Consider the following 140293-nt stretch of genomic DNA (forward strand, 5'->3'; position numbering starts at 1 on the left):
TTTGGTAAAAAGTCCTAGTAGTGTATAGTCGAGCTAAATTCTAAGTCAAGTTTCTGCCTTATTGTCACAACAACAAAAAACGCATTTGTTTGGGGTCTTGGTAATGCTTCTAAAAGGTAGTGCCCTTCACTGTTTTGCACTTCATAACGTTTAACGTGGCGAAGCTATTTCCGGCTTGGTTATTGTTGTAGTGTTATCTTGTCGCGATGATTTCTTTTCAATAAGTACAACTGTAATGTCATAAAATCACTTGGTAAAATAATGCTCTCTTACACTCAACGGTGAATATGGAAACAAGTTCCCTTTAGGACTATAGTCTCAGTGCCATATTGAGCATTGCATTTGACAAAACAACGATTGTCGATAAAGAATGTTGCCTCTCAGAAAGTTAAGTACTGCTTACTCCCTTGATTTCTCTTACCGTTTTCTTGCCATCATTTACCGTCGCTATAAAAGGCAACAAAACAATACCGTTCGACCAAGTCAAAATGTTTTAATACGTTCAGCAAATTTGTTGGAAAACTTATTTAACTCCAACAAAGTCAAATTTCCAAATCATTTGAAAACAACATTAAACTATCAGGTTATAACAATGGCGCCCAAACACAGTGAAGAATGTTATATATTTTACTTCACCAAATTTTTGTCTTTTTATTCTGGATATTAGCATGATGTATTTAATTTGAAAGTTAATTATCATACATTCCCAGAAGATCAAAAACAAGTTCTGTCATGGTCATTATAATGGTTTATGGCATGGCAAAGTTTTTCTCCGGTTATATACATTTAAAATAACGCAAAATTGACAACTTATGTTTACATCCACTTTACATATAAGATTCAATAGACCCAATGTTCAATTTGTAGCCCATTCTTGATCTTTCACGTGAGTGACTTTCTTCTTTTTCACACATTTTTTGTACATCGCCACCATCATAACAACCACTATAAGCGCCATTAGTGCGATAGCCAAGTAGAACAACACATCTGCCTTCTTCATGTATTCAAAAACGCTTTGGGAAGCCTCTTGATCTTGCTTGCTGGTGTCATCGTCGTTCATGACCCATGAAATTGGACCAGCACCTGGATGCTGGTTATGGTGTTGGTTGACTTTGTGTGGTTTACGGTTTTTGGGCTTCTTCTGGACAACTGCGCCTGTAGTCGTGGTGGCGGTTGTAGATGGTTCATCAGTGGTTGTAGATGGTTCACGAGTGGTTAAAGATGGTTCGGAAGCTGTGGCTACTGGCTCCTCCTGCTGGGGGACCTCACTGGGCGGTACAACACGAAATGTGGCTGATACAATGTAGTGTCCGTTCGCACCGCCCTCGTCCGTTTTTCGTTTGCGCCGTTTCTAGGAATAACAACAACGTTGTCCAGATTTGTTTGTATAGTTTCATGTGTAACAAGCAAACTATGGCTTACCGAGCATCCTGTGTGTGGGCTAAACAAATCACAGACTTGGACTTCGCAACTCAAAGTTATGTTATTATTGCCGTCATTGTTTATGATTGGAATGAAGGAAAAGTTAGCAGTAGTTGCTGTAAGGTTACCTATTACTACACTCCCACCCATTGCAGTACCATTTTCAATAATATGTATTGACGAACGATCGGAAAATCCCCTAAATCCCGTTTCCACAGTTGTGACACATTCGTTGACCTGTAAAAGTGATATAGTGAATGCACCATTGCATTACGCTTTATTATCGCCTGATCAGTACTTTATCACAGTTTGTTTACATCAAGGTAACTAAAACTAAATTTAACGGTCAAAACCAGGACTTTTTCTAACTTTTTGCGCTCGTACGGTATGTAGGCTACTGAAATTTATATTATTAACCCTTGCCTACAAGCCTGACAATAGAAAGGATAACTATAGGAAGTAACTTAATAAAGCTGCATGAAGTTAAAACAAAGTATAAACTAAAAATTACCGCATGCAGCGGATAGCTGTGGAAACCTTGCACTTAAACTTTCTGCTTTTTAATCGTCCAATTACCTTTTTATGTAGGCTAGCACTATTTTGACACATAGTATCTCGCACTCCCTGGTGGGCCTAAAGTTGTTTGTACCTTGACAGGAAACGTGTACATCCCTGGTTAAGAACCCATAATTTGTCTTAACTTTATACTGCTGGTTGTATTGGACACAAACTTGTCAAATGTTAAAACGACAGGTGAAAAAAAGAGACCTCAATTTCAAAGAAGCCTCCACTTGAAATAGTCACATAGATTGGGTCGTCGGTTGAGGCCCCGCGATCTGGAGAAAGTGGGATTGAGAAAGCCGGATCAAACCACAGGGACAAGGCTGGTGTAATTGTCGCCTCATACTCTTCGTTGGTGAAAAAATTCCTGGCATAGTAAATATGAGGTCAATGCAAATTACTGTTAAACGTATGTGAGAGATCGGTGCGTCTAAAATGTATAGGTGCATTATTACCAGCTTATGGTGTACGCATTCACATCAATTGGTGCAGCTTAAAATCACTATGTACATTTTCATGTCGCTTGAAGTACCTTTATATGGCTTGGTGCACCATGATAAACATTGCTTTATTAGAGCCTATAGTCCAACAGACATTGTAATCGACAAAAAAGTTTACCAAACGATTTAACCGTGCATTAAGTAATACAAAAGTGCACCCAGCGATGTAAACGTTTGACAAGATATTATTCAAGCAGAAATATACAGCCTTACTGTCAGAGTTATTATAACTTTCCAGTTTAATTAAATACAATGTATGGTGATATCTCTGATGGTAATTACTGGTTAAACTCTGCAAGCTTTTAGAATCAACGCATGTTTGCCACATTGTACACTTACGCCTTGTATGACATAACTCCGCTGCTTGTGACGTTGAAAGCATCTCCGTAACTGCATTCAAAATTGAAAAAATGGCGGGTGTCTCGTCCAACGGCGCTGTCATGTACAGTGAGTAGCACTCCTCGGTAAGTGTATTTGATAATTCCATTGTTTTGCTACAAACACCACAGAACAAACGCCAAAGGTTAGTCTTACAGTCTTGTGCTCACTTGGGCGTTGTGGTTGCTAATTTTGTCTTAGCTTTTGTGTTTCTATTTGCAAGTAGTAAGTTGCAGCGCTTTTGGGCAACCATGGTTCAGCACAATCTGTGCGTGGTATTCTGTGTGTGGTCATGGCATTTGGTGCCTCACATGTGGTCTTAATGGCAAAGCGGTGTATGTGTACATATTTGATGTTAAGTACATAATTGGCGTTCGTTTCTGTGCACAAGGCACCTGTAATAGTATGGTGTACTTTTTAACCTGTTACATTCTTTCTGGATAATAAAATATAGGCAAATAACTATAATTATATATGTAGGCAAACCCCTCTGGTATATCTGTGCGGTCTTAAGGCCCGTTTACACTATGCTTAGCGGCGCCCAACCTATCCTTACCTTGGGACCCCTTCCGTTTACACTGCGATTATCGGTGCGTACCTAAGCTTACTAAATAATATACAAGACGTATTTTTTAGCTCACAGCAAATGTCGATGACCATAAATCACCACATAAATTTATTGTTACCCATTTTAGATCGAAAAAGCTTTGTATCAATCTAAATTAAATCATATTTTGTTAGTAAATATGATTTTGCATCTTGGTAATCATACAGGATTGTTCTGGATGTTGTTGCATAGAATGGTGACATTTTATCTCACTTTCATGTTTCTATAACATGTAGTCCGCTGTGCTAGGGTAAATGTACATTTTAAATGCAATTAATTACAATATTTAAACACAATAAAACACAACATGCAATCATAACCATGTAATAAATACTTAAATTGAAGGCAAATAGCGTGTCATCATTTATTTTTGGCAATTGAACCAGCTTTTTCAAATCAGAAACCCGTACACAGCGATAACACAAACCGTTTGCGCAGGTTCAAGCAGCTCGATACGCAGAAAAAAGGTTGGTAGGCGATCGCTCGCTCATTTCTACGAGACTTGAGCGCCCGAAATCAGTCAAGCGCGAAACCAGACAGAAAAAAATGAAACAAACAAACGTACGCAGGTTTGAGCGAGCGCGATACGCATAGTGTAAACGGGCCTTTAGTCGTGTTTGGTGCATACTGCGTAGTTTATGGGATATAGTGGCTCAATTGCCTTCTCAAGTTATAAATTCTCCTAGGTTTGTGTCAACAAGCTACCGGATCTTTGGTGTAAGTTTAGGTTTTGAAAAGCATGATTAGGTTACCAAATTCAATTCATCTTGTTTTTGTGTGCAACAATGCATAAAGTTACAAGGCAAGCCAAGGTATCCTTAAGTTATTGTGAGGTTTCTTGGTATTAGTCTAGACCAGGAGTCGGCAACCTTTTAGGCGACGCGTGCCAATTTACTTGTTATTTCGATGTGTTAATGACCTCGCGTGCCAAAGTTTTTCTAATTTATTGTGGTACGTGCCAGCAGATATCAATAATAAAGAGAAAACAGAGCGTTTTGTGTATGTAAGGCTGAATTTTATAACAATGATACGATAAAAACTATAAACAAGCAGTGTAACAGGTTAAATTGTTACTTTAATATAAACACGCAAATCGGTTGGCGTGCCATGAAAAACCACCTCGCGTGCCAACCTTGGCACGGGTGCCAGGGGTTGCCGACCCCTGGTCTAGACTCTATACCTCTGGACACTCAATTTCTACTTACCATTATATTGTATGCACATTCTTGAAAGTTACTGAAAGTTGCCGTTAGAAAGTCGCCGGTGTCAGTGGTGCTGCAAGAGGTAACTGCTGTATTCTGACTCAGAATTGCATCTAAATCGTCTGTGGGCTTAAGAAAGAAAACCGTTCTTACGGACAAGTCGACCAATCCATCTAAAAATGTCTCCTTGAATCTGTCAACAAAAGAAGGCAAAAAATTTAACGGATTGCGGCCGGTAGTTTTTTTGCAAACACTTTCTGCATTCAATTATCGTATTGATTGAAGTAGTCACAGTCCTAAACAATACGCTCATGATCATATTGCAGGTTAACATGCATGCATATTGTAAGGGACCAATTGTAGACTTTTGCGCTTTTTGTGGGGACATAATGCGTTTTTTATGAACTTTGAAACAGTTGTAACTGAGTGCTAGTAGATGTGCTTCGTGGTGGTAATAACATTTGGTTCTCAAAAGATAAAGTCGATTAGAAGAACAATCGGTCACAACCCCCGCGTTGCGCCCCCATGGAAATGCGTCACCTAGCGATGAAAGTATACCAGGTGCCACAAATAAAGGTTTGTGGTCATGAAAGTATATGTCGGCACCTGGTATACTTTCATGACCACAAATTCTCGAACTAGCTACAGCCAAGGTTGAGATCGCAGAAGGGCGACCGAGACATTGTTGGAAAGGCCTATCCTTCCTCTCCAGCTTGCACAACCCCCGCGTCCAGCTTGCACAACGATACAAAAGGGTTTCCCTACATTGCAGCCCGCCTGCTATTTTCGAAACCCCAAAGTACTCCCTCATTCTTATAGTCTCGAAACACCCTGATTTAGATAAACAAGCTTACTGTAACAGTGTACAGTAATATGCACATATTGCACCAAAATAGTTAAAGCAATGTTTTACATTTTGGAGTACTGTCTCAAATGGGGATATCTGGTTTAGGCAAGGATTATAAGGTCAAGGGGTAAAAATATAGGACCAATACCTTTGAGTATAAGATAATAGGCTATCTTAACTTGGAATAGTAAAACCTGTGGTATACACTGAATTTGGGGTAGCTTACTGTATTTCAACATATGAAGAGGCGCAGTCTAATGTGGTGTTAGGTCCACCATTGGCTTGCACTATTCCCATCATTAGCGCGATGATCAAAATCTCCTTCATTCTTTTTACTCTCTTGTCTGTACTAGTATTTTCTGTAATATACGACTATCTTCTTGAATTTTGCTTTGATTTCAAAAAACATTGAATTTAAAAAAATCTGTATCTTTAAGACTGCTCAACTGTGCAATAAACGCATCCTGGCTACCAGTCGATTGAACTAGCTAACAAGCTCACTAAGCCTATCTACTGTATACCGTAACATTTTCATCCAACAAAACTGCACAAACAAGCAACTGATGATTAAGGTTCTTCATGCCTTCCTGAAAAACAAAAGACAATTAAACGCGGGCTTATTGACAATGACTTCTGTTCTCTTGTATCTTTGTTTACTGTATGTGTGCAACGAACACAATGCAGTTATAAACAGGCAACAATATTGTTAGGTTGATTCCACAATCATGCTTTAAACAAATCCTTAAATAAAAGGCATTTAGGACTATATAGGCATTTAGGACCATTCAAGTGTAGGCTGTGTCATGTATTTGCCTTATTGTCCTATCCCCCTAAAAAATTCTCATCCGTATTGATGGCTTAACAAGACTGGAAAATGGTAGTTTTAAATTAAAACAACAAGATGTACACTTTTAGAGAAGTTTTTCGAGAATTTACAACAATACGTACACCAAATAAGCTCTTTATTTCTGTCTGAAGTTTTCCGGTATCAGGCAGTAATAGTACACTTCCTTTGACTCAATGTTTACACCTTTTACAGAACAAGCACTTTTACCGTCGCTAAACAAACAGACAACAACACAGCAACGTTCGACCAATTAAAACATTTTTAATAGGTTTATCAAATTTGTTTTGAAAACTGAACCTAAACTCATCCAAAATCAAATCAAAAGCATTTGATAACAACATTAAACTAGGACGTAAACAATGAAGACCAATCACATTTTAAGCAAGCTTGATTCATATTTTATTGCATCCGATTTTTATTTTACTGGCGTAGTTTAACTGGTAAATTCAGAGTATAATATTCAAGTAGATTTAAGAGAAGGAAAGATTTAGTCACACTGTTATCATCATTAATAATTACATGTTGCATGGTCATACTATAAGGGTTTATGGCATTTTCAAAGCTTTGCTCCGGTTATATACATTTTAAACAACGCAAAATGTTCACATCCATAAGTGATCTTACAAATAAGATCTGTTTTTATTGACCAAATGTTCAATTTGTGGCCCATTCTTGATCTGCCACGTGAGCGACTTTCTTATTTCTCACACATTTTTTGTACATCGCCACCATCATAACAATCACTATAAGCGCCATTAGTGCGATGGCCAAGTAGAACAACACATCTGCCTTCTTCATGTATTCAAAAACGCTTTGGGAAGCCTCTTGGTCATGCTTGCTGGTGTCGTCATCGTCGTTCATGACTCGTGAAATTGGACCAGCACCTGGTTGCTGGTTATTGTGTTGAATAACTTTGTGTGGTTTACGGTTTTTGGGCTTCTTCTTGACAACTCTGTTTGTTGTCGTAGTAGATGGTTTGGTAGTGGTTGTAGATGGTTTATCAGTGGTTGTTGATGGTTCATCAGTGGTTGTGGATGGTTGTTGTGTAGTTGAAGCTGGTTCAGTGGTAGATGTGGATATTTCTTCGTCGTTAATTTGCTGAGGCTGACTTGGGTCCCTTGGTACGTCGGCTACTGGTTGGTTCTGCTGGGGTTTATCACTGGGTGGTTCAGAATCTGGTAGAATACGGAAGGAAGCTGACAAAATGTAATGCCCGTTTGCACCACTTTCCTCTGTTTCTCGTTTGCGCCTTTTCTGTAAGCACAACGTGTGTTTTAAAATACTAAAAGTCTTCATCCACCAAGCAACGAGCTAGGAGATTCTAGTTTGGAGTTTAAAGTATACAGTATTGCGTTGTGTATATGTTAACGGGTATCATTGCGATCAAACACACACTTACTGAGCATCCCGTATGAGTTTGTACCAAATCACAAACTTCCACTTCACAGATTAGTGTGAGGTTTCTGTCATCAAAACCGTTAACAACCGGCATGAAAGAAAAATCGACGGTTGTGGCTTGAAGTGTGCCTAAAATTACACCCATATCCACTGCAGCTCCAGCATCTATAAAGTCCACTTGCGAACGATCACCAAATGCCCTTTCTACCGATGTGGAACATCTAATTACCTTGAAAAAGGAGTTTTATGTCCAAATAACAGCTAAGCAGTTAGTCTCAATCGGTTAATTTTTTTTGAATTGCACTCTTTCTTTGTGAGCCTTGACTTGAGGTATTTTAGACATGCTGAAAAGAGTTTTTACTTAAAAAAACAAACAATTTAATTTGGCGTAAGTCGTTTTGACATTTTGTCTTGCCTGTTTATACGTGTGCGCAGTATGTAAAAACAGTAACAACGTACCTCAATTTGGAAGATATTATTGTTGGTAATAGTCACATATATTCTATCAGCGGTCGAAATGCCACCGACAGTCGAAAGGGGGATCGAATTGCCAGCATCTTCCCAAAGTGAAATAACTGGAGTCATTGTAGCAGTGGCCATGTCCATGGAAAAGAAATTTCTGTATGCAAAGAGTAAAGGTCAAAGTTCAGGGCACAGATTGAAAACCAAACTTTTGAGTTGAAATTGAAACTTGGGAGTTGAGTTTATTTCGCTTAGTGAAAAAAAATGTGGCAAAACAATCACTAAGCCGGAAATAACTGCGCAATTATTTGTAGTTTCCTGTACTCTTAGTAGGGATTTTTACCTGTAAAGTTATACCTGTATAATGCCAGTGATTTTTACAACTTTTCCCGCGAAATATTCGCTTTTTGAGGTTAAAACATTCTTTGGTGTTTTAAGACTTGATGCGGACGTGCATACAGTGTTTAAAGCTATTTCCCCCGCGTTTTGTAATAATGTGTAAGGATAGGTTCGTCGATTTTTTGAAAAAAAAATTTTTCTTTTTAAATTCATGCAATTCGGCCTAAAATGCGAACAAAAGGCGCATTTTTGGTGTGCTGCAAGATTGAAGCGTTGGAAATGCACTAATTCATATAGGTAGAAACCTTATTAAGGTGTGATGATTTTTTGAAAAAGAATTTAACTTTTTTTACATGCTATTTTACTTACGCCAGATAGGTTGTAATTGGACCGCCTGCAACGTCGTAGGTGTCACTGTAAATGCATTCAAAGGTGAAGTAATGACGGACGTCCCTCTCCACGACGCTGTCATGCATAGTGAGTAAGACTCCTCGGTAGGTGTATGTGATTTGTCCAGCGGCATGCTACGAATTTACAAAAAAAATGAGTCAGTGGTCATGTCAGTGGTCGGCATAAACCGCCGGTCCGCGAGGAGTTCGTTACCGGGCCATATACTTTTTTAGGTAAAATGCTTCAAAACATTTTGCCCACGTATCCTGGGTATGATAAACTATTTTAGGCGTTGTTATTGCTGAATATTTGTAGCTTTTTAAGGTCGGCCGCGATAAAATTTCAGTTTCAAAAACGGTCCGCAGTAATAAAAAAAAGGTTGCCGACCACTGGGTTAGGTGATTAAAAAAGGCAATGAAACCGACTTGGCCCAACGGGGTTGTGTGTTTTGTCTTTTTTTCATGCGAAAAATCTGAACCACCTCGGCTTGAGTTGAGTTTATTTCGCTTGGTCAAAAACACACTGCAACACAATTACACTAAAACAGTTACCAAGCCGAAAAATAGCCGCGCACCGTTGAAACGTTATTGAGCGCAAACCAGTGCACAAGTGGTTTCTTGTAAATACTATTATAAAGACATGGTTAATCTCCCTTTAGAAAAAGGTTGCCCAATCGAAAAATTATAGCGTCGGTAGGTGGCGGTAATAAGGCACCTATAATACTCGAGTGTTTATAACAGTGGTTCCCAAACTTTTTTCTTTTAAGGCGCATTTTCGAAAAAACAAAAATTATTTGGCGCACTTCGAACATTTGAATAATTTTTTAGCTAACAAAGGCACTAACTATGAGGTCATAAAGCCGCTATACAGGTCACTCTCATAGTTAAATAGCCTAGTTGAACATCCCAGAGACGTGGAGCATGTTGTCCTAGTGGTCTAAGCACCTGGTACTACCGCTCTACTTGATAGATTTTAATTTCAGTATTTTTGGCGGTACACCTAATGACATCTCGCGGCACACAAGTGTGCCGCGGCGCATAGTTTGGGAACCACTGGTTTATAACTATGTGAGCATATATCGGAGAAATTGTACTTTTCGATCTGAGGTATTTAGGTTTGGTCAGAACTGGAAAATTCATCAAACCGAGGTATAGTTTGTGATATTGTACGATGCTAGTAAATTTATGTCTTAATGATGGCTATTTTATTTTCTGTGCAAATACAAATTTACGGTGAAAAAGATTTGGTAAACATACCAACATGAATGCATTGTACGGTTGTGCGCAAACAAATGCAAAAAGAAAGAAAATTAAATAGAACACTTCCTTAAGTGTACACTATGTATAACTCGGTTACGTTGTAAACCTATGTGCTTTATAACGCTTTATAATTTCAGGTGAGGTAATGTGTTTAAAGAGTGAAATATGAAGTGAGTGCTTGACAAATATGCTTCTTTAACAGGCCAGGGGTATGGTGGCCGACAGCTGCCATTCAAAAAAATAAAAATAACCTATAAAAAATTACAAAAAATAAAAATATTCCAAAATAAATAAAAATAATTACAAAATTTTTTTAAACAAAAAATATTTCAAAAGGAAAAAAATGAAATAAAAAAAGTTTTCAAAAAAATAAAAAGCAAAAAAACATTTTTTGTTCAACCCGTGGCCGAGAACTACCATTGCCTTTGAAATGCATTGTGGCAGCCATCGGCCGCCACCATACAGGGGGTTCTAAGCTTTTTATTCCTAAGTTTTTAACTACAAAAATCGGGGTAACGCCAGACTTATATGTTTCACGAAAAAATTAATACATATAACTTACCGATGGATCCTGAATTTAAGTTTAGTGAATTGTTTATCTGCAGTTTGCGATGAGCACGGGGTTACTCAAGGGGGCCAGTGCCGGATTAACCATTAGGCAAAGTAGGCACGTGCCTACAGGCCAGTCAAAAATCCAGGCCACTTTAAAATCAGTAGAATGATTTGGCAACACTGATAATTCTAATTTTTTAGTTGGCAATCCTGATTTTCGGGCCACTTATAAATTGTGCCTACAGGCCAGCAGACCCTTAATCTAGCACTGAAGGGGGCCATGGGTTCCTATAGGGTTCTTTTAAGGTGGGCACGACCTATGAAAGGTTAAGAATTACTACCCTAGGCAAACCTGACTATAGGCCTTGTGGCATACTTAACTTAAGTTCTACCTACCGAGATAGCAAATGCACAGTCTTGAAAATTGCTGAAAGTCGCCGACAGAACGTCTCCGGTATCAGTGGTGCTGCAAGGGGTAACTGGTGGACTTTGACTAAATACTTGTGACAGATCATCTGTGGGCTTCAGAAAGAAAACTGACCTTACAGGCATGATGACCAATCCATCCAAAAACGTTTCGCTGAATCTGTAAACAACGAATAATGGAATGAGGCGAAAAGTGCCTTGGGGTAATAGTAAAGGCTATATAGGACCACTTACTGTATTTCAACAGATGAGGAGGCGCAGTCGATGTTAATGTTAGGCTGGGCCTGCGCTATTCCTACAATAAGTGCGATGATCAAAATCGCCTTCATTCTTTTTTGCTCTTTTGTCTTCGGTTTCCGTTTTAGTTTGTGTTTTTTTGCTCTGATACAGTTTTCCCTTTTCGTTTTACTAAACAGACGAGGCAAATAAAGCGACCACTGCTATTTTATAAAGAATAACTATGTTTTTAAATGTAAAGACTGAAGCTGCATATTAAATCTCATCTTGTTTTTTTAAGTGTTTCTTAACTTTTTAAATAGAACCCTCAAAGCAGTTTGGCCGTCAATACGTAAAACCCATTGCATACTCATTTAAAAACACCATGAACAAAAAAACTTGCTTAGAGCATAATTCCATTACATTTTAGTTTAATGTACAGTTGTCAGCTTTAACTAAAACACGCCTCATTTAGGTTTGACTTCACACTTGGCATCAATTATGCCGCGATTTCGACAATTTTCAGTCTATATATAGCATACTTTTTTTGCAAACAATCGGTTTCAGGCCTGTACCTTCGGGTTCGGGGCATTTCGGGTACAAATGTTAGGCCCACTTACAACCCAGATTCAATGGAAAAGGTTTAATCAATTGTGCAGCTTTTCTGCGCTTCTATTACGTTCCTTAGCCAATTACTTGAAAACTTAATAGCTTTAAAAAACACCGCTTTTTTTCATTGGTTTACAACCCACTGCAGCAAATTTTCTTCTATTTTATAATAGGCGAATTTACTTTTTGCACATAGTCCATATGTTTAACGAGCACCTTTTTACAACATGCTTGTTGGATAAAAGATTAGGCGCGACTACGAAGCCCACGAAGTTGGGGTTACGTTTTTGGAGGTATGTTGTCCCACGGGGACCTGACATTGGTTTCAACCCTCTAGCAACCCAAAAAACTAGAACACTTCTACATAAGTTGTTGAAGTGTTCTAGTTTTTGGGGTTGCTAGAGAGTTTTGGGTTGCGAATCCATGTGAAAACGGATTGCTATGATTTTGCGGTTTCTGTATCTTGTTAGCCTTGCTTTCAATTCTGTGTAGAAAACGCCCCGATTTACAAGATTTGACTCAACTGGCTAAGGTTACATAACATGCTATTTCACAGTACCTGAACAGTATCACATAAGACGTCTTTGTAGGAACAACCATCTGATCTGATGATTAAGGCCCTCTATTTAAGGCCAATCCTTCCTGTAAAACAAAAGACAATTAAACGCAGGATCGTTCGCAACATAGTTTCCGTTCTCGTACGTATGTGCGCTATGTGTATGCTTTATTATCGAAGCAGTGTAGTAATATACTGGTATGGTCATATTGCTTGTTCGGTTCCACAATGGCCCACCGACGAAAAATGTTGCACTGCTCTGGTTTAAATAAAGAATGTGCATTTCGTATATGCGATTACATTACTGGCCATCAGTTTTAGTGCAACTAAAACCGACGTCAGCCTTAAAGTAGCACAAATTGGTTTTAAATTCATATAAACTCGAAACATTTGCTAAAAAATTAGACGACAACGTACACAGTAACGTAACATCGCAATCTAAAATGCCTATATATTGTAATAGTATTGTGCTATGGAAATTGGAGCAGCTGCGTTATATCACTTGCTGTGTGGAATATACGAAAATGTCACAGATAAGCAAATTTGTTGTCACTTATAATATATTTATCACTCGATGTGGACTTTTTAGGGTTAGAGGCATTTTCAAAGCTTTGTTCCGGTTATATACGTTTCCACAAATCGCAAAAATGTCACAACATATTCACACACATATACAGATCTATAGATAGTTTAGGTGCACCAAGTTTGGATGAATCCAAAAGTTAATTTTTGGCCCATTCTTGATCTTCAACGCGGGCGACTTTCTTATTTCTCACACATTTTTTGTACATCACCACCATCATAGCAACCACTATAAGCGCCAGTAGTGCAATGGCCAAGTAGAACAACACATCTGCCTTCTTCATGTATTCAAAAACGCTTTGGGAAGCCTCTTGATCATGCCTGTTGGTGTCATCGTCGTTCATGACTTGTGAAATTGGACCAGCACCTGGATGCTGGTTATGGTGTTGGTTGACTTTGTGTGGTTTACGGTTGTTGGGCTTCTTCTGGGCAACTCTGCTTGTTGTCGTAGTAGATGGTTTGGTAGTGACTGTAGATGGTTCACGAGTGGTCGTGGATGGTTTAGAGATTGCTGTAGTTGGTTCAGAAGTGGTTGTAGTTGGTTTATCAGTGGTTGTAGATAGTTCAGAAGTGGTTGTAGCTGGTTCAGTTGTGCTTGTGGATAATTCCGTTTCAGGGTTTTGCTCAGAAACATCTGGGTCTCTCGACACATCAGCAACTGGTTCCTCCTGCAGGGAGACCTCACTAGGCGGTACAACTCGGAAGGAGGCTGACACGATATAATGCCCGTTTGCGCCGCTCTCATCCGTTTCTCGTTTGCGCCGTTTCTAAGAATTACAACGAAGTATGTAAATCTATTTTATTTTGTGTTGTTTCTTGCATAACAAGCAGACGATTACTTACCGAGCATCCTCCGGGGGCGTTAACCAAATCACAGACTTCCACTTCGCACATCAGAGTGGTGTTTTTATTGCCGAAATTGTTTATGCTTGGGCTGAAGGAAAAGTCAGCAGTAGTTGCCTTGAGTGCGCCTATGACTACACTCCCTTCCACTGCAGCACCGTTTTCTATAAACTCAATTCTCGAACGATCAGAAAATCCCGTTACTCCTATTTCCACAGTTGTGATGCAAGTGATGACCTGTCAATAAGTGGTTTTGTAAATACAAGTGTAGACTGCTGTGTATTACATCGCCAAGACACGGCAGTACTGTTGATTTGACTTCAGTCAACTAAGCGTTTTATTTGTAAACGACCCGGTTAAGAAAAAAAAATTGTAACAATTAGAGTCAAAATTATTTATCACATAACTACGTATCTTGTCGTTTCAGAAAGTTGCGGCTTGTCTTGAGCATTCACTCGGTAAACATCTAGACTTTAAATTACCATTTATTTCTGTATTAACTTCGTAAACATTCTTACTTATGTCAAATTAATAATAATCTTTTTTTAAGTTAGCAATTCTCCTCATGGAAATTTTTTTTATCAGTTTTGTATTAACCTTTAACGTTTATATATTTGTGTTTTTTTAAATCTGCCTAATTAGCCTGGGCTATAGATGGCATTTGCAAAAGGCATTAAAAGCCAATTGAAAAAAGGGTTAAAATAATACCTCGATTTGAAAGAAGCTTCCACTCGAAATAGTCACATAGATTGTGTCGTCGGTTGAAGTGCCGCGATCTGGAGGAAGTGGGATTGAGAAAGCGGAATCGTACCACAGAGACAAGACAGGTGTAATTGTCGCATCCAACTGTTCGCCGGTGAAGAAACTCCTGACAAGTTGTGTAAATGTTAATTCTTTTTTCTGCTGTTGTGTTAAATTGAGCCAGTGTTAGTGCTAATCCTAAATTGATGAATATAGGTATGCGATTTTCATATGCCTAAATCATGCTCTACAACAGTGATGCTTTAACTGTGTGCCACGGAGAACAAAAGTGTACAGTGAGATAGTTGCCAAGTGTATCCGGACATACTCGTTAGTCAGATTCATACAGATGTGCTTGCCAGTAGTAGATACTCGTTTACCGTATTTTTTTACTAAAATCATGTACTGCTTTTCACATCAATGTTGCAACTTATTTTTGTTTTAAATTTATGCGTTTCGGCATGTAAAATGTTCAGTTTTTAGTGTGCTGCATGATTAAAACGTTGGAGAGGCACTGATTTTCATAGGTGGAACCAATACTGTGCAAGTTGTGCAGGAACTGAAACATTTTTACTTGTTTTTTACTTACGACAGATAGGTTGTAATTGGACCAGTTGCAACGTCGTAGGTGTCACTGTAAATGCATTCAAATGTGAAATAATGACGGACATCTCTTTCCACGACGCTGTCATGCATAGTGAGTAGGACTCCTCGGTAGGTGTATGTTATTTCCCCTGCGTTATGCTATGAATAAACAGAAAAATGTCGGTTGCGTGATTCATTGGTCAGTGAAACCAACTTGGGAAACAGGGTTGTGTGTTCTTATCTTTTTTTATGCGTTTCCCTAGGCAAAAATCTTAACTACCTTGAGTTTTCTCGCTTTGTCAAAAACATACTGCAACAGAATTACACTAAAACAGTCACCAAGGTGGAACATAGCTGCACAACGTTAAAACGTTATGGACCAATGGAGGGCGCAATAGGTTTCTGGCATGTAATGTAGTTACGAGGGGCAGGAACTTGGCCGAATGGTCTGGCGCGCCTGACCCACATACAGACATAAAAAAAACCTTGATCGGGATTCGTCCCCGGGAGTGTCCTGGGTTCGAACCCCGCGAAAAAAAGGAACTTGGCCGAATAGCCTGGCGCGCCTGACCAATAAACAGACATAAAAACCTTGATCGGGATTCGTCTCCGGGGGTGTCCTGGGTTCGAACCCCGGGAAAAAAAAAGAAAAAAAAAGAAAAGTGAAAAAAACTCTATTGACTTACGCGCTAATACCATGACACATTCAGACCTTGTACAACCGATAGAAAAAGATTGAACAAACGAACAAGAGCTAAATTTACGGTGAAAAATATTTGGTTAACATACCAACATGAAAGCATTGTACGATTGTGCGCATACAAAGGCAAAAGAGTGAAAATGTTAACTTATTAAGTGTACACTATAACTTTTTGCGTTATAAACCTACGTGGTTTATATTTTATGTGAAAAAAAATGTACTAAGTCAACGGCTTTTAACCCTTTTTATCCCGCGAAGCATTTCAGCAATTACATTTTACTTGCAAAGCATAAATTATGAACATAATAAGTAAAACAGTCACTTCAGGCAATAGCGAGGAGTCTAAGCGCTTTTGTCCTTATAGTTGTTTTTACGAAAAGCGCGCTTAACCAGCACTCACACTGACATGTTTAATCTGTTAAGCTATTCCGCATTAACAAATTTTAATGCCTGTTTTAAAGTTCTTTAACGTACAGGTCAGAACTTGAAAATACTTTTTATTGCTTAGGAATGTGTTTCTGTTTTACTGTTGACATATAACTAATTCACTTTTTATTGACTGTTGAAAGCCTTTTCGAACAACAGTTAATGTATTTTACCGTTACCGTTTCCTATCGACATTTTAGACAAACCTGACTATAGGCCTTGTGGCATACTTAACTTAAGTTCTACATACCGCGATAGCATATGCACAGTCTTGAAAATTGCTGAAAGTCACCGACAGAACGTCTCCTGTATCAGTGGTGCTGCAAGGGGTAACTGGTGGACTTTGACTATAAACTTGTGACAGATCATCTGTGGGCTTCAGAAAGAAAACTGACCTTACAGGCATGATGACCAATCCATCCAAAAACGTTTCGCTGAATCTGAAACAATGAAAAATGGAATGAGGCGAAAAGTGCCTTTGAGGTAACAGTAAAGGCTATAGGGCAGGGGTGGCTAGACCTGCTTTATGTTCGAGCCGCATATCACAAAGCTTAGTTTGAAAAGAGCCGCAACACAAAAAATTGAAAACGAATTAATTCACTCACAATGAAGTGTACGCTATCAAATAATGATTATTGTTGTGTGGTGATACTGTGAGTCTCCACCTGGGCTGCAAGGTGTTTGATATTAGGCTGATATGACGGAAACGTTTTTGTATTTAGCTTCGTAATAACGTTTCAAGTTGCTAGTTTTGTAATGATTGAGCAAAGTTTGACAGATAAGACACACAGGTTTAAACTTTGCAGTTATTGCTAGTATAAGCAGCAATACAAATGTAAAATGCTTTTATTGTCAGCCCTGACATATAGCTTAAATCTGACAATATATTTGACTACAATGCACAAGCTATCACGCTTCTGTATAATAATGTTCGTTTGCTGAAGGTTTACTGGTTATTACAAACAGTCGGTCTATTGTTAATACCATAGAATGCATTGCTTTATCATCTGGTCAAACAACTGCACGATGGGGAAATGTATGTGCAACATTAAAGAGCCGCAATCAAAGACTCAAAGCGCCGCATGCGGCTCGAGAGCCACAATTTAGCCACCCCTGCTATAGGATCACTTACTGTATTTCAACAGATGAGGAGGCGCAGTCGATGTTAATGTTAGGCTGGGCCTGCGCTATTCCCACTATTAATGCGATGATCAAAATCGCCTTCATTCTTTTTTGCTCTTTTGTCTTCACTTTTTGTTTTACTAAACAGACGAGGCAAATCAAATGATCCACTGCTATTTTATAAAGAATAACTATGTTTTAAAATGTAAAGGCTGAAGCTGCATATTAAATCTCAGCTTGTTTTTTTCAAAGTGCTTTTAACTTCTTCAATAGAACCCTCAAAGCAGTTTGGCTGTCAATGCGGAAAACCCATTGCATACTAATTTGAAAACACCATGAACAAAAAAACAACTTGCTTTAAGCATCATTCCATTACATTTTAGTTCAATGTATAGTTGTAAGCTTTAACTAAAACAGGCTTCATCTAGACTTGACTTCACACTTGACATCATTCATGCCGCGATTGCGACAATTTTCTGTCTATGTATTGCAGTGATTCCCAAACTTTTTCATATTTTTTTCAAAACGGCCCCTTCGCCATCATTTCGAGGGCTCGCGGTCCTTAAGCCTAAATGTGTATTTCACACAAACGAAAGTTGATTGCAGGATTTTAGCTAGTTATGCAAAATTGCGCCTAACAATCATCCAAAGACAGCATGTGACATCACAAACAGGACAAAAAACATTGCGATTGTGCGCGAACAATTGCATTTTTTGATAGTTGTCATTCAATAAAGGCAATAGTTTAGCAATAGAGACAGTCGATTCTCAATTCTACTTTGATTTCAACTTATTTAGTGGCATAAACTGTCGCCAAATAAGATTATAGAATTACTTCAACCGCTTCGCGGTCCCCCAAAAATTGCCTCACGGACCTCTAAAGAACCCCAGTTTGGGAACCGCTGATGTATAGCATCTTTTTTTGCAAACAATTGGTTTCAGGCCTGTACCTTCCGGTTCGGGGCATTTCGGGTAAAAATTTTAGGCCCACTTACAACCCAGATTCAATGGAAAAGGTTTACTCCATTGTGCATCTTTTCTGCGCTTCTATTACGTTCCTTAACCAATTACTTGAAAACTTGATAGCTTTAAAAAATCACCGATTATCTTATTGGTTTACAATCCACTATAGCAAATTTTCTTGTATTTTATGGCATAATAAGCGAATTTAGATTTTTGCACATAGTCCATATGTTTAAAGACTCCTTTTTTAAACAGGCTTGATGGATTAAAGATTAGGCGCGACTACGAAGCCCACCACGAAAGTTGGGGTTACGTTTTTTTGGGTATGTTATCCCTCGGGGACACTGACATTGGTTTTAACTCTATTGTTGAAAAACTTGCAACCCAAAAAACTAGAACACTTCTACATAAATTGTCCGAATCCATGTGAAAACGAATTGCTATGATTTTGCGGTTTCAGTATCTTATTAGCGTTGCGTCTCAATTCTGTGTAGAAAACGCCCCAATTTGCAAGACTCAACTGGCTAAGTTAACATAACATGCTACTTTACAGTACCTGAACAGTATCACATAACACGATTATGTAGGAACAACCAACTGATGATTAAGGCCCTCCAATCCTTCCTGTAAAACAAAAGACAATAAAACGCAGGATCGTTCGCAATGGTTTCCGTTCTTGTACGCTGTGCGCTATGTGTATGCTTTATTATTGAAGCAGTGTAGTAACAATTTGGCAGCCACATTGTTTTTTCAGTTTCCCTAATATGAATACCTATATTTTTCGAATCCCTAATAACAATTGGTCCCAGGGTTTTACTTTTTATACGTGTGCATTTTCAAAGCAAAACATTTATGTGAAGAGTGTGCATTTTGTATGTTTTTGCATTACATTACTGGCCATTCGTTTTAGTGCGACTAAAACAGCCGTCCAGCCTCAAAGTAGCACAAATTGGATTTTAAACTCCTATAAACTCGAAACATTTGCTAACAAAAATAGCCGACAAGGTAGCTTACACGGTAACGTAACATCGCAATCTAATATTCCTACTATTGTATTGTAAGTATATTGTGCTATTGAAACTGGAGTAGCTTAGTTATTGCACTTCCTGTGTGGAATATATAAAAATTTCACAGATAAGAAATTTGTTGTCACTTATAATATATTTATCACTCGATGTGGACTTTTTAGGGTTTGAGGCATTTTCAAAGCTTTTTTCCGATTATATGCGTTTCCACAAATCGCAAAAATGTCACAACATGTTCACATACAAATCAGATTAATAGATAAGTTTAGACACAGCACAAAGTTTGGACGAATCCGAAAGTTAATTTTTGGCCCATTCTTGATCTTCCACGTGGGCGACTTTCTTATTTCTCACACATTTTTTGTACATAACCACCATCATAACAACCACCATAAGCGCCATTAGTGCAATGGCCAAGTAGAACAACACATCTGCCTTCTTCATGTATTCTAAAAAGCTGGGAGAAGCCCCTTGATCTTGCTGGCTGGTGTTGTGATCGTCGTTCATGACTCGTGAAATTGGACCAGCACCTGGATGCTGGTTATGGTGTTGGTTGACTTTGTGTGGTTTACGGTTGTTGGGCTTCTTCTGGGCAACTGCGCCATGGAAAGATGGTTCTGTGGTCGTGGAAGATGGTTTTGTTGTGGTAGTGGTGGTGGTTTTAGATGGTTCATCAGTGTTGGTTAATGGTTCATTAGTGGTTGTTGATGGTTCATGAGTAGTTGTAGATGGTTCGAAAGTGGTTGCTGATGGTTCGAAAGTGGTTGTGGATGGTTCGAAAGTGGTTGTGGATGGTTCTTGTGTAGTTGAAGCTGGTTCAGTGGTAGATGTAGACATTTCTTCGTCGTTATTTTGCTGAGGCTGACTGAGGTCCCTTGGTACGTCGGCTACTGGTTGGTTCTGCTGAGGTTCGTCACCGGCTGGTTCGAAATCTGGTAGAATACGGAAGGAAGCTGACACAATGTAATGTCCGTTTTCATCGCTCGCCTCCGTTTCTCGTTTGCGCCTTTTCTGTAAGCACAACGTGTGTTTTAAAATACTAAAGATTAAGGTTTGTGTTTTAAAATACTAAAGATTAAGGTTGTGAAATTTTTCTGATTTCAAGTTGAACATATTTCGGCTATCCGGCATCATCGGTATCTTATTGAAATTAAACCTATTTCTGAATCAATAAGCATAAGATTTATTATAGTCTTCATCCAGCAGGCAACGAGCTAGAAGATTCTAGTTTGGAGTTTAAAGTATACAGTATTGTGCATTAAAGTTGTGTACATGTTAACGGGTGTCATTGCGATCAAACACACACTTACTGAGCATCCCGTATGAGTTGCGGCCAAATCACAAACTTCCACTTCACAGATCAGTGTGACGTTCCTGTCATCAAAAGCGTTAACAACCGGCATGAAAGAAAAAACGACGGTTGTGGCTTGAAGTGTGCCTAAAATTACACCCATATCCACTGCAGCTCCAGCATCTATAAAGTCCACTTGCGAACGATCGCCAAATGCCCTTTCCAGCGATGTGGCACATCTAATGACCTGAAAAAAAGTTTTGATGAAACGATAACAGCTAAACAATTATTAGCCTCAAGCAGTTAGACTTTTCTAAATTCCTCTGTTTTTTAAAGCCTCCAGTTGCGGTATTTTAGCCATGCTGTAAATGGTTTTTACTTAAAAAACAAATTCAGTTGACATAAGTCGTTTTAACATATGTCTTGCAGTATGTAAAAACATTTGTCTGCAGTATGTAAAAACGGTAACAACGTACCTCAATTTGGAAGATATTGTTGTTGGTAATAGTCACATATATTCTATCAGCGGTCGAAATGCCACCGACAGTCGAAAGGGGGATCGAATTGCCAGCATCTTCCCAAAGTGAAATGACTGGAGTCATTGTAGCAGCGGCCATGTCCATGGAAAAGAAATTTCTGTATGCAAAGGGTAAAGGTGAAAGCTCAGGGCACAGATTGAAAACTAAACTTTTGAGTTGAAGTTGAAACTTTTATTCGCTTAGTGAGTTATGGCAATACAATAGCACCGAAACAATCACCAAGCCGGAAATAACCGCAAGTATCCCACTGAATTTTCCTACACTCTTATTTGGGATTTTTACCAGAAAAAGCGTCGTAAGTTATACCCCTATAATGCCAGTGATTTTTACAACTTTTCCAAGCGTGCCGAGATATATTCGCTTTTTTGAGGTTGAAACATTCTTTGTTGTTTTAAGATACGGGCGTGCATGACAATGTTTAAAGCTATTTTTACCGCTTTTTGTGTGTAAGGATAGAAAAAAACGATTTAGATCAGCGTTTCCCAACCTTTCTGGTGACGCGACCCCTTAAAACAGTTTCCAAGTTGCGGTGACCCCACGCATAGGCGCCGAGTTTTACAAAAACGCAAGGTGACGTCACTAATGCATGCAGCCAAACGAACTCCAACTCAAAGCCCAATATACTTTTAACAAAAAGCACGTTCACCAATTTTAACAATTTTTTTTTTTTTTAATAATATTGATTCGGAACAATTTTTTGTGAAAACAATTAGGTCTTCGAAAATTAAAGATCCACCCCAGATGTAGTTACTAGTTTACATACTTTGAAAAACAATGAAAGGAAGGAATGTGGTGCCCATTTCTTTTGTTTTTTATTTGTTAAATTAGTCTATGGCCTAAATGAGTTGGAAGCCATTCCCTTAGGCGACCCCAGGCAAATTGTCAGGCGACCCCAGTTGGGTTCGCGACCCACAGGTTGGGAACCGCTGATTTAGATTATAAGTGATTTTACTTACGGCAGATAGGTTGTAATTGGACCGGTTGTTACTTCGTAGGTGTCACTGTAAATGCATTCAAAGGTGAAGTAATGACGGACATCTCTTTCCACGATGCTGTCATGCATAGTGAGTAGGACTCCTCGGTAAGTGTATGTGATTTGTCCTCCTGTTTGCTAAAAACGCAACATACACAATTTTGTATCGTGTAGCCGTACATTTAGCTGGCCGGTAGGTGGCGCAAAGCAATCATAGTCCGTATCATACATATTTGTGTTTATGTTGCAAAACGTTGACGGCAATAGATATTTCAACGCCCAAACCCTTAACGGTTTTGGATAGTGAACCCTTAGAGAAGAGGCCTGTTTTTAAAGGGTTTAATATGCCTCAAACAGATTACAAAAGGTAATTAACCAAGCGTAAATCGGACCACAAGTTCTCTACATACGCCAGTCCTCTGAAAGTTATGCTTTTATTTATATCGGACCAACTTGCAATGTAAATGTTACAAAAATAAGATGCACGTCGATGACAAGCGAGTATTCTTTCTAAATACAGTGTTGTTGTCAGCCATATTTTATACACTGTCCTTGTTCAACCGCCAAATATAAACAAAGACATCCGACGTTTTGACATCTTATACTGGGCGTCTTTACCAGGGTACTGTCAGCTACCCAGCAAAGTTGTTTATAAACGGTTATAAACAAAACGGAAATGTATGAGTGTTCTGTCTGTTTGTGTGTGTCATCTTCTTACTTTTTAACCTGCGAGCAAAGTTTATTTGTGTGGCTTGTTTTTCTATTGATACCATGCAACCCCCCTTCTAGCCCCCATAGGCACTTTGACTTTGTTTGTTAAATGACATTGAAAAGAAAAAATCAGCTACTAATATTCAGTTGTTCTGCCAATTGCACTTTATACATAAAAAGTTAAACCAACCGCAGTTGCAAAAGCACACTCTTGGAAGTTGTTAAACGTTGCCGAAAGATAGTCTCCGGTATCAGAAGTGCTACAAGGGGTCACTGGTGGATTCTGACTGAAAACTGCTCCCAAATCATCCGTAGGCTTTAGGAAGAACACCGACCTTACTGGCATAAGAACGAGATCGTCCAAAAACATCTCACTGAATCTGTAAAATAAAACAAAGTGAAGTTGGAACTTAAGCGCAGAACCTCGCACCAAACTGATGGAGCTACTTACACCATAACTCACGTCAGCCGCACATTTAGGTAATTTTTGGTAGGTGGCGCAGGAGCTGAATTTTTCATTTAGCGGCTAAATAGGGGTAGGGTTGGAAAGTAAGTTTTTATAAATTTCATTAAGAACTAAATGTTTTGGTTAGTTTCATCGAATATTTAATGATAATAACTAACCACCAACCCTAATAGTCCTAACCGCAGGCATAAGGTGAGATATACCCTTTTCAGTATGATTTGTGCTCTTTGCGCCACTTATCGAAAATCAGCTAAATGTGCGGCTCAAGTAAGTTATGGTGTACGTAGATTTTTCCACAAAACTCAGTTCAGACATAGTTTGCTAGCGCCGTTAGGTGGCGTAAAGAGAACAGTTTTTTAGACAGAGATATGGTTTTTAGTCATTTTTGTTGTTACGTTTAAGATTAAACCGAACCCGAAAGTCAGTAGTCCTAAAGGTGAGCATTTTGACATTTTGAGTATTTCTTTTAAATGGACGCCAATGTTTTTGGTGCCAACTATCTGTATTTAGCAAGCTTTGTCTGGTTTGAGTTTGGTTGAGTTTATTTCGCTTAGTGAATGGAATCATAAGACACAAAAGCACTAAAACAATCACCAAGCCGGAAATAGCTGCGCAACGGTAAAACCTCTCATGTATTTTTCGCACCAAGTTATGTACATTGGTGCTGTCTCGCGGATCAAACCATCCCTTTGTTCCTGTGTTTTGCAGATGTATTTAGGTACACATCGAAACAATGGCCTAATGTTTCATGTAAATATATCTAACAACTGCTGGCGGTACAGTTTATACAGCATGTATCTAGTATTGCCTTATATCTGATGCGACGGATCTTATAATATGCATAATACGTTCAGTGAAATAATTGTGCATAGGATTTCTTTCTTAAGTACACAAGCACGGTTATAAAAATCCTAACCAAAAACAAACAAGCCGATAGCCTATATTGGTATGAAAACATAACGTTTCGACAGCAACTTGTGTCATTCACAAATGAATGAATGTAATAACCAAGAAGCAAGTAAATAACAGTAAAAGAAGTAAAAACGGCGAAAACAAACGCGAATGGCAAGTAAAAAAACGTGAAGATAACAGCGATAAAAGATCTTTTTTACTGCTTTTACAGGTTTTTACTTGCTTCTTGTTTTTTTGCATTCATTTTACGAAATTCAAATACTATATCTCGTTATGTTAAACTAATAAACCAACCAAATAACGTATTGATCATCTAGTAGGCCGTTATAAACACCAATTGAGCTTATCGTGTATATGGGGATTAAAAAAGTCTCCAACATTTAGGAGTGATTAAATTTCTACAAAAAGGCTATGTTGGTTTACTTACTCTATTTCAACAAATGATGAAGCACAGTCGATTGTGATGTTAGGTGTAGGAACTTGGGCTCGCGCTATTCCCACCACCAGCGCGATGATCAAAATCACCTTCATTTTTCTTCCTTTTTTGAGTCTTCTGTATTGATCTCTATTGTTTTTTAACGCTAATTTTCCTGATAAGGTACACAAAGAAAAAAATGAAAACCAAAATTGCGTTTTTTGGAAGTTTAAATGCAGGATTGCTCATTTATAAATCTGAAAGCTTTTGCCATACTCTCTTGCTATAGGAATTTCAGTGAAACCGTTTAAATAATTCTTTGATTTGTGTCTACCGTTACCGCATTTAACATTTGACACGGCGGCTACACACTGCATATAATCGAGCTAACTAACCAGGATAGCTACCTTGCTGCCGATACACACGAAAATGGTAACAAGGTTTAATAAATGCGGAACAAATCAAATGATGATTAACACACACCCTATTTCCTGAAAAACAATAGATCATCACATGCAGCCCACTTTACCGCGAGGTCCGTTATCATAAGTCTCTTGTACGTGTGGTCAGTACAAACAAAACTGCAGCAGCTTGTTCCGAACGCAACTCCTTTTTTAAGCAATTTTCTTTCGTTTAAAATATGCCATAAAAATGATTTTATAACATTTTTTCATCAGGAATGTCTATTGCCAAAAATATATACCCTGAGTCAGTGACCTGTCAATACCTTGGATGCTATTTGACACATGAAAAAAGGAAATAATAGCTTTTTCACTACAGTTTTACAAGTTTAATATGATCTGATCTGAAATGTTTTTTAAATTATTATGGCGTTGACCAAGTTCTCTTTTTAACAGCGCCCGCACAAATTTAACTTACAATCAACATTTTATTGCATGCCACAGTATGAACTCCAACATGGCGAACGAACAAAACGCTCATGAACTACAAGACTAAAACGTTGTAAGTTTCCTGAACAAACAATTTTTTGCACCAAAGCTTGTGAAAGTAAAATCAGCTGATGCGGTAAACAATGACGTCACCGCGCAAAGTCCCGCCAGTAAACGACCGTGAAATGTCTCAAATTTTAAAATTTTTGGGATTGTATCGATTATTAGTATGGCACCATGGCACTATGGCGTAAACGGCGGTTATTTTAAAAAGGTAATTGGAAAACCATTATATTCCCACGCAAGTGCTTCTAAACGTGAACTATGTCTAATTTTAATGTGTGACGGAAAAGTAGTGGGCTGATGTTAGACTGTTAGTGAATAAGATTGTGTAGGTTTTTTTGTTATGTGGTAATCAAGTAAGCTTTGTATTATTTGTTTTGCACGGGTTAAAGCAATTAGCATAAAAATCGTTTAAAAAGAAACACATTATTGGTAGAGTTCTCTACTGTCAATTTTGTTTTTTTAGGATTTTATTTTTTTTATTTTTATACCTGTGTTACTTTTAATGGTATTCCAAACTGTTCTAACATGTCTGAAACGCAAGAGGAAAAACTGCTTTATTTTGCTCGGCATGGTGAACTTAACGAAGTTGCGAAATTATGCGAAGAATCTCAAGACTTGAACCTAAACTACAAAGGTGCAATTTTTAATTTGTCTGAAAATTACAAAAGATTAATTAAATAGGACTGGAAATAAAGTACTATTTTCACTTATTGTTACTTTACTTTTACTTGTATAATTTTTTTACTAAAAACATTCACAAAAATGCAACTATTAGTTGTGTTTTTTTAGTGATACAATTCTCTATTTTTCTTAAGGTGAATCAAAGAGCACCAAGTCATGGTCCGCACTGCACCTAGCCAGTTACTTTGGTCATTATGGTGTGGTTGAGGTGTTGCTAAAAAGTGGGGCTGACCCAAATGTGTTGAATGACACTGGAGACACAGCATTACATAAGGCAGCTCACACTAATAGAGAGGTTTGCTTTGTTTTTGTAGCATAATGGGAATTGCAGTACCTTTGCTTAATAAATGCTTTAGCAATATTGACAAGGGCATAATTTGGCGGTCTAACTACTGTGGGCAAATCATAGGGCTGATACAATTATCTGAAATCTGATTAAGAATCTGGGCAAGTTTTGCACAACTGGGGCAGCAAATTGTTTGTCAATGGGTAGCTACCCAGTTCACAGCACAAGGTGTTGTTGTATTGTCTGAAAGGATGCTCTGTAGCATTCATCATCACCTGCACATAAAGTCAGACAAGCACAAGCTAAAAGTTTGACTTTGGCCTTAGGTGCATGTGAACTAGATGGTCAAATTCTGTGGCCTTATTTTGGCAAGGGCTTTGGACACCCTGTTAGTTAATTTGTTAAAGCAACTGGTTAAATATTATAAATGGCTTTGGACACAGTTATTGTTGTGGTGTCCATTTTTTGAATCGGTTTTAGTGGACCTCTTGAAAAACTTTCATGCTGCAAAAACGCTGTGTAAGCCATTAGCTACTAACAGTTTTGGTTTAGTAATAGCATTCGCTCTTCTTCCTATCTTATGCAAAATTTAGGTAAACACAAATGCCAAGGCAAAGGTTTGCTTAGTACATAAACTTTCCCAAAGTGTCATATAAAAAATATTATTTATTGTGGACAAGGTCATAAATCCTGGTAAATTTATTCTTGGAATCTTTCTTTGTTCTGTTGCCATTGTCTTGATCAGGGGTCACCAAACTACGGCCCGCGGGCTGGATCCGGCCCACGAGGTCATTTCATCCGGCCCGCGACCACATCTTTGGTTTGCCAAATTGAATTAATAACTTTGTAACATTAAAAGTTAATCTCCTTCCAAAAGTTTTCCTGTGGCGATATTCAGAATTGATATCACCGAGTTTCATAGGATTATAACGCCCAAGATTGATCCAAAGCCAGTTTGTTACGTCACAGACAAGATTACAAGTGTTAATTGTGCGCAAACAATTGCCTTCTTATGGCATAATGTACAAGCACTGCTTGTAAGATGAGATTAACTATGCAGTTTAACAGTCGCATGACCAGTTTTTGAATGGGATTGTAGAAAGACCATATCTTGGCGCACCTAAAAAATCGCCTCACGGGCTAAGTTTGGAAAGACGGCGCTAGGGCATGTAAACTATGCGGCCCACGTGAATCATTATTAGCACTCATCCGGCCCGCAGTGAAAAAAGTTTGGTGACCCCTGGTCTTGATGATTTCCACCTTTCATTTTATAAATCACAAGTTCAGGAAATATTTATTTCCAGGCTAAAATCAGTGTTGACAGTGTTGTAAAAACAAATTAATTTCGCTAAAAAGCATCTTCAGTGTCTAGAGAGCAATAAAAGGGATAAAAATTAGAAAAGGCATTAAAAATAGAAAAATCTTATAGTTCCTCCGCACACACAATCAATCCTCTACAGAAAGCCCAACAGACTAAACTAACTGAACACGCAATGAAAGATAAGAAACGCATGAAAGTAAAACCGTAAAACCGTAAAAGGCGGAGAAAAAACACAAGTTGGAAAAGGTCGATGACAAAGTATGACTGGAAAGCAACTCTTTTTGAAGGTTATTAGCATTCTGAACAGCAAAATGCTGTTAATATGTAACAACTTATTTATGGTAACACAATACACAATGAACTACAATTGTGCATTGTTGTTTGCATAATCTTGTAAAATTGCAGTCTTATTACAATCCAATACTTGCATGATATTTAAAATAGTATTACAAGTTTATTTGCAAAAACTATGCATATTTTTATACATATGAAACAAATATTTCTTAAAGCTGACAAAACTGTTAAACTCAAGTTGTTTTTTACTGTTACAAAAGATGTTTTTTTCAGGATATTGTTCATTGTTTACTTCAAAATGGTGCTGATGCTTCAATGACAAATGAAGAAAATAAAAAACCTCATCAGATCGCATTAAACATCAACATTAAAAATTTGCTAGAAGGTGCGGTTTGTGTTACTTGTGTTGTGTTTTTTTGTTTTAAACAGGGAAAATTAAATGTAAATTGCCAATAAAATGGGACATTTAAACATGTTCATGTCATCATCATCCAGTGCCATTTCTGAACCAGGCTTCGACTGCCATGAAACACTGATTTTTTCCAGATGTGACAATTTCTTGCTGTTCCGAAAAAGTTACGTGCTTTGATATCTAGAAAGCTCTCCAGTTAATTACTAAGCATTTTTCTTTGTCGTCCAGCGTAACATTTTCCAATTATTTGGCCACACGAGTTTATGTTCATGTATAATATCCAAATAGTATGTTAAAATTTTAACAGGACAGGTAGTCGAACTAACAATTAGTGACTTTGAAATCTGTGTTTTTGTTTTTAGCTGCCGAAAAAGTGCAAAATTTGAAAAGGAATGAGCACTTTTTTCAACTTGTTAAAGAAGGGAGAGAAAAAGAGGTTGAAAACGTGGTAAGATCGTTGTTACAGCATTATATATATTATAATATTGGTTTGTGTAATTTTTGTTTCAAAAAAGTTCTGAAAATTTGTTCAATTGTTTTGTGTAATACATACCACTGTGGTGATTTTGTTACCCCATTTAAAAAAGATGTAAACAATGCAAATAAAAAATAGTACAAATTAAAATAATAAGCGTAAGAAACAACAATGTTTCCGATTGCTGTAATATATATATAACAAAAGAGTGACAATAAAACTACAGGAAGTTTTCTATGCAATTCTTTTGATCTTTTGCTTTTTATGTTATATGTATACCAATTCATAAATTTATTTAATCAAAAACGTAACTGCCAGAGAACATGTGTATAAAGAATACATTATGCCAATGTTTTAACAATCACTGTTGTCATCATCAATGCAGGTTGTCAATTGAGCTGTAGAACACGGTATATAAAGCACTTAAGAAAAAGGTGAATGCCAGCATAATGTATTCTTTGTACACAAGCTCTCTGGCAGTTACGTTTTTGAACATGTTACTATTCAAGTCTGTGTATAGTGTTCCTTAGTATAAAATTATTTACTGGAAAATTTTGTATAGATATCATCTCATCAAAACAAAATAGATGTAAACATGTGTGATGAAAGAGGTAATACAGCTCTACACCATGCAGCCATGCGTGACCATCGACCTATGACCCTTCTGCTGATACAAAATGGAGCAGATTCATCTATAAGGAACAAACAAGGTTTGGAGTATTCTGAATCCATACTTGACAAAAAATGTTGGAGTGATTGTCAAACTTGAACATTACTCTTAGTGTTGGTAAATTGCATATGTACCATTTAATCACATAATTTGTTTTTTTGCACAGAGTTTGTAAAAAAGGTTGATAGCATTGTCCCATTGTTTTTTTAACAACAAGCTTGGCTAATTAGTTTGCATTTAACTACATTTATCAGTCTTTATTTGTTGTGTCAAATACTTACTCTAAAATGTAGGTGTAAGTAAAAGTTATGTAGTTTGTTTTGGTGTGGAAAGCATGGTTAGTGTAGTGTATGTTACCTAGCCACCTTTCATAAGGCCCTAATATGTTTTATTTAGATGAGGTACCACTTGATGTCAGTAAAAGTGTGCAGATGAAGAAACTACTGGAATTAAAACCACGACATCATCCTTACAAAATGGTACAGAGGTTTGAAGGTCCATTATTAAAGGTAAACCTACACCAGTGGTTTTCAACTGGTGGTTCATGATGCCTTTTATGGTGGTTCACAATACGTCCACTAAATTTAGCAATAAACTAGAGATGATTACATATTACATGTTAAAAGAGTATCCTAATGCTAGCTGTTAATAAATGGATCTCACTTCTTAAAAGTGGGTTTTAAAGAATTATGTTTCAAGCCCAAATGGTTGTTTTGTATGCGTACTTCAATCTTGCTCAAAAATGAAATAGTCCATGATATTATTTTTACTGGGCCGGTGGTCCATGGCTTGAAACGAGTTGAGAACCACTGACCTACACCTTTTTATAAACTCAAATGCAAGAGTAATATGTGATCACTTGGTGGCATAACTGAGCAAAAAATGATTACAGTTTGCTATTTCTTCGCTAATGTGATAAAAATTTTACGATAAAGTTTCCCTGTGTAACAAAAAAAACATATTATATATATTACATTTATGTCCAGTTGTTGCATCAAACAGAATAGGTGAGGCATGGCTTTTTAGCCTCTTACTCCAAACAAACTGGAGTGCTGTTATATGGCTACACTAGCCAATATGGCCTATATCTTGTCACTGGCTGCACTGATGATACCTTATAGGTCTAAACTGTGTACACTGTCTGCAGCTTACATATTACATTTAGTTTTACTAGAAAATCCAAAATCAGTTTTGTTTCAGTTGCTAATGTTTTTCAGCGAAAACGGATTTTGAGCCCACGATGGCATTGGGTTGTCTTGGAAAAAGGGGTGATATCTTACTTTGCACGACGAGCAGATGCTGCAACAGGATCGCGTAGAAAGTTGTTTAAATATTTAACCGAAGCAAAAGTTGTAGTAAGTATTTTGGTAATTTTATTTCCTGCCACTAGTTTTCAAAAACTATTCACAAAATCACTGTGAAGTTTTTTGAAAACTAAAATGGCAAACTAAAATGTCAGACGCACACATTTGCAGGTGGCTTACACCTCGCTTCTGCACACCTTTTTTATCTATCGTTTTCATGCGACGCTTGTTTCGCACCTTTTTATCATTCTTTTATGCGACTAAAGTGTATATAAATGGGTGCAATTGATGTGGCCTTCATATCACTGATGATGGCATGAGCATTTGCCGAAACGTTTGAACAATAAAGCATGTCGCTTTTTACGTCTATTTGGGCCGTTATTTTCACCATTAAACTTATGAACAGATCCATATGTATAGTGTTCCAAAATGGCAATTGAACACTGACTTTAGTAAATTGAGTTTATGGAATGTAAATGTCTTTTTTAAGTTTAGCAAAAGTTTAGCACTGGTTGTTTTTAGGTAAAAAAAAAGTTGTACACTTGGAAAACTCTTTATGTTTAAATTAGGTTTATGGAATTTTTCTGCACTGGATTATTAAATTCACACCATCAGTTGTTTTCCTTTAAAAAGATCTATACACTTAAGAAATAATTGAAACCTTTGTATGGTCATTTTTGCAACATTACCATTTAATTAACTGTTTTTTTCAGGTGCGAGAAGATAACAACTGGGGTTTTCGTATCAACTATTTTGACGGTTCACACCATAGCCTGATGGTGCACCAGAAAAATCGACCACTAATTAACAGAAAGGTATGTAGTTTTTAAAAAGTAATAAAAATCGTCTGAAATGCAATAAGTGAAGATATGTAATTAGGGCAGAGGTGCAAAATCTGTGTAGTAAAATACAGTAAACCTGATTTCACCTGGTTTCTGTTAATCTGGATCTTCATCTTCACCTAATGGACAAAACTTGAGGTATAAATGATTTGGAATGTTTTAAGGCTTTAACTAATCAACATTGGTTAATCTGGATCTTCGTCTAATCCGGAATTATGTCCACATTACCAGGGGTTTACTGTATATGTGATAGCTTGTGGGAACTTTTTGATAAACATTTAGCTTTAAAAATGGTCTGAATCTATTTGTTGGGTAAGAAAAGATATATTTCTGACCAGTAGCCATACACACTTTTTGTATTCCTATTTTCTGCAAACAATTAAATAAAAAGGCAACCATCATATAGTTTGTAACCTGCATAAATAGTTTGCACTTTTTGCCATATTAAATATTTCAATCTATCCATAAGGTAACAACTTAATCTTACCATTATGGTATAATATTAAGGGTAGTTTGTACCAGTTGTCATATAGCTTTTTTTCCTTTTATTCAAACAGCAATGTGGAAAATACCACAAGAAATTTGAATATACGCATGAAATGTCAAATGTGGCATGACATGCCGGGCAAATGCCAAATGTTAAAACTTTGCATACTAGTTGACCTCATCACAGAAAAAAATGTTGCTATGCACACTGCTATGACTGGGCAATTAACAAAAGAAACATTTTTATATAACATGTAACTTTGTGTACTTGACACTTTTGTGTTTTTGCTTGCCAGAAATGGGTTGATGCATTAATGGAGCATATAGAATACAGCAATCACTTTGTGGTACCCGACCAACCTATTGAAGCAAGCGATTCCGATGATGACACAGAAGTTGTGCCATTAACTGACATTAAAAATATCCTCCAAGTATGTGAAAACATTGTGCTGACCAGTGGTTGCCAACCTTTTTCAATGAATTTCTCCCTTAACAGTGCAAAACATTTCCATTCCCTCAAATCCTTGTTACACAAGGCATATTGAAGGCAGTTTACCAAATCAGTAGTCTATGCTTTGAAACTCAGTATCTTAACTTTGGAACACTATATACAGATCTGTTCATAAGTTTTAGTGGCCTTCTTATCACTGATGATAGCATGAGCTGTTGCCAAAACATTGGAAAAATAAAGCATGTTGCTTTTTGTGTCTATTTGGGCCGTTATTTTTATGATTACTGATTTCCATTTCCTAATATACTACGTAGTAGAGGCTAAGCCATGTACAGTTTGAAAACTTTGACAAGTCTGAAGTCATCCACTGTTTTTTATGTGTTGATATATATTTGTCTTTCAAGTAATAAGCTTCAGCAATATCTTATTCAAATAGAATTCAATTATCTTATCTATATACAGATCACATAAAATTTGGTCCTTTATCAACTTTACAAGTCATGTTCTAGAAATAAAGTGTCTATTAACAAACCACATGTAAAAATTTAAATTGCTCCACTAATGTTTCTAAATTCCTCCCCGGTTAGAAACACTGAATTAAACGGTCAAAGGTGTGAGATAAGTTTTGTAGATTTCTTTTTAAACCAAACAGTAACTGTTGAACTATTTGTCCTATGCTTATTCATAAATTTAATATTGGCGCTGTTCTTCTGGGTAGTTTTTTTGTCAATTAGGGCTTTTAAATGTTATTAAAAATAGCTGCCTAAGTTTGTTTCCTATTAAGCTAATGCTAATGCAGTGGGGTCAAGAAGGCATGTTTAATCTCTTCATGTTATATAACACTTATGTCAAAAACAACCTATGTTAATGTGAATGTAAACCTTATGATCTGACATACAGAGCTGAATAGTAAGATGCTAGAACAGAACAGGCTACCTTTTATAAATTTCAATTTGGTGAAATAATATTTAAAATTAAATTTAAAACCCACCCAGATCGAGTGTATCAAAAAAAATACAATGTTTGTGTTTGAAAGTGCTACAAAACAAAACTTTTGTATTTGTTTTGTTTTTATGTTCCACACATTTTTGGATAGACAAAAAAAATATAATGCCGTGTATTTTACAGGATGCTCAAGTGCACCAGCAAGTGTTGAAAGGTGGTGTAGAGGATTTGACCGTTTTAATCCAAAAACTTGCCGAAAATGTCAAAGTTGCAGTAAATGTTGAGGGTAAGCATGTGCTGTGTTACCTATGCTGTTTTGATTTTCCGTATTGTTTGGGCCCAGTTTTTGTACAAAAGAAATACTAATATACTTTTACTAAACTATACTTGAAATATTTTTAATCTTTGCTTGTAACATACTGAAAAGTCGAATGCACAGTAAAGTATTGGTGTAACTACCTTAACCTTAAATGACATTGTTTGGGCCAGTGATAAAGGTGAGAATTTGCTGTTCTTAGTTGTATTTTCCTGAGCAAAAAAAATTAAGCCATACTTGCTTTGACATATAGTACGTAATATATAAGCTGTTGCTGCCAGGCATGATATCAAATTTATAAAGCTCATCTGGCAATTGTATTTTTTTTTTATACTGTCGTTTCGACGTCCTATACAGGTCACGTTGATCCTGGTAAATAACTTCGAATGCGCGTACGCGCCCTATAATTACGTTACTTAATATATTGTTTATGATTAACTATCTAACTTATACAAATCAAAATCTAAAAAAATGTAACAAATGGTGAATTTGATATGAGCCTAATACATACAGGCATTGTTCAATAGCAAAAATATATAAAAAATCTGATATAATCAACATACTAGGTAAGGATTAACAAAATACCATTTGATTTTTGAAGGTCAGAAATTGTCAAGTCAGGTTCTTGGAAAGTGCCATGAAGTGTTATCGAATTCAAGTGAAATGTCAAAATCCTTTACAAATTGCCTTTACCTGCTGCAAAAAAGAGACCAGGTAAATTAAACTACGGCGAAATAAATTCATTTCAAAGTGAATTTTAGTTTAACGTTCAAATGCCAAAGTGAAAAAATGCAACAAAAAAGTATTTTTTTGTGTGTCAAAGGCATATGCTTGCAAAAAAATTTAAAATGTAATAATAGTATTAAAAACCAAAATTATTAAAGTGTGGAAAACTGCAGTTTTTTTTTATTGAAGGTTTGATTAATATGCATGCTGTATTGCATTTAAACAGGATCAATCAACAATTATATGTATCTATTCTTTGTTGCTTTATATCTAATCATATCAAAGGGCGCCAAACCCTACCACAATCTGCATCAATATTTAATGCTGTGGATTTATGCATAGCAGCTGCTCTCAGTGTTAATTACTATGTTACACCCGACCCTTCTAAAGATAGCTTCAGGCTTATGAGAAAACTGATTTAGTTTTGAAATAGGCTGCATATGCCATGTTGTTGAATTTTGTGTGGGATCACACTGCTATGCTGTCTGTGGTTTGATTTTGATTAAGCATGATTGTTTCAAAACGGAAAGTTTGGAATTTTTCCAGGAAAATGCAAAGCAAATGGTCTTTATAAAAGTCAGTTTTAAAAACAATGCTTTGCCAATATTGATAAACGCTCTGTCCAGTGGTAGGATTTTTTGTCAGCCAGGTCTATTACAAAAGTCTTATTTTTTAGCCGATTCTGTTACAAAAAGTCCTTTGACAGTAACCAGTAATGCTAACCAGTTCACTGATATTCGTGAGACTGTTCTATAGAACCGGTGCGAACCAGCTGACTCCCACCACTGGCTATGTCTATGAAGCAGAATGTAATTCGAAATAGTTGTTTTTAAAAAAAAAAAATTAAAGGAAAATTATCATTTTTGATCTATAATTTCTTTGAAAATTACAGTTTTTTGCTGTTTAAACTGAGTTTTTAGTATAGGACAACAAATTGCAGGGTATCGTTGCAATGTAGTGCATAAAGTTGGTTAGCAAACTTTTTCAGATGTGCTTAAAACAAGCCTTTGTCTTGCATAACGTTCTCAAGCCAAGACAGAATTTTCTCGTGGTTGTTACGGAACAATTGTGCTGTAAAAGTAGTAGCTAGGTGCAGAAGGTAGACTTAACAACCCGGCTTAACAAAAAGCTTCAAGCATGATAAGTTCATTCATCCATGCAGTGTACATAGAACAGATGGTTTAGGTCAGGTGTGATGCAGTTTAGTTGTGTGGCGTATTCTGTGTACGTAACGAAGTCTTGAAAAAACAACAAAATCAATGAAGTGTAAGAAAAGTTTATGCTCGATTGCAAGGTTTTATTGCAGATGCAATTTTTTTCAACATGGAATTGTTTATGAAGAGAAAAAAATCGAAAATCAAGCTTATGTTTCAGCAATTATTGCAAAAAAGATACAAAACAAATGTAAATCATTGCAGCAAAGTAATGCAAACAATTTGCGTTACGTTTTTAACAGAAAAACAATGTCAATTTAGTGTTATATAAACTATAATAGAAGACAGTACATCTAAGATTGGAAAGGTCGGTCGTGTACGTTAACTGAGTAAGGGTATAATTTTGATTAGCCAGGTGACGTATGGACACGCATGACCTGACACGTTTAGCCGTGATGTGAAGCCGAGTTAGATCAGTTTACGGAGGAATGTTTAGGATACAGCTGATTTTATAACATTGGTTCGCACCTCTAATCAGGGATTGTTAATTTGAAATAGTTACCTTCGTGATCTAATAAAAACGCTGTTGCTAATCTAACAGCATATTTAACGCTTTTAACTTGTATTAATTTTGAGATATTTTAGTATTTGCCTAAAAAGCAAGCAGTTACTGTTAAAATACAATGGTCAGTTAAGGCTATTAGGCCTAATTTCAAAAACGCAGTGCCTTAAACTTTTCCGTTAATCGACGTAATATGACGTAACATTTCACAACAAAAGATACGTCCTTGGCTTAAAATAGCGTTGAACCTTCAGTTTAGCCGTAGTTTAAAGTGAATAGAGTGCATAGAAAGAAGAAATATCAACGTCGCTTCATGCATACCTTGCCGGAGGGGCCATCTCGAAAAGGCGGCCATATTGCAACCGATTTAATTAGTTGTCGAACTATGTTGTCGAACGACCATCGCTACCACTTCCGGCAACTGAGCTAGTTAGGTTGTGACGACACAAAGTCCATTGTTTTAATCGCGCTTGCTTAAATCGAGCCGGCCACGAAAAAAATTTTGGGTTTTGTTAACGGTTGTTGCATTTTTTTGTTGAGATCTGAAAAGTTTTTGAAATTGAGGTTGCATTTTATAGGGAGTGAAAAAAACCCAGTCAGATTGTTTGACTAGAAATGCGTTTTTAAAGTTTGAAAGAGCTTTGTTGTGAAATAATTGTTTAAAGTTTTTATGATACTGTAAATTGCACATGATTAATAAACTAAAAAATCTTGTATTCGTATACCCAACTGCTTATTTTTAACAAAAATGAGAAAATGGTTTTTGTGTTTCATACTCTGATACATGAAATTAAATAGAATATTTTGATTTTAAAAAATAAAATATAACTAATATAAAAAACGAATTGATCTACAAATTTTAAAGGTAAAATTTTATAACTATTAAAGCTTATAAAAGTGCCTGGAGCATTTGTGTTTTTTTTTAAGTACAATCAAACATGTAAGGTTAAAAAGTGTTTAACGAAGCCAAATTTGTTTGCTTTTTGCTTACATTGAAGTGTTGGACTTTGGAATAGTGGTTCTGTGTGTTTAGCATGTCATGCTTTTTTTCACGTGTTACTAAGCAGTGAACATGTGTAGGATGATCTTTGGCGAAAATATTACTTTAAAACCAAACCAGAATTTAGTTATTCTCTTTTTAAGATTAATTTTCACAGATGATGCTGTTTTTCATTTCATAATAATTGTTGTTTTACTAAGAAATTGGATTGTGCTTAAAAATAAGAAAAAAAAATCAGTAGCTTTTTTAATGGCAATCTTGGGTCTAAATGGTCTTTTATGAGACTTAAGTGTTTATAAACAGGTGTAACTAAAGTAGCCTCATATCACTGATGATGGCATGAGCATTTGCCAAAATGTTTAAATAATAAAGCATGTTGTATGTGTATTTGGGCTGTTATGGGTCACTTAACTTATTGTTCTAAAATATTCTTGATATTCAATTATTCAATTAATCAAAAAAAATTTATACAACTAAACTATTCAAGTAATTTCTTTATGTTTAAAAAATGCTTACAAAGATGTTGGTGCCATGTGAATCATTATTTTTCCTTTTTTTTTACTTTGTAGATTGCAGTTAATGTACTAGGTCATATCCCTCGTTGCAATATTGATGCAGTAACGTTAAATCTGAGACTACAAAAAACAAGTTGAATTTATAGTATAGTAATTCACCTGAACACTGCAATCCTAAATTCAGGCATCGAAAGCACAGTTGTCCGAGGAAAAAGAGAAAAATCGAGTACTACAACAGGCTTTACAGTCATTAGCGGCAACACATCACAATCTGGAACAGGCAATCTCATCACAAGGTGGCGCCAGCCCCACCAGGGTCATGCCGAACTCCCCAAGTGATGAAGAGAGGTATTCAAACAACAAAATATTTGTGTTTAGGAGCTTAAACTTTTACAATCACAAGTTATACACCTTTTCAATGGACTGAATTTTGTATAAAGTACAACAATGTAATTTTAAACAATGATAAAGGTTTTTTTGCAGAATCACATTAAAATATATAATTGCCTTACCCTCTAAAATTAGTAGTAGGCATGTTAATGGCATTGGTTACTTAGTCAAACTTTTTCAGCAATTAATAAAAAAAAGCAAATGCATCTTCTGGCTCAAAATTAGCAAACAAGTTTTTTATTTAGAACCATTTGTTGCTCTTTTATCAATTACATAAAATTATAATGTTAATTTCTGACTAGAGTATTTGTATTTAAGCATTCATGCAGTCCCTGTTTTTACTTAGGATATGACGGTACGATTCAGTCAATATAACGAAAAACGACAACATGCCTAACTTGCACTGAACGCGTCTCATCATTCGTCAACAATAATAACTAACTGACAGGAAGTGGTTAACACTAGTTGTGTTTTCAGAGCGCTCGACGAATGTGTTAGGCATCATTCCATTGCGTCGAAATCAAGTGGAGAATTTGTCAGTGAAGAAGACGAATTTTACGACGCTGTATCTGGCGAATCAGGTTAACAGTTGTTTAAGTTTATTTTTTTCCTTTCTTATTGTGTTACATTGCTTGATGTTTTATATATTCACTAATTTCCTGAAGCTGGTTAATGACAGGCATGTTGAAATAAGCATTTAACTGCCACACTACTGCTGTCAGAAAAATTAACATAAAACAACTGGGAAAATGTGTTTCAAAGTTTTCAAAACAGCATAGAGACTTGGTATAGGGAAAACTTGTCAAAATCAGCATGTTAGTTAGTTTCTACTGGATAATGTCCGAAAAAAACCTGCCATAAACCAAATGTAAAAATAATAAAGCATGTTTTTTATGTCTATTTGGGTCATTATTTTCCTTATTAAATGTAAAAAATGTTTTTCATAGTTTTTTAAACAGCTTGAAACTGGTTAGGGGCAAAAATGTCAAAGTCAGCATTACAGCTACTACTGGATCATTTTTATGTTTGGGTAATGCTGTTTGGCATGGTTTCTGGTAATTCTAAGTTCATGCTCCATGTTGTTTACCTTCTTGCTGCAAAAGTGGCACAAATTAGTAATAACAAGGAAAGTCTTCATTCAAACTTCCTTGCAAGCACATCCTGTGTAAGATTGATTTCTACTGTTTGCACTCTAGCATAAACCAGCTTAGTGTAACAGACACAGTGTTTCGAGCTCCAGGTTTTCATTACCTTTATCTATAATCAGGGTTGCCATCAACATGTCCCCAAAAAAGGACAACTTAAAAAAATAATTTTCTTAGTAACAAAACAAATGTTTTTAAACAAGCCATGGCATCTTTTTTTGCCAGAAACAATCTGTTCCAGCAACTTTTTGCAAGTAAAAAAATACTTCATGCATCTTACAACAGCTAAGGTCTAGGTTTACTTTTATTTGTAGCAGGGAATTGACTTGTAATTGTTGAAAAAAGACAATAAAATAAGGATTCAAGAAAAAATTACGGCAAATCTTAGGAATAATGACAGTAAAACAACCCTGTCTATAATCCTTACTTTGTCACCAAAAAGTTTTTCCTAAAATGCTTGTGAAACACTAACAAAAAGTTTTAAAGGTGACCTCTTAACTGGATAAAAGTTAGTTCATGGTGCACTTTGCAGGGCAAAAAACAAAAAAAAAATGTTGAGAGAAAGTGGTTTCCAACTTCAGTGTGATGGTTGTCACTTCTTCTGGTAACAAAAAAAATCGAAACAAACATTGTCACCCATACATACATTTTGACATAAAAATCTTAAACATACATTGTGTAAAATCGGTTGTAAATAACTGCAATTATCACAATTGTGGTCTCATTTTTAATCAAAATTAATAATAAATCTTGAAATGCTGGTGAGAAAAACCTGGCCTATCCCATTAGTTCAACAAAACCTGTTTGTTTTTCCATCGCCACATCGTATTTTAGTCCATAAAACCCATAGAACTGCCTAGAGTTTCATTGAACCAGGCTGTTTGATTAGGCATGGCTGGGAACTAAAAATGCAACAAAGAAAGATTTTTATGATTTTTTGTGCCTCTTTAACAACTTTACTGTGAATCTAGCAGTTCGGCAAAATTGTTGTGATATTTTTTTTAGGCATAAGTTTTGTTTGACGGTTTGCAAAGACTGTTATTAAGATAGTATGTCAGCATGATCCTTTGGGGACATAAACATTCAGTTATTTGTTAAAATCCACTTCACAGAATTGGAAACTTATGATATTTCTCTTGCTAAATGTTGAGCCTGTGTCCTATACTTGTGAATACAAAGGAACAGTATTAAACTGCAGGCAGTGCACACTGTTTCGATCTATAAGGTCTCATCAGTGCAGCTCGTAATGAGAGATTGGTCGTATTGGCCAATGTCATCCAACGGCACTCCAGTTTGTTTGGAGTAACAGGGGAAAACACATTCCTCACCTATTCTATGCGATGCCAGAACACTATTAAGGCTTCATTGGTGCTGAAAGAGCTTTTGTATTTCCAACAATTAAATTACTTCACCGTGACGAAACATTCACAGTACACAAAGTTTTGAACTGAAAAAAAGCTTGTCCATCAGGCAGATTTGCTGTACTGCATTTTTAGTATAAATACAGTAATTATTGATTCCCTTACTAAAAGGGCACATATATATTGTTTTTGTTCATATTTTTTCTTTCTTCCATGTGTTAGTCAAGAAGATGCGTTTCAAACTTGTTCAAATTTACACAACTGTTAATTTATAATCAAAAGTTGATTTTTCTAAAGTTTGGCCCCAGATAACCCAGCAATTCAAACACAAGCCCCCAAAATGTGAAACTTTAAAAACGGCTGTTCTTACTAAAGTACAAGATCCAGAAGTTTCACACTTTGTTGGTTGGTGCATTATAAAGTAAACAATACCAATTCTTTATCACTAAGTGTAAAAAAAAATAATTTATAATTTTAGATGACGATACTAGTGAATTTGATGAAAGTATAGTGATGGAAGAAACCCTAGAAGCTGATTATGAAGCTGTGTATGAAGAAGAGTCAACATCAACCTCACAGACTGTGCGCTCATCCGTTTCATGGTCACGTAAAGTAACAAAAAACAATCACACCAATGTGGTAACAAACTCTGAAGAAAACGGCACTTCCTCTCTCCTGCCTTCAAGTGGTAATGTGGAACACCAGAAAAATGGTGAATTTGTGTATCGTGAAACTTTACCAGGACCTATGTTTTCGCGCGATGACTTCAGTATTTGGCATATTCTTCGACAGTGCATTGGCAAGGTATAGATTTTTTGGGATTTTTTTGACTGGTTTTTGTTTTTTAATGCATGTCTTTGTATGATGTCATTGATATGTTAATGTGTGCGTTTTTTAGAAACTTTCATTGATAGTTTTAATTTTTAGATTCAAAATATGAGATAGACTAATATTTTGTCAATTATTGAGGGCTAAAACTTCAATTCTCATTGTGAAATAAAATAGATTTTATTCTGATTTAAATTGTCTGTAATATAATTTGCTGGTTTTTAATTAGTCTTAAGTTGTACAAAAAAGTTTTGCTTAAAGGTTTTTTTGCTTTTGAAGTACTTTCATTTAATACAGGAATTGTCGAAAATCACAATGCCAGTAATATTTAATGAACCACTGAGTTTTATTCAACGTTTATGTGAGTACATGGAATATAGCAAACTTCTTGAAGCAGCAAACAATGCAGAAAGTTCATTACAGCGAATTGAGGTAACTAATTTCTCGTGGTGAAAACAGCCTGATTATTTGGAGCAACATTTTCAAAATGAGTGTATTTATGCGTATTTTAGCATTGAAAAAAATCTGCACACTTTGTGACTACGTGTGTTTAACCAGCATTTTTCAATTTTTAAGACAGTAATATTTAATATTTTTGTGACTGGTAAAACTGCATTTGCCATTAATCCCTAAAACATGAAATTTGTGGCTGCATCTACAAAACAAAGCATGCTTACAAACTCTGTTTCAAACAGTTTTTTGTATGTTCTATTTATCATGCTGTATTTAATAAACATCACTTACATTTTTCTTGTCTTTACAGTTTGTTGCAGCATTCGCTGTGTCAGCATTGGCATCGCAGCTGAATCGACTCGGAAAACCTTTCAATCCATTGCTTGGTGAAACATATGAATATCAACGGTAAGGTTCTCATTTGTTTTGTGCACCCAAACCACCTTTTAACAAAACAGGCTGGCCTAAAATTAATTTAAGAATGTTCTTTTTTGGTGTTTAAAACTTTACAGTAGAATGCATTAATCTGGTTTTTTAGACTAGTTATGCCCTTTACAAATGATATAAACCCTTAGAGCCTTTAAAAAATACCCATAAACCCTTAAAACTGTTTTGCGTATTTTGTAGGACAAAAAACATTGAAGAGCAATAACAGTAAATTATAGGGGTTAACAACCTAATGAGCAACCCACCCTTTAACTGCCACTTTAAGCTTAAGTTAGCAATGTCATCATGGTGCGGCAAAGTTCTTGTAAAGACAGTTATCTCCTGAACAAATATTAGCATTCTAAGCCCTTGTATACTTTATGCTTGAAACCTGTTTGCTTAGTGAATTGCCCTCATTGATATACTTGTTCAGAACACGAGGTGCATATTTTCTTACTTAATGATTCTGTAATAATGGAACTTTTGTAAACTCATAATTTTAGTGCATAGGGGATTCCAGGTCATAATATGTGTTTTTCCTTATAATTGTAAACTGTTGTACGTCTCATATCTACATTTTTCTTCTTACTATGCTAGCAATTTTGCCATAAAGAAGCTTGTTTAATGAAAAATGTAATATGTGCCCTTTGCATTAGTTAATAAGGACAGTTACTCAGAGTTTTCTTACAATATATGCAGTAAACCACAGTTAAACTGGATCTTTGTATAATTTAGGCAAAACTTGAGGTACGAATGATTTGAATTGTGATAAGGCTTGAACTAATTGAGATTTTTGCCTAAACCAGGCATTTTTTGGTCCAAACTAGTCCATATAACCGAGTTTTAGTGTAAAGGTTTTTGAGATAATGACAATGATATTAACTAGCTTGTGTTGGTTACTGCTTGAGATTAACTGAACATAAAATCATAACCAGCCACCCTATGGTCTCAAGTCATTTAAAGCTTATTCCTTCATTTGATTACCTTGAAAGGTAGTCTACACCTTGAAATCCTGAAAACAAATAAACAGTTTCAAGGGCCTGTTGTGAACTATGCAGCATAAGTGGTATAATTTTTGCAGAACCATTTTTGAGGCACAGGTTTTCTAACCAAGGATAAATTTAGCCCCTGAACACAACTTGAAATTCTTTGGGTGTAAATTATGAGCAAAATGTTAAAATTGTTAAAATTGACCTTGCATAATTTTTGTGATAATAATAGTAAATTTGAGAAAAAGCTTAAGAACGTACAGTTTTAGTGCATAGAACCCACTAACGCCTGACAAACTGGTATCTCAAATGCAATGTGACTTCTATTATATTTCTCCACAGGCCCGATCTTGGTTTTTCATGGGTATCTGAGCAAGTATCCCATCACCCACCTGTGTCTGCGTTCCATGCCACAGGAACTAACCCCGTTCACCCGTTCAACTTCCACGGTAGTATTCACCCAAAGTTGAAGTTTTGGGGCAAAACCGTTGAGATAGAACCAAAAGGAATTCTCACTCTGCATTTTCCACAGTAAGCAAAACCTGAACCATATGGATTAGATCAAATTTACAGTTTAGTGCAGTGGTGTCCAACTTGGTAACACTGCTGTGCCAATTTTGACTTGCACTTGTGTGCCAACATTTGTTGTATTGTAAACCTTGGTATAGTTTACCTGTCAAATGTTCGGCCCTTTTTGCACATGCAAACCTTTCTTGCAGTTTGTAGCAAAGGTCTTCAAGTGTAGGTTACTATTGTTACCCTTTGCCAAATTTTTCAGATATTTTTTCTAGGCTAACCCCAAATATTTGGCCAATATGTGGAACCTGAAAAAAGCCTGTTAAGGACAAATTTTGTGTTGCCAAAAGCATATAAAAACTTGTTTATGACAGAAAATGGACAAAATGTTTGATGGTGTGATCATAATGTTTGCAAAAACTCAAGTGCCGTAAATGCCACATTTGGCACACATACCATGTGCTGGATTTAGCGAATTTGTGTAACTTTTTACAAACCGGAATTATAATGTTTTTAAAGATTAGTGCAAACTAACACAGCCAAAACTTTGTGCAAATCAATATTTAGTACAGTTTCACAACTGTGACAACAATGTACCTGTATGTTTTACTGTATTAGTGTATTCCCATTCTAATGGTCCTTCCAAATTGTCTTGTAAAGATGGCAAGGTGATCACTGGGCCGTATAGGAACAAATATTTATCAAATCAATAGAAACCAGTTTAAACAAATATCTAAGCTTAACCACAAGACAATTTGTAAAATAACGAAAATTTGGTATCATTTTGTATTGTGTACAAAATTTATGTTGTTTGATGTTTGTGCTTTATTTAATCAGACATGATGAAACATACACTTGGACCAACCCTAAATGCTCAGTACACAATATTGTTGTCGGAAAACTTTGGATTGAACAGCATGGTGTAATGGACATTGTAAACCACAAGTAAGCGCTCTCGAACAATTTTTTTTTTGTAAAAGTTTTCACATAAATTCAGACGAGTTGCAAGTTCTCACATGATTTTTTATGAATTGAAAGTTTTCACATAAATTTGGAGGATTTGAAAGTTTTCGCATGATTTTTCATAAAATTAAAGTTTTCACTAAAATGTCATATTTCGGTGTATAGTTTGTTTTTTTAGCTTTTTCAGCACTTGTATATCTGTTTGAATGAAACTAAACATGTAATAACATTAATAACAAACCAGGTCCCTTTTGATTTGTAAACATACATCATGTATTGAACATAGCCACAGCCTGCCAGATTGATAACAGTTTGTTTACCCTGTGTATGGATCCAATCTTTTATAATGGGATTGACATCTGAAAATGATAAGATCTTGATAATACTAAGCCACATACCATGGTGATGTTGAATATAGCCATATACCACATATTTTTGACCCAGAACAAAACTCTGTAAAATGTCATGTAGGGAGTGGCCAAAGCCACAAATTTCTGCTTTTGTGAGCACAAAATATCCTACACTTTTTAAAATAGGGGTGGTAACAATTACCGCAGCGTGACCTTTTAATATTACTGCTTATACAGCACAGCTTTTTTCAAGGGGCTGTTTGTGAAATAGTGTTTAGTTTAGTAGTAAAAATTGAAACCTTACACCAGGTTTCTAAACAAAAAGTCCTTGAACTTTTGTTCATATGTTTTCACTTATATGTTCACTAAACCTTTTTTATGTTTAGAACAAATGAAAAATGTGTTGTGACCTTCAAACCCTACAGCTGGTTCAGAAATGACCTTAACAAAGTTGAAGGACATGTCTTTACATCAGAGTAAGATTTTTTTCCATTTTTCTTTACGTATTCACTGGCAACAATTAGAGACTGTTTTATGGAAAAAAACATTATAAAAAAAAATTTGAAAAATTGGCTTTTTGCCTTTGAACTGAAACCATTTTTGTTTCACATAGGCGACATACCTCATTTAAACCAGTGTTTCATACCGGAACGGAACGAAACCAAATAACGTTATTCGTTCTGAGCAAATTATTTATTTCGTTATTACGTTCTGGACCGATATTTTCATTTCGTTCCGGTCTGACCGAAATAAATTTATAACGGTATTTTTCGGTATTTCGGTCTTAACAAAAGAACATTTCTTTGTTGTCTTTACAACTATTAAGTGAAAAAAGAAAAAAGTTGCAACACACAAGAATTATTGTCTCCGGTAGTTGTTACGTCACATAACATTTGTCAATGATGGTCAAACGGATGTAAATTGCAGGGGCTAATTTTTTATCATAGCTTAACGGCGCGAAATTGTTAGCAATTGTTTCATGTCAAATGTCCAGAACGAAATACCGGAATAAAAAATACCGGTATTTCAGTCCGTTCCGGTATTTTGAATATTTTTTATTTCGGTATTTCGTTCCGGTATTTGAGCCAAAAATTATTTATTTCGTTCCGGTATAACGTTCCGTTCCGTTCCGGTATGAAACACTGATTTAAACTGTCAACCACATGAAGAGTTTTGGTTTAGTATCACGGTGCTAAATTAATACTGTAACCCTATTATAGAGTATAGATTGTACTCCAGAATATTAGGCATTTCTTGAATCTGGCCTGAAGCTTACTTGTTATGGGTCTCCTTCCCTGAAGGGGACACATATTGATTTTACTCAACTTGTTTGTTTTTTTATTTCTTTTTTTTATTTCATTTTTTTTTCTTCATCAAAGTTTGTCCGACTCGTTTTTCCATCAAATCCTTGATGGATTTGGATGAAATTTACACAGATGGTATATGTAGTTATGTAGAAGTGCATCCCACTTTGTTTTTGTTGATAACCCCAATATTTACCCCGCTCGCCCCCTAAAATGGGTGTTTTTTACCCAAAGTTTGTCCGACTCGTTTTTCCATCAAATGTTTGATGGATTTGGCTGAAATTTACACAGATGGTAGATATATTCATGTAGATGTGCATCCCAATTTGTTTTTGTTGATAACCCCAGTATTTACCCCGCTAGCCCCCTAAAATGGGTGAGTTTTTAAACAGTGTCAGAATTGGCTTAAATTTGGATTTCTTGTATAGTATGCCATTTATAGGTGTCGATTGTTGTGTTCAACCCTGTAGTCCTAACATTTACCCCACAAGCCCCTAAAGTGTAAAACGTATTTGTATGTTACTGGGCACCACAAACGAAAGATTTCTTTGGAGCAATAGTGTTACAAGGGCAACCAGTTGTATGTTGCTCATTGGTGGGTTGCTTGGTGGTCGTTTTTGCGTGGTGTTAGGGGCTTGTTAACAGCCCTATGACGTCAGAAACATTAACTGTTGTTGCTCAAAACACCTCTAGTGGTTGAAGTTTTAAACATTGGCGGATTGGGCTGAAATTTTGCAGTACTATTGATTGAGTCATTGTGGTTTTTATATGTTTTTTCGTTTGTGTGTCGAACCCAATTAGTTGCCCTACTAGCCCCCTAAAATGGGTCAGTTTTTTAAAACGTTAACTAGGACATACTTCAAAACAATATCTGGGGTGAATCTAATTTTATAGTTTGTATTCTACATAGTATTATTATTTAAGCCCAGTGCCGATCACTGTGTTTTACCTTACAACACCCGACTTTCTCATGGTTATCTCTTGAATTGCATTATTTTCAACTTTGCATGTGTGGGGACCCATGAGCTTTTGCCTGCAGAAACGACTTAAAGTTATAAAATACGATGGCTAATATGGGACCCAATACAAAATAAGCATAGGAAATATATTCATGTTTTAAAATAGGTTATAGTGTATATGCAAGGGCAATATGTGCTAAGCCACCCTTCTAGTTTTTTTACCCACATTGTTTGCTGAGTTATTTATTACAAAAAATGTTAAAGGGTTTGCATTGCGCTCAAACTTATCCTTGATAGGACAACAAATCAGTGTATTACAAGGATGAATACATTTTTGACCGGGGTGTACTAATTTTTGAGTAAACGTGAAAAGGGTGTACCATTTCAGAAAAGGTTGACACTGCTGTAGACAGTACACACCATTTCAACTCAGTGAAGCTCGTGACAAAGATTTGTTACATGAGCCAATATAGCCGCCTTACAGCACTCCAGTTTGTTGGGAGTAATATGCTTAAAAGCCATGCCTCACCTAACCTGTTCAATGCCACAACTGGACATTCTTAGTCTAATTTAGCTAGCTGCTTGTTGGGAACTTATCTTTGGTCCTAGAAAACTAATCAGACTTTTGTGTTTAGCAAAGTGAAAGTCCGTGTCCTGGAAGGCGATTGGACGAAACATATTTACTCCATGAGTCCTGAGGCACATGAAAGATTTCTTTCTATGTCAGCTGGTGCTAGCACTAATACACCACAGAAGTCGCAAAAATCAAAATCAAGATCGGTAAGGCTTGTTGTCTTAATGTTTTTTGTATCTTACTATAGTTTGTGTTACAATCTTTTTTGTTTACAAAGTACTAACAATCTAGGACCACAATCAACATTATTTTACGTTTATTTCTCTTTTCCCTGATTGCTATTAAAGTTTTTTATCAAATGTCAGTTGGTTTACAGCTTTTGGTCAAGAAACAGTTCTTAGGCTTATACAGGGTTACACTTGACTTATAAAGTGGTGCACTGACGCATATTTGTCAACTATGTAAGGCAGTGGTTCCCAACCTTTTTTGTCACATTCCTCCCTTTGCCCATTTTCGAACTATTCATTCCTCCCCATAAGACAAAAAACAAATATAACATAAAAAATTATAGCAATTTAAAATAGACCTTATAATTAGGCATGTCCATTTTAGAATCCTTACAAATATTCTGTAACATTTTCATGTAATTTTTTTTTTACAGTTTTTATAAATTCCTCCCCCGAAATCATTAAATTCCTCCCTAGGGGGGAATTCCTCCCCGGTTGGGAACCACTGATGTAAGGTTTTAAAGTTCTAAACCTATAATGATTACGGTAAAATGGGGTTTTTGGTCCCATTTTAAAAGGTAAAAGTTTGAGCCTTTTTTTTGAGAAACACCACTGACAGTATGATTTCTGTGTAACTGAAAAACTGCTTAACATGCTCAACTAAACAAATTCTGTATGGTGTTGCCCATTCCTACCATAGACTATTTCGTCTGCATTAAATTATGGATTGATTTTTATCCATGTTCTCTTGAAAATAATTTAAATTTAAAGCCTAATTTCATTTCAGCATTCTGTGTCATCTGAAGAAGCGTCCCCATATTTATCAAGCTTATGTGATGACCATGATTGTAAGCTTTTGTGGCAAGTACAAGAACGACCCGAGTCTTCCGCTGAAGTGGGTTTTAAATATTTTATTATTACCCTACTTTTCTTCAACCAAATCCTCACCAAACTAATCCTTGTTATAACACAGATGTATAATATGACTAAATTTGCAATGTCCCTGAACTCGGAAGAGGTCAAAGGTTATGACCTTCCACCCACAGACAGTCGACTCCGACCTGATATTAGAGAACTCGAAAACGGCGACATCGGTAAGTTAATTCTGTTGCGTTAGAATTTGTTTCATGACTGTGTTGGATTTGCCTGTAGATGGCGCAAGTGCGCAAAAACATCGACTTGAAGAGCAACAGCGCGCCGCGCGAAAGTTACGTCATAAAAAGAAAAGCGAATGGTCGCCGAGGTAACACATATGACGTCATGTGATTTGATGATGTTATAATAATGATTGTGACGTCACAGGTGGTTTAAAAAAGGCGAAAATCCGGCATCCAAAAGTCAGGATTGGTTGTTTGAAGGCAAATACCATCAGCGCGACTGGTCCGACTGCCCGAAGATTTTTTAGTTTCTGTGACGTCATCACCTTCATCGTCATCATCAGCAATGTTACGTCAGTAGGAAATTGGATCGTGTTTTTTTGATTTTTTTTTCACCACAAGAAGTTTTACCCTTTTCTTCTTATGCACCAAGTTTGAGTTGTTTTACTTCTGTGCAATTACTACTCGAATAAAAAAGTTTTAACTTTCGTCTCGCCCCTCCCCCCGGACTATTACGTCACAAGACTCGACTGTTACGTCACAAAAAGCACGCGTGGTCGGTGAAGCGTGAAACGGTCGTTATATTTTCATACACATTGTTACATGGTAACAAACAAAAAACTTATTTCTTTTCGACGAGCTTGTCGGAAATGTTGTGGGTTGGCAACTGACTCTGGTGCATGCTCAGGCGGATGACGTCGTGCTGGTTTGACGTCACCGATGACGTTTGAATTCCTGACGCGACGCCGTTAAGGAAAGGCTTCTTTTCTTGATACCTCAGCATCTCAGTAAGATAGTGCTGAAAAAAGAACAAATTAGTTTTAAAACCAAAATAGCGACAAATTTAAGAAATCGAGACGTTTTTCGACGAAATTAAAAAGTTGTGACGTCATCAAAATGACATTTCATCAAAACTCAAGTGTTTCTTACAAAAAAGGTTCCGTCTTAAAACATCTAAAATGTCACAAATTAGTGCCAAATATTTTAATTGATGAGACTAAACTGTAAGTTCAATGGGGTCTTACCTGGAGAGCGGTTAGCGCGGCACAGATAGCTGGGGTGCCGAACCCGTGGGTAGTGGAACTGAAATGGGTAAGTGGTCGTTGCACTGCGTTGTCGAGGATTGGTTGCGGTCTTGTGTTTCCAATTGGTGATCTGTCCTGAGCCATAAGATCCTGAATCTCTTTTACGATTTGTCTGCAAAGAAAAAAAGAAGTTGGATTAAAATCACACTTCTTTGTATGGTGTATGGGCATCTTCTTTATTTAAATCTCACGCTGCTTTTTACCAACCGTTTCAAAACTGTACAGGAACCTATAAGCAGCCTACGATTGTTTACAATAAGATTCCGGTTAATAATAATTAGACCTATACCAAACTCCGTTTTATTGCAAACTGTATCCTATCATTAGTTGAGAAAAGGTTGTAAAGACTAAAACTTTGTCAGATCAACTTACTTGGTAGCAAGGATCATATTTTTTCTGGTGTGCCAAATCTCTGGGTCCGAATGTTGCTTGCAAACGAACTCGGCAAGCGGTTTTGCTGGAAATTCTGTCTCGCAAACGTAACCGAAGTCCCGCGCCAAATGTACAGCCTCGCCTGCAAATGTGACGTCATATTTTAATTAAACTATCACTTTATGATTGTGACGTCATATGCACGTCATCAGTGATAATAGTTACATAGTCTGAAATTTTACGGAAAATAAATAAATTTGAAAAATGATGACGCACCTTCGACCAATGACGTCAGAAGTGTGACGTTTGCTGCCTTCCTTCTTCCCGCTGGCAGGTTAAGACCGATTTTATCGAGTTTGTCACGGAGTCTTTTGCCGCCGTCCTTTGATTTTGCTCTGAAATGTAAAAACATGTTTTACTTCTGTCCTGCTTTTAGCATTTCGTTAATCCATTAAGGCCTCGTGCTCACCTTCGGAGTACGCCACCTAGCAGCGACGCGTTAAGGCATTCTGGGGGCGACAATCTTCTTTGGATCTCAGCCACAGTTACTTTGTACTTTGATGTGGAACTCAACAAACTCAGTCTTCCCGGAACCGAACAAAATACGTCACTTGGATTCGCACCTCCTGTCACTGTGACGTCATAAGACACAAAAATGTTAAAATGGCGTGACGTCAAAACCAGTTATCTTTATTAAAACACAAAAATCTTTTTGTATCAATTTTTGACATAAGATTGCAAAATTATACGTCAATCTTACGTTATGGTGAATTACGTCACTACTAGAATTTATCGTACCTGGGATAAGTCCGCCTGATGATGGATGGAAACTGCTTTTCGACTCACGTGGTTTGATTGAAATCGTCTGATTGGGTGCTACAAATTAAGCGTAACGAGTTAATACTTGTGCAAAACGCAGTCATGCGCAACACAAAGCTGTGACGCAATAATACCTTTTTTGATGACGCCAGAAGAATCTGTAGTTGTGATGTAAGTCACATCGCCTTGGTTCTAAAATATGTCAAAAAATATTTTAATATTATTTCTATTTTCACATATTTATTTATGATGTCTATGGTTTAATATCACATGATTTACTCACATGTGCCACGTCATGCATTATATGAATCGGTGAAAGCATTCCAGAAGGTTCTTGACTCACTGCAACATCGCTATGTAAAATATCGTCCTGCTGACAGAACTCCAACTCCCCGCTACGACTGCAAACAGAAATGAAAACGTCATTATTTCGTCACTGCATTGACGTCATCACTAGTGACGTCAAGTTTGCAAATGATAAGTTCATTACGAATATTACTTGTTATGTTATGCAAAATGACTATTTTGCTTTGCAAAAAAATTACGCAATGATGACGTGACATTGCGTCATAGGCTATGACGTGTTACCTTTCAATGTGATGCTGTGGGAGGGAGGTCTGGAGGGTGGGAAGTATCTGTTGTGGGATTCCCTGTTGGCGTCCGTACGTTGCGTAGGGTTGAGACTGTCAAAAACAAAAAACACCTTTGTTAGGTCACAGGCCCTCGAAGTGACGTCATCGCTTCGTTATCTTGATGCGAATCGCGATTACGTAAACACGACAACAAACTGAAATCGTGAACGTGCGTGGATGTTTGAAACGGAGCATTTGCGCACGGACGAGTGATTTATCGCTTTATCGTTTTGATAGATAATTTATAATTCGTTTTCGGAATTTTATCAAATGTAATTCTTGCCAAAATTTACAGTCAAAACAACTAAACGTAAAAAGTTCACATATTCGCCGCAGTTTAACCTCATAATAATTCTAATCGTACTAAATTTTGAATATTTCTTTTTATTCCTACCAATAATGACATCATATTACCTGTGCATAAGGATCGGGGATTTGATGGAAATCAATGTGTGACGTAGGTTGATGTGTGTAGTGGGGAGGGGCGAAGTAAGAAGATTGAAAGTCAATCGGGTTCACTGTGTTAAATCTGCAAGTGAAAAGTAATGTTATATGTCGAAATTTGGCAGCCTAAAACTTCATCATGCAATCCGGACCCGTTTGGACCAAAATATATGACCCGATTAATTCAACCCTTACCACATTACAAATTCTCGGGTTTTGTCGGAGTTCGGCAAAGATCCGGCTCAACCGAATCCGGTTTAACCGAGGTTTACTGTATTTAAGTTTAATAAAATTTCGTTAAGTTGGGTTTTAAAGTTTCGGATTAATTTTTTTCCAATTTATAAATTTGGTATTTTTTATATTGCCACGTGTATGGCATTACGTAGGCATGACGTAATTACCTGGTAACAACGGAAGTTGGAGTTGGACTGTAAGTCTGCAGTGCTTCGGATGAGACTGTGTCAAGTTGAGTAAACTTGTTTTGGTCCGGATTAGTAGAATCTGGTCTGGACAGCTGAGGATAAAATGGTTTTGGTAATTTTTTAGGAAACTTCGAAACCACAGGTGTTTTTGTGAAGTTGAATCGCGTGCTGGAAACCGCTTGAGGCCTGGAAATCTGCGCGTGCGGTGTTACCATAGCGACAACCGCGAAACGAGTTCCAGCTCCTGATACTTTATGCGCCAATTACTTTCGCGCAGACGTTGTAAATCGCAGTGTTGCGAGATAATAACATTGTTTTATCTCTCCATTTACCATAAGCTGTTAGATTGTTAAGTGACGGTCATATTCTAGAAGATACGTCATATTAACAATTCTATGACGTCATAAAGTTAGAATATGACGTGCAATGATAACTGCGTGGTTTGTCCCAGACGTTTTGTTTTTCGAGTTTTTTAGTCAGATTTTTTTGATGCGCGATAGTGACGTCACAAAGTTGTAGGTGTGACGTAACGTACCTCGAGCGACTGATGAAGCAGCGCAAAACTGGGAATCCCCTGCACGTGATGTTGCTGGTCCTGCAGCTGCTGCTGGCCGATGACTATCACGTGACCTTCGTCCAATCGCGGGCGTTTGGGGGCTGGTGACGTCATCCGTGAGTGGCTCTCGTTCTCATCGGCAATCAGAATTGTCGGGCCGGGTTCTGAGTGGGCAGGGACGGACACTGAGTGTGATGGAGGGGGTCGTTGTAAATGGGGGGATTCTGAACCCCTAACTGTCAGAGTACGTATTTCACTCATTTTCTCGTTTTAAAGTTTTTTGTAAAGAAAACAAATGCTGAAATTGAAATTTTACATTAATTAAAAACTCGCACGAAGATTTTTGGTAGTTGCAAAGTACTGCCACTTGGCAAATTGCACGTTGTTGACTCGCTTACGACTCTACAACGCAAAGAACGATAATAACAGCTCATTATTCCTCGCTGTAGATCCAAACAAAGGCAGTGATTTACACCGTTATCTACTCTTTTGCAATACAAACTCAATTCAATACAAGATTAACCGCTTAAAATTTGAATCCTTTGTCTTTTAATTTGCAGTTTTTAAGTAAATGTAATAATTGCGCGTTTTAAAAATGGATAAGTACTGATAGAAAAAATTATGTTTTTTTTAAATGTTTCCATGTAATATTTTTTTAATATTTAACCCTGCAGCTAAATTGAGTACAGCATGAATTTAATTGCATGACGAAATGTTAATATATTTTGTCGTTTTTAAATATATTATTGTGACTTTAGGACTAACTGACAAGTTTTGTTTGTCCAATAATACTATCACAATATCAAGATTTAATTTTGTTTTAACATAAAAGTTACAAAACGCGTTTGAAAGATTTCAAATCGGAATTGAGGGCATCTTATTGATGGGTTTAAAAAGTGCGGTTTGCAAAACAAAATCACAGGATTAAAAAGGGTTTAATTTAAAGCAAATATTCTTAGCATTAAAAAATAAGGCATTCTGCGTAGGCGAATTATTCATCGTCAAATGCGAATAACAAAAATCCGCGCCAAAATTTCTCGCCTGAAGCGTCACGTGGCAAAGCCTTGCTGACGTCACCAAGTGTTGACGATTTTGCTCAGCTCCAAATTTAGAACGTTTTACGGCGAAAAGCGATTGTAAAAATAGATAGTTCATACTAGTTTGCCCAGTAACACCTTAATTCAAATTTTGTTTACATTTTTTGGCGAATTTTTACTTGCTTTACTCCTCTTACGTTGCTCCCATAAGGTGTTAAAGTAAGTTTAAGCTAAGCAGCGTCTAAGCGGGAAGCAAAAATCCCGGCGTTTTAGGCTTTGGGTCTTTAAAGGCGTTAAGACTTTAGAATGATGCAAATTTTTCGGCGGAAATTTCGTAAGACAACTTATTGTGTGGTCTGTTGTAAATATTGTTGCCTAATACAAGTGCACTTGCGAAATAAACTGATCTGACGCTGGCGAGCTGCTCTAAATTGCTTTGAGAAATCCTCAGGCGAGGCCTCTGGCGCGCACCTTGGGCTACAAAACTGCACCTCGATTCTGTCCTATGTTCTAAGTCGTCTCGTTGAGCAGATTATTGTCCGCGTTCACCGACTAGTTCGTCTTCTTTTTTCAAACAATCCAGTGAAATTCCGACCTACATTTTGCCCTCGGGCGCATGAAAGTGACAATTACGCATCAAAGAAAAACCAAACAAGTTGAGGTATCAGAGCAGCGCAGTGTCTCCTTATTCTCCACCTGTACGACTGTACCTGCGAGCGACCAGTTGAATGCCTCTGGGCCATCGACGACGACTTATAAACCTCCGTTGCTCCAACTTTGCGCGGCCATTTTCGCGAAAGTTCAACGATTAGTTATCATGCATTTCGCGCCCGCATGCCCCCAGCAATTACGACAATTGTTTTCGTTCCATTGGCATTGCGCGCCGATAAGACCTATTGTCTTCGGCCGTGACGTAACGCGATAGTGACGTCACCTTCGTCTGGGACTGGATCGTAAAAATATTGAGGTACGACATGCCGGTAGCTGTAAACTGTAAAAACAGTTATTATTTGCGAACGCGATATCCCACGTGACAGGTAATTACGTCATAAATGTCCCCTATGTGACGTAATAATGGACCAGGCGATGTTTGCTTTCGGAAAAGGTATTTTTTAATAGAAAGAAGCGTGTTTCGCCTTTTCGGTGCGACGAAGTGAAAATGAAAGTGAAGACAAATAATTTGTGACAAACTCATGAAGAAAAAAAAGTAAAGTATACTTCTTTCATGGCAGTAAATTTGTAAGAAACATAAAAATCTAACCAATAATACACTAAAAAAGAGAAGCATTTGTAACTAAATCGACCCTCAACGCATTAGTTGTAAAATGAAAGCATTCCCATAATTGCCATAAAGAACTTTTAAATATTTTGTAAGGAAACATAAAATCAGTCTCCCGTCACGTCTTGGGTTTCTTCTGCGTCGTTGCGCCCCCTGGTGGCGAGGTAGCGGGGCGTTTTAGTCTCACAGCAGGTATTAAGTTCTCCCCTCTTCGCGACTTGCAATACGGAACCAGTGAAGTAAGAAGAGTGGGCCAAGTGAATAACGCATTAAACCGGGACCGAAGAACTTTGTATTTGGTGGTTTTCTGCCAAAAAACACAACAAAACAAATGTAAAACAGATAGTAAGGCATTCATATGTTTTTTTCTCGTGTAAGTATGTGTGAATAAATGAATGAAATTACTTTGTATTGTTTAATGCAGGTTTTTTTGCCATAATTCTTAACTATTGCATTGTTTGTCTGCAGTTTGGTAGGAACTACTCAAATCATTTTGGACTAAACACTATAGAAACAAAAACGTTGGCATGAAAAGTCAATGCCATTTTGACACTGCAGCTAAATTGGCACCCAACGTTAAAAACTTGCCGACCCCTGATGTAGATGCAATATATGTCTACCAACCGAATCAATTATATTTCGTGACAAGGTCATAAGGAGCAAAAAAGGTGCAACACGTTATGGGAATAACACGACAGTGCATCGCAGCAAAAATCTATTAAGTGGCTACAAATGTGGGCGACTTATCAGACGTTATTCGCAACAGAGTTGTAAGTCGAGCCGGATTCGTGTTTTGTAACAAACGGGCTTTATTCGGGCCTAACTTCACATTCTGTGTCAAAAAGCATAAATTACATAGCTAAGTTGCTAGTTGCTGGAGATATTCTAATGCCCAACCACCCTAAAACGCCTTGTTTACGCCATTGTATATTATTGTCCATTATGTATGTCTTCTTTATAATAGGCCTGTCCAGTGTTTTTTTAAGGTGTTTTGGGGGACCGTTTCGGACCTTAAAACCAAACCTTAAAAAAACCCTGGGCCTGTCAATCAAACTTTTAGGCATTAACGGGCTTCTCAAAAAACGATTCGGGTTCAGGCTCAAATTTCGTCAAACAAAAATCCATACCCTGATATGCGCCAGGATTTCTTCAGTTTCGTACTTCGTTGTTTCGTCACCGTCTTTAGGGGCCTCATTGACGTCATCAACGTTAGACGTCGTCCCTTCAGCTTCAATACGAGCTTGAACGTCGTCGGTTGAAGTTGACGCACTACCTACGTCACGTGTCTGCGCAACGTCACTATTTGATGACGCAGCTTGGGACGTCGTCTCACTTTCGACTAAAATCGTTTTAGCGACTTCGATCCGCTTTTCTCGTCCCTGTGACGTAATTAAAATAAAACTGTGACGTATTAAGGCCTAATGACGTCATCACCTACCGCGAGAAGGTTCCGATACGCTTGAGTAGTTGCACGGTTGGGTGCGCACAGCGGAAGGTAGAGGTTACGCGCAAAAACACGTGACTTTGACTTTGCAGGGCTCTTCGTGACGTCATCTTTACTTGGTCGTCCTGACAACGGCATGATTGAGTTAAAAATTTAACAGTTTTGTCCCTAGAATTTTTACACGCATTGTATCTGACAGAGAATTTTTTTTTTGCATACAGTGACGTCATTACTTACCCGTCAGCCACTGCTTTACGTCACTTAGTACTTGCTCTTCCTGCTTTACCGCTGCTTGGTCGCGGAGGTCTTTAAGTTTGGCTAAACATGAAAGAAATGCAATTACTTTTCATGACCTCGGCTAGATAGCAATATAGCAACAGAAAAATTACGAGATTTTGACTTGATTTTTTTCTTCCGCTTGATGGCGTTCAGAGCATTTTGCGCGTTGATGTTAAGAGCTGCATAAACATATAAGTGTAAAAATTTTCAATTCTCATTATATTTGCAGCAAAACTTTGTAAGCTTGTTTTTCATACCTTTGACAAAATGGCCAAATAGTGATTTTGCTGTTAAGTCCTCAGACGCTTTCAGCAGAGCATTGTGGTGCGCTCCTATTGGACATTCCGAGTCACATGACCGAGCTTTCAATGGTCGATACCGGTCCACTGAAAAACACAGTTTATTGTTCAAACCAAATCAATTTACTTGTTAATATATACCAGTAAATACCCAGCAACATTGGCAGATAAAAATATCTAGATTAATTGGGAAGTCAATTTTATTTCGAAGTTTCAGCCATTACCTTAACTTGAACTATTAGAAAATGAAAGCAAAACGTATTTTAACCAAAAAAATTTCTAATTGTTGGCAAGGAGACAAGGCATAGGGGCGAAAAATTTAGCCTGTGGTGGGATTCAAACCCACGACATAAGCCTTCTAACGCTCTACCACAGTGGTTCCCAAACTTTTTCATATTTTTTTCAAAACGGTCCCTTTGCCATTTTTTCGAGGGCTCGTGGTCCTTAAGCCTAAATGTGTATTTCATAAAAACGAAAGTTGATTGCATGATTTTAGCTAGTTATGCAAAATTGCGCATAACAATCATCCAAAGACAGCATGTGACATCACAAACAGGACAAAAACATTACGATTGTGCGCGAACAATTGCATTTTTGATAGTTGTCATTTAATAAAAACCATTGTTTAGCAATGGAGACAGTCGATTCTCAATTCTACTTTGATTTCAACTTATTTAGTGGCACAAACTGACGCCAAATAAGATTATAAAATTACTTCAACTGCTTCGCGGTCCCCCAAAAATTGCCTCACGGACCCCTAAAGGACCGCGGACCCCAGTTTGGGAACCGCTGCTCTACCATCTGAGCAACTGCTGATCAAACAAAAAACTTACAAATTAGGTTGAAAATTTTCTTGTCTATTTTCACAACTTCTGGAGACATCAGCCTTCGTTCTTCTTTCAACTGACTTTTGCTTTTCACCGACAGAAGTTGGTTGTACAACTTGATGACGTCAGCGCTCGACATTGTACTCGAGAGCTGCAGAAGAAAACCCACAGTTAATCAGGGGGTGCAAAAGTACCCCTAAACAAACTTTAAAGATTTGCAATTTTTAAGCACACAAAAAAAGTGTATAAAATGCAAAGAGAAATGCGAACCTGATCTAATTTGTCGATATCGGAGTAGTTGGCAGTGTTTTCGGATGAGCGCGGCGTAATTTTGATAAGGTGGCGCTGATGAGTCGCCGGATCTTCATAGATTTCTGAAACGGGGTGTTTTTGTTACTGCTGTACGCTAAAAACTGAAAATTCCGATTTATCTTGATTCAAATTGCATTTGCTTGCGATTAACTGGATCTTTGATCAAGCGGTATGCGATTAAACAGAGTGTTGTTTTAACATGAAATACTACAATTCGCGATAACGAGGGAGTAAAACGGAATTTGCGAATAACCGGATTTTTCGGTTGAGCAGCATGCGAATAAGCGAAGCGGTTTGACGAACTGCAGATGCAATAAAGCGGAATTTGCGAATAACCGGAACCGCCATTGGCCAAAATAAACATTAAAAAACTGATGATAGCTTTAACAGTTATTACCTCCATCTCCAAGATTGCCAGAAGGATCAGGTTTTTCTGCAAATAAATAACAAAAACGTGTTTTGTAGATACAACAATTAGTTATGACATAAAGTTTGAAACCATCACATACTTACATCTTCCATAGACTGCATTCTTCCATAAGATTTATTATGTTTTTTTTTATGATTAACATACATTAACTACCAAGTTTGTAGAGCTATTCTGGCAATTGTAGTTTTATTCCGACGTTTCGACGTCCTGTACAGGTCGCCTTTATCAGAAACGTCGGAATAAAACTACAATTGCCAGAAGAGCTCTATAAACTTGATATTATGCCTGGCAGCAATAGCTTATATATATTAACTACATTCAATTATTTATCTATTGCTGCGTAAATCGTAAAAAGCATAGAACGCATTTGCGAAATTCAAACAAATAATTTAAGGTCGCTCCTGTGCTTGGCAACCATGTTTTTTCACCTTACAAATGCAAAATTTCAATTTTATAACGTTTTGACAGCAATATCATTGTGCAGGGGATTTCTCACCTATTTTGATTGACATTTCCTCGGCACAAATTGATGCGGCCAATTTCTCTCTTAATTCCCGGAGTTCGCGATAATGGACAGTTTGTCCACTTGGTGTATTAACAACTGTAATTCCTTTCCTTCGAGCTCTGAAAAAGGATAGTTTCGTTGGTGATATGAAAATTACTGACAAGTTAACCAAATATGAACCAATAAAGTGCTTGTTTTGGGCCTCTATTAATTTTCGCATGCATAGAGCCAAAGGATGCATTTTTTGAAAAAAACAAATTCCAAACATACAAGAGGAAAAAAACCTCTGCAGACATGATATGTGGAGATACACCTTTTTTACATTTTCCAGTCTGTTGAAATAACAAACTAGTGCCCATTTATAAGTCACAATCAATAACATTACAGCAAGGACTAAATAAAACACCAGTTTTCCAACCCATTGTTACACGATAAAGCATATATCATGGACGCCATTTTGAGTACAAAATAATTTAGCGGGTATAGGAAAAAACACTAAAATTGCCCAATTTTTACGTTTTTTCTCTAAAAATGCTGACGGTAAGAGCTATTTACGTTGGGGTAAGGAATTGTCATAAAAAATTTAATAGAACTACCTTTTACTATCGAATTGAGGGTAGGTTTTGGAAGTTACATCAGGTTTTTCACAGGGTTTGAACCCAGGACTCTCTCGGGGACAAATCGCTATCAGGGTTTTTATGTGAGTATATGGGCCCTACCCCTGTTTAATTGCGAAATTGATAATTTAGCTCTGCGCCACTTATCGAACTTTAGCTGAAAGTGACGCTGTCGTGAGGTATATGTTGAGGTATATATAGTAGATTTTCCAGCTTTAAGGGGCTAAAATAAAGGGTCAAATAGACACATAAAGCGACATGTCATTTAAGACGTATTAGAAAACGATGTTTAATTTTTTTGCCGACTTGCAAATCAAAGTACTTTCACTATAATTGGCGAATTTCGTCAAGCCACCAAAAATAAAATAGTGTTAGCAGCTATACCAACATAGTTATAATGTACAAATTTCAACCAACTTTTGAAGGATTCGCCATCGTTTCAGACATTGTTGGTCGCTTCGGTCCTTAAACTGCTTCGCAACAGCAGCCCAGGATTTCGTCTGCTTCAGTAGCTCAAGTAATTTCTGATCTTCTTCTTCCGACCACGAACCCAAACTTCCCGAACGCAGACAGTTTATGTATCTGTATGTAGAAATTTGTTTGTCTCTTTCATTCTTTTGGAGTTGTAAGTCGACTTGGATTAAAGCAAGAGGTATATAAATTTAATATGTTGGTTAAATCACAGTATGTAAGGCAGGGGTGTCAAACTCGCGACCCGGGATTGTATTTTATTGTTCCCACATGAAGCAATGAAGCACAGTTGGTTCTTTCACACTGTATATACGTTTGTTATTTATTACAATATTGTTTATTAATGTAGTTAATAGAATTAATGAACATTTTACTCTTTAATCATTGAATGTTTTTGTTGTCTTGTTACACTGTAACAAATGTTTCGATAGTGCGGCCCTCAACTTAAAAAGTATGTTTTTGGCAGTCAAAAGGTGTTTGAGTTTGACACCCCTGATCTAAGACCCATTGAAGGCGTTATACCCAATCAGCTGGTCACCAAGCATTGCCTGTCATTTCCATAAGAGTATGCCATGATCGCTGGCCTGCATGGATGCTACAGGGCTGATCCCAGTTATAAATTTATTTTCATTATAACTAGTGTTGCAGTAAATATATATTTTTCAGTTCATGGTGCTGTGCCCGAATAGAAAATTCTACTGACGTTAATAACTCAAATTCAGACAATGTTTGCTAAATACAGATAGACAGAGCAAAGGGCATTTGCTAATATTTAAATGTAAACTGTATGAAAATGCAGAAATTTTGTCTGTTGTGAGTTCTTGTATTAGCAGCTCTACTACCAGACCAAATCTATTTAAATTTTACTCTTATTTACCTTTCTCTCAATTGCGAGTCATTCCGGCCTGGTACGATTCCAAGATCACGTATATATGACCACTTCATGCCGTATTTAAGTACAGCTTTTATGAGCAAGGCATCTTCTTCGCCTGTCCACCTAATATATTAAAACCAAGTTAGTATTTTTGTTTTGAAAGTGGTTCATTCAACAATTGGGAAATTGATTAATTGAAGTTTTTACTTTTGCGATAGTTTTTAAGGTTTTTCGTAAATATTCTCAGTGAGACGTGTTGGGTATTTTTTTGCATTAAACTAAAACTTTCGACAAAATATTTTTCTATAATTATTCAATTCCATTTAATACAACAACATTTTGCATAATGCAATCAATTAGTATGACTAGTAGAATTTGTAACATAAAACTTTTTCTTTACTCAAACGCATAGCACTAACTTTGAGTGTTTGAAAGTGGGATCAAGAGTTTTTGTCCATCTATGAACCAACTGGGCACATGTTCTTCCCCCAAGCTTGTTGGCAATCTAAAAAACACATACAATATCATTGAAGTTTCCAAATTTAAAAGAAATAAGTAACAAACTTAAAATCTGAAGCAGTAGTTTATATTCACGTCTATCATATTTTGCTTTGTTTTAAAATTGATCAGCATAAACATGTTGCCAAAAACTATCCTTAAATTTAACCCCAGGTCTCATTTTGCCTTGGTTTCAACAAAATTTAGTGGGATTTTCTTTAAGATCACAAATCTTTTGACACCACTTTTGGCACAAAAATGCATGCACCAAGATTTATGCACCTTGAGTGCATAACTATTGACATTTTAACTAAAGGATAATTTTAATCTGTCCCAATCTTCAATTTTTGTCCCAGGACAATGGTTAATATGTTTGTATCATAAAAACAAACACAAAAGTTGGATAAAAATATCTGTAACCAATTACCTGTGTGTATGGGATCACCTGACCAACTCTATACTCTTCAACCAGTTTTGTCAAGATTGCATCTTCTTCAGGCGTCCACGCTGCCTTTCTGTGATCAATTACAACATACAGTCTTTCCGCAAAATTTTTTGTTCACTACATAATAATTTTTGTTTTTTTACTTTAACGATGAACTAATTTTCAGTTGATAATGACGACAACAGTCAAATGCCGTTCTTCCATTCATTTTCTTGCACACTTCATTCCAGTTATGATCTTTATGCTCCTTAAGCACATCTTTAAGTTTCTGCAATGACAATGGGGGCCAATTTAGCTGCAAGCATCAGCTGACCTTTATTTTTTATATCAGCTACAAAGTAAAGTAGGGAAAATTCTTACACAACTTGAAACAGAAACTAAGGTTTTTGTTTATAGAACCTGTAATTGCAGCTTCAAAACTTACAATTTACGTCAAAACAATTCATAGACAATTTAAAGCAACTTGGTACCACTATTAAGGGTCACTCATAATGACAACAACAGACACCAATTTAAACCAAGTGTGAATGCTTCCATTTAATTCAGGGGTCACCAAATTTTTTTCCCTGAGGCTGGATAAGTTTAAAAATTATTCGCGCGGGCCGCATAGTTTACATGTCGCCGTCCTTCCAAACTTAGTCCGCGGGGCGATTTTTATAAGGGCGCCAAGATATGGTCTTTCTATAATCCCATTTAAAATCTGGTGATGCGACTGTTAAATTGTATAGCTCGTCTCATCTTAAGAGCAATGCTTGTATATTACGTCACAACTAACAAAATAAGGCAATTGTTTGCGCACAATTGACACTTGTAGTCATGTCTGCGACGTAACATACTGGCTTTGGATTAATCCTGGGCTTTGTTATACTATGAAACTCGGTTATATCAATTTTACAAATCGCGACAGGAAAACTTTTGTGATGACCAGATTAATTTTTGAATGTTACAATCTTATCAATACGGTTCAGCAAACCAAAAAATGTGGTTGCGGGCCGGATAAAATGACCTCGCGGGCCGGATCCGGGCCGTAGTTTGGTGACCCCTGATTTAATTGCATAATCTATGCTATTAGCATAGCAATAGAAAATCTCAACATTGTGCAAAGTTTATTCTAGCCAGTCACATGAAAAAGTTGGCTATCATCTTTATTGGCTATTTTTTACAACACGACTTTTAACTAGTAAGTATGTATCACAGTATGCCAGGCCTATTGAATGCTTGAGAGACTTGACTTGGTATGACACCTTCAATTTGCCTGGGGTACTATGATTTATCGATGTGTATGCCGTGAACTGGTCTGCATTTTAAGGCTGATCCCAGTATGAAGGTATTCATGTAAATACCTCTATTTCCCCAAGCGTCCATGGTTTACGGTTAATTGATGGATGAAGGTAATTCATCCATTGTAGTCGACAGTTTTGTGGTGAGTAATCGGGTAGGTCAATATTAGATATAATGTCCCAATCCCATTCCTGGAACCGATTTGCAATTGCTTCAGGTACCTATAACAGTGTACAAAACACATGTGTTTTTTCCTCTGCAGGTAAAATGCACAATGGCTAAAGGCATATATATCTGGTTTCTTGTATGGTTAATTGCATGAAATACTTCATGGGCTAATTATTACTATTTTGCAAAGTAATTTATATTTTTATTGTTAATTTTTCCTTAAATGGATAAATAGATGGATAAACTCGCCTTTTCTTTTGCATGTTGAATTTCTATCTTTACTGCTTCTATTTTTTGAAGTGTTCTAAAATGTAAAAACTGAATGTTAGTTTAGATTTGAAATTGTTTGAGTTATTTATATAAATGCTTTTCGCTAGAAAGGCTTTTAATCAGAGATTTTTGTGCCTTTTTCTCATCTCAGAAAACAAAAAAACTGAAAAAGGGAAATTTAATGAAACTAGGAAGGTGGCTTTCTGATATATATACTTCCATTTTATATATTCTATACGATATTTACCAATTTACTATACACATCATTTGATCTACATATATCAGGGGTGGCCAAACTGTGACTCTTTGGGCTTTTGATTGCGGCTCTTTAATGTTGCACATATATTCCCCATATTGCCCAGTTGTTTAACCTGATTATAAAACAATGCATTCTATCACGTATTAACAAACGTCTGACTGTTTGTAATAACCAAGCTACGTTCCCAAAAACGAAAAAAAAATATTATTGTCCAAAAGCGTGTTGGCTTGTGCATTGTAGCCAAATATATTTATACTCACAGTATCACCACACAACAATAATCATTTTTTTATAGAGCGTACACTTTATTGTGAGTGAATAAATTCGTTTTTGATTTTTGTGTTGCGGCTCTTTTAAAGCTAAGTTTTGTAATATGCGTCTCGAGCATAAAGCAGGTCTTGCCACCCCTGACATATATGATTGTTTTTGCAAGCAAAAACGGATGGGTCCCCACATGCGCATTTGTGCGGATTTAACGTCCTGGTTATTTTTAGATTCTTAAGAAAAAACTTAACCGACTTTAGCAATAACCCAGCTTTAAAAGTTTTGTCCGTATTCTTTTTGCATCATTATTGTCATATAATTACAAAAAAACAGTACATAAGAACGGGAAAAATACTTTTAATTTAATCTCATGCTTTGACCTTGATATTGTCGTTCAAGGTCAGTTTTTAACACAATTTTCCACAACTGAAAATGTGCTTGATACTTAATAAAACGACATAGCATAGCTGCACAAAAACAGCTGATTTCTAATCACCGAAACGACTGTCTCGTAAACGTCTGTCCGGACGTCAAGCTGAGCAATCCCTCTGCATTCACCCGCCTTAATCGTAAACGAGTGAATTACTCCATTGAGAGTTGAGACTTCTATCTGACTGACAGTGTACACATATTATGGGCTGTAAAAGTAACTATTTGGCCGATTAAGGCAAAACTTTAAGTACTGAACGAATAACCTACTGCAAACAATTGTTTAACATTTCAGCACATTAGGGCTTGTTTTTTTGGCCTAAAACTTATTATTTGGGGGTTTAAGGGGTAAAATGGGTGAATCCAATAAAAAGTTATAAGATTCTTTAGAATACCTTACATTGCACCAACCAACAAACCATGAAACTCTCAGATTATGTACTTTAGTCAGTACAGCCGTTTTAAATTTTCTTTTTTTTTTTGGGGGGGGGGGCTGTGGGTGAACCACTGGGTCGTTTGGGGTCAAACTTCAGGAGGATCAAATTTGGAACAAAAACTAACATCTGTGCAAATTTGAATAAATTTAAAGCACTCTTTCTTGACCAAACGCATTTAACAAACCAGCGTTAGACAGAAATGAATATTTGGGGGTTTAAGGGGTGAATCTAAAAAAAGATACAAAATTCTTTAAAATATCTTATATTGCACCAAACAACATAGCATATCACTCAGAGATGTTGTACTTTAGTCAGTACAGCCGTTTTAAAAATAATACGTTTTGGGGGCCTGCGGGTGAACCGCTGGGTCGTTTGGGGTCAAACTTTAGGAGGATCAAATTTGGATTAATAACTAACATTTGTGCAAATTTTATTAAATTTGGAGCACTCTTTCTTGACCAAACGTGCTTAACAAACCAGCGTTAGACAGAAAAAAGAAAAAAAAATACGGACAAAAACAATATGTGTCCCCTTCATAGAAGGGGACCCATAAAAAACTAAAATTTTTTGAATAGGCTAATATCACAGCTAGGCACTGTTTAATCCAACATGAAATAAATTGCCTAAAAATAAAAGAAAAAAAGGGGGGCCTTGGTTAACAAAAAAAATAGCAGATTTATATTTGGCATTAAAAATATAATATTTGTTTTAACAGACAAAACACTTACACAGGGTCCTGACTCAGCTGATATTTCTCTTGTAAATATTCCATTTTCGATAAAAGTGGCTCAGTTAGGGTCCGCAAGGCATTTTTTTCAATAGCTGCTTTTAGTGCTAAAAAGAAACAGAAATTAAAAAATATGTTACTGGCAAAAAAACACATGAAGCATACAAATCCATAATCTTCAGTACAGTACAAACAAATTGCAGTTTTTTGTTTATTTTATTTTCCACTTATGACACAGTTAACACAAAATAAAAAAAATGTTTTATACTTTCCACAGCTTTTTTTGACCACTTTTTACATGGAACTGGATTGGGAACAAACATTTCTCCACATTCAATTTTTCGCCTTTCCACTTCTGCATTGCTCTCGGGCGGAAAACCTTTTTCATCCTGAAACACAATGACTTCTTTAATTGCCAAAAATGTTTAAACATGTGCCGTTATTTTGATTGATTTCAAATGCAAAAAAAACATAAAAACATGTTTTAATTAAATTTTTATTTGTATTGTTTTGAGTAAAATATTGCAGAAGATTTAGTTTTTAATGTAGGCATTTTTTAAATATGTTACCTTTAAATATTGTCGGAAAGTTCCCATCATAATTTGTGGAATTGGTTGTGCAGCTTCTGCAGCCCGGTTTTGCTCTTCTATGAGTAATGCCTAAAACGACAATGTAAAGCATACAACTCAGTATTTGCAACAAAGGCCGACACATAACCTATTTTTATGAATTTTATACAAATATATTTTTATTTACATGCATTAAATCAATCCCAAATTTGTTTTGTTAACCCTTTAACTGCGGCGGGCGCATAAATGCGCCCCGACACATGCCTGGTTCTAAACAGCGATAAAAATCGTATTAGTGCGGATATTTTTTACAACTGGGGTGCATTTGAAAGCTTATGCATATTAGCTTCAATTTATTCGAAAAAAATGATATGTTAGTATTTGAAAAAAATTAATTACACTAAGTAGAAAGTCAAAATTCAGAAAAAAACAAGTTTTTTCCTAATTTTTGTTTTACAGCCATTTTTTATTATTTTACGCTTGGTTGATTCACAGACAGCTGTTTGGAGTTGATTTCAGGGCTTTGCGCGCATGCTGCGGCTATCTTTGTTTACAATTTGATATGTGTTCAGCTGAATTGGGCTTGGAAGTGGGTAGTTGGGGGCAGTGAATTTGCCTTGATTTGCTTGAATATACTGCTGTATCAGTCAGTTTAGCTTTACTATTCGTGGTGACAGCAGTTATTTATCAAGAAAACAACTGTTGTGGAAGCATTTTTTTGACTTAGAAAGTTTGTGGTTGCTGACCAATATTTTGATTATATCTGGCCCTCAACTGCATTTACATTGTCAAATGGTGGGAGGATTTGGCCTCATAAATGGACAACAAATACAGAAGAATCAGTGCAAAGTACCTTGGGAATGCTTGGAATTGTGTTTTTTCTGCTAACTTCTGTGAACTGTGTTTCAAACTTGCACATGTTGTGGTGTAATGATACATAATAAACATCCCATGTACAAACACTTGTAAATGAATTATGTGTGTACAGGTATTTAGTAAACGTTTATAAGTCCGTAAATTGTCAAGATTGCCAAAAATTATGATTGAAAACAAGTTTCATACGCTCAAAAACATTAATTTTATCCATTACTACAGAAAAATAAGAAACTAAAATTGATCATTATGACGTCATGAGCTAATTAATGATGTCATCGAAAAAAAACACATCAAGTTTTGTAAGGAATTATTTGTAAAACAACTTGGAACTAATAATTGTAACGAAAAACACCGCTAAACTGCAATTTTATGGAAAAATAGAATTGAAATAACGTCATTTTGTAAGTGATGACGTCATCGAAAAATTTTTCATCTTTAAATTGTAGAAAATTTTATACCCAACAACTTTCCCAGAGAAAGTTTTTGCCTATCTTCTATCGATTTTGCATAAAACCCTAAAGAGCAAGAGCAGGTCTAAACATTAATTTTTGTCAAAAAGAATTCAGCAGTTAAAGGGTTAATATGGCAGTGAGCTTATTTTGGTTCGCCTTTCATTTTAGATAAAATCTATTTTTATTTACCTGTTTAAATTTGTTGTCCTGTTGCAGCTGTTTTATTTTAGTAAGTTGTTGTGTAAGAACTTCTTGATATGCCAGGTTTAGTTTCAAAAGGTTTAGTGGGGTTGGTTCATAATCAGCTGATAAATCAATTAATTCCTAAAACATAAATTTATATTAATTACATAAAATATTAAAAAATAAATAAAATTCAAACAACTTTGAATAAAATATTTTTTTCTTCCATACATTTTATGTAAAATAAAACTTTTTGATATTTTTTTTTGTCCAAATAAATTAATGAATTTTTTATTTAGTCAACAATTTACTAAATCTTACATACCTCATCAGATTCATCATCTATTGCTTTAACAGCTAATGACTCATCAGCTGCTTCAATGTCCTCTTCCCACAAGCCTACAAAAAATGATTAATTTTGCGTGATTTGAAATGACCATACTTAAAGCAATACAACAAAAACTCTTACCAGCTTTGGAGGTGCTTGGCTGATCATTGTTACCATAACCAGATGTTGACGTTGCATTAAGAGAGGAAACATATTCTCCAGAAATGTCTGAAAATCATTTACACAAAACAATTAAAAATCACTTGAAATTTAAAACTCAATCCCACACCACAAACATAAAAAAATCATTAACAATTATATACACACAATGTGTAGCACAACTAGCATTTGTGGTGCTCTCACCATTATCACTTTCATCTTCATCGGCACTTTCTAAGTTGGGAAAGGTTGGATTTAGATTTAATGGAATTGCATGCAATTGCAACTTGAGAATATCTTGCTCAATTTCCTTGTCTTCAAATGTTGACATGATTTCTATTTGTTGCAGGAAATCTGCTGCGAAAAAGTAAAACAAACTGTAAATTCCCATGCTTCTGAGCCATTTTGAGCACAAGAAATGACAAAAATGTGTAGTGCAATTGACATACAAACTATTCTGAGTGCAAAAAAAACTCAAAAACACATTTTTTTTATAGTTTTGAAAGATATTTTCAAAAACAAACAAACAGCAACAGACACACCACAAACTTAAAAATTCTATTTTTAATCAAATATTTTACACAGCGGTTTTGTTCAATTTGGCAAATTTTGATTTGAAACGAAATTATGCTTACCGTTTAGAATTTTCACAGTCCAAAACAGTTAGATAAAATCCCTCAAAACAGGAAAAGTTTTGCTCCAGTGTCTGTTGTTTAAGGTGGACTTTTGCGCCAAACGTCCATGCTTCGTTTTCCCATATTTTCACGCGTATTGGTACGCTATGATATACAGCAAATGTTAAACTTTGTCCTTAAGACTTGAAATATATACCACCTAACTGGCGAAAACAATTTTGCAAATGCCAAATTACCAACAAATAAATCAAAATGCAGTTATAATAAACAAAACATATTTTACACATTTTGGCCGGTTACCACGCATTTTTTGATTTTTGGACTTCATGTTATTTTGTTGAAACTTTGGCATATTTTGTAAGGTAGAAAACAACATAAATATTTTTGCAATAATTTGAGTTTTTATAATTAAACGTTTAGTTTAACAATGTTTCAAGCATAATTGCGGCTTTTGATTAATTTACTTTGGTATAGTCTTATTTAAATTATGAATCTAAAATTTGATTATGATTTGCAGTGATAATCCAAATTGTTTTATTTTATGTTGTTGTCCCTTGCAAAGTTATAATTGTGTGGGCTGATTTCGGCCGCCGTGCTGCAGGCTTCATTCATGTTGTTTAAATGTTTTGCATTGAAAGCAAAAGTTCAAAAAAATCAAAATAGAGTTGTGAGGTTGTGACAAAATGTCGAAAATAAAGACGGGTGTTCCCATGCCATCCGCAAGAACGGATTTTGAGATTCCGTCATGGTAATGCAATATGTTTTGATTATATTTATTTCTTTTGCCTGATGTCCTAGCCTTTTATTATTTATTCTTTTATTCAATTTTAACACAACGTATTTTTTAGGGCTGGAATGGCACCGCCCGGGACACATTTGGACGTGATGAAGGGAGATAAGTTGATTGAGGTAAGTATATATGTCTGCAATTGTTTGATTAATTCAGCATCATCAAAATGTAGAAAAACAGTCATTATTTACACCCAGTCTGCAGAGTATTGCAGCTGCACTCGCTAGTTTATTTTGACAGAACAATGTTGCATGCCAGGTTTTTTTTTATTGTTTGCGACAATTTAGCATAAAGTGTTGTCTGGCCCTTGCTATCACTTGTGTCATACACAGTGGAAATAAATAAAAATATCTCAAAAAAAAGTTATGTCACTTAACAAAAAGTAAAATGCAACACCTCTTATTACATGTATTTTTCATTTCAATTTGCCCCTAGAGCGCACTGGGCATATCACTTTCTTTTTCTGCTCCCAAAACAGTGATTTTTATTATGCGTTGCTAAACTTTTACTTTTCCCAGGCAGTAGTCATGCTTAATTGTGTTAGATCTATAACAGTCGCTACATTTTTTGCTGGTTTGCTTGCGAATTGCTACTTGTGATCGCCTCGAGAAGCAAAAAAGCATATAATCAAAATTTTTTGTTTGTTTATGTTAGAAAATCTGCCTAAATAACTATTTTGAGATCAGCACGCGGTATAAAACACAGAACGTAGTGGTGCTGCACATCAAAGATTTCATTATGGAACTGCCACATTTTGCAGACTGGTTAACAACAAAACACTCATTAGTTAGGACAAAAACTGATACTGTTGGGACAAAAATCCTGTTGTTCTTCTAATTTCCACTTTAATAAAAAAGAAATAAAGATAAAACAGGCACCGTAAACTGTTAAATAGAAATTGTCTCTGAATTTAGTTTTTTAATAACGTATTTATCAGAAAGAAATTGTAATAACAAACTATATGGAATAATACAAAGTACAGTATGGATGGAATAATACAAACTGCCTGACAAATTCTTGTTTGAATTCAGGTTGCTAAATTCCATCCTAGAACATTTTTTTATTGCCAGATTTTTAGGCTCAATATCATGATGTTGATATTGGGTTATGTACCTGGCAACAATCTGTTTTGCTTAAAACATTTTTTTAAATGATAATAAACTATGTCAGGGGTCGGCAACCTTTTATGCGACGCATGCCAATTTACTTGTTACTTCCATGTGTTAATGACCTCGCGTACCAACGTTTTTCTAAATAATAGTGGTTCATGCCAGCAGATAACAATAATAAAGACAAAGCAGAGTGTTTTGTGCATGTAAGGCTAAATTTTAAGACAATGGCATGATGAAAACTATAAACAAGCAGTATAACAGGTTAAATTGTTACTTCAATATAAACATGGAAATCGGTTGGCGTGCCATGAAAAACTACCTCGCGTGCCAACCTTGGCATGCATGCCAGGGCGTGCCGACCCCTGAACTATGTTATGTTAACTGGACAGAAAAACAAATTGTACATGATTTTTCATTTTGTGACTCAGCAAAATAAGCCTTGTTTTTTAATTTTTAATTTGAAGTTATGATACATATTGCTCTATAAAGCCTTGCTACAGAAGTTTTGTTTTGTAAAATCTTGACCAATTGTCTTACTCTTGACTAGAAACTTATCATTGATGAAAAGAAGTGTTATTTTTTCGGCCGAAACTCTGAATCATGTGACTTTGTGATGGACCATGCATCTTGTTCAAGGGTTCATTCTGCACTGATGTTTCACAAACACCTCAAGCGAATGTTTATTGTCGATCTTGGCAGCAGTAAGTGATATGTTTTCAAGTTTTCTATCCTTTTTTTATGAATAGTAAAAAAGCATCAAGCCAGTAGATGATAAGCTGCCTAGTGTTTTGACCTTTTTGAAGATGGTTTAAAAGAATCTGTAAGCATAGAGCCAATAAATGATAAGCTGCAGACAGTGTTTTACCCTGTTGCTCCTAACAAACTGGACTGCTGTGGAATGGCTACACTAGCCAATGCAGCTGATCTCTGGTCACCAGCTGCACTGATGAGACCTTATAGGTCGAAACAGTGTGCACTGTCAGCAGTTTGAAAGAATGTTTATTATATTTTTTTTCAACATTGTTGACTACAGTTTGTTTAGAATTAACAGTGCATTGTTTATACAGGTTCAATTTCTTATATTGGTAGACATATTTATTACATTAGTAGCAGCTGCTTATAAGTTTTTACCTTAAGTTGTATTTTTTACCCTACTTACAATCTAGGGTGGCTGACATTTTTTATGTCATCCAGATGTTTTTTCAGTTTTCCTACAGTGTGATACAAATTGAGTTCAGTTTAATTTGTATGTATGTATTGCTTGTTTACTTATTAACAAACTTGTTAATGTCAAAACAGGCTGCTTACAATCAAGTAATTATGTGTTGAGTGTTTATATTCTTCCTGTAGCATCTAACACTGTTTGCTGAATTGACAGTTTGCTGAATTGATTAAGCAGTAGACACAGTTATACAATCCATCATAAAATGCTTGTGGTCTTCTTTTTTAAATGTAAACTAGCATAGATGTAATTGTAATTTCGTTTTGCCAACTGTAATTGTGCTCCTGAAGTTGAGGCTTCATCTGGTGATTGTACAAGAGAAGACAGATAAACTGCCCTCAAAACTTGTTTTCACACTTTTTAAGCTATGCTGTGCTGATGAGTGTTTCTTATTACAGTGCATGGATCCTTTATTCGCAACCTCCGCCTGGAACCTAAAAAGCCAACTCCAATTCCATATGACACAAATTTCCATTTTGGTGCTTCAACAAGATCGTTTATACTTAAAGGTAAACTAACAAAAAAGGTGCTCCTATCTTGTCAGGAAAAATGCTTTATGGTGAGACAATATGATCAAAAAGTGAACGCAATTTTTATTTTTGAGAAGTTAATATAGTGGCTCTTGACTTTTTGTGTTCATACCCATTGCAAAAAAGTAGTTAATAAAATTTTGTCAAACCCTTGTTCTACAATGATTCAATTAATTAAATTGTAAATTTCATTGAATCGTAGACACTGACATGAAATTTTGGACCAAAATTGGCCTTTTTGTGTATTAAGTAGTGGTTTATGTATGTTATTCTTTACTGTTTCAAATAGAAATTATGTGCATTTTTAAATGGACCTGAATGAACCTTTGTTTTAACATCTTATTTTGTACCCCTTGTTTTGGAGTGTTGTACCATTAGGGCAGTGGTTCTTAACAGTGGTGGGATTTTTAGTCAGCCGGTTCTATCACCAGAGTTATATTTTTCAGCCGGTTTTGTCACAAAAAGTCCATTGACAGTAACCACTAATGCTAACCGGTTCGCTGATCTCCTAAAATTTCGTGAGACAGTTCCATAGAACCGGTGCGAACCTTGCTGCACCCTATTTCAATCACCAACTAATTTTCGCACCCCTTTTGTAATTGCTTGTATAGAATAGACCTAACCAACCTTAATGATTCAGCACCCCTGCACCCCCTAGGTCCTAGGAACAGTTCTTGTACCCCTTAGAGGTGTGTCCTGGTTAAGAACCCCTGCATTAGGGGGTACACATACCTTTACATATAAGAATCCTCAAGTTAATACATTTATGTGCAAAAGATATTTTCAAAATACAAACTTTTTGGCTGATTTGTTGTCTAAATTCTATGTCAAATGAAAACAATGTTGTTTACAAAATTGTTTTTTTAAGGCTTGGAGTGCATTTTGGCGAATGCATTTATCAAATAAACCCCAACACTTTGTCATTTTAAATGGAAGCATTTTGTATGTACTTATTAGAGCGTCCACCAATAACTGCACAACGAGAAGATGCAAAGACAGACGAAGATATGACCTTCGACCTACCGCAAGAGGAGGAAGAGCTTGAGGTAAAAAAATAATGGACAGATCATCATTAGTCTCATGCAATGATTTTGCTGATATTAACAAACTACAGTTTAGAATTGGCTATGAAACAAATAAAAATATAAAAACTTGCATTTGCAGAACCTAACAGAATTTAACACAGCACATAACAAGAGAGTTACTGCTCTGCAACTTGAAGACATGACACCAAAGTTTAAGCGACGAAAACGAAAATCTGTCGCGTTTGCTGGAGAGGAAGAAGTAATTAATCCAGGTGATTTATCCTTAGATGACTTGATCTGCTTGTCAAAAATCTTTGGTTCATTTTAGTTATAGTTTTTGTCATTTAGGAGTTTGTCACATATTTTATTTACTCTCATGTATCTGCCTATGATTGTAAGCCTCATATTGATGTGTTAAATTTTTTTATTAAGCTGCTATCATTCCAGACTGCACAAACTGTAGGGTTAAAGCTGTATAAGCTGTGGCTTGCAAGTAAATAAACATGGTAAGTGCAATTATTGTAAAATATAACCCTGAATTTCCACAGTACCACCTAATAGTAATTCACACAGAAAAAATTAGAGTTGCGGGGTGTGGTTATTTTCTTCCACTAACACTTTAGGTGATTTCTTGTCAAATTTGGAACTCAAGCACTTTGGACAGAAGTACACTATAGGACAGGGGTCCGCAACCTTTTTTGCACTCTGGATCGGTTTGAAACGGAAATTTGTATCACAGACCGGTCATTTAAAACCACAAATGTTTAGAACTAAAAACTAATCTCAGCTATTACAACTTTGATTCAATGTGAACCTTAAGCAAGTTTTATGTGACCCGGGAACAAACTCTTCACAGACCGGCACTTGGCCGAGGCCCAGTGGTTGTCGACCACTGCTATAGGCCATTCTAAAGCATTCCAAAATCCAAACTTTCCCAAATTTTCAAAATTCCAAAAAAGCGATTTCCAAAATTCTTTGCCTGTCAGGGTCATGACCCCTATTTAAAGAAGCCCTGCTTTAGCCTATAAGCAACTTGCACACTACTTGTAAAAATCAAATATATTTATAAAATGTTGTTTGTTTCAGAGGATATTGATTCATCTGTTGGTCGATTCCGCAATATGATTTCTGTGCAAATGATTCCAAACAAGGTAACATTGCAAACAAAATTTGTGATTGAAAACACGAACACACTCCTGTATTTATGTATTTTAGCGTCCACGTGAAAGCACAGGCCTTGTTTCTGCATCAACGGATGTGAAAAAACATATTCAAGAGTTCTACAACCAAGGCTTATATGAAGACCTTGATAAAGAAGGTGGGATTAAATTTTGTAATGCAGTTTTTTCATTGCCCTGTTATGTATGAAAAACATATATTTAAATCTACTTACATATATGTGATCTAGTAGAAAAAAATTGAAAGTTTTTGTCGCATTTTGGATTTTTGTGCCCTTTCAAGGACTGATGTCTGTTCTCTAAAGCTTTTAGGGTATTTGATTTGCTGCTACTTCTGTCAGCATCAGCATAAAATGCTTGGTTGTCCTGATGCTATATGAACATTCAATAATGGAAATTATTTTTCTCATTACAGAAGAGCGAAAACCTGATCCTGTTCCTGCGCGCATGAGCGGTTTTGTACCAAACCTTGCTCCAGAAATTGAAGATACTGGCGAGGTAACTACTTAACCTTTGTTTAATTTTCTTTCCAAAATCAATTGTTTCATTTATTAATTTATGTTCACTGCATTTCAGGTTGCCATAGAAACGTCGCTTACAATAGAACGCCCTCAAGTGTTTACTGAAAAGACAAAGGACCTTAAACAGAGAAAGAAATATGTTAAAGAGGCTTGGCCGGGCAAGAGGCCTGCCCCTGCGTTGCTGGTGTGACGTCGGTGTTTTTATGACGTCACAACGTAGCGCATGACGTCACTCGGCAACAATGGACGAGTCCAAAATCCTGCTATACTTTCGACTGTTGTTTCGTCGTAGCGGCAACAAAGGCTTGTATGACATCATAGTAGTCGTTGTCATGGTTTCCTCGGCTTTGACGTCACAGCCTAAAAGATAATTGTGCGTTGCCATGTGAACGGTCCCTTAATTATGACGTAATAATACCTTGTTGTGAGCTCCAGTTGTGGTAGGTTTTAAGCGGGAAAAACTTTCGCTTTCTCGGGTTCATCTTCCACGCGTGTGACGTCATGAAGTCGATCTCTTTCATCTGAACAAGCAGCGTGATTACGTCATCACGCTGGTGACGTAACGATATATGCACAAACATACCTGGCAGGCGGGAAGGAGGATTACTGGATCTGTTGAGCTGCTGTCTGCAAAATCGAATATTTTCTAAAGTGAATGTTGTAACAAAACACGTTTTTTATTTGTTATGTGGTTTATATGTCAGAAGTACAACAGCGCTTTTGTGATCAGCGAATGCTTGCTTTGTGTAATCTAATATTTGCTGTTCACTAATTGGTAAAATTCAAAGATACCGAGTTTTCCGTTTAATTCCACCGGAATAATATTAAGAGCTGGCTTCGGTATATTTCGGAATCGTTCGGGAATATTCGGAAGCCCTTCCATCTGCCTGAAAGCGGATCGACAGGTTGACAGTGGGGTCTCTTGTTGCGTCAAATTGTGTTTCAGGATGTCGCGCTTCGGTGAGCCTTTGGACGTTGTGACGTCACAAACTGGTTCGTTGTAAATGCGAAGTAAGTGGAAGGCCTACATGCACAAAAATGGCATTCATTAGCCTACTCGGATGACAGCTACTAGTTATGGGTCCCCTTCCATGAAGGGGACACATATTGTTTTTGTCCGTATTTCTTTTTTCTGTCTAACGCTGGTTTGTGAGACGCATTTGGTCAAGAAAGAGTGCTTCAAATTTGGACATATGTTAGATATTAATCCAAACTTGGTCCACCTGAAGTTTGATCCCAAATTACCCAGCGGTTCACCCACAGGCCCCCGAAACGTAAAATTTTTAACGCTGGTTTGTAACGCTGGTTTAGTGAAGAAAGCGTGCTTCAAATTTATTGAAATTTGGACATATGTTAGATATTAATCCAAACTTGGTCCACCAGAAGTTTGACCTCAAATTACCCAGCGGTTCACCCACAGGCCCCCGAAACGTAAAATTTTTAACGCTAGTTTGTAACGCTCGTTTAGTAAAGAAAGAGTGCTTCAAATTTATTGAAATTTGGACATATGTTAGATATAAATCTGAACTTGGTCCACCTGAAGTTTGACCCCGAATGACCCAGCGACACACCCACAGGCCCCCGAAACGTAAATGTGTCTAACGCTCATTTGGTCAAGAAAGACACTGTAGGCAGAAGTCCCAAAAGAGTACGTTTACGAATAATAGGGCAGAGCGGGAGGGCTCAGCTTGACGTTGGACAGACGTTTTACGAGACGTCGTTTCGGTGATTAGAAATCAGCTGTTTTGCACAGCAATGCTATGTCGTTTTATTAAGTTATCACTCACATTTTCAGTTTTGGCAAAGGTTTCACACATATGACGCGATTTAAACCTAATAAGCGTGCTTCGGTTTCGTATATGTCAAGCAAAACTTTGTTAAACAAACTAAATATGAAAAAATAAACTTGACTTTTTTGCAAGATAAAAGTTTTTTTTAAATGCTCAGTGTCAGGTTGGCCGCTGCATGACCACGGGTTACTTAAGGTCAATTAGTAGGTATTACTAACACAGTTCAGAACTTTCTTTCGCCATAACGTGGCGTTTTTTTTTTGAATCAAATACTCAAGGCATGTATATATTAGGTCAAACGGTGTTGTTGAACACCAAGGACGGCGTGCTATTGAAAACGGTGTCAAAAGGTCAAACAGTCGTTTGGTGTGTACACCCTAAAGGTTACTACAGGTCAATGGTACTCGTTTGCGAAACAAAGTTAAATGAAAAACTCGTTTTGCGAAACAAAGTTAAATGAAAAGTTATGTATACACTTGCAGCAAATCGCTTTTTAATTGTCTGTAACACAACTGTTACAGCTTTCTAGAAAAAAATTGTGTTTAAAACCCGACCTTGGACGACAATATCTGGGTCAAAGCAAGAGATTAAATTGAAAGTATTTGTTTCGTTCTTTTTTATTGTTTTTGTAATTATACGACAATAATAGTGCAAAAAAATACAAACAAAATTTTTTTATTGTTGGGTTAATGCTTTCTAAAAATTTGTTCTTAAGAATTTAAAAATCACCGCAACGTTTGTTTACCGTAAATCCGCAAAAACACGCATGTGGGGACCCATTAGTTTTTGTTTACAAAAACAACCATATGTGTAGATCAAATGATATGTATAGTAAATTGGTAAATATCGTATAGAATATATAAAATGGAAGTATATCAGAAAGCCACCATTCTAGTTTTTATTGTGTGAAACGCAACGCATTATTGGCTGGGGTTATGTGCGTGGTCAAAATTCCGTACGGTTTCATCAACTACGTTTGGCGACACTAAAGTTCTGTTACAATGCATTAACATGTTGTTGCCAACCCGAACAGGCGAACAGTGCCATTTTTGATCAAATATTATTACTATCACTGAGATAAAAAATGCGGGTTTGTTTCTAATTAAGATCCGATTTCCAGGCATCCGGTCGTCTGTGGTAACCCTATTATTGGCATCTTGTACTTCATTGAAGCAGTTCACAGTGAAAAAATGCTGTTGTTACATTTTAGGTTAGTTTACCATTTTCGATTGTGGATTATGTCGTCGGCCGGGAGAAGATGGTCGAGCTCTTCTTCTGCTGGTTTGCTTTAAGTTGAACTGGGACATATAGTTGCTACGTAGTGTTTGTGACACCACGGGCGGCAGACTTCAGAATACACATGTAAAAGAAGATACGCATGTAAAATGCTAGTCTTTGTGGCGTGTTGCAAATTAACAACAGATAGATTGGACTATAAAAAGTGTGAAAACATTCGGTTTGTGAGATTTAAACCGATTATTACCTGTAATTTCTAACTTTAACATTCATAACAACAATAGTTTTGGTTTAAATAAGGCTGTTAAACTTGGCCTAATGAAAAATCCGTAGCTGTTTATAATATTTCATTTTGTTTAAACTTACCCATGGTCTTTCGGAAAGGGATAAACATGTGGCCGTTGTTTTTGGACAAGCAGTTTGGCATTTTTTATCGCTTGATTGTTTCCCACGCTTTCGGAAAACTTTCGAAAATCAATGTATTTCGGCATTTTCTGTCATGTGACTTTTGCATCCATCGCTGTAACTTGATTGCTGTACGATGAAGAAAATAAATTATTGAAGTTGTTTCATTTTAGGGACTTATTTCACACGTTTGTGACTAAATAGAAATAGATTGTTACGACATAGAGACTCACACGTCATCGAATCAGCTGACTAGACTTACAGTATTCTCACATCGTTTGAACATAAATTTACAATTACAAACGTTGCAGTGTTTGAATAGGTGTGAAAAAGATAAAGCAGCAAGATTCGCAATCGGTTCAGTTTTCAACGAAGTGTTAAAAGCCTGTTTGTCATATTTTGTGTATTATTATTGTATTAGTTTAGAACTTGCCCAAACATTTGGTGCACAAGTTTAATAAAATGGCAAGTCCCAAAACTAGAAGTGTTTTGAAGGAATTGAAATCAAAGAATGGAAACAAGGTGGGTTGTTATGTTTTTTTCTTTATTACAAAAACAAAACGTTTGGACGTATGTATTTAACTCAAAAGCTCTGAAAATTATTTCAATCTTATGTTTACTCCACGATAAGTTGTTTAAGTCAAACATCTCCACAATCAGATATCAGTGAAGAGTGAACTAAAAAAGCTCTTTTGTTAAATAGTGGACTGTGACATAGTGAACTGTATTGAAATAATACCTTATCTGTAATTCTGTATGTCATCTGTAATTCTGTATGTATATTATTGTTTGTTAAAGTCATTATCTAATACGTTTATGCAAAATTTATTGTTGTTAAGTTAAGTTAAATGCTTCTGTTTACAATTGTGCTGACAGTCCATAAAAAGTGTTTTTTTCGTTTATTTACAAAAGTACCATGGGGTGATGTATTTTAATGTGTTTTTGTCAGGCATGTTTTGAATGTGGTGCTTTGAATCCACAATGGGTCTCGGTATCATATGGCATATGGATTTGCTTGGAATGTTCAGGAAAGCACCGCAGTCTTGGTGTGCATCTGAGTTTCGTCAGATCAACAACAATGGACAAATGGAAAGATTTAGAGCTAGAAAAAATGAAGGTTTGTATTTACACTTATTACAAAACTAGTTGTTAAACATTACTGATAAAGTATTCAAATCTTGCTGTGTTAAACAGTGGTTTCCTACTAGTTAAAAACCTTCTTATAGGGTCAATGTATTATTTTGTTTTTCGAAATAACAATTATGCTGTAACTGGCTCAATATTGATTTTCTAGTCAATGTCGGATAATGCTGGGTTCACTGTGAATGTTTTTATTGATTTTCTACTCTGGTTGTTTAAACCCAGCTAAGTTACTGAAGTTCACATAGAGTTTGTTTGTTAATTAAAGTCAATCAATACTACTCCCAATAAATCGGAAGTGTGCTATGCAAGTAAAACATAACAACTGTTCAAAATCAGTTTGGAAAAAAATGACATCTATGTAACAATTTAAATCATTTCAAACAAATGCCATATTCGACAATGTATTTATCTTTACAAAAAGTACAATATAAAGTAAAAATGGTTAATTTGTTAGTTGTGGCCAAAACTTACATTAAACAATTTATTTTCTACAACTGCATGTAATGATATGTGTTTGTGCTATTAGGGTTTTCAGCAGCACAAAAATTTAATAAAGTTTTATCGTTGACTATTTCTCACACGTTTTCCTGTTAATATTATCTGTGTTGTGCTAGTCATCCGGTATTGAATAAACAACCCTAACAGGATGCATACTTTCGCCCTGAACTGCCACACATTGTCAATAAAAATGTTCATTTTCAAATACCTACAAGACACAATCTTCTTGTTTCTTTTCATATCAATGCAATCTAGTTAGTGACAAGGAGTGTAGGTATGATCATAGCAGCTTCATTCTTTCACTTAACGTGTGTAGATTAATATTTCGTGGAGATTTAATTTAGGCTTAATGTTACTTTAGGCTGGAGGGAATGATCCCGCTCGGAACTTTTTTAAATCTCATGATGATTTTGATGACAACTGGACGATACATGAAAAATATGGAAGCAAAACTGCTGCTCTTTTACGTGACAAGGTATAGTACTGGTTGCTAACTTCTTTGTTAACTAACAGTTTTGCTTGGTATGAATTTTCTCATGGTAGATGTATTGAATTGCAATGTGCCTAAAATAAAGGTGTGCCTATACCATTGTCATGAGCATGTTTTAGAAACTTTAATATATCTGTTGATCAGCAAATTTTTTTAGTACACTATATATATATTGTTGAATTTTAGCAGGGTTTCTTTGATAGAGTGTTGTGTGTTTTATACATGTGCTTGCATTGAACCAGTTTGATTGTATTGTTTTATTCACTTGAGTATTCAACTAAGTGCCAAAGGAAATAATAAATATTAAAAAATATGGACAGTTTATAACAAATAAAGGCAAATCATATCCACATGTTCAACAGCATTAATTCAATTTGCATAGCTTAAATTGGTTCATTTTCAAATTTGTTTGTTGTTTGTAACTAGCCACTTTGGTAACATGTTAAAACAATGTCACTAACTTTATGCAACTACAGAAAACCTTGCTTTTCACCTAACTCTTTCAAAATTAGAAGTACAAAAGATGTGTAATGGGGTAAGCCTTTAACTAATTTGCATCGGATAATCCAGGTGTTTGATAAACAGGTTCAGATTACCGAGGTTTTCTGAATAGCAAAATATATACAATACAAGCTATTGTTACCAGTCTACTGTTGTGAGTAAAAGCCATTTTTTTAATATTTCTTAGATATCCACTGAAGCTGCTGGCGATGTTTGGGACGAGGCATCATCTTCTGCACAAAGTTATGTTCCTCAAGTAAAACAGCAGTTTGGACTCTCTACCAATCATAAGTATGTTATGTCTGACAGTGTTGTCTATTGTGAATCACTGACTATTTTGTTGTTGTTTTCTATGTACATTATGTCAACACACACATAGTTGTTTGCATATGCAGCTTGGCATCCTACTGAGTTTAAACTAGGGAGTTAAAGGGTCTGTCATATGGCTCAAGATTCAATACTATTTTGGGTTTTTAGAGTTTCATGTTAAAAAAAATGTGTTTGGGTACTGTTAGGTACTTGTTTAATTTGTATTCTCATCATTATTGACACAGCTTATTAAACTTAAAAATAATTTCATTTTTTTGCTTCGCCACACCTTACAATGCATCATTTTTGACATGCTCTTTTACTGTTTTTTCTCACACGGTTTTGTGGTGGCAATCAAAAAATGATACAGGCTGCATTTTTTACTGGTGCAGTTCATGTTCAACGCCAAACAAAATATTTAACTCCTGTTCGGGCCTTATTCTTTTGGCATATTTGAAAATCAGTTATAGTTATACCCAGTGATGGTATTCAGGTGGTTGGCACCAGTTCTATAGAACTGTCTCACAAAGTTTTATGAGATCAGCGAACTGGTTAGTATAACTGGTTACTGTCAATGGATTTTTGCATCTTATTTGATACACCGATTTTTGAGATCAGTCTGAAAAAGATGACTTTTGTGATAGAACCGACTGACTAAAAATTTGAATCCCATCACTGGTTATACCTATCTATCTAAGATTATATTGTACTTGGATTCAGTTATTGTTTAATGTAGGGCAGATATTCATACATTGTTGCAATACAAAGTGTGTATTTGTTTCGCAGAAGCTCCGCGTCTTCTGCTGCTGCTGCTGCTGCCAAGAAAGATGGAAATGAAATTGATGATTTTGAGTCATGGCTGGCCCAGGATGACAGCTTTTATTCACAAAATTACACTCCAAAAGGTTTGGAAATAAAAACTATATTTTTACGCTTTGTATTTAACTGAAGTAATCATCCAAACATGGTTCAATAGTAGTCTTTGGACTTGTGGATAAAAAATGGCTTTTAATTGTTTTGACCTGATGATGACAATAGCACTTGTCGAAACATCGGTATGTTTTACACAAATATACTGGCTCTGATTTTTTTGCTTAAAAATGGCTTAATTGTTAGTAAAAAAAAAATTTTTTCATTACGTAGCCAATTTGGCTGGCCCCATTTATGTGTTTAACAGAAATATTTTTTTAGGCTACAGTTTGCAATAAATTGAAACCTCTGATTAAGTGCAATAGGCTAGTGGTTCTAAACCTTTGCAAACATGGCAAACCTTTTTTCTCAGAAACAAAATTCTTGAATTTAACATTTAAGAACACTTCCATTAAATAATTTAGCTATGGTAAACCTCACATGTACAAACCATTGCTTTATGATCTATATGTGGAGGTCAAAAAACTGTGTAAAGTTATGAGTTTGCCATTCTTTTTATTGCATATAATCTTTACACAAAAAGGGTTTCAAATTTGATTTGTTGTGTGTTAGAAGAATCAGGGCCTAGACAAGAAGAAACGCAATCAAAATATGTCGGTTTTGGAAGTAGCCCTATGCCCCGGGAACAAGATGAGGGCGACTTTTTGGCTGGAGCTATGTCGTCTCTTTCAACTGGATGGCAGGTTGCGGCAAAGTGGACTTCAACTGCTGCCTCTGCTGCTAAGGAAAATGTAAGTATCTGTTATTGTTGCTTGTGGTCTTTGCATTTGCCTAAATACTGTAACTTGAGTCAAGAAAAAAAATATTTGTTTCTGGGATCCTTGGCCAAATGAAATATAAAAGATAACCAATTTTTGTTGTAAACCCAGCAGTTTCCAAATTAGGGTACAAATACCATTAGTTTTGCCAGGTGCCTGTTCAAATTATCTTAATATAAACATGTTGGACAAGGTCTCCGTCCTGAGTCTCTGGTGACTTTAATGTCATGAACACAACAGTTTGTCTTACAATTTTTTATGATAAGTACATGGTCCTAAACCATTAAATAATCATGGTATGCCAGCCCTATTGAAGACCTTACACTGACTCAGCTGGTCATCAAGCATTCCTACATATGTCAAGGCATAGGTTAGAAAAACTTGCCAGTAGTGGGATCAATGATGGGAGCTTTCCGGGACTCTATCAACTGAGCTCCATAGACTCAGTGGTGAGCCCACCGAAAGTTTATTTAAATTGTGTGTGTACACTAAGCGTTCCTGATAAATTTGTCAAACAAAAGACTCACTGTTAAAGCACCAAGCCAATAAATGAAAAGCTGCAGACAGTACACACTGTGTGTCCTGTTGTGGCATTGAACAGAATAGGTGAGGTATGGCTTCTTTTTACCATGTTACTCCCAACAAACTGGGGTGCCTGCACTGACCAATGCGGCCTATCGCTTGTCACCAGGTGCACTGATGAGACTATATAGTAGGGATGAGCCGGCCGAGCCAAGTCAGAACAGAGTGCTACCAAGCACCGCTGTTTTTGATGCACTCAGCGAGCAGTTGCACAAACAGACCCAAGCATTAAATTCACATGTTCATGGGCTGCTAGCATACGAAACTAGTGCATAAGGGTTTCCAAGAACAAAAATGATTGTTTTTTAAAGTACATTACTTCTGGGCCCTGTACAATTCAATGTGTCGCTGGTTGAGTAAGGGACCTTTGAAAGATACAAAACTAGCATGGAAATGGCAATGTTTGTGACGTCACAATGCACCGAACATTACTGTAAGTTGCTCGGTGCTCGACCAAATCGTACATTTGCAGTTTTGGCACATCCCTACTATATAGTTTGGAACAGTATGCACTGTCTGCAGCTTAAAATATTAAACCTTTGAAAAACACTACCTAATTACATTGTCGAATTTTCAGGCTGTTAAACTTGGTTCACAAGCATCAGTTATGGCCACAGACATTACGGCTAAAGTTTCAGACAAGGTGGTAAAACCCACACAGCAAAAATTGTCCGAGGGAAAAGTTGTTGACGACATCACCTCCAGTGTTTCCTCATGGGCTGGCAAGGTATGTTATGTTTGTTTTTGTTTATGATAGTTTGTTTTTTAATGGAATGTTGCTTGTATTTAATTGCATCTAATTTGCATGATGCTTGTGGTATAAACAGCTGTTGTATAAAAAATGTTGTTTAAGGAAATGGTTAAAAAATACTAAAAAAAGGTTAAAAACAAAACAAAAATAAGTATTCTGCATAGAAGTACATGCTCGCGATATAAACAGCCAAATTGCAATCTGGTATAAAAGAATAATTTGATTTACAGAAATAGTTAAATTAAAAATATACACATAAAAGTACATTAAAATCTAAACAAAAGTTCAAATACCAACTAACAAACAAAAAATATTCAAGTATATTGTTTGAAGCCTACATAAACAAATACATTTGGGTTGGGGTTGTTCATTGATTTTTAGATTTGCAATTTTTATTTTTTAATGTTGTAATATATGCATGTCTATTTTGTTTTTATTTTCGGTTTAAAGTGTGATTTTGCCAATAAAGTAGTTGCTACTGCATGTGTTTCATTCATACATACCAAAATCAGTTCTTGTACACATAAATTTTCATCACACCACATAGCTAAAATAACGCTGAGAGAATTATATTTTCTAAACATATATGCTATGACTTTAATTTCTGTTGAACTAAGAATGAAAAATATTTTCCTAGTATTGAAATTAGTCTTTGAAAATCAAACACTCTCAGTAAATTCTGTTTGTTTACAATTTCCTATTGATCTAGATTTGACTAACAAAACATTGCTTGTGAATTTGTTTTGTACAGCAACTTATAAGATATTTTATGTTGGTACATTACAGTGCATGTACTTGCTTTATAAATGTGCATTTTAGTAAGCTAGTTAGTAAAAGCAAACCTCTATCAGTCTTTGTAAATTCACAGCTGTCGGACTACAGCAAATCTGGACTAACCAATCTATCAAGTTTCATTCAAAATAAGAGGTAAGTGTATCTAATGTTACCCTTGTGTTATGTGATATAAGTTAGGCTTGCTGAAATTTCAGATAAGGGACTTACCCGTTCTGCTCTGTAGTAAAAATAATAACATGAATGGGCCACAGGACACTGAAATAGGAATCTAAGGTTTTCTTGTCCAGGGTACAAAGTATTGAAGCCAGAAAGATCTTGTCAATATAGTTTTGATTCTGGGAATCTTTCCCTGTTCTATTGCCATTGTCGCAACGATTTCCACCTTTCATTTTTTAAATCACAAGTTCATACCGTAGTTGTTTTTGTGTATTTTTCAGTTTGAAATATTTTTGTTATTTCTTGCAGCCAATCAACTGAACAAAAACCTGACGATGTCAACGCAGAATTCTGGGATGCATTTGGTGCCCCTGACACGCCATCTAGCGGCACAGGCTCCCAACCGTCCAAGTCGCATTCCCGTACCGAGTTCGATGACGTCATGGAGGGTGGAAAACCAGCGAAAGTGACGTCACCATCGAAAAAAGACGAACTCGACCTTGAGGCGTGGCTCAATGAGGGGACGGCCCCTGATACGTCATCAGCCCCGGCCGATACGTCATCGAAACCTGGTGACGACTCGTGGGGAGGATGGGAGGAAGTGGGCTGGGACACGGCTGACGTCGTCAAGACGAACAATGAGATCAGCGTGACGTCATCAAAGAATGATTGATGTCGAATTGTCGTCAAGCAGACACGGGTGTTTTTTTGTTATATTGTTTCGGTGTCTTGAATATATTGTGAGCTAAAGGCGCGACGCTAGTGCGAAGAATAGATACGACCGTTTCAAGGCGCTTTGTTTCATTGTACTCGCGTGGCGTAACTCGACACTCGTGCGGGTTACGTTTCCTATTGACTGGACACGGAACGAGCGAGTGCTCCACCCGCCACCGTTCCTTGCTTAAGCCCGATCCACATAATTTATTATCTATCCTGCGAAAGTGCACGAAGGTTTTAGCGCAGGTTTATATTATAAAACAGTTATATACTTGTCGTTCTGCCGCAGCGCGCGTTTTTTTCCGAGTTATTGTTTTGTCAAATCATAGTAATACAACTGTTGTATTGTGAGCATATACATTTGTTTAAAAACTCGCGAATTAGCGTTTTAAAACTCTACGAAAACATTTTGCGCGTTTTCAAGTGCAGCCATTGCAGGGTCGTCTGCCAGCGGATTGTGACGTCACAGTGTTGATTGTGACGTGTGTTATTTCAGCAGACAGGTTTGGTTTCAATCAGGCAATCTTCGATTTCACGAGATGCAGGCATCCAGTTACTGTCCCCAAGTCAGCCTGTATTTAAACAACCAGCTATTGGGGATTAGGTTTGCCACAAGCTGTAACTCTATGACTACTGGCTCGCGAAGACCACTTGCTGGCTACGTTCAGCATAAGACTTGGCTACGTCCTCAGTTCGGGCTTACGGTATCTGTGAATTGTGCTTTTTAAGTCATGCACCGAATTTTCGGTTAGCTGACCGTTTGTTGTACGAAATTACTGATATAAATTTGTATTACTTTCTGCAAAGCACAAGCCGACTATTCGGTTTCGGTCTGAATTTTGGTTTGAATAAATAAAGAAAACGTCATTTTTCTACACTTTCTGCGTCCGAAAAATGATCAAAATCAACATTTACACTTCAACTTGACTAAAAAAAACGATCTTAAACTGAAAAATTTTTAAAATAAGTTTTTTAACAAAACTATTTTTAAATATTTAAATTTTTTGTGATAATCGGGATATTTCTTTATGTTTACCATCGCTTTTTCCACAAAAAATAGTATTGTTTATTTATTACGTCTTAACATTCAATACACCATTTTTTCTGCGGAGTTTACCATTACAAGTTCTTAATTGTCCTTTATACAATCATTGCTTCGGTTACATATCGTTAATGTTCTGAAGGATTAGATTCAACAATACGTTCTAACGCCATCTTTTCTGTTAGCTGCAGAAATACCAATTGCGTTTTGCGGTTAATAATACGATTCAAGGCCCTGCGTTTTAACATAACTGACATGATTTAAATGCCATGATCGCGTTGAATAAGCGTTGCAAAGGCATTTTTTATACACAGCTGTACATGTTAGTGTAGTCAGTGGGCCTAAAAATTTGTATTTTCTTGTTCTTTATCCGTAAATATCCCAAGTGAATGTGATTGGGACTTCAGTATAGTGCGTTTGAAAAGTATCAGCGCTAACTCATAGGAGTAGGCTATGGCTGAATACATCATAATCTTAAATGTATATTTTGCACATTTAGGTTGACTTCAGTCCTGCAGTGCCAGTGGCCTTGATTTAGCGTGGGATGAAAGTCACAAAGCCCGAGTTTTGGCTTTAAAGGAAATGCTAATATATATTTTTTTCCACCTGTGAGGAGCCCTTGTCTTTTCATAAGTCCTAAAACGTAACTTGATTTGATGTTATTTTCAGGTCTCTGTTCGGCACAAGAGCGCCTCTACTGGCTAATAAGTTGTTTGTAGATTTCCGCACAAGTTTAACTTAGTCTGCAGATTTCGCTTGCCGGGTGATCATGACAACCATCTTGTCCGAATACAACAATAACGATGACGTCACGCATGACATCGCCGCTTCGTCACCGCGCCGTAACGACCCAACTCCTGAACGTAATGGTAAAGCGAGAGATTTTTCTAGAAAACTTTACCCGGTGACATGTTTTTGACTTTAAATGCGTTTTACACGTTAACGCTTTTAGAAACAGTTATTTTGAACTTAAAAAATACTAATTGTAAAAATTGGTCAATTTGAAGCGTTCTATGATGTTTTTATCACGTTGGAAACAGCTCTGTGAGAAATGGTATTAAGGACAATCTATGTTTGACGTAAATGTTTTAAGATTTAAAGATCGTACTTAAAAAAAACAAATGAGTAAAATGCAATCCAATTTATGACCTATTTTGATCAAAAACTGATAAAGTACAACATATTTTAAAGCTGCTATCATTTTAGCTGTACACTCGCCTGGCTCTCCCCAGCCACCGTCTGTGACGTCACCGGTAACCATGACAACCGTGCGTGCACACGAGGAGCGGGAGAAAAGCAGCGGTAAGCAAATAGGAAGTGTTGGTTGCATTATAATTAGCCAGCCCACCCGCTAACGACCACTCGTCTGTTCTGCGTGTTCTCCGCGCATTAGACTCTCAGCAGCCAGTCACCGTCATTCAGCAGATGCATGACGTCACGCAGCATATGACGTCAGAGCTCGGAGAAGCGTATGCAGCTAGTTCGGCTACTTTTAATGATGGTAAGAAGACTTGTTGTGTTTTGAAATCGAGTTGCTTGTGATGTAACAATGGACGTTTGTTGCGTTCTAGGTACTGCGACCCCGCTCACAACGATTCACGCCCAGTACCAGCATCCACAGTTTGTGTAAGTCTTGCGTACGTGTGTTTTTACTCTTTGTCACATAAACCTATTTTTGCTAAATTTGATTGTAATTGTTTTTTCCTAAACACTTTTTAAACCATATATAGCTAATGTTAACAAACATAGTGAGGTAAATTAAGTTTTGTGGGTCATGAGACGACATATATGCAAAGTTTAATATGCAAATGTAACGAATTTAGATAGCTAAATATGTAAATATAAGTTTGGAGTGTTCTTATATTACTATCATGATAAAAAGACTTCGTGGTGATTTTATAAAGTGTTGGAAACATAACATTTCAACAAATTTTGTCATGGATTTCAAATTTTCTTTAACTTTTGTTGTAGAAACAAACTATAATAAAAATTTTGATAAAATATATATTTTAACAAAACTTTGTAACATTTTTATAGTATAATAAGTACATTTCTTGATAATCTAATTGTTTTTGCTGTTAGCAATTTTAGTCTTGAACCTAATGCAACGGTTAAGTAATCTACATCAGTTACTCGGGCTAAATTTCTCTATGCTATTAAGAGGTGGCTTCGAATGCAGTTCTTGCTCTTTTTGTGGCGAAGTCTTGTTTGAGGAAATCGTTGCCTTGGCGATTAGGGGAGACTTCTCAGTAAATGCGACCCGGCAAAACTGGAAACGACCCAATTGCCGTCGAGACCGACTAGGCTATTAGTTACAGGCGCTTTTGTTACCGTCTACTTTTAGATGCCAACGCTGTTATGCGCGTATGGGCAATTTGTATTTATAATCTTTTTTATGGCAAGGTATGTAATTATATTTTTTTTAAATAATGAAGGGAAAAAAATCACAAACCGTTTTTCGCCGAAATTATTTTTGCAAAATCGCAATTTGAAATAAAGTGTTATTATTTTCTACGTTTGGTTCCAATTTTTAAAATGTCACTTTTAAGTTATTGTACTGTTAAAATGCCATTATGACACTGTTTCCATTAAAGTAAACTGTGCTGTCAATAGTTTTCTGGTAAAACAATTTTAATTATGTTTTATTTGTTGAAAAATGGTGTCTTTTTTGAATGTTGCGTTCTTTCCTTTAAGTAGTAACATATATGTGCAAGTTTTCCTTTAACAAGGCCTTCAAAATTTCAGTATACCTGAAACGTTCATCGGACCGTCTCTAGCCATTCCTGTTGAGTCACAATACCACCAAGTTACGTCACAATCAGAACAGGTGGGTTTTTAAAGATGACTCAGCAAACTTCCACTTTTTATCGATTGTTTTTTATTGTTTCTCTTCTCAGATTCCCGCAGTCCACCCATCGCTTGATTACGCAACAATGCAAAATCAATTCCAGTACACTCGACTTCCCGCGCCGCAAATACCAGGCATGTGACGTCACTAGTTGGTGACGACACTTATAAAAATGTTACCACTTTTTTCTTTGTCCCCCGTTCTAGGAAACCGCCCGGTAAAAATCGAAGACAGCGCCGTGACCTCACAAGCGGCCGCCTACTCCTACGTTACACAAGCGACTTTTCCCGCGCATGCGCAGTACGCCATCCCCATACAAGGTAAAACAAGTTTTAAAGCTGTGCGTTTTAAGTTTGGTTAAAATCCAAGTTATTATGTACGAAGCAAAACGAGAGGGTGTTGGTTCTAATCCCGACTTGTTTTTGTTTATGGCAACACGGTCTAAGATTTTCGTAGTCTTTTTATTATTTTTTTTACTTAACATCGCGATAGCGTGAAGAGTGGTATGTTCACATATGGGATATAACACATCCTTTTTTTGAAAACAAATCTCATAAAATACTTTTTTGGTAAATTCAGTGCAGAAACATTTGATAAAGGCCACTGTTATGCCAATATTTTAAACCTACAGTACAAACAATCCTAAAAGTATTTGTCATGATTTGAATTACATGATAAGCTTGCGACAATTTAATAAATTTTCGCCCAATGCTTCGAATAGTAGAAATTCAAAAACCAAGCTGAATTTTTTCTAACAATCTAACTGCAGTGGTGAAGCCAACAACAGTTTGCGCTTTTTTTTCGGGTGCGATTTTTGTGGAAATTAGCGGCGCAGAGAGAAGGGTCGTATCAAATTGCGGCGTTTTTGCCCTAGGGCCAGCGCACAGTTGGCCCTTCATATCACAAAGAGAGATCTCATTTGCTGATAGCTGCATTCGCGACAGGAACCATCAGCTAGTGAATTTGTCTTTGTCTGTAGTGTAAGCTTTCGGTATCTCTTGCTTTGTATTCTGTTGAAATTTGGATTCGAGTGTTTATGGTGACGAAAAAACAAGACAAAATTTGCCGTTTTTCGTTGCTGCGAAGAATATGGCAGCATACCCTGCTATGTGGGGCCAGTATATGTACGGTAAGTCTATGGTGTCTGTACGTTTATAACTTTAAACTTCTCGTTTGCTTTGTGTATGGTAAAAATAAGTTTTTTTGTCAGCTTTGGTAAGTGCGCGTACGCTTATGCGCCGTTTTTCAGGCGTGATAACATGCTTTAAAGCACTTTTGTTTGCTAATTCTCCCAAAACAGGATTTTAAATTAGGCTATAGTGTTTAATAAGTTCGTCTTAAGAGCGTAGGTATTTTTAAAGAAATAGTGCATTGAATGTGATTTATTCAAGTATTACAAGTACATCTTGCGAATTTCAAGCCGAAATCGACCTAATATTTCGATAGAACAAAAAAATTCACTTACATCAGTTTTCACAACTGCTTATCATTATCGCCATATTGTTAACGAGGGGCCAATTACCGCTCATTATGACGTAAACACATGTTTTCGCGCCCCGCCATTTTGTCGCGTTCTAATTTCCTCGTCTAGTTTTAATACGTCGAGCAAAGTGTTTCGCTTTTCCTGTGCTGCGGCCGTCGAGCGATTGATCGATCGACGTTCGTTACTCATTGCGACGTGTCAACTGGCATTGTCTTGGTCGAACGCAGGTCCGCGAGTCGATCAACACCTTCTTATGTTCCAAGTAGAGCGCTAGACGCAATAAATAAACAAAGACCATTTTGAGGGGGTTGACAGAGCGCTTGCATAATCACCTAAATTTGGACACTTTGTGGTGATAAAATTTGTATTTTTGCGAAGTAATTTGCGATTTTTATGTGAAACTAAAACGCACTTCGTAAGGATAAAACGCATTTTGGTATTATACCTATGAATTTCTATAGTAAGCATAAACAAATCCAGTATGTTAATGACTTTAAAACGAGTTCAGAATGATATAAAATTGTAACAGATATTCGCAAGAACGTTCTATTTATTTGCGTGTTTTGTTTCGCGACGCAATGATTTTTGGTCTTGGCCGTTTTACAATCCATCCTAATTCGATTTGAAATCACCAAACTGCGGTTGGGGCCCTGAATTGAACCAATACCAAAAACCTGTTTATGTCGTCCTTGTTTATACCTTATTGCGCTGACATTTTAAAATGACATTAAACTTTATTAGTTTGTCATATTGACGTTTTTCATTAGAGTTTTACCAGATTTAAAACAAAATTCGTTAAACAGTTCCTAATTTCCCAGCGCATAAACATGTGTTTTTTCAAATGTATTTTTTTACTTGGCATCATTGTATTTACGACCTAAAGATTGTTGGTTAACTTTGAGTCATAATAAATGCTCCACCACTGTTTATTACCGTACCTAACTATTCTGTTATCGCTAATATACAGTATTAGGTCATAAAAATAAGTGTAAACAACGGCTATGTACCTTAAAAATCCCTGAGAGTACATTGTTTTTTTTTCAGTGACGTAAAAGTGACGCCATCACTACTGTTAAAAATTTTTGGAGTACGTTTTATCTATAATTTTATTTTGGGAGGTCTTCTTCAAAACGTAACTTTTCAAAATATTACGAGGAAAATGTGACCAAGAATGGAAATTTGATCGTTCGTAGCCTACGGCAGTTAGCAAAATGTCGACATCAATTGCTCTTCCAAATTTGTACTGAAATTTGCGCAACAAAATATCGAATTACTCCGTGAATGGATGTATCGCTATGAGAGTAATAACATTGCGAAATGTTTTTTTTTAAGAATTTAAGGATAAATTATTTATTTAAACCAATGCGATTTTGGGTCGCCAAAGCAGTTCCCGTGCAAAGATACGTGTTGACGAGAACACACAAAAACAGTATTTACTCCAAATTTATTTTGTTTTGTTTTTTCCAATTATAATGTAAATCTGTCGATTTTTGTGTGGATTATTTGGAGTGGTAACAATGGTTGAAAAACAAACAAACGAAATCAGGTCAAGAAAAGTTCGAAATTTATGTGGCGATGCAAAGATATACCCAAAACATAACGGGCCCACACCTAGTTCGTTACTTGCAAAACGCTTTGCAAATGATATTTAGTTGTTTTGTAATGTATACTGATAGTTTTTCAAGCCACTGTTGCCATGCGGAAACAAGGTTCCCCCCAAAGTGCCACGACATCATTGCAACATGCTAAGCTTTTTACTTTACTAATGTATATCATGGTGGGCAAAATTTCTATACCTAATGTATGTAGGCCTTGGGTAGTACCCTATATCAGCTGTTGTTGGGTTTGATCACATAACAAAGATTAAGAGATATTTAAAGATGCTTTTTTAAATCATAATGACACTAATCGCCGAGTTGTGGACAACAATTAGTTTCATTTCACATTTTATAATGTTTTGTTACAAATAGGCTACCTTCGCATGTGATTTTCATAACTGTCAAAATTTAAATCTAAATTTTGTTTGTTTCATCTCCATTAATGAAAACAAATTAACCATATTAAAGAATAATTCACGTCGATTTTGCATACCCGCATTTGACAAAAAGACGATTAAAAAATTACAATGCAGCAATTTGCAGCGCCAGTTAGTCGCAGTAACACCTGCAAACCTCGCATTGTTAAATCACAATGGACTCGTTACGGGAGCTTTTTGTTGCTGTAAAAACAACGCAAAAATTTTGCTGTCGCCGATAATAACCCCTTTGCCGAGCTTATGTGTTGATTCAGGATTACGACGCACCGTGACAATTATGACGCATTAGTGCCTTGTTACGTCATAATCGGATAAAGGGAACAGGGGCCACACAGGTGCGCCATTATCACAAAACAATTTTGCGTTGCTTTCGCGGTCGCCCAATTTTCCACAGAATTCGAACATTTTTGTCGCGTCAATTAACGCGCCTCATGCGCAACCAAGCGAAAAGCGGGCCCTGGGTAAATTTCAACCCATTCCGCAACTGTATTTTTAGTGTTTATATAACGGACCCCCCGCTCCCCTTTTATGGCCAGTTTAGCGACGGTTTTTAGAAAGCTTCGATTTTTTTGCGAAAAAATAATTAATTCTCGTAAATTCTTTCGGGGGTTTAGGGGTGACATTTTTTTGTGGGGGAAGGGGCGCGCCAGTCGCAAATCTGCGGCGAAAGTTAATCTTCCCCCCCAGCCCGTCAAGGTCACCCAGTTGACCTTTCGAATTCGGTCGCTCGGTTCCCAGCGGATCAAGTTACCCTGCGAGTTGTGGGCGCACACTTGGGTACCGTGGGGCCCCGAAGACCCATGTTTCTCGCGCGGGGGCTAATAATTGCTTCACGTCGATTATTTCGACAATTTCGAACGCGTACCTTTGTGACGTCACATTGCAAGATGTTTTGAAACTGTAGCGCGGTTTAGTCACGCCTGATTGCGCGCATAATTCAGAACGTGCTTTCGCGGCCGCCGACTGAATGATTAAGTATTTTTTCAACGACCCCGTCTAAAAGTGCCCCAAACTTTTTGAGTGATGGCTGTGAATTCATGTGATGCATGTGACATCATGTGATGCGATAAACCCGTGAGTACATTGTTTTACTCATGAAATTGAAACAAGTTTTGATGATGTTTGTGATACGTTAAAAAGTTAGGGTTTTGTAGTAAATTTATAAAAAAAAATCATTCTACCTACTATAGTGAATACTTATGGAAAACGTGCTTTATTAGTTCAAAATGTTTTTAGGCATTCGTAGTATTAAATAGCGACATGATAAATATAACTGTTTGGCACGCTAAAATTTTATATCATTTAACGAAATTGCCAAACAGCTATAGGGAGTAAAACATTTATCATTAATTTTGTATCCTAAACATTAAAAACCTTAACGCAGAACGAGCCAAAGAGCGTTAATTCGTTTCCCAATGTGGTGAGTCTTCGTTTAGGACCCCAATGACTCACAAGGAAAGAAAAAAGCCGTTGAAAACGAAAATAAAATCAGCGCGGACACGCTTTATCGCTCATGCGTGAAATGAGCTCTCTGTAGGGATGAGAGTTCCTTGTCGAAGGCTTTGTGCTGCCTCACTCAGTAGCTAACATTACCGCTTGTAACGTGAACTCCATAAGCTGGTTCCGAGCGAGCTTTAAAACCAGTCTGCCGTGGTTTAAAGTTTACAAGTAGATTCTGCAATGCGCGCCTAATACCTACTTTGGGTAGTGACTCTCTGTATAGGAACGTTTTTGAGTTATACTACTGTACCATCATATGTCAGGCTTTAGTGCAGTCAAATTGTATAAATGTATGTCCAGGTTTGCTCAATTCTGTTAGTTGCTGTTACGTGGTGATGATGCAACAGCTATAAAATGTGTTAGAGTTCAAGAACGTGAGCTAACGTGTTAATGGAAGCAATTGCTAGTTACTTTGGTAGGAAAAAAGGCCACTAAAATGAGACACACTTCTGACATTATGTTATTTTTAAGGTGCCGGTGGAGGCTACGGCTATGGCGGTCACGCGTCGTTGAGCACTGGACACAACATGAACACGTCACCGCAGGTACATAATGACGTCATAATTGAATTGATTCGAAACATGCAGTGGTAATTTTTTTGTTTTGTGACGAAAACAGGAGGGTTATGGAGCAGCTGGTTACGCGCATTATTACGGCGCCCAAGGCGGTTACTATGGTAACCAGAGCGCCGCGGCGGTCATCTCCTCCCCAGTGACGTACCAGCTCCAGGAGCCTCCCCCAGGTGCGTCGATGACGTCATTCTCTGACGTATATATTTGCGGCAGAAAGTTGCGAAGATGTATCAAAAAATTGCTTTAAATCAACGTTTCTAAACTTTTTGTAACGCCGTATGATTGAAAAACGCCGGATTTTGCAGACAAAACACGATTAGGGTCCAGGCTCATATATTGACACTAGTTAAGTAACAGCTAATAAATACTCTGTAATAAAAGAAATTAGTCGTTTAAAGAGATATACGACCAATTTACCTTCGATGTATTCCAATTTTACGTACAATTTTTAGCAAGCGCCGCAATAAAGACTATTGCGTCTATGTAAAAGCCACTGTTTTAAACTTTTACCTGATGTAAGACAAAACTACAAGTTTCGAAATAGATCCAAATGGCGCGTTAAAAACTAATTTGCTGAAAAATAGGTACTAGAAATAGTACTCCTCAAATAAAGTGCATTCCCATTTACTATGTAAAAATCTTGTTTTGTGACATAACCATGACGTATTGTGGCTGTAGAACAATCAGTTTCGGGGGAAACACTGAAATACTCTGTGGATGACTTGGATCGAAGGAAGAGCGGAAAAGCAAAAACCCGAAACAACAGAAAAAATCCATCACCTGGTCCCGACTCTCAACTAGAGGTATATGCTTTTTCCGATTTAAATACGTGACTAACTTTTTATGGTTGCTTTTGTTTTGATGCTTGGGTATGTTAGGATATGTCTGTATATTCGAACAGGCGTTGGGAACCAATGGCTGTGGCTCTTTAGATAAATGCGTCCGGCTTTGAGATAAATCTTAGTATGTATTTCTTAACACAGTACGGAATGAAAAGTTCCTTTAGGTGTTGAATTTCTTCAATATGGTAATGGACTTTAACAAAATAAGAATCTCTAAGGCCAATAATATACTCCTTGTTGTTGAAATTTGTTGGTCTTAATTTTTAAAAGTCACATATTTCGTAACTATATTGTATGTCATATGAAGGTAAAAGCATACTGTATGGCTCTAACAGAAATACATTTTTTAATATCAGACTTTATTGACTCTCTGAGCTAAAACGGTTTCGGGACCTTGGATTAGAGCAGTGGTTCCCAACCTGGGGTTCGCGGACCCCCAAGGGGTCCGTGAGATGGTTTCAGGGGGTCCGTGAAGGCAAATATTTGTAGTAGCATTAACAACAGTACAATATTTTAGGTTTCCAAACCGTTTTTACAATCCTGTATATAATGCAAACTGTTTATCAAACCCTTGGATCAGGAAACCTTGTGATTGTTACCTCCATTGTGACATCACAACACACATTAACAATATAATTCTTTGTGCCTTGTATTAAGTATTGTACACCAGAAAATTTATCTCTTTTAGTGCATTGACTGCCACAGTACAGAACTTTATTGAGATTAAAGGACTGTGAAGGTTGATTAAAATTCTGCCCCCCAAAAACGTATAATAACGTAAAATGCAGGAAACGAAAAAAGGTTAAATTACGTTGGGGGTCCGCGGACCGATAAAATTTATAAAAGGGGTCCGTGACTACAAAAAGGTTGGGAACCACTGGATTAGAGGGTTGTTTTCAGTCTGGCTTGAAATTTTAGCCTTCATTGTGATTGTAATTTGTTAATCTTTTCAGCCTATTATAACCTATGATTGTAATTTGTTAATCTTTTCAGCCTATTATAACCTTTTTCCAGCCTATTATAACCTATAGGACTAGTTGACCCCACGGCTTTTATGTTACATCCACTGTTCCAACTTAACTATTAATTGTCCGTTTGTTTGGACTTGTAATTTGCCTGTTTAACTAATTTTTGGGCCACATACAGCCAGTGGTGGGATTAAGCCGGTTCGCACCGGTTCTATAGAACCGTCTCACGAAATTTTATGAGATCAGCGAACCGGTTAGCATTACTGGTTACTGTCAATGAACTTTTTGTAACAGAACCGGCTGAAAAATATGACTTTTGTGATAGAACCGGCTGACAAAAAAATCGAATCCCACCACTGCATACAGCCCATCTGATCTTCGTTTTTAAAACCTGTCGTTTATTTACAGATACGTATATAATAATAGTCCATAACATGCCAAGTAGTTACCATTAAAAAATTCATTACACACATTTTTACACAACATTTTCTAAACACATTAACATAACTTTTAAAATCGGAATCAACTGTTATCCACATCTCATTTTTGTTTTTACTTTTGTAATTGTGGTTGTAGGTTAACATTTTGGTTGTAGGTACATTTTTTATCTATTACCGTTTTGGACACACATTTAGTACCATACAGAACTAAATTCTCCCTAAAAAGATAAAACTATAACGTTACAATAGGGTGTTTTGGCTGTGTAGCCTGTTTTTGGTTCAAGCATTCATTAAATTTTACCAAAACGAAATATCGAAAGTACGTTTGTGTGAGTCAATTTAAAAAAAAAGTACGTTTGTGTGAGTCAATTTAAACACAACAGACAAAATCTTGTTTCTTACACAACACAACCTTAAGCTTGAAGGACATTTCTCGACACTCTGCTTAAAATTAGAGGCTACTACCGGTTCATTGTGCAGGAGTCAGTACTGGCTGCGTAAATTTAATCAGTATCGACTTTCAGTTCCTGTTCTAGAAGCTGTCAATTGGCAAACCCTGTTGGAAGTGTATGAATTCCTGAGTACGCACGACTTTGCTACTGTTTTGTTAGATGTCTACGTTTAGTGCATTTGTCAGAAGCTAAGCATTTATTTGTTGCTGGGTTATTTTTTCAGGGAACTGACTTTATATCGCTTTATTTCACTGTGTTATGCGACAGGCGAATCAAACAGCTTTTGGATATTTTCCAAAATGGTCCTTAATATTTTACAGCGATATACATTATTGACTTGCATAACCACACCACATGTCTTGAATTAGAAAACAAACAAACATAACATAGGATAACAAGAAAATGCAAGCGTTTTTCATTTACTGAGTTTAATTTACCAAATAAGGTACACATTTTTTTTTCAAGCATCAAACTCATCTTTGATATTTTTTTTACCTAAACCACATTTTTAACTTTAAAAAGAAAATATGCCTGATCATGTTTACAGCGCATACATACAGACATGAGTGCAACGCAACCACTTCCATGTCTACTCGTGTTACAGGCCTGGCATGAACCTATTTGACCTGCCAATAAAATACCCAAATGAAAATTCAAATTTAAAAGTCGAACGCAAATATGTTTTTTTAGATAAAGTAAAATGCGTTTTGTTTTTCACATGGTTATCGTTGTGAGATATTTTAACTTATCTTATGGTACGTCATGTGTTAAACGACATAAATATATTTATTTATAACGTAACTAACCGATAACCCAGCGTATTTAGCCGACAAGTCAAGATGGCCACATAATGCACTATTTTGTGTTATATATATTTTTATGCCGTTTATTAACACTGTCTGCGGCTTGCCTATCGTGTAATGCATTTATTTTAATATTGTTTGTTATTTTTGCAGCGTGTGTTCGTCTGGGACTTGGACGAAACCATTATCATATTTCACTCACTTCTTACCTCGTCTTACGCTCAAAGATACGGAAAAGTAAGTTTCAGTCTACAGAATTGGGATATTTTAATACCCAGCTGTCAGGTCCATCAGGAAAAATTAACAAACAGCTTATTTTATTATCTTAGCCAAGATTAACATCAAATTAAAATGAATTGCCTTAAGAAGGAATGTAATAGCGAAATGCAACAAAACGCTTATGCTATGTACGAGCTTTAGACATACAACTAAACGACTTTTGTGCAGTTAAACATGGTTTGGGAAAGCGTTTGCTAAACGTGACTAAGTCAGTTTTAATGATGTTTGTATTAGTTTGTAAAAATAACCTACCACGAATTGTGTCTGCACGAATGTTGTACGAACCAACTGACCTAAAGGGATTCCCACACATAAACCTGGCTTAGAAAAGTGCGACTAATTATCTCAAGTATATGTAACGATATTTGTAATGTTTCTTCATGTAAAAAAATGAAAAACGTAGAGCCAGTGTAGTCTGTTTGTTCAAGCATCGCTCTTAACTCATTTTCGCCCACATGTTAAGTCTAATTTAAGCGAATAGTTTAGTTGAAAAAAAATTGGAACTTTACTCATCAGCATCAGTAGCTTGTTAGCGTAGGAATGTGTCACGCTCACTCGGTTGTCAACCGGGCGTGACCACTTGCGGCGCTGCGACGCGTTCCCATGATCACGTGACCGTCGCCGTTTCCTGTTTCCACGAATTTTCTCGCCGACGCCGAACTGAGGCCGATTGTTAAATCACAAAGCTCGTTATCGGCGCTGACACGTGACATGGGGTTGGTGTGTGAGTGTGTGAGAGAGAGGGGGGGGGGACGTTCGACTTTCTGTTGTGGGTTGTCGACGCTGCGCTGATTGGATAACGCTCTGGACCGAGTTTGTTGGTTTTGGACTTCGGGGCGATGACGTCATTAAAGTTGTTTTTGTAGAGGAGGGGGGGCGCTGTTTGGGACCCTTGAGCGTGGTAAAAATACAAAGATATCCGAAAAAGTTATGATAATTTTTAACTTACAACTGCTGAGCTCTGTGTAGAAATAACAGAAACCGGGCTTTTCAGGTCTGTTTCTACTGTCAGTTTCAATAAAATGGACTTGACTTAATCTGACTTTACACTTAGCCACATTTGTGTCTTAATTTTACTTCTAACTTTCGGGTTGAATTTGAGCTTTTTTAATCGGGTTTGTGCTTGGCGGCTGTTTACAATTCTGAGACAAACCTTCAACAAGCTAAATGAACAATTTAAAAATTTTCAAGGTGGTTTTTGTTGCAAATAAACGACACACTGCTAAAATACACCAAAAAAACGCGTGTCAGCAAGTTTAATTTTTGACACAAAAAGAAGAAATGAAAGAAATGAAAAATATAAACCCTCCGGCGTTGTGAAACGAACTGGGCCTTTCTGACGTCAAAACCAATTAGATTCCGTATTTCGTCCGGGTGGTTAGAACAATTATCCTGTTAGTCAGCACCATATCATAGCATACCGCCACCCTGGTTCATACAACACTTCCTGTGGTACATTTACAGTAAAAAGATCAATGTTGTTTTGTGACGCACGTCAAAGCGTGACAACTGACGAGTGGCGTCATCAGATTTTTTTAACGGGACCAAAAAGAAAAATTAATGCTTGGTTTGAGAAGTTATTTTGCCAACAGTAGCATTTCGACCTTATGTTATGTTTTTTTGTGCTCATGAATTTCGCAAATATTACTGAATAGTTTTATTGCATTTATGTGATATTTCGCCTTTGTTTATTTCTATTCACCCCGTAAAAACGAAACTTTTGCATCAGCATTCACGCGGCGAGGGATTAAACAAGAATCCAATACCCTTGGCTTTTCTAAAACCCAAGTCATCACTTATTTACTTTACAACGCGTACACAGAAAATACCAAAGAGCAGAAAACGCTCCCCATAAATAATTCACTAGCCCCTTGGGCGCCGTTGGTGTCAGATTACCAACCGGTTTTTCTTTCCCAGGATGCTTCGGCGACTTGCGCCCTTGGTCTACGAATGGAGGAGCTTATTTTTAATCTGGCTGACACGCACCTTTTCTTTAATGATCTGGAGGTCTGTATAGCTATTTCATTACCTTCGTTCATAACGTCGTGTGAAAGGTTGCCCTTAATCGTACAAAACATTAGATTTAGCCCATATTTAAACCACAACTGTTTTCATGGTTTGTCGTTATGTTAAGTTTTTTTAAAAATATTTGAAAGTTATTTTTTACTTAAACGCCGATCCATGGTCACGCAGTGTATTTTAACGATCTCGATTACAATTTATTCTAATACAATTATCTTACTAGTTTGTTTGGATATCTGCTTAACATCCAAAAGAAATCTGAACCAACCTTTCCATTGACTGACCCGTGTTGCTACTTTAATATTAAGCATACCTGATTTTCTAAGATCTTTACAATGATTTTTTAAGTTTATTTTGTTTTTAACGACTGTGTATTGCGGAAAAAATAACGTTGGGGGGAAAATAATTTACAAAATGAATTAAACTGGTCATAATGTCAAGATATTTTAAATCTTAAAGATTACAGTTTTTAAACTTTATGACATAAATCAGGGGTGGCCAACCTTTACATACCATTCGCCAACTTTTTAACATACTGTGTTGGATGCGCCATAAATGTCTCGTAACCCCACCTTCTATGATTACTTCTTGTATATAGAGAGAAAGAGAAAGAAACAACTTTCGCATGAGAAGGATAGTAATAAGAAATAAGAACTATTAAGTAAAAAATAACTCTGAAATATAAAAAATAACGCCATAGGTTGGCCACCACGGACATAAATAAACAAGAAAAAACAGCGAAAAAAGTTTGAAAAAATGGCGTTCCTCCAGATTCAAACAAAACAAATTCAGATTTTAAAAAATGACGTCATCATTTATTACGTCACAGGAATGCGACCAGGTGCACATCGATGACGTATCGTCGGACGACAACGGCCAGGACCTGTCGACGTACAACTTTGCAACAGACGGGTTCCGGTCGACTTCCGGTAACGTTTGCATGGCAACTGGGGTCCGAGGAGGCGTAGACTGGATGAGAAAACTGGCCTTCCGCTACCGTCGTATTAAGGAGATTTACGAACGATATTCGGGTAATGTTCAAGCCCTTTTGCCAGCTCACGCCAGAGACACGTGGATGCAGCTGACTTCGGATTTAGAGACCATTACCGACAATTGGCTGACCTTGGCAATGAAGTCGTTACAGATTATACACAGGAGGTAAATTTTGGCTGTATTTTGTTGGTCTTTGGTTTGTATCTATTTTAACAAGCTAGGTTGTTGGAAAAGTTAATTTTGTTTTAATGATTCAGTGTCTTAATGGCATATGTGAAACAAATTCGGATAAAAGCAAGTTAAATTTTGATTGAATTCAAACATTTGTTTGTTTCTACTTTTTAATTCAGGAAAGATGTGCGAGCTTCAGCTTGTGCACTGTTGGTTGCGACCCCAGATATAATCTCAGAGTTATGCGCACAATCCTCAAAACGAAAAAAAATGTCCACCTGGTGCATTTATTAAACCGTCAAATCTTTTTTGTAGACCAAATTGTGTTAATGTTCTTGCCACGACGACTCAACTTGTCCCTGCACTTGCCAAACTCTTTCTCTACGGGCTCGGCGAGGTGTTCAACATAGAAAACGTTTACAGCGCCACTAAGATAGGCAAGGAGAGCTGTTTTGAACGAATCATTCAGCGTTTCGGTAGGAACGTCACTTACGTTGCTGTGGGCGACGGGCGTGACGAGGAACAAGCTGCCAAAGTTGTAAGTTTCTACGTCACCAGTATGACGTAACGCAGACGATTGTTAAACATTGCTTTTTACAGCACAACATGCCCTTCTGGCGAATTTCGTCCCATTCCGACCTGATGGCTTTGCATCATGCACTTGAACAAGATTACCTTTGATGACATCACCGGGTCGACTCGATGACGTCATTAGGAAGCCCGACATTGTGAACTCACATTCCCACCCACACAATTGTGCAATTTAGCGAAACCGGCGACTGAGATTATGACATCATCACCAATGACATCACAAAATACCCCAAGCGCAATTTTCCATGACGTCACAAGTGTTGTTGCGTCATAGCTAAAGATGACGACGAACGACGCTGCGATATTCTAAGCGTGCGGAAATGATTGCTGACGAAATAATCGCCCTTTTTATGTTTTTGCCAATTCACTTGCGGATTGGACTTTTTCCATTTTCTTTTTGTGGTGAAATAAAACTTGTTGTATAAACAAAACTCGCCTAATAGGACTTACTCTGGTTGATAAAAGCCAACTTTCCTGTATACTTGTTTCGGTAGGACACCCAATCTCTTTTCGCACCTGCCAATGTCATACCTACGGTAGTTTTCAGCTGCTTGGGAGTTTGGGGTTACATGGGATTCAAGTGGGGTGGATTTGGGGCTTGATTTAAAGCAGGGGAAACATTTTTGTGGCCACGAATGCTTATCAAATTCTTGCCGAAAAAAAGTTAGGCGAGATTAATAAGTAAATGCCAATAGTGGTGATTCTGCAGAATAATTGTTTCTCTGTATAAAGTAGGTTGTAACTCAAGCGCGTTTTTTGAGCGTCGTGTACAGGAAAATTAATATGGTGCAAACCAGCTTAAAATATATTTCGGAAATGTATTTATCAGCAGTTAAAATCCAATCGAACTAAAGTTCTCTGTTTCCAAATCCAGTTAAAACCGGTTTCGGTAGAAGGCAGAATTCAGCAAAATCTGAAACATACCGATGATAACTCACTGAAAACCTGATGTTCTGCTCTTTAATTTCCAATTTTGCAAATCTTTGAGACTACAAACTAGCCAAATTGTTTCAAAACCAAGCCGCTTTGACCCGTATACGAAGTACTTCGCAGATACTACATACCTTGGCTTTATGTTAGGTTTCAAACACGCCGAGGTAATTTGCTAATACCACAAACAGTAATTTGTTGAAAGAATTGAAAGAGGGACACTTTTCTCAACAAAGAAGAAAGTAGAAATCGAATAAAAAACAGTCAAAAGTAGGCAACCTCGGGCTTTTTGAGTACTTGGCCGCCTAGGAACACCAAGTGTTGTAGTCATATTCCAGAAAAAAAGAAGAAATTTTATTATACATACTCAAAACACATCAATTAGACTAAGCGCTACTTCGGATTAAATTCTTTGTAACACTTTTGATCACAAACTACTGAAACTTTGCACCATGCTTCGTTGCACCACCTATTGAAAATCAGCACGCCTGTCTGTGAGGTTCTGTGTTAGTGCATTTTCCCTAATACAAGGCAACGTTGCAAACCACGATAGGTGGCGTAAAGAGGAAAGTTTTAAAAAAAGTTAAGGTTGGAAGCTACGTTTTTTCAGTTGATTTTAATGACAGTTTCTATTAGTGTCAAAAAACGGCAACTATAAGCTAATCCCTTATAAAGCTGGCCTCGAAGCGATGAGCCCACAAACACAAAACGTCGTGCTAGTAGGCGGTCGCCGACGTTTGGCCGATGTTTCCACCCGTGTTTCCCGCCCAACCTGAGCGCATACACCCGAGCAATTTGCTGTTTGTTGGGCGTCGTTGCTTGCAACTTGTGCTTAATAAGTCGCCTTAAACCTATGACGCCGGAAAACGAACAGCCCATTGCCCGCTAGTCGGTCGTGTGGAGACGATGTCTGCTTGTGGCGACGGTTTTGCGTTTGGCGTACGAGAGCGCGCGCCTGCGCAATTGCGACACCCCGTTGTCGCTGCACAACCACTTAATGTCAGGTCGCTGCATTTCCATTCATTTGCTGACGCGACAAAAACGTTTTGTGTGGGACCATTTGCAGCACATTGTGAGAAACCACAAACAGAAGTTGGTTGGAAGGATTGAAAAGGGGCAATTTTTCGTTTCTTGTTAGCTTTAGGACGTGAGGTCTTGCTGCACGAAGTCCGGCCGCGTCACTGCTTTGCACTTTGCTTAGCGGTGACGTAAGAAGGCTTTCGTTGCGCAAGTACTATCTCCTCCTGACAAGCTGCTACGGACCAGCTCCGCTCCTCTTGGACAAGGGAGGGCGCAGTGCTGGGGCTTTTTTGCTCCAGCGTTGCTCCCCTCTCCTGCTCAAGAAGCCGCCTAGCGGGATGCTTTTGCTCCCGCGATGGTTGGCTAATTTGAGTGGGCTTGGTAAAAAGAGCCTTGTGCTCTTTTTTCATTCGTCTCATTTATCACCACCACCGCTGCTGCTGGCAGTGGAAAAATATTTTTTGGTCGTCCTAGCAGCAGCAGCGACCAGCAGCGGCCAGCAGCGCGCCAGCAGCGACAGCAATCGCCCGTATATGTTCTCCTTAATCTCCACGCCTACGTGGGCACAACCAACACCAACACCTCGACTTGCTACATGAGAGGAGCGGTGCCGAGCACAAGGCCCAGCACCGTTCCTCTCGAGCAAGCCGAGAGGCCGGCGCTGCAAACAGAAGCCAACTCGACCCGCCCCCGTTGCTACCGAAACAGAATGCCGCCGTTGCTCGGGAAACCGGCGGTGAAGCCGATTCCCGAGCTCTGACGTCACCTGTGACGGAGCTGGGGACGAGCCGACGTTCCGTGTGTCGAAACACCCAGAACGAGCTTCACTCAAGCCCTAAAATTCGGGCTATTTCAATAGATGCATCCAACTTCCGTTTGTGGGTTTCGTGCGTGCGGGTTCATTGCAATGCAATCACGTGATCGCGACGTTTGACACGGTAGTCACGTGAGTAACCACGAGGGCGTGGCAAAGGATGGGTCTGGTGCCTGTTTCGATGTGGGAAGCTGCCAGTCGAAACCCACAATCGATCAGCAGTTCGCGCACCACAAGAGCTGCTGGACGATACTTAGTCGCTCGATTCGACCCGCTACGTCGCACGCCTTGCTGTTCTCGCTCCTCCCACTCCTCTTTCGGGGCAAGGTGAGCGCGTGGTTGCTGGAAGTCGATGCCCTTGCCAAGCCAAATCGCATTTGCGAGTGTTTGTGGTGAGCCCACAAACACAAAGTGTCGCGATAGCAGGTGGTCTTCGAGGTACAGCCGATGCTTCCACCGATATTCGGCTCTCAAATCAGGGCCGGACGTCGAGGAACTCTCCCGTTTGTTGGGCGTCCTTGGTCGCGACTTGTGCTTCGGTGCTAAGTCGTCTTGGCCGATAACGCCGCAAACGAAAGGACCAATGCCCGCTAGACGGTCGTGTGGGGACGATGTCTAGTTGTGGCGACGGTTTTGCGTTTGGCGTACGAGAGCGCGCGCCTGCGCAATTGCGACACCCCGTTGTCGCTGCACAACCACTTAATGTCAGGTCGCTGCATTTCCATTCATTTGCTGACGCGACAAAAACGTTTTGTGTGGGACCATTTGCAGCACATTGTGAGAAACCACAAACAGAAGTTGGTTGGAAGGATTGAAAAGGGGCAATTTTTCGTTTCTTGTTAGCTTTAGGACGTGAGGTCTTGCTGCACGAAGTCCGGCCGCGTCACTGCTTTGCACTTCGCTTAGCGGTGACGTAAGAAGGCTTTCGTTGCGCAAGTACTATCTCCTCCTGACAAGCTACGGACCAGCTCCGCTCCTCTTGGACAAGGGAGGGCGCAGTGCTGGGGCTTTTATGCTCCAGCGTTGCTCCCCTCTCCTGCTCAAGAAGCCGCCTAGCGGGATGCTTTTGCTCCCGCGATGGTTGGCTAATTTGAGTGGGCTTGGTAAAAAGAGCCTTGTGCTCTTTTTTCATTCGTCTCATTTATCACCACCACCGCTGCTGCTGGCAGTGGAAAAATATTTTTTGGTCGTCCTAGCAGCAGCAGCGACCAGCAGCGGCCAGCAGCGCGCCAGCAGCGACAGCAATCGCCCGTATATGTTCTCCTTAATCTCCACGCCTACGTGGGCACAGCCAACACCAACACCTCGACTTGCTACATGAGAGGAGCGGTGCCGAGCACAAGGCCCAGCACCGTTCCTCTCGAGCAAGCCGAGAGGCCGGCGCTGCGAACAGAAGCCAACTCGACCCGCCCCCGTTGCTACCGAAACAGAATGCCGCCGTTGCTCGGGAAACCGGCGGTGAAGCCGATTCCCGAGCTCTGACGTCACCTGTGACGGAGCTGGGGACGAGCCGACGTTCCGTGTGTCGAAACACCCAGAACGAGCTTCACTCAAGCCCTAAAATTCGGGCTATTTCAATAGATGCATCCAACTTCCGTTTGTGGGTTTCGTGCGTGCGGGTTCATTGCAATGCAATCACGTGATCGCGACGTTTGACACGGTAGTCACGTGAGTAACCACGAGGGCGTGGCAAAGGATGGGTCTGGTGCCTGTTTCGATGTGGGAAGCTGCCAGTCGAAACCCACAATCGATCAGCAGTTCGCGCACCACAAGAGCTGCTGGACGATACTTAGTCGCTCGATTCGACCCGCTACGTCGCACGCCTTGCTGTTCTCGCTCCTCCCACTCCTCTTTCGGGGCAAGGTGAGCGCGTGGTTGCTGGAAGTCGATGCCCTTGCCAAGCCAAATCGCATTTGCGAGTGTTTGTGGTGAGCCCACAAACACAAAGTGTCGCGATAGCAGGTGGTCTTCGAGGTACAGCCGATGCTTCCACCGATATTCGGCTCTCAAATCAGGGCCGGACGTCGAGGAACTCTCCCGTTTGTTGGGCGTCCTTGGTCGCGACTTGTGCTTCGGTGCTAAGTCGTCTTGGCCGATAACGCCGCAAACGAAAGGACCAATGCCCGCTAGACGGTCGTGTGGGGACGATGTCTAGTTGTGGCGACGGTTTTGCGTTTGGCGTACGAGAGCGCGCGCCTGCGCAATTGCGACACCCCGTTGTCGCTGCACAACCACTTAATGTCAGGTCGCTGCATTTCCATTCATTTGCTGACGCGACAAAAACGTTTTGTGTGGGACCATTTGCAGCACATTGTGAGAAACCACAAACAGAAGTTGGTTGGAAGGATTGAAAAGGGGCAATTTTTCGTTTCTTGTTAGCTTTAGGACGTGAGGTCTTGCTGCACGAAGTCCGGCCGCGTCACTGCTTTGCACTTCGCTTAGCGGTGACGTAAGAAGGCTTTCGTTGCGCAAGTACTATCTCCTCCTGACAAGCTACGGACCAGCTCCGCTCCTCTTGGACAAGGGAGGGCGCAGTGCTGGGGCTTTTATGCTCCAGCGTTGCTCCCCTCTCCTGCTCAAGAAGCCGCCTAGCGGGATGCTTTTGCTCCCGCGATGGTTGGCTAATTTGAGTGGGCTTGGTAAAAAGAGCCTTGTGCTCTTTTTTCATTCGTCTCATTTATCACCACCACCGCTGCTGCTGGCAGTGGAAAAATATTTTTTGGTCGTCCTAGCAGCAGCAGCGACCAGCAGCGGCCAGCAGCGCGCCAGCAGCGACAGCAATCGCCCGTATATGTTCTCCTTAATCTCCACGCCTACGTGGGCACAACCAACACCAACACCTCGACTTGCTACATGAGAGGAGCGGTGCCGAGCACAAGGCCCAGCACCGTTCCTCTCGAGCAAGCCGAGAGGCCGGCGCTGCAAACAGAAGCCAACTCGACCCGCCCCCGTTGCTACCGAAACAGAATGCCGCCGTTGCTCGGGAAACCGGCGGTGAAGCCGATTCCCGAGCTCTGACGTCACCTGTGACGGAGCTGGGGACGAGCCGACGTTCCGTGTGTCGAAACACCCAGAACGAGCTTCACTCAAGCCCTAAAATTCGGGCTATTTCAATAGATGCATCCAACTTCCGTTTGTGGGTTTCGTGCGTGCGGGTTCATTGCAATGCAATCACGTGATCGCGACGTTTGACACGGTAGTCACGTGAGTAACCACGAGGGCGTGGCAAAGGATGGGTCTGGTGCCTGTTTCGATGTGGGAAGCTGCCAGTCGAAACCCACAATCGATCAGCAGTTCGCGCACCACAAGAGCTGCTGGACGATACTTCGTCGCTCGATTCGACCCGCTACGTCGCACGCCTTGCTGTTCTCGCTCCTCCCACTCCTCTTTCGGGGCAAGGTGAGCGCGTGGTTGCTGGAAGTCGATGCCCTTGCCAAGCCAAATCGCATTTGCGAGTGTTTGTGGTGAGCCCACAAACACAAAGTGTCGCGATAGCAGGTGGTCTTCGAGGTACAGCCGATGCTTCCACCGATATTCGGCTCTCAAATCAGGGCCGGACGTCGAGGAACTCTCCCGTTTGTTGGGCGTCCTTGGTCGCGACTTGTGCTTCGGTGCTAAGTCGTCTTGGCCGATAACGCCGCAAACGAAAGGACCAATGCCCGCTAGACGGTCGTGTGGGGACGATGTCTAGTTGTGGCGACGGTTTTGCGTTTGGCGTACGAGAGCGCGCGCCTGCGCAATTGCGACACCCCGTTGTCGCTGCACAACCACTTAATGTCAGGTCGCTGCATTTCCATTCATTTGCTGACGCGACAAAAACGTTTTGTGTGGGACCATTTGCAGCACATTGTGAGAAACCACAAACAGAAGTTGGTTGGAAGGATTGAAAAGGGGCAATTTTTCGTTTCTTGTTAGCTTTAGGACGTGAGGTCTTGCTGCACGAAGTCCGGCCGCGTCACTGCTTTGCACTTCGCTTAGCGGTGACGTAAGAAGGCTTTCGTTGCGCAAGTACTATCTCCTCCTGACAAGCTACGGACCAGCTCCGCTCCTCTTGGACAAGGGAGGGCGCAGTGCTGGGGCTTTTATGCTCCAGCGTTGCTCCCCTCTCCTGCTCAAGAAGCCGCCTAGCGGGATGCTTTTGCTCCCGCGATGGTTGGCTAATTTGAGTGGGCTTGGTAAAAAGAGCCTTGTGCTCTTTTTTCATTCGTCTCATTTATCACCACCACCGCTGCTGCTGGCAGTGGAAAAATATTTTTTGGTCGTAGCGACCAGCAGCGGCCAGCAGCGCGCCAGCAGCGACAGCAATCGCCCGTATATGTTCTCCTTAATCTCCACGCCTACGTGGGCACAGCCAACACCAACACCTCGACTTGCTACATGAGAGGAGCGGTGCCGAGCACAAGGCCCAGCACCGTTCCTCTCGAGCAAGCCGAGAGGCCGGCGCTGCGAACAGAAGCCAACTCGACCCGCCCCCGTTGCTACCGAAACAGAATGCCGCCGTTGCTCGGGAAACCGGCGGTGAAGCCGATTCCCGAGCTCTGACGTCACCTGTGACGGAGCTGGGGACGAGCCGACGTTCCGTGTGTCGAAACACCCAGAACGAGCTTCACTCAAGCCCTAAAATTCGGGCTATTTCAATAGATGCATCCAACTTCCGTTTGTGGGTTTCGTGCGTGCGGGTTCATTGCAATGCAATCACGTGATCGCGACGTTTGACACGGTAGTCACGTGAGTAACCACGAGGGCGTGGCAAAGGATGGGTCTGGTGCCTGTTTCGATGTGGGAAGCTGCCAGTCGAAACCCACAATCGATCAGCAGTTCGCGCACCACAAGAGCTGCTGGACGATACTTAGTCGCTCGATTCGACCCGCTACGTCGCACGCCTTGCTGTTCTCGCTCCTCCCACTCCTCTTTCGGGGCAAGGTGAGCGCGTGGTTGCTGGAAGTCGATGCCCTTGCCAAGCCAAATCGCATTTTCGAGTGTTTGTGGTGAGCCCACAAACACAAAGTGTCGCGATAGCAGGTGGTCTTCGAGGTACAGCCGATGCTTCCACCGATATTCGGCTCTCAAATCAGGGCCGGGCGTCGAGGAACTCTCCCGTTTGTTGGGCGTCCTTGGTCGCGACTTGTGCTTCGGTGCTAAGTCGTCTTGGCCGATAACGCCGCAAACGAAAGGACCAATGCCCGCTAGACGGTCGTGTGGGGACGATGTCTAGTTGTGGCGACGGTTTTGCGTTTGGCGTACGAGAGCGCGCGCCTGCGCAATTGCGACACCCCTTTGTCGCTGCACAACCACTTAATGTCACGTCGCTGCATTTCCATTCATTTGCTGACGCGACAAAAACGTTTTGTGTGGGACCATTTGCAGCACATTGTGAGAAACCACAAACAGAAGTTGGTTGGAAGGATTGAAAAGGGGCAATTTTTCGTTTCTTGTTAGCTTTAGGACGTGAGGTCTTGCTGCACGAAGTCCGGCCGCGTCACTGCTTTGCACTTTGCTTAGCGGTGACGTAAGAAGGCTTTCGTTGCGCAAGTACTATCTCCTCCTGACAAGCTGCTACGGACCAGCTCCGCTCCTCTTGGACAAGGGAGGGCGCAGTGCTGGGGCTTTTTTGCTCCAGCGTTGCTCCCCTCTCCTGCTCAAGAAGCCGCCTAGCGGGATGCTTTTGCTCCCGCGATGGTTGGCTAATTTGAGTGGGCTTGGTAAAAAGAGCCTTGTGCTCTTTTTTCATTCGTCTCATTTATCACCACCACCGCTGCTGCTGGCAGTGGAAAAATATTTTTTGGTCGTCCTAGCAGCAGCAGCGACCAGCAGCGGCCAGCAGCGCGCCAGCAGCGACAGCAATCGCCCGTATATGTTCTCCTTAATCTCCACGCCTACGTGGGCACAACCAACACCAACACCTCGACTTGCTACATGAGAGGAGCGGTGCCGAGCACAAGGCCCAGCACCGTTCCTCTCGAGCAAGCCGAGAGGCCGGCGCTGCAAACAGAAGCCAACTCGACCCGCCCCCGTTGCTACCGAAACAGAATGCCGCCGTTGCTCGGGAAACCGGCGGTGAAGCCGATTCCCGAGCTCTGACGTCACCTGTGACGGAGCTGGGGACGAGCCGACGTTCCGTGTGTCGAAACACCCAGAACGAGCTTCACTCAAGCCCTAAAATTCGGGCTATTTCAATAGATGCATCCAACTTCCGTTTGTGGGTTTCGTGCGTGCGGGTTCATTGCAATGCAATCACGTGATCGCGACGTTTGACACGGTAGTCACGTGAGTAACCACGAGGGCGTGGCAAAGGATGGGTCTGGTGCCTGTTTCGATGTGGGAAGCTGCCAGTCGAAACCCACAATCGATCAGCAGTTCGCGCACCACAAGAGCTGCTGGACGATACTTAGTCGCTCGATTCGACCCGCTACGTCGCACGCCTTGCTGTTCTCGCTCCTCCCACTCCTCTTTCGGGGCAAGGTGAGCGCGTGGTTGCTGGAAGTCGATGCCCTTGCCAAGCCAAATCGCATTTGCGAGTGTTTGTGGTGAGCCCACAAACACAAAGTGTCGCGATAGCAGGTGGTCTTCGAGGTACAGCCGATGCTTCCACCGATATTCGGCTCTCAAATCAGGGCCGGGCGTCGAGGAACTCTCCCGTTTGTTGGGCGTCCTTGGTCGCGACTTGTGCTTCGGTGCTAAGTCGTCTTGGCCGATAACGCCGCAAACGAAAGGACCAATGCCCGCTAGACGGTCGTGTGGGGACGATGTCTAGTTGTGGCGACGGTTTTGCGTTTGGCGTACGAGAGCGCGCGCCTGCGCAATTGCGACACCCCGTTGTCGCTGCACAACCACTTAATGTCAGGTCGCTGCATTTCCATTCATTTGCTGACGCGACAAAAACGTTTTGTGTGGGACCATTTGCAGCACATTGTGAGAAACCACAAACAGAAGTTGGTTGGAAGGATTGAAAAGGGGCAATTTTTCGTTTCTTGTTAGCTTTAGGACGTGAGGTCTTGCTGCACGAAGTCCGGCCGCGTCACTGCTTTGCACTTTGCTTAGCGGTGACGTAAGAAGGCTTTCGTTGCGCAAGTACTATCTCCTCCTGACAAGCTGCTACGGACCAGCTCCGCTCCTCTTGGACAAGGGAGGGCGCAGTGCTGGGGCTTTTTTGCTCCAGCGTTGCTCCCCTCTCCTGCTCAAGAAGCCGCCTAGCGGGATGCTTTTGCTCCCGCGATGGTTGGCTAATTTGAGTGGGCTTGGTAAAAAGAGCCTTGTGCTCTTTTTTCATTCGTCTCATTTATCACCACCACCGCTGCTGCTGGCAGTGGAAAAATATTTTTTGGTCGTCCTAGCAGCAGCAGCGACCAGCAGCGGCCAGCAGCGCGCCAGCAGCGACAGCAATCGCCCGTATATGTTCTCCTTAATCTCCACGCCTACGTGGGCACAACCAACACCAACACCTCGACTTGCTACATGAGAGGAGCGGTGCCGAGCACAAGGCCCAGCACCGTTCCTCTCGAGCAAGCCGAGAGGCCGGCGCTGCAAACAGAAGCCAACTCGACCCGCCCCCGTTGCTACCGAAACAGAATGCCGCCGTTGCTCGGGAAACCGGCGGTGAAGCCGATTCCCGAGCTCTGACGTCACCTGTGACGGAGCTGGGGACGAGCCGACGTTCCGTGTGTCGAAACACCCAGAACGAGCTTCACTCAAGCCCTAAAATTCGGGCTATTTCAATAGATGCATCCAACTTCCGTTTGTGGGTTTCGTGCGTGCGGGTTCATTGCAATGCAATCACGTGATCGCGACGTTTGACACGGTAGTCACGTGAGTAACCACGAGGGCGTGGCAAAGGATGGGTCTGGTGCCTGTTTCGATGTGGGAAGCTGCCAGTCGAAACCCACAATCGATCAGCAGTTCGCGCACCACAAGAGCTGCTGGACGATACTTAGTCGCTCGATTCGACCCGCTACGTCGCACGCCTTGCTGTTCTCGCTCCTCCCACTCCTCTTTCGGGGCAAGGTGAGCGCGTGGTTGCTGGAAGTCGATGCCCTTGCCAAGCCAAATCGCATTTGCGAGTGTTTGTGGTGAGCCCACAAACACAAAGTGTCGCGATAGCAGGTGGTCTTCGAGGTACAGCCGATGCTTCCACCGATATTCGGCTCTCAAATCAGGGCCGGACGTCGAGGAACTCTCCCGTTTGTTGGGCGTCCTTGGTCGCGACTTGTGCTTCGGTGCTAAGTCGTCTTGGCCGATAACGCCGCAAACGAAAGGACCAATGCCCGCTAGACGGTCGTGTGGGGACGATGTCTAGTTGTGGCGACGGTTTTGCGTTTGGCGTACGAGAGCGCGCGCCTGCGCAATTGCGACACCCCGTTGTCGCTGCACAACCACTTAATGTCAGGTCGCTGCATTTCCATTCATTTGCTGACGCGACAAAAACGTTTTGTGTGGGACCATTTGCAGCACATTGTGAGAAACCACAAACAGAAGTTGGTTGGAAGGATTGAAAAGGGGCAATTTTTCGTTTCTTGTTAGCTTTAGGACGTGAGGTCTTGCTGCACGAAGTCCGGCCGCGTCACTGCTTTGCACTTCGCTTAGCGGTGACGTAAGAAGGCTTTCGTTGCGCAAGTACTATCTCCTCCTGACAAGCTACGGACCAGCTCCGCTCCTCTTGGACAAGGGAGGGCGCAGTGCTGGGGCTTTTATGCTCCAGCGTTGCTCCCCTCTCCTGCTCAAGAAGCCGCCTAGCGGGATGCTTTTGCTCCCGCGATGGTTGGCTAATTTGAGTGGGCTTGGTAAAAAGAGCCTTGTGCTCTTTTTTCATTCGTCTCATTTATCACCACCACCGCTGCTGCTGGCAGTGGAAAAATATTTTTTGGTCGTCCTAGCAGCAGCAGCGACCAGCAGCGGCCAGCAGCGCGCCAGCAGCGACAGCAATCGCCCGTATATGTTCTCCTTAATCTCCACGCCTACGTGGGCACAGCCAACACCAACACCTCGACTTGCTACATGAGAGGAGCGGTGCCGAGCACAAGGCCCAGCACCGTTCCTCTCGAGCAAGCCGAGAGGCCGGCGCTGCGAACAGAAGCCAACTCGACCCGCCCCCGTTGCTACCGAAACAGAATGCCGCCGTTGCTCGGGAAACCGGCGGTGAAGCCGATTCCCGAGCTCTGACGTCACCTGTGACGGAGCTGGGGACGAGCCGACGTTCCGTGTGTCGAAACACCCAGAACGAGCTTCACTCAAGCCCTAAAATTCGGGCTATTTCAATAGATGCATCCAACTTCCGTTTGTGGGTTTCGTGCGTGCGGGTTCATTGCAATGCAATCACGTGATCGCGACGTTTGACACGGTAGTCACGTGAGTAACCACGAGGGCGTGGCAAAGGATGGGTCTGGTGCCTGTTTCGATGTGGGAAGCTGCCAGTCGAAACCCACAATCGATCAGCAGTTCGCGCACCACAAGAGCTGCTGGACGATACTTAGTCGCTCGATTCGACCCGCTACGTCGCACGCCTTGCTGTTCTCGCTCCTCCCACTCCTCTTTCGGGGCAAGGTGAGCGCGTGGTTGCTGGAAGTCGATGCCCTTGCCAAGCCAAATCGCATTTGCGAGTGTTTGTGGTGAGCCCACAAACACAAAGTGTCGCGATAGCAGGTGGTCTTCGAGGTACAGCCGATGCTTCCACCGATATTCGGCTCTCAAATCAGGGCCGGACGTCGAGGAACTCTCCCGTTTGTTGGGCGTCCTTGGTCGCGACTTGTGCTTCGGTGCTAAGTCGTCTTGGCCGATAACGCCGCAAACGAAAGGACCAATGCCCGCTAGACGGTCGTGTGGGGACGATGTCTAGTTGTGGCGACGGTTTTGCGTTTGGCGTACGAGAGCGCGCGCCTGCGCAATTGCGACACCCCGTTGTCGCTGCACAACCACTTAATGTCAGGTCGCTGCATTTCCATTCATTTGCTGACGCGACAAAAACGTTTTGTGTGGGACCATTTGCAGCACATTGTGAGAAACCACAAACAGAAGTTGGTTGGAAGGATTGAAAAGGGGCAATTTTTCGTTTCTTGTTAGCTTTAGGACGTGAGGTCTTGCTGCACGAAGTCCGGCCGCGTCACTGCTTTGCACTTCGCTTAGCGGTGACGTAAGAAGGCTTTCGTTGCGCAAGTACTATCTCCTCCTGACAAGCTACGGACCAGCTCCGCTCCTCTTGGACAAGGGAGGGCGCAGTGCTGGGGCTTTTATGCTCCAGCGTTGCTCCCCTCTCCTGCTCAAGAAGCCGCCTAGCGGGATGCTTTTGCTCCCGCGATGGTTGGCTAATTTGAGTGGGCTTGGTAAAAAGAGCCTTGTGCTCTTTTTTCATTCGTCTCATTTATCACCACCACCGCTGCTGCTGGCAGTGGAAAAATATTTTTTGGTCGTCCTAGCAGCAGCAGCGACCAGCAGCGGCCAGCAGCGCGCCAGCAGCGACAGCAATCGCCCGTATATGTTCTCCTTAATCTCCACGCCTACGTGGGCACAACCAACACCAACACCTCGACTTGCTACATGAGAGGAGCGGTGCCGAGCACAAGGCCCAGCACCGTTCCTCTCGAGCAAGCCGAGAGGCCGGCGCTGCAAACAGAAGCCAACTCGACCCGCCCCCGTTGCTACCGAAACAGAATGCCGCCGTTGCTCGGGAAACCGGCGGTGAAGCCGATTCCCGAGCTCTGACGTCACCTGTGACGGAGCTGGGGACGAGCCGACGTTCCGTGTGTCGAAACACCCAGAACGAGCTTCACTCAAGCCCTAAAATTCGGGCTATTTCAATAGATGCATCCAACTTCCGTTTGTGGGTTTCGTGCGTGCGGGTTCATTGCAATGCAATCACGTGATCGCGACGTTTGACACGGTAGTCACGTGAGTAACCACGAGGGCGTGGCAAAGGATGGGTCTGGTGCCTGTTTCGATGTGGGAAGCTGCCAGTCGAAACCCACAATCGATCAGCAGTTCGCGCACCACAAGAGCTGCTGGACGATACTTCGTCGCTCGATTCGACCCGCTACGTCGCACGCCTTGCTGTTCTCGCTCCTCCCACTCCTCTTTCGGGGCAAGGTGAGCGCGTGGTTGCTGGAAGTCGATGCCCTTGCCAAGCCAAATCGCATTTGCGAGTGTTTGTGGTGAGCCCACAAACACAAAGTGTCGCGATAGCAGGTGGTCTTCGAGGTACAGCCGATGCTTCCACCGATATTCGGCTCTCAAATCAGGGCCGGACGTCGAGGAACTCTCCCGTTTGTTGGGCGTCCTTGGTCGCGACTTGTGCTTCGGTGCTAAGTCGTCTTGGCCGATAACGCCGCAAACGAAAGGACCAATGCCCGCTAGACGGTCGTGTGGGGACGATGTCTAGTTGTGGCGACGGTTTTGCGTTTGGCGTACGAGAGCGCGCGCCTGCGCAATTGCGACACCCCGTTGTCGCTGCACAACCACTTAATGTCAGGTCGCTGCATTTCCATTCATTTGCTGACGCGACAAAAACGTTTTGTGTGGGACCATTTGCAGCACATTGTGAGAAACCACAAACAGAAGTTGGTTGGAAGGATTGAAAAGGGGCAATTTTTCGTTTCTTGTTAGCTTTAGGACGTGAGGTCTTGCTGCACGAAGTCCGGCCGCGTCACTGCTTTGCACTTCGCTTAGCGGTGACGTAAGAAGGCTTTCGTTGCGCAAGTACTATCTCCTCCTGACAAGCTACGGACCAGCTCCGCTCCTCTTGGACAAGGGAGGGCGCAGTGCTGGGGCTTTTATGCTCCAGCGTTGCTCCCCTCTCCTGCTCAAGAAGCCGCCTAGCGGGATGCTTTTGCTCCCGCGATGGTTGGCTAATTTGAGTGGGCTTGGTAAAAAGAGCCTTGTGCTCTTTTTTCATTCGTCTCATTTATCACCACCACCGCTGCTGCTGGCAGTGGAAAAATATTTTTTGGTCGTAGCGACCAGCAGCGGCCAGCAGCGCGCCAGCAGCGACAGCAATCGCCCGTATATGTTCTCCTTAATCTCCACGCCTACGTGGGCACAGCCAACACCAACACCTCGACTTGCTACATGAGAGGAGCGGTGCCGAGCACAAGGCCCAGCACCGTTCCTCTCGAGCAAGCCGAGAGGCCGGCGCTGCGAACAGAAGCCAACTCGACCCGCCCCCGTTGCTACCGAAACAGAATGCCGCCGTTGCTCGGGAAACCGGCGGTGAAGCCGATTCCCGAGCTCTGACGTCACCTGTGACGGAGCTGGGGACGAGCCGACGTTCCGTGTGTCGAAACACCCAGAACGAGCTTCACTCAAGCCCTAAAATTCGGGCTATTTCAATAGATGCATCCAACTTCCGTTTGTGGGTTTCGTGCGTGCGGGTTCATTGCAATGCAATCACGTGATCGCGACGTTTGACACGGTAGTCACGTGAGTAACCACGAGGGCGTGGCAAAGGATGGGTCTGGTGCCTGTTTCGATGTGGGAAGCTGCCAGTCGAAACCCACAATCGATCAGCAGTTCGCGCACCACAAGAGCTGCTGGACGATACTTAGTCGCTCGATTCGACCCGCTACGTCGCACGCCTTGCTGTTCTCGCTCCTCCCACTCCTCTTTCGGGGCAAGGTGAGCGCGTGGTTGCTGGAAGTCGATGCCCTTGCCAAGCCAAATCGCATTTTCGAGTGTTTGTGGTGAGCCCACAAACACAAAGTGTCGCGATAGCAGGTGGTCTTCGAGGTACAGCCGATGCTTCCACCGATATTCGGCTCTCAAATCAGGGCCGGGCGTCGAGGAACTCTCCCGTTTGTTGGGCGTCCTTGGTCGCGACTTGTGCTTCGGTGCTAAGTCGTCTTGGCCGATAACGCCGCAAACGAAAGGACCAATGCCCGCTAGACGGTCGTGTGGGGACGATGTCTAGTTGTGGCGACGGTTTTGCGTTTGGCGTACGAGAGCGCGCGCCTGCGCAATTGCGACACCCCTTTGTCGCTGCACAACCACTTAATGTCACGTCGCTGCATTTCCATTCATTTGCTGACGCGACAAAAACGTTTTGTGTGGGACCATTTGCAGCACATTGTGAGAAACCACAAACAGAAGTTGGTTGGAAGGATTGAAAAGGGGCAATTTTTCGTTTCTTGTTAGCTTTAGGACGTGAGGTCTTGCTGCACGAAGTCCGGCCGCGTCACTGCTTTGCACTTTGCTTAGCGGTGACGTAAGAAGGCTTTCGTTGCGCAAGTACTATCTCCTCCTGACAAGCTGCTACGGACCAGCTCCGCTCCTCTTGGACAAGGGAGGGCGCAGTGCTGGGGCTTTTTTGCTCCAGCGTTGCTCCCCTCTCCTGCTCAAGAAGCCGCCTAGCGGGATGCTTTTGCTCCCGCGATGGTTGGCTAATTTGAGTGGGCTTGGTAAAAAGAGCCTTGTGCTCTTTTTTCATTCGTCTCATTTATCACCACCACCGCTGCTGCTGGCAGTGGAAAAATATTTTTTGGTCGTCCTAGCAGCAGCAGCGACCAGCAGCGGCCAGCAGCGCGCCAGCAGCGACAGCAATCGCCCGTATATGTTCTCCTTAATCTCCACGCCTACGTGGGCACAACCAACACCAACACCTCGACTTGCTACATGAGAGGAGCGGTGCCGAGCACAAGGCCCAGCACCGTTCCTCTCGAGCAAGCCGAGAGGCCGGCGCTGCAAACAGAAGCCAACTCGACCCGCCCCCGTTGCTACCGAAACAGAATGCCGCCGTTGCTCGGGAAACCGGCGGTGAAGCCGATTCCCGAGCTCTGACGTCACCTGTGACGGAGCTGGGGACGAGCCGACGTTCCGTGTGTCGAAACACCCAGAACGAGCTTCACTCAAGCCCTAAAATTCGGGCTATTTCAATAGATGCATCCAACTTCCGTTTGTGGGTTTCGTGCGTGCGGGTTCATTGCAATGCAATCACGTGATCGCGACGTTTGACACGGTAGTCACGTGAGTAACCACGAGGGCGTGGCAAAGGATGGGTCTGGTGCCTGTTTCGATGTGGGAAGCTGCCAGTCGAAACCCACAATCGATCAGCAGTTCGCGCACCACAAGAGCTGCTGGACGATACTTAGTCGCTCGATTCGACCCGCTACGTCGCACGCCTTGCTGTTCTCGCTCCTCCCACTCCTCTTTCGGGGCAAGGTGAGCGCGTGGTTGCTGGAAGTCGATGCCCTTGCCAAGCCAAATCGCATTTGCGAGTGTTTGTGGTGAGCCCACAAACACAAAGTGTCGCGATAGCAGGTGGTCTTCGAGGTACAGCCGATGCTTCCACCGATATTCGGCTCTCAAATCAGGGCCGGGCGTCGAGGAACTCTCCCGTTTGTTGGGCGTCCTTGGTCGCGACTTGTGCTTCGGTGCTAAGTCGTCTTGGCCGATAACGCCGCAAACGAAAGGACCAATGCCCGCTAGACGGTCGTGTGGGGACGATGTCTAGTTGTGGCGACGGTTTTGCGTTTGGCGTACGAGAGCGCGCGCCTGCGCAATTGCGACACCCCGTTGTCGCTGCACAACCACTTAATGTCAGGTCGCTGCATTTCCATTCATTTGCTGACGCGACAAAAACGTTTTGTGTGGGACCATTTGCAGCACATTGTGAGAAACCACAAACAGAAGTTGGTTGGAAGGATTGAAAAGGGGCAATTTTTCGTTTCTTGTTAGCTTTAGGACGTGAGGTCTTGCTGCACGAAGTCCGGCCGCGTCACTGCTTTGCACTTTGCTTAGCGGTGACGTAAGAAGGCTTTCGTTGCGCAAGTACTATCTCCTCCTGACAAGCTGCTACGGACCAGCTCCGCTCCTCTTGGACAAGGGAGGGCGCAGTGCTGGGGCTTTTTTGCTCCAGCGTTGCTCCCCTCTCCTGCTCAAGAAGCCGCCTAGCGGGATGCTTTTGCTCCCGCGATGGTTGGCTAATTTGAGTGGGCTTGGTAAAAAGAGCCTTGTGCTCTTTTTTCATTCGTCTCATTTATCACCACCACCGCTGCTGCTGGCAGTGGAAAAATATTTTTTGGTCGTCCTAGCAGCAGCAGCGACCAGCAGCGGCCAGCAGCGCGCCAGCAGCGACAGCAATCGCCCGTATATGTTCTCCTTAATCTCCACGCCTACGTGGGCACAACCAACACCAACACCTCGACTTGCTACATGAGAGGAGCGGTGCCGAGCACAAGGCCCAGCACCGTTCCTCTCGAGCAAGCCGAGAGGCCGGCGCTGCAAACAGAAGCCAACTCGACCCGCCCCCGTTGCTACCGAAACAGAATGCCGCCGTTGCTCGGGAAACCGGCGGTGAAGCCGATTCCCGAGCTCTGACGTCACCTGTGACGGAGCTGGGGACGAGCCGACGTTCCGTGTGTCGAAACACCCAGAACGAGCTTCACTCAAGCCCTAAAATTCGGGCTATTTCAATAGATGCATCCAACTTCCGTTTGTGGGTTTCGTGCGTGCGGGTTCATTGCAATGCAATCACGTGATCGCGACGTTTGACACGGTAGTCACGTGAGTAACCACGAGGGCGTGGCAAAGGATGGGTCTGGTGCCTGTTTCGATGTGGGAAGCTGCCAGTCGAAACCCACAATCGATCAGCAGTTCGCGCACCACAAGAGCTGCTGGACGATACTTAGTCGCTCGATTCGACCCGCTACGTCGCACGCCTTGCTGTTCTCGCTCCTCCCACTCCTCTTTCGGGGCAAGGTGAGCGCGTGGTTGCTGGAAGTCGATGCCCTTGCCAAGCCAAATCGCATTTGCGAGTGTTTGTGGTGAGCCCACAAACACAAAGTGTCGCGATAGCAGGTGGTCTTCGAGGTACAGCCGATGCTTCCACCGATATTCGGCTCTCAAATCAGGGCCGGACGTCGAGGAACTCTCCCGTTTGTTGGGCGTCCTTGGTCGCGACTTGTGCTTCGGTGCTAAGTCGTCTTGGCCGATAACGCCGCAAACGAAAGGACCAATGCCCGCTAGACGGTCGTGTGGGGACGATGTCTAGTTGTGGCGACGGTTTTGCGTTTGGCGTACGAGAGCGCGCGCCTGCGCAATTGCGACACCCCGTTGTCGCTGCACAACCACTTAATGTCAGGTCGCTGCATTTCCATTCATTTGCTGACGCGACAAAAACGTTTTGTGTGGGACCATTTGCAGCACATTGTGAGAAACCACAAACAGAAGTTGGTTGGAAGGATTGAAAAGGGGCAATTTTTCGTTTCTTGTTAGCTTTAGGACGTGAGGTCTTGCTGCACGAAGTCCGGCCGCGTCACTGCTTTGCACTTCGCTTAGCGGTGACGTAAGAAGGCTTTCGTTGCGCAAGTACTATCTCCTCCTGACAAGCTACGGACCAGCTCCGCTCCTCTTGGACAAGGGAGGGCGCAGTGCTGGGGCTTTTATGCTCCAGCGTTGCTCCCCTCTCCTGCTCAAGAAGCCGCCTAGCGGGATGCTTTTGCTCCCGCGATGGTTGGCTAATTTGAGTGGGCTTGGTAAAAAGAGCCTTGTGCTCTTTTTTCATTCGTCTCATTTATCACCACCACCGCTGCTGCTGGCAGTGGAAAAATATTTTTTGGTCGTAGCGACCAGCAGCGGCCAGCAGCGCGCCAGCAGCGACAGCAATCGCCCGTATATGTTCTCCTTAATCTCCACGCCTACGTGGGCACAGCCAACACCAACACCTCGACTTGCTACATGAGAGGAGCGGTGCCGAGCACAAGGCCCAGCACCGTTCCTCTCGAGCAAGCCGAGAGGCCGGCGCTGCGAACAGAAGCCAACTCGACCCGCCCCCGTTGCTACCGAAACAGAATGCCGCCGTTGCTCGGGAAACCGGCGGTGAAGCCGATTCCCGAGCTCTGACGTCACCTGTGACGGAGCTGGGGACGAGCCGACGTTCCGTGTGTCGAAACACCCAGAACGAGCTTCACTCAAGCCCTAAAATTCGGGCTATTTCAATAGATGCATCCAACTTCCGTTTGTGGGTTTCGTGCGTGCGGGTTCATTGCAATGCAATCACGTGATCGCGACGTTTGACACGGTAGTCACGTGAGTAACCACGAGGGCGTGGCAAAGGATGGGTCTGGTGCCTGTTTCGATGTGGGAAGCTGCCAGTCGAAACCCACAATCGATCAGCAGTTCGCGCACCACAAGAGCTGCTGGACGATACTTAGTCGCTCGATTCGACCCGCTACGTCGCACGCCTTGCTGTTCTCGCTCCTCCCACTCCTCTTTCGGGGCAAGGTGAGCGCGTGGTTGCTGGAAGTCGATGCCCTTGCCAAGCCAAATCGCATTTTCGAGTGTTTGTGGTGAGCCCACAAACACAAAGTGTCGCGATAGCAGGTGGTCTTCGAGGTACAGCCGATGCTTCCACCGATATTCGGCTCTCAAATCAGGGCCGGGCGTCGAGGAACTCTCCCGTTTGTTGGGCGTCCTTGGTCGCGACTTGTGCTTCGGTGCTAAGTCGTCTTGGCCGATAACGCCGCAAACGAAAGGACCAATGCCCGCTAGACGGTCGTGTGGGGACGATGTCTAGTTGTGGCGACGGTTTTGCGTTTGGCGTACGAGAGCGCGCGCCTGCGCAATTGCGACACCCCTTTGTCGCTGCACAACCACTTAATGTCACGTCGCTGCATTTCCATTCATTTGCTGACGCGACAAAAACGTTTTGTGTGGGACCATTTGCAGCACATTGTGAGAAACCACAAACAGAAGTTGGTTGGAAGGATTGAAAAGGGGCAATTTTTCGTTTCTTGTTAGCTTTAGGACGTGAGGTCTTGCTGCACGAAGTCCGGCCGCGTCACTGCTTTGCACTTTGCTTAGCGGTGACGTAAGAAGGCTTTCGTTGCGCAAGTACTATCTCCTCCTGACAAGCTGCTACGGACCAGCTCCGCTCCTCTTGGACAAGGGAGGGCGCAGTGCTGGGGCTTTTTTGCTCCAGCGTTGCTCCCCTCTCCTGCTCAAGAAGCCGCCTAGCGGGATGCTTTTGCTCCCGCGATGGTTGGCTAATTTGAGTGGGCTTGGTAAAAAGAGCCTTGTGCTCTTTTTTCATTCGTCTCATTTATCACCACCACCGCTGCTGCTGGCAGTGGAAAAATATTTTTTGGTCGTCCTAGCAGCAGCAGCGACCAGCAGCGGCCAGCAGCGCGCCAGCAGCGACAGCAATCGCCCGTATATGTTCTCCTTAATCTCCACGCCTACGTGGGCACAACCAACACCAACACCTCGACTTGCTACATGAGAGGAGCGGTGCCGAGCACAAGGCCCAGCACCGTTCCTCTCGAGCAAGCCGAGAGGCCGGCGCTGCAAACAGAAGCCAACTCGACCCGCCCCCGTTGCTACCGAAACAGAATGCCGCCGTTGCTCGGGAAACCGGCGGTGAAGCCGATTCCCGAGCTCTGACGTCACCTGTGACGGAGCTGGGGACGAGCCGACGTTCCGTGTGTCGAAACACCCAGAACGAGCTTCACTCAAGCCCTAAAATTCGGGCTATTTCAATAGATGCATCCAACTTCCGTTTGTGGGTTTCGTGCGTGCGGGTTCATTGCAATGCAATCACGTGATCGCGACGTTTGACACGGTAGTCACGTGAGTAACCACGAGGGCGTGGCAAAGGATGGGTCTGGTGCCTGTTTCGATGTGGGAAGCTGCCAGTCGAAACCCACAATCGATCAGCAGTTCGCGCACCACAAGAGCTGCTGGACGATACTTAGTCGCTCGATTCGACCCGCTACGTCGCACGCCTTGCTGTTCTCGCTCCTCCCACTCCTCTTTCGGGGCAAGGTGAGCGCGTGGTTGCTGGAAGTCGATGCCCTTGCCAAGCCAAATCGCATTTGCGAGTGTTTGTGGTGAGCCCACAAACACAAAGTGTCGCGATAGCAGGTGGTCTTCGAGGTACAGCCGATGCTTCCACCGATATTCGGCTCTCAAATCAGGGCCGGGCGTCGAGGAACTCTCCCGTTTGTTGGGCGTCCTTGGTCGCGACTTGTGCTTCGGTGCTAAGTCGTCTTGGCCGATAACGCCGCAAACGAAAGGACCAATGCCCGCTAGACGGTCGTGTGGGGACGATGTCTAGTTGTGGCGACGGTTTTGCGTTTGGCGTACGAGAGCGCGCGCCTGCGCAATTGCGACACCCCGTTGTCGCTGCACAACCACTTAATGTCAGGTCGCTGCATTTCCATTCATTTGCTGACGCGACAAAAACGTTTTGTGTGGGACCATTTGCAGCACATTGTGAGAAACCACAAACAGAAGTTGGTTGGAAGGATTGAAAAGGGGCAATTTTTCGTTTCTTGTTAGCTTTAGGACGTGAGGTCTTGCTGCACGAAGTCCGGCCGCGTCACTGCTTTGCACTTCGCTTAGCGGTGACGTAAGAAGGCTTTCGTTGCGCAAGTACTATCTCCTCCTGACAAGCTACGGACCAGCTCCGCTCCTCTTGGACAAGGGAGGGCGCAGTGCTGGGGCTTTTATGCTCCAGCGTTGCTCCCCTCTCCTGCTCAAGAAGCCGCCTAGCGGGATGCTTTTGCTCCCGCGATGGTTGGTTAATTTGAGTGGGCTTGGTAAAAAGAGCCTTGTGCTCTTTTTTCATTCGTCTCATTTATCACCACCACCGCTGCTGCTGGCAGTGGAAAAATATTTTTTGGTCGTCCTAGCAGCAGCAGCGACCAGCAGCGGCCAGCAGCGCGCCAGCAGCGACAGCAATCGCCCGTATATGTTCTCCTTAATCTCCACGCCTACGTGGGCACAGCCAACACCAACACCTCGACTTGCTACATGAGAGGAGCGGTGCCGAGCACAAGGCCCAGCACCGTTCCTCTCGAGCAAGCCGAGAGGCCGGCGCTGCGAACAGAAGCCAACTCGACCCGCCCCCGTTGCTACCGAAACAGAATGCCGCCGTTGCTCGGGAAACCGGCGGTGAAGCCGATTCCCGAGCTCTGACGTCACCTGTGACGGAGCTGGGGACGAGCCGACGTTCCGTGTGTCGAAACACCCAGAACGAGCTTCACTCAAGCCCTAAAATTCGGGCTATTTCAATAGATGCATCCAACTTCCGTTTGTGGGTTTCGTGCGTGCGGGTTCATTGCAATGCAATCACGTGATCGCGACGTTTGACACGGTAGTCACGTGAGTAACCACGAGGGCGTGGCAAAGGATGGGTCTGGTGCCTGTTTCGATGTGGGAAGCTGCCAGTCGAAACCCACAATCGATCAGCAGTTCGCGCACCACAAGAGCTGCTGGACGATACTTAGTCGCTCGATTCGACCCGCTACGTCGCACGCCTTGCTGTTCTCGCTCCTCCCACTCCTCTTTCGGGGCAAGGTGAGCGCGTGGTTGCTGGAAGTCGATGCCCTTGCCAAGCCAAATCGCATTTGCGAGTGTTTGTGGTGAGCCCACAAACACAAAGTGTCGCGATAGCAGGTGGTCTTCGAGGTACAGCCGATGCTTCCACCGATATTCGGCTCTCAAATCAGGGCCGGACGTCGAGGAACTCTCCCGTTTGTTGGGCGTCCTTGGTCGCGACTTGTGCTTCGGTGCTAAGTCGTCTTGGCCGATAACGCCGCAAACGAAAGGACCAATGCCCGCTAGACGGTCGTGTGGGGACGATGTCTAGTTGTGGCGACGGTTTTGCGTTTGGCGTACGAGAGCGCGCGCCTGCGCAATTGCGACACCCCGTTGTCGCTGCACAACCACTTAATGTCACGTCGCTGCATTTCCATTCATTTGCTGACGCGACAAAAACGTTTTGTGTGGGACCATTTGCAGCACATTGTGAGAAACCACAAACAGAAGTTGGTTGGAAGGATTGAAAAGGGGCAATTTTTCGTTTCTTGTTAGCTTTAGGACGTGAGGTCTTGCTGCACGAAGTCCGGCCGCGTCACTGCTTTGCACTTCGCTTAGCGGTGACGTAAGAAGGCTTTCGTTGCGCAAGTACTATCTCCTCCTGACAAGCTACGGACCAGCTCCGCTCCTCTTGGACAAGGGAGGGCGCAGTGCTGGGGCTTTTTTGCTCCAGCGTTGCTCCCCTCTCCTGCTCAAGAAGCCACCTAGCGGGATGCTTTTGCTCCCGCGATGGTTGGCTAATTTGAGTGGGCTTGGTAAAAAGAGCCTTGTGCTCTTTTTTCATTCGTCTCATTTATCACCACCACCGCTGCTGCTGGCAGTGGAAAAATATTTTTTGGTCGTCCTAGCAGCAGCAGCGACCAGCAGCGGCCAGCAGCGCGCCAGCAGCGACAGCAATCGCCCGTATATGTTCTCCTTAATCTCCACGCCTACGTGGGCACAGCCAACACCAACACCTCGACTTGCTACATGAGAGGAGCGGTGCCGAGCACAAGGCCCAGCACCGTTCCTCTCGAGCAAGCCGAGAGGCCGGCGCTGCGAACAGAAGCCAACTCGACCCGCCCCCGTTGCTACCGAAACAGAATGCCGCCGTTGCTCGGGAAACCGGCGGTGAAGCCGATTCCCGAGCTCTGACGTCACCTGTGACGGAGCTGGGGACGAGCCGACGTTCCGTGTGTCGAAACACCCAGAACGAGCTTCACTCAAGCCCTAAAATTCGGGCTATTTCAATAGATGCATCCAACTTCCGTTTGTGGGTTTCGTGCGTGCGGGTTCATTGCAATGCAATCACGTGATCGCGACGTTTGACACGGTAGTCACGTGAGTAACCACGAGGGCGTGGCAAAGGATGGGTCTGGTGCCTGTTTCGATGTGGGAAGCTGCCAGTCGAAACCCACAATCGATCAGCAGTTCGCGCACCACAAGAGCTGCTGGACGATACTTAGTCGCTCGATTCGACCCGCTACGTCGCACGCCTTGCTGTTCTCGCTCCTCCCACTCCTCTTTCGGGGCAAGGTGAGCGCGTGGTTGCTGGAAGTCGATGCCCTTGCCAAGCCAAATCGCATTTTCGAGTGTTTGTGGTGAGCCCACAAACACAAAGTGTCGCGATAGCAGGTGGTCTTCGAGGTACAGCCGATGCTTCCACCGATATTCGGCTCTCAAATCAGGGCCGGGCGTCGAGGAACTCTCCCGTTTGTTGGGCGTCCTTGGTCGCGACTTGTGCTTCGGTGCTAAGTCGTCTTGGCCGATAACGCCGCAAACGAAAGGACCAATGCCCGCTAGACGGTCGTGTGGGGACGATGTCTAGTTGTGGCGACGGTTTTGCGTTTGGCGTACGAGAGCGCGCGCCTGCGCAATTGCGACACCCCTTTGTCGCTGCACAACCACTTAATGTCACGTCGCTGCATTTCCATTCATTTGCTGACGCGACAAAAACGTTTTGTGTGGGACCATTTGCAGCACATTGTGAGAAACCACAAACAGAAGTTGGTTGGAAGGATTGAAAAGGGGCAATTTTTCGTTTCTTGTTAGCTTTAGGACGTGAGGTCTTGCTGCACGAAGTCCGGCCGCGTCACTGCTTTGCACTTTGCTTAGCGGTGACGTAAGAAGGCTTTCGTTGCGCAAGTACTATCTCCTCCTGACAAGCTGCTACGGACCAGCTCCGCTCCTCTTGGACAAGGGAGGGCGCAGTGCTGGGGCTTTTTTGCTCCAGCGTTGCTCCCCTCTCCTGCTCAAGAAGCCGCCTAGCGGGATGCTTTTGCTCCCGCGATGGTTGGCTAATTTGAGTGGGCTTGGTAAAAAGAGCCTTGTGCTTTTTTTTCATTCGTCTCATTTATCACCACCACCGCTGCTGCTGGCAGTGGAAAAATATTTTTTGGTCGTCCTAGCAGCAGCAGCGACAGCAGCGGCCAGCAGCGGCCAGCAGCGGCCAGCAGCGGCCAGCAATCGCCCGTATATGTTCTCCTTAATCTCCACGCCTACGTGGGCACAGCCAACACCAACACCTCGACTTGCTACATGAGAGGAGCGGTGCCGAGCACAAGGCCCAGCACCGTTCCTCTCGAGCAAGCCGAGAGGCCGGCGCTGCAAACAGAAGCCAACTCGACCCGCCCCCGTTGCTACCGAAACAGAATGCCGCCGTTGCTCGGGAAACCGGCGGTGAAGCCGATTCCCGAGCTCTGACGTCACCTGTGATGGAGCTGGGGACGAGCCGACGTTCCGTGTGTCGAAACACCCAGAACGAGCTTCACTCAAGCCCTAAAATTCGGGCTATTTCAATAGATGCATCCAACTTCCGTTTGTGGGTTTCGTGCGTGCGGGTTCATTGCAATGCAATCACGTGATCGCGACGTTTGACACGGTAGTCACGTGAGTAACCACGAGGGCGTGGCAAAGGATGGGTCTGGTGCCTGTTTCGATGTGGGAAGCTGCCAGTCGAAACCCACAATCGATCAGCAGTTCGCGCACCACAAGAGCTGCTGGACGATACTTCGTCGCTCGATTCGACCCGCTACGTCGCACGCCTTGCTGTTCTCGCTCCTCCCACTCCTCTTTCGGGGCAAGGTGAGCGCGTGGTTGCTGGAAGTCGATGCCCTTGCCAAGCCAAATCGCATTTGCGAGTGTTTGTGGTGAGCCCACAAACACAAAGTGTCGCGATAGCAGGTGGTCTTCGAGGTACAGCCGATGCTTCCACCGATATTCGGCTCTCAAATCAGGGCCGGACGTCGAGGAACTCTCCCGTTTGTTGGGCGTCCTTGGTCGCGACTTGTGCTTCGGTGCTAAGTCGTCTTGGCCGATAACGCCGCAAACGAAAGGACCAATGCCCGCTAGACGGTCGTGTGGGGACGATGTCTAGTTGTGGCGACGGTTTTGCGTTTGGCGTACGAGAGCGCGCGCCTGCGCAATTGCGACACCCCTTTGTCGCTGCACAACCACTTAATGTCACGTCGCTGCATTTCCATTCATTTGCTGACGCGACAAAAACGTTTTGTGTGGGACCATTTGCAGCACATTGTGAGAAACCACAAACAGAAGTTGGTTGGAAGGATTGAAAAGGGGCAATTTTTCGTTTCTTGTTAGCTTTAGGACGTGAGGTCTTGCTGCACGAAGTCCGGCCGCGTCACTGCTTTGCACTTCGCTTAGCGGTGACGTAAGAAGGCTTTCGTTGCGCAAGTACTATCTCCTCCTGACAAGCTACGGACCAGCTCCGCTCCTCTTGGACAAGGGAGGGCGCAGTGCTGGGGCTTTTTTGCTCCAGCGTTGCTCCCCTCTCCTGCTCAAGAAGCCGCCTAGCGGGATGCTTTTGCTCCCGCGATGGTTGGCTAATTTGAGTGGGCTTGGTAAAAAGAGCCTTGTGCTCTTTTTTCATTCGTCTCATTTATCACCACCACCGCTGCTGCTGGCAGTGGAAAAATATTTTTTGGTCGTCCTAGCAGCAGCAGCGACCAGCAGCGGCCAGCAGCGCGCCAGCAGCGACAGCAATCGCCCGTATATGTTCTCCTTAATCTCCACGCCTACGTGGGCACAGCCAACACCAACACCTCGACTTGCTACATGAGAGGAGCGGTGCCGAGCACAAGGCCCAGCACCGTTCCTCTCGAGCAAGCCGAGAGGCCGGCGCTGCGAACAGAAGCCAACTCGACCCGCCCCCGTTGCTACCGAAACAGAATGCCGCCGTTGCTCGGGAAACCGGCGGTGAAGCCGATTCCCGAGCTCTGACGTCACCTGTGACGGAGCTGGGGACGAGCCGACGTTCCGTGTGTCGAAACACCCAGAACGAGCTTCACTCAAGCCCTAAAATTCGGGCTATTTCAATAGATGCATCCAACTTCCGTTTGTGGGTTTCGTGCGTGCGGGTTCATTGCAATGCAATCACGTGATCGCGACGTTTGACACGGTAGTCACGTGAGTAACCACGAGGGCGTGGCAAAGGATGGGTCTGGTGCCTGTTTCGATGTGGGAAGCTGCCAGTCGAAACCCACAATCGATCAGCAGTTCGCGCACCACAAGAGCTGCTGGACGATACTTAGTCGCTCGATTCGACCCGCTACGTCGCACGCCTTGCTGTTCTCGCTCCTCCCACTCCTCTTTCGGGGCAAGGTGAGCGCGTGGTTGCTGGAAGTCGATGCCCTTGCCAAGCCAAATCGCATTTTCGAGTGTTTGTGGTGAGCCCACAAACACAAAGTGTCGCGATAGCAGGTGGTCTTCGAGGTACAGCCGATGCTTCCACCGATATTCGGCTCTCAAATCAGGGCCGGGCGTCGAGGAACTCTCCCGTTTGTTGGGCGTCCTTGGTCGCGACTTGTGCTTCGGTGCTAAGTCGTCTTGGCCGATAACGCCGCAAACGAAAGGACCAATGCCCGCTAGACGGTCGTGTGGGGACGATGTCTAGTTGTGGCGACGGTTTTGCGTTTGGCGTACGAGAGCGCGCGCCTGCGCAATTGCGACACCCCTTTGTCGCTGCACAACCACTTAATGTCACGTCGCTGCATTTCCATTCATTTGCTGACGCGACAAAAACGTTTTGTGTGGGACCATTTGCAGCACATTGTGAGAAACCACAAACAGAAGTTGGTTGGAAGGATTGAAAAGGGGCAATTTTTCGTTTCTTGTTAGCTTTAGGACGTGAGGTCTTGCTGCACGAAGTCCGGCCGCGTCACTGCTTTGCACTTTGCTTAGCGGTGACGTAAGAAGGCTTTCGTTGCGCAAGTACTATCTCCTCCTGACAAGCTGCTACGGACCAGCTCCGCTCCTCTTGGACAAGGGAGGGCGCAGTGCTGGGGCTTTTTTGCTCCAGCGTTGCTCCCCTCTCCTGCTCAAGAAGCCGCCTAGCGGGATGCTTTTGCTCCCGCGATGGTTGGCTAATTTGAGTGGGCTTGGTAAAAAGAGCCTTGTGCTTTTTTTTCATTCGTCTCATTTATCACCACCACCGCTGCTGCTGGCAGTGGAAAAATATTTTTTGGTCGTCCTAGCAGCAGCAGCGACAGCAGCGGCCAGCAGCGGCCAGCAGCGGCCAGCAGCGGCCAGCAATCGCCCGTATATGTTCTCCTTAATCTCCACGCCTACGTGGGCACAGCCAACACCAACACCTCGACTTGCTACATGAGAGGAGCGGTGCCGAGCACAAGGCCCAGCACCGTTCCTCTCGAGCAAGCCGAGAGGCCGGCGCTGCAAACAGAAGCCAACTCGACCCGCCCCCGTTGCTACCGAAACAGAATGCCGCCGTTGCTCGGGAAACCGGCGGTGAAGCCGATTCCCGAGCTCTGACGTCACCTGTGATGGAGCTGGGGACGAGCCGACGTTCCGTGTGTCGAAACACCCAGAACGAGCTTCACTCAAGCCCTAAAATTCGGGCTATTTCAATAGATGCATCCAACTTCCGTTTGTGGGTTTCGTGCGTGCGGGTTCATTGCAATGCAATCACGTGATCGCGACGTTTGACACGGTAGTCACGTGAGTAACCACGAGGGCGTGGCAAAGGATGGGTCTGGTGCCTGTTTCGATGTGGGAAGCTGCCAGTCGAAACCCACAATCGATCAGCAGTTCGCGCACCACAAGAGCTGCTGGACGATACTTCGTCGCTCGATTCGACCCGCTACGTCGCACGCCTTGCTGTTCTCGCTCCTCCCACTCCTCTTTCGGGGCAAGGTGAGCGCGTGGTTGCTGGAAGTCGATGCCCTTGCCAAGCCAAATCGCATTTGCGAGTGTTTGTGGTGAGCCCACAAACACAAAGTGTCGCGATAGCAGGTGGTCTTCGAGGTACAGCCGATGCTTCCACCGATATTCGGCTCTCAAATCAGGGCCGGACGTCGAGGAACTCTCCCGTTTGTTGGGCGTCCTTGGTCGCGACTTGTGCTTCGGTGCTAAGTCGTCTTGGCCGATAACGCCGCAAACGAAAGGACCAATGCCCGCTAGACGGTCGTGTGGGGACGATGTCTAGTTGTGGCGACGGTTTTGCGTTTGGCGTACGAGAGCGCGCGCCTGCGCAATTGCGACACCCCTTTGTCGCTGCACAACCACTTAATGTCACGTCGCTGCATTTCCATTCATTTGCTGACGCGACAAAAACGTTTTGTGTGGGACCATTTGCAGCACATTGTGAGAAACCACAAACAGAAGTTGGTTGGAAGGATTGAAAAGGGGCAATTTTTCGTTTCTTGTTAGCTTTAGGACGTGAGGTCTTGCTGCACGAAGTCCGGCCGCGTCACTGCTTTGCACTTCGCTTAGCGGTGACGTAAGAAGGCTTTCGTTGCGCAAGTACTATCTCCTCCTGACAAGCTACGGACCAGCTCCGCTCCTCTTGGACAAGGGAGGGCGCAGTGCTGGGGCTTTTTTGCTCCAGCGTTGCTCCCCTCTCCTGCTCAAGAAGCCGCCTAGCGGGATGCTTTTGCTCCCGCGATGGTTGGCTAATTTGAGTGGGCTTGGTAAAAAGAGCCTTGTGCTCTTTTTTCATTCGTCTCATTTATCACCACCACCGCTGCTGCTGGCAGTGGAAAAATATTTTTTGGTCGTCCTAGCAGCAGCAGCGACCAGCAGCGGCCAGCAGCGCGCCAGCAGCGACAGCAATCGCCCGTATATGTTCTCCTTAATCTCCACGCCTACGTGGGCACAGCCAACACCAACACCTCGACTTGCTACATGAGAGGAGCGGTGCCGAGCACAAGGCCCAGCACCGTTCCTCTCGAGCAAGCCGAGAGGCCGGCGCTGCGAACAGAAGCCAACTCGACCCGCCCCCGTTGCTACCGAAACAGAATGCCGCCGTTGCTCGGGAAACCGGCGGTGAAGCCGATTCCCGAGCTCTGACGTCACCTGTGACGGAGCTGGGGACGAGCCGACGTTCCGTGTGTCGAAACACCCAGAACGAGCTTCACTCAAGCCCTAAAATTCGGGCTATTTCAATAGATGCATCCAACTTCCGTTTGTGGGTTTCGTGCGTGCGGGTTCATTGCAATGCAATCACGTGATCGCGACGTTTGACACGGTAGTCACGTGAGTAACCACGAGGGCGTGGCAAAGGATGGGTCTGGTGCCTGTTTCGATGTGGGAAGCTGCCAGTCGAAACCCACAATCGATCAGCAGTTCGCGCACCACAAGAGCTGCTGGACGATACTTAGTCGCTCGATTCGACCCGCTACGTCGCACGCCTTGCTGTTCTCGCTCCTCCCACTCCTCTTTCGGGGCAAGGTGAGCGCGTGGTTGCTGGAAGTCGATGCCCTTGCCAAGCCAAATCGCATTTTCGAGTGTTTGTGGTGAGCCCACAAACACAAAGTGTCGCGATAGCAGGTGGTCTTCGAGGTACAGCCGATGCTTCCACCGATATTCGGCTCTCAAATCAGGGCCGGGCGTCGAGGAACTCTCCCGTTTGTTGGGCGTCCTTGGTCGCGACTTGTGCTTCGGTGCTAAGTCGTCTTGGCCGATAACGCCGCAAACGAAAGGACCAATGCCCGCTAGACGGTCGTGTGGGGACGATGTCTAGTTGTGGCGACGGTTTTGCGTTTGGCGTACGAGAGCGCGCGCCTGCGCAATTGCGACACCCCTTTGTCGCTGCACAACCACTTAATGTCACGTCGCTGCATTTCCATTCATTTGCTGACGCGACAAAAACGTTTTGTGTGGGACCATTTGCAGCACATTGTGAGAAACCACAAACAGAAGTTGGTTGGAAGGATTGAAAAGGGGCAATTTTTCGTTTCTTGTTAGCTTTAGGACGTGAGGTCTTGCTGCACGAAGTCCGGCCGCGTCACTGCTTTGCACTTTGCTTAGCGGTGACGTAAGAAGGCTTTCGTTGCGCAAGTACTATCTCCTCCTGACAAGCTGCTACGGACCAGCTCCGCTCCTCTTGGACAAGGGAGGGCGCAGTGCTGGGGCTTTTTTGCTCCAGCGTTGCTCCCCTCTCCTGCTCAAGAAGCCGCCTAGCGGGATGCTTTTGCTCCCGCGATGGTTGGCTAATTTGAGTGGGCTTGGTAAAAAGAGCCTTGTGCTTTTTTTTCATTCGTCTCATTTATCACCACCACCGCTGCTGCTGGCAGTGGAAAAATATTTTTTGGTCGTCCTAGCAGCAGCAGCGACAGCAGCGGCCAGCAGCGGCCAGCAGCGGCCAGCAATCGCCCGTATATGTTCTCCTTAATCTCCACGCCTACGTGGGCACAGCCAACACCAACACCTCGACTTGCTACATGAGAGGAGCGGTGCCGAGCACAAGGCCCAGCACCGTTCCTCTCGAGCAAGCCGAGAGGCCGGCGCTGCAAACAGAAGCCAACTCGACCCGCCCCCGTTGCTACCGAAACAGAATGCCGCCGTTGCTCGGGAAACCGGCGGTGAAGCCGATTCCCGAGCTCTGACGTCACCTGTGATGGAGCTGGGGACGAGCCGACGTTCCGTGTGTCGAAACACCCAGAACGAGCTTCACTCAAGCCCTAAAATTCGGGCTATTTCAATAGATGCATCCAACTTCCGTTTGTGGGTTTCGTGCGTGCGGGTTCATTGCAATGCAATCACGTGATCGCGACGTTTGACACGGTAGTCACGTGAGTAACCACGAGGGCGTGGCAAAGGATGGGTCTGGTGCCTGTTTCGATGTGGGAAGCTGCCAGTCGAAACCCACAATCGATCAGCAGTTCGCGCACCACAAGAGCTGCTGGACGATACTTCGTCGCTCGATTCGACCCGCTACGTCGCACGCCTTGCTGTTCTCGCTCCTCCCACTCCTCTTTCGGGGCAAGGTGAGCGCGTGGTTGCTGGAAGTCGATGCCCTTGCCAAGCCAAATCGCATTTGCGAGTGTTTGTGGTGAGCCCACAAACACAAAGTGTCGCGATAGCAGGTGGTCTTCGAGGTACAGCCGATGCTTCCACCGATATTCGGCTCTCAAATCAGGGCCGGACGTCGAGGAACTCTCCCGTTTGTTGGGCGTCCTTGGTCGCGACTTGTGCTTCGGTGCTAAGTCGTCTTGGCCGATAACGCCGCAAACGAAAGGACCAATGCCCGCTAGACGGTCGTGTGGGGACGATGTCTAGTTGTGGCGACGGTTTTGCGTTTGGCGTACGAGAGCGCGCGCCTGCGCAATTGCGACACCCCTTTGTCGCTGCACAACCACTTAATGTCACGTCGCTGCATTTCCATTCATTTGCTGACGCGACAAAAACGTTTTGTGTGGGACCATTTGCAGCACATTGTGAGAAACCACAAACAGAAGTTGGTTGGAAGGATTGAAAAGGGGCAATTTTTCGTTTCTTGTTAGCTTTAGGACGTGAGGTCTTGCTGCACGAAGTCCGGCCGCGTCACTGCTTTGCACTTTGCTTAGCGGTGACGTAAGAAGGCTTTCGTTGCGCAAGTACTATCTCCTCCTGACAAGCTACGGACCAGCTCCGCTCCTCTTGGACAAGGGAGGGCGCAGTGCTGGGGCTTTTTTGCTCCAGCGTTGCTCCCCTCTCCTGCTCAAGAAGCCGCCTAGCGGGATGCTTTTGCTCCCGCGATGGTTGGCTAATTTGAGTGGGCTTGGTAAAAAGAGCCTTGTGCTCTTTTTTCATTCGTCTCATTTATCACCACCACCGCTGCTGCTGGCAGTGGAAAAATATTTTTTGGTCGTCCTAGCAGCAGCAGCGACAGCAGCGGCCAGCAGCGGCCAGCAGCGGCCAGCAGCGGCCAGCAGCGGCCAGCAGCGGCCAGCAGCGGCCAGCAGCGGCCAGCAGCGGCCAGCAGCGGCCAGCAGCGGCCAGCAGCGGCCAGCAGCGGCCAGCAGCGGCCAGCAATCGCCCGTATATGTTCTCCTTAATCTCCACGCCTACGTGGGCACAGCCAACACCAACACCTCGACTTGCTACATGAGAGGAGCGGTGCCGAGCACAAGGCCCAGCACCGTTCCTCTCGAGCAAGCCGAGAGGCCGGCGCTGCAAACAGAAGCCAACTCGACCCGCCCCCGTTGCTACCGAAACAGAATGCCGCCGTTGCTCGGGAAACCGGCGGTGAAGCCGATTCCCGAGCTCTGACGTCACCTGTGATGGAGCTGGGGACGAGCCGACGTTCCGTGTGTCGAAACACCCAGAACGAGCTTCACTCAAGCCCTAAAATTCGGGCTATTTCAATAGATGCATCCAACTTCCGTTTGTGGGTTTCGTGCGTGCGGGTTCATTGCAATGCAATCACGTGATCGCGACGTTTGACACGGTAGTCACGTGAGTAACCACGAGGGCGTGGCAAAGGATGGGTCTGGTGCCTGTTTCGATGTGGGAAGCTGCCAGTCGAAACCCACAATCGATCAGCAGTTCGCGCACCACAAGAGCTGCTGGACGATACTTCGTCGCTCGATTCGACCCGCTACGTCGCACGCCTTGCTGTTCTCGCTCCTCCCACTCCTCTTTCGGGGCAAGGTGAGCGCGTGGTTGCTGGAAGTCGATGCCCTTGCCAAGCCAAATCGCATTTGCGAGTGTTTGTGGTGAGCCCACAAACACAAAGTGTCGCGATAGCAGGTGGTCTTCGAGGTACAGCCGATGCTTCCACCGATATTCGGCTCTCAAATCAGGGCCGGACGTCGAGGAACTCTCCCGTTTGTTGGGCGTCCTTGGTCGCGACTTGTGCTTCGGTGCTAAGTCGTCTTGGCCGATAACGCCGCAAACGAAAGGACCAATGCCCGCTAGACGGTCGTGTGGGGACGATGTCTAGTTGTGGCGACGGTTTTGCGTTTGGCGTACGAGAGCGCGCGCCTGCGCAATTGCGACACCCCTTTGTCGCTGCACAACCACTTAATGTCACGTCGCTGCATTTCCATTCATTTGCTGACGCGACAAAAACGTTTTGTGTGGGACCATTTGCAGCACATTGTGAGAAACCACAAACAGAAGTTGGTTGGAAGGATTGAAAAGGGGCAATTTTTCGTTTCTTGTTAGCTTTAGGACGTGAGGTCTTGCTGCACGAAGTCCGGCCGCGTCACTGCTTTGCACTTTGCTTAGCGGTGACGTAAGAAGGCTTTCGTTGCGCAAGTACTATCTCCTCCTGACAAGCTACGGACCAGCTCCGCTCCTCTTGGACAAGGGAGGGCGCAGTGCTGGGGCTTTTTTGCTCCAGCGTTGCTCCCCTCTCCTGCTCAAGAAGCCGCCTAGCGGGATGCTTTTGCTCCCGCGATGGTTGGCTAATTTGAGTGGGCTTGGTAAAAAGAGCCTTGTGCTCTTTTTTCATTCGTCTCATTTATCACCACCACCGCTGCTGCTGGCAGTGGAAAAATATTTTTTGGTCGTCCTAGCAGCAGCAGCGACAGCAGCGGCCAGCAGCGGCCAGCAGCGGCCAGCAGCGGCCAGCAGCGGCCAGCAGCGGCCAGCAATCGCCCGTATATGTTCTCCTTAATCTCCACGCCTACGTGGGCACAGCCAACACCAACACCTCGACTTGCTACATGAGAGGAGCGGTGCCGAGCACAAGGCCCAGCACCGTTCCTCTCGAGCAAGCCGAGAGGCCGGCGCTGCAAACAGAAGCCAACTCGACCCGCCCCCGTTGCTACCGAAACAGAATGCCGCCGTTGCTCGGGAAACCGGCGGTGAAGCCGATTCCCGAGCTCTGACGTCACCTGTGACGGAGCTGGGGACGAGCCGACGTTCCGTGTGTCGAAACACCCAGAACGAGCTTCACTCAAGCCCTAAAATTCGGGCTATTTCAATAGATGCACCCAACTTCCGTTTGTGGTTTTCTTTTCGGTAGACTCATTTGCATGCAATCACGTGGTCGCTACGTTGACATG

General features: G+C 41.3%; 9 protein-coding genes and 1 pseudogene across 14 annotated transcripts; 4 read left to right on the forward strand and 6 right to left on the reverse strand.

Annotated features, from left to right (window-relative positions):
- Window positions 1–6448: 6448 nt before the first annotated feature.
- LOC145230662 (uncharacterized) lies at window positions 6449–11649 on the reverse strand. The gene is made up of 6 exons (XM_080096155.1): window positions 11425–11649; window positions 11161–11350; window positions 8933–9087; window positions 8222–8381; window positions 7764–7991; window positions 6449–7618 (listed from the first exon to the last, which is right to left on the reverse strand). The coding sequence occupies exons 1-6, from the start codon at window positions 11517–11519 to the stop codon at window positions 7019–7021; spliced, it is 1428 nt and encodes a 475-aa protein (XP_079952281.1). The 5' UTR covers window positions 11520–11649; the 3' UTR covers window positions 6449–7018.
- Window positions 11650–12688: 1039 nt separating this feature from the next.
- LOC145229685 (uncharacterized) lies at window positions 12689–17675 on the reverse strand. Its single transcript, XM_080095020.1, has 6 exons — window positions 17581–17675; window positions 16699–16888; window positions 15327–15481; window positions 14705–14864; window positions 13997–14233; window positions 12689–13920 (listed from the first exon to the last, which is right to left on the reverse strand). The coding sequence occupies exons 1-6, from the start codon at window positions 17673–17675 to the stop codon at window positions 13294–13296; spliced, it is 1464 nt and encodes a 487-aa protein (XP_079951146.1). The 3' UTR covers window positions 12689–13293.
- Window positions 17676–19675: 2000 nt separating this feature from the next.
- On the reverse strand, window positions 19676–25065 carry LOC145229436 (uncharacterized). The gene is made up of 6 exons (XM_080094775.1): window positions 24878–25065; window positions 23263–23452; window positions 22345–22499; window positions 21326–21485; window positions 20869–21096; window positions 19676–20569 (listed from the first exon to the last, which is right to left on the reverse strand). Exons 1-6 carry the CDS (start codon window positions 24979–24981, stop codon window positions 19859–19861), a joined length of 1548 nt encoding a protein of 515 aa, XP_079950901.1. The 5' UTR covers window positions 24982–25065; the 3' UTR covers window positions 19676–19858.
- Window positions 25066–26288: 1223 nt separating this feature from the next.
- Window positions 26289–50331, forward strand: LOC145229431 (oxysterol-binding protein-related protein 1-like; annotated as a pseudogene). The gene is made up of 24 exons (XR_013860445.1): window positions 26289–26455; window positions 26637–26797; window positions 28677–28788; window positions 29178–29263; window positions 29853–30000; window positions 30357–30469; window positions 31178–31315; window positions 31978–32079; window positions 32889–33023; window positions 34172–34274; window positions 34906–35018; window positions 38446–38609; window positions 39129–39232; window positions 41636–41961; window positions 42283–42417; window positions 42749–42846; window positions 44196–44384; window positions 45207–45314; window positions 46069–46158; window positions 48581–48725; window positions 49534–49641; window positions 49720–49840; window positions 49899–49989; window positions 50049–50331. The product of XR_013860445.1 is annotated as an oxysterol-binding protein-related protein 1-like (transcript).
- Window positions 50332–50404: 73 nt separating this feature from the next.
- On the reverse strand, window positions 50405–54614 carry LOC145229435 (transcription factor AP-2-alpha-like). Of its 2 annotated transcripts, none has more exons than XM_080094773.1 (12): window positions 54153–54614; window positions 53597–53709; window positions 53166–53280; window positions 52708–52802; window positions 52403–52520; window positions 52254–52311; window positions 52099–52176; window positions 51770–51950; window positions 51577–51695; window positions 51301–51442; window positions 50869–51040; window positions 50405–50642 (listed from the first exon to the last, which is right to left on the reverse strand). In XM_080094773.1, exons 1-12 carry the CDS (start codon window positions 54432–54434, stop codon window positions 50466–50468), a joined length of 1650 nt encoding a protein of 549 aa, XP_079950899.1. In that variant the 5' UTR covers window positions 54435–54614; the 3' UTR covers window positions 50405–50465. The 2 variants fall into 2 exon arrangements, with proteins under 2 accessions (XP_079950899.1, XP_079950900.1); XM_080094774.1 differs by having other exon boundaries at window positions 51770–51932; window positions 54153–54610.
- Window positions 54615–56299: 1685 nt separating this feature from the next.
- On the reverse strand, window positions 56300–70728 carry LOC145229432 (uncharacterized). Of its 2 annotated transcripts, none has more exons than XM_080094771.1 (25): window positions 70528–70728; window positions 70097–70246; window positions 69875–69961; window positions 69731–69804; window positions 69412–69546; window positions 67895–67984; window positions 67594–67714; window positions 67327–67432; window positions 65189–65243; window positions 64834–64992; window positions 63634–63758; window positions 63473–63560; window positions 62967–63052; window positions 62551–62670; window positions 61620–61784; window positions 60577–60704; window positions 60048–60083; window positions 59609–59712; window positions 59345–59489; window positions 58470–58598; window positions 58323–58391; window positions 58171–58251; window positions 57928–58058; window positions 57617–57868; window positions 56300–56796 (listed from the first exon to the last, which is right to left on the reverse strand). In XM_080094771.1, exons 2-25 carry the CDS (start codon window positions 70221–70223, stop codon window positions 56608–56610), a joined length of 2802 nt encoding a protein of 933 aa, XP_079950897.1. In that variant the 5' UTR covers window positions 70224–70246; window positions 70528–70728; the 3' UTR covers window positions 56300–56607. The 2 variants fall into 2 exon arrangements, with proteins under 2 accessions (XP_079950897.1, XP_079950896.1); XM_080094770.1 differs by having other exon boundaries at window positions 70097–70249.
- Window positions 70729–71049: 321 nt separating this feature from the next.
- On the forward strand, window positions 71050–77634 carry LOC145230706 (nuclear inhibitor of protein phosphatase 1-like). Its single transcript, XM_080096211.1, has 10 exons — window positions 71050–71275; window positions 71376–71436; window positions 72977–73130; window positions 74050–74160; window positions 75139–75227; window positions 75346–75478; window positions 76293–76357; window positions 76422–76524; window positions 76800–76882; window positions 76961–77634. The coding sequence occupies exons 1-10, from the start codon at window positions 71211–71213 to the stop codon at window positions 77093–77095; spliced, it is 999 nt and encodes a 332-aa protein (XP_079952337.1). The 5' UTR covers window positions 71050–71210; the 3' UTR covers window positions 77096–77634.
- On the reverse strand, window positions 77135–80461 carry LOC145229686 (uncharacterized). The gene is made up of 5 exons (XM_080095021.1): window positions 80298–80461; window positions 79916–80042; window positions 77675–77929; window positions 77324–77567; window positions 77135–77265 (listed from the first exon to the last, which is right to left on the reverse strand). Exons 1-5 carry the CDS (start codon window positions 80420–80422, stop codon window positions 77135–77137), a joined length of 882 nt encoding a protein of 293 aa, XP_079951147.1. The 5' UTR covers window positions 80423–80461.
- Window positions 80462–80644: 183 nt separating this feature from the next.
- On the forward strand, window positions 80645–88322 carry LOC145230705 (ADP-ribosylation factor GTPase-activating protein 1-like). 2 transcript variants are annotated; one of them, XM_080096209.1, is made up of 9 exons: window positions 80645–80858; window positions 81286–81453; window positions 82339–82452; window positions 83156–83259; window positions 84064–84182; window positions 84760–84938; window positions 86125–86274; window positions 87167–87225; window positions 87559–88322. In XM_080096209.1, the coding sequence occupies exons 1-9, from the start codon at window positions 80799–80801 to the stop codon at window positions 87920–87922; spliced, it is 1317 nt and encodes a 438-aa protein (XP_079952335.1). In that variant the 5' UTR covers window positions 80645–80798; the 3' UTR covers window positions 87923–88322. The 2 variants fall into 2 exon arrangements, with proteins under 2 accessions (XP_079952335.1, XP_079952336.1); XM_080096210.1 differs by having other exon boundaries at window positions 80663–80858; window positions 84763–84938.
- Window positions 88323–89762: 1440 nt separating this feature from the next.
- Window positions 89763–105438, forward strand: LOC145230704 (protein phosphatase EYA1-like). 2 transcript variants are annotated; one of them, XM_080096207.1, is made up of 15 exons: window positions 89763–89877; window positions 90215–90310; window positions 90402–90509; window positions 90580–90634; window positions 91754–91835; window positions 91906–91990; window positions 92063–92176; window positions 97346–97419; window positions 97493–97616; window positions 98125–98249; window positions 101105–101188; window positions 103148–103237; window positions 104082–104410; window positions 104732–104954; window positions 105017–105438. In XM_080096207.1, exons 1-15 carry the CDS (start codon window positions 89778–89780, stop codon window positions 105095–105097), a joined length of 1770 nt encoding a protein of 589 aa, XP_079952333.1. In that variant the 5' UTR covers window positions 89763–89777; the 3' UTR covers window positions 105098–105438. The 2 variants fall into 2 exon arrangements, with proteins under 2 accessions (XP_079952333.1, XP_079952334.1); XM_080096208.1 differs by lacking the exons at window positions 89763–89877; window positions 90215–90310; window positions 90402–90509; window positions 90580–90634 and adding an exon at window positions 91389–91411.
- The last annotated feature ends 34855 nt before the right edge of the window (window positions 105439–140293 follow it).

This window comes from Phallusia mammillata, chromosome 5, assembly GCF_965637545.1.
Source record: "Phallusia mammillata chromosome 5, kaPhaMamm4.hap1.1, whole genome shotgun sequence".
In the NCBI taxonomy this organism is placed as follows: Eukaryota; Metazoa; Chordata; class Ascidiacea; order Phlebobranchia; family Ascidiidae; genus Phallusia; species Phallusia mammillata.

Excerpts from the sequence above, each read along its gene's own strand:
- LOC145230662 (XM_080096155.1), bottom strand. The coding sequence starts at position 11,519 with ATGAAGGCGATTTTGATCATCGCACTTATTGTAGGAATAGCGCAGGCC. Across the intron at positions 8,382-8,932 it reads CCAATTACAACCTATCTGGC|AAATTTCTTTTCCATGGACA; the intron begins GTAAGTAAAATA and ends CTTTGCATACAG. Across the intron at positions 7,619-7,763 it reads AAACTCATACGGGATGCTCA|AAAAGGCGCAAACGAGAAAC; the intron begins GTAAGTGTGTGT and ends TTGTGCTTACAG.
- LOC145229685 (XM_080095020.1), bottom strand. The coding sequence starts at position 17,675 with ATGAAGGCGATTTTGATCATCGCATTAATAGTGGGAATAGCGCAGGCC. Across the intron at positions 16,889-17,580 it reads TCCTCATCTGTTGAAATACA|ATTCAGCGAAACGTTTTTGG; the intron begins GTAAGTGATCCT and ends TCATTGTTTCAG. Across the intron at positions 14,865-15,326 it reads CCAATTACAACCTATCTGTC|GAGTTTCTTCACCGGCGAAC; the intron begins GTAAGTAAAAAA and ends ACAACTTGTCAG.
- LOC145229436 (XM_080094775.1), bottom strand. The coding sequence starts at position 24,981 with ATGAAGGTGATTTTGATCATCGCGCTGGTGGTGGGAATAGCGCGAGCC. Across the intron at positions 23,453-24,877 it reads TCATCATTTGTTGAAATAGA|ATTCAGTGAGATGTTTTTGG; the intron begins GTAAGTAAACCA and ends TTTATTTTACAG. Across the intron at positions 22,500-23,262 it reads AGTGTGCTTTTGCAACTGCG|CAAACAGGAGGACAAATCAC; the intron begins GTTGGTTTAACT and ends TTGCGTTTTTAG.
- LOC145229435 (XM_080094773.1), bottom strand. The coding sequence starts at position 54,434 with ATGAGTGAAATACGTACTCTGACAGTTAGGGGTTCAGAATCCCCCCAT. Across the intron at positions 52,312-52,402 it reads TAATGCATGACGTGGCACAT|AACCAAGGCGATGTGACTTA; the intron begins GTGAGTAAATCA and ends GACATATTTTAG. Across the intron at positions 52,177-52,253 it reads TTCTGGCGTCATCAAAAAAG|CACCCAATCAGACGATTTCA; the intron begins GTATTATTGCGT and ends CTTAATTTGTAG.
- LOC145229432 (XM_080094771.1), bottom strand. The coding sequence starts at position 70,223 with ATGTCAACATTTGAAGACAAGGAAATTGAGCAAGATATTCTCAAGTTG. Across the intron at positions 67,985-69,411 it reads AGGACAACAAATTTAAACAG|GCATTACTCATAGAAGAGCA; the intron begins GTAAATAAAAAT and ends TTGTCGTTTTAG. Across the intron at positions 64,993-65,188 it reads TTCAACATGCAAAAGAAAAG|GTACCTGAAGCAATTGCAAA; the intron begins GCGAGTTTATCC and ends ACACTGTTATAG.
- LOC145230706 (XM_080096211.1), top strand. The coding sequence starts at position 71,211 with ATGTCGAAAATAAAGACGGGTGTTCCCATGCCATCCGCAAGAACGGAT. Across the intron at positions 71,276-71,375 it reads GATTTTGAGATTCCGTCATG|GGCTGGAATGGCACCGCCCG; the intron begins GTAATGCAATAT and ends CGTATTTTTTAG. Across the intron at positions 74,161-75,138 it reads AAGATCGTTTATACTTAAAG|AGCGTCCACCAATAACTGCA; the intron begins GTAAACTAACAA and ends TGTACTTATTAG.
- LOC145229686 (XM_080095021.1), bottom strand. The coding sequence starts at position 80,422 with ATGCCGAAATACATTGATTTTCGAAAGTTTTCCGAAAGCGTGGGAAAC. Across the intron at positions 77,930-79,915 it reads ATAATCCACAATCGAAAATG|GCCTTCCACTTACTTCGCAT; the intron begins GTAAACTAACCT and ends TTGTGCATGTAG. Across the intron at positions 77,568-77,674 it reads TCTTTGAATTTTACCAATTA|ACAACATTCACTTTAGAAAA; the intron begins GTGAACAGCAAA and ends ACGTGTTTTGTT.
- LOC145230705 (XM_080096209.1), top strand. The coding sequence starts at position 80,799 with ATGGCAAGTCCCAAAACTAGAAGTGTTTTGAAGGAATTGAAATCAAAG. Across the intron at positions 84,183-84,759 it reads ACAAAATTACACTCCAAAAG|AAGAATCAGGGCCTAGACAA; the intron begins GTTTGGAAATAA and ends GTTGTGTGTTAG. Across the intron at positions 87,226-87,558 it reads AGTTTCATTCAAAATAAGAG|CCAATCAACTGAACAAAAAC; the intron begins GTAAGTGTATCT and ends TATTTCTTGCAG.
- LOC145230704 (XM_080096207.1), top strand. The coding sequence starts at position 89,778 with ATGACAACCATCTTGTCCGAATACAACAATAACGATGACGTCACGCAT. Across the intron at positions 90,635-91,753 it reads TACCAGCATCCACAGTTTGT|TATACCTGAAACGTTCATCG; the intron begins GTAAGTCTTGCG and ends TCAAAATTTCAG. Across the intron at positions 97,420-97,492 it reads ACATGAACACGTCACCGCAG|GAGGGTTATGGAGCAGCTGG; the intron begins GTACATAATGAC and ends TGACGAAAACAG.